The sequence below is a fragment of the Lissotriton vulgaris genome, chromosome 11 (assembly GCF_964263255.1).
Source record: "Lissotriton vulgaris chromosome 11, aLisVul1.2, whole genome shotgun sequence".
Lineage (NCBI taxonomy): Eukaryota > Metazoa > Chordata > Amphibia > Caudata > Salamandridae > Lissotriton > Lissotriton vulgaris.
This window is the reverse complement of record NC_141699.1, coordinates 697,136,266-697,280,444: the sequence shown is the minus strand read 5'-3', so window position 1 is coordinate 697,280,444 and position 144,179 is coordinate 697,136,266.

Genomic DNA, 144,179 nt, shown 5'->3' with positions numbered 1-144,179 from the left:
TGCAATCATCCTATATGCCCACCGCACCCCACACTATAACCTCCGTAGCGCCCAGTCCCTGCCACTTCCCCAGTCCACAGTATCCCCTCACCAGACGTGTCAGCCCACTCTCAAAACCATATCGCCCACCTTAGCTCCTGTATTGATAATTTGCACTCTTATTCAAATTCATGCATCCACCAAGCCCTGCCCATCACTCTCTCCCTTCCCACTTCTATGCTCAATATTGCCTTGCCCTCTTTACCAAGTTGATGAGACCACCTCTGTTGACTATCCTTCTGTTGCATCCCAACATCCTTGCAAAATCTGGAACCCTTCCCCATATACAAGCCTCCAGATTAATTTGCTATGAGATCTTGTTTTGCCCCTTTGCTGTTATTTTAAGTCACAATCTATGCATACCTATATTTCCTATATATTAAAATCCAATACAAATGTTTAAAATTAAAAAAATACAATTCAGTGAGGTGCACTTAAAGTGACCTAATATGAGACCCATTTCTGGGTTTAGTTGTCCCACTTCTGGTGTCTCACTTAGAAAAATAAAAAGTGTGGAATGCTTGCATTTTTCTCAGCCACGGGTAACTACTCCACAATAAAGTCCATATTATTTTACACTTTTTACAGGCAGAGATTATCCATATGCATAACATAGTTTGTCCTAGCCGACTGTGAACAACCCTGCTCAAACTAGAAGTTCAACCCCCTGTCGGTAGGAAGACAAGAAACCCCAGATCAGTTCTGACCTTGTTGGACCTCATCAATGTATGGATGGGTATCTATGTGCCAGGTTTGAAGTTAGCAAGGAAAGTTGGCTGTCATGCTGAACCCAGAGATTTGTGTTACGACTGAATGTTAGTGTGCACATTTTTTGGGTAATGTAACTAGAACTGTTAATGTGGGAGTACTATCTTAATAAGCAGAGACAATGTTCACAAGGAACTAATTTTTCATAGAAATTCATTCGTTATCGCAGCAATACTGCGATAACGAATTAATTTCTATGAAAAATGAGTTCCTTGTGAACATTGTCTCTGCTTATTAGCAATACCCAGTTCACAATGACATATGGGTCACTCTTGTTTTTTTGAGAGGATTACTATCACAGTAGGATTCTGGTCATACTATATGACCTGTTTTTGTGTCTGGGGGATCTCATTTCTCAATCATAGGATTGTCCGAATAGCTCAGCTTTTGCCACTTTCCTGCAGACTAAGTGGTTTGCTACAGTGGCCTATGGGAGAGCATTTCAGAGCTTCAGCTCTGCACTTCTATTGATGTGCCCTCTTGATTTAGCCTTTTAGACCTTGATTGGAAGTTGGCCATTCCATTGGCTGAACTCTGGGTCAAGGTAGAATAGTAGTCTTGAATCTGTGTCTGCATGAATTCTGGGTCCTAAATCCATGACGCTTTGTGCAGAAATTGTAAAGTTGAACCTGTCTTTGACTGGGACGAATAGAATGTATTTAGGGAAGCATGTGGTCCAATTTTTGCTTCCGGAATTTGTGTACATTGTTGAGGTTAATGAGATTTTTGGGTAGACTCATTCAGCTGTGGAATAGTATAACCTGGCCTGTTTAATGATTTGTTTAGTATTTTAGTTGAAAGATTTTGTAGTGCCTTCTGTGACTACTATACTTCGAAATGTATGTTTTTTAAAGCAGCATGTTCTTGTGGGTGATTAAGAGGACTAAGTTAAATTACTCATAGGTTCCCCAGCTTTTTGGATGGAGTTGTGATGTATCGAGAGCTAGAGGGCAGCCAAGTGAGGTAATTCTGCATTTTTTCAATTCCACAGCAGAATTTTAATCTTACTACTAGTGAACAATAGAACGTTGCCTCTCATTGTCTCTCATTCACTGGTATATGAGGTTTAAGAAATATGGGTTGCTAGCTTTAATCCAAACTTTAATTTCCAAATCGAGATGGATTTGATTGGCATATGCAAATAGGATGGTGATGATAAATTAATTGAGTCAATTCATGCAGGTGCATTCGCATGCACAGACACAAAAAACACACACACTCTCACATATTTGTTTGCACTTGTGACTCTCCAGGAAGCCCATGCCACCAATGGAACTTGGTAAACCTTGTCCTTGGCACTGTTGTCATGTTTGTATTTTTGGGTGTTTCTTTTTGGTACCTTCCGTGTTATTCAGATTTTGCTTTTGTCTTGTCCTGATTGTGTTTTTGTTTTTGTTTGTTGGTTGAGCTATGTCGTCTTGTGTGCGTTACTTTTTGAATTTAAGGTTTATTCTGCTTTATTAAAACATCTTTTTATTACTTGTGTTTAAGGATTATTCTGTTTTATTAAAACAACTTTTTTGTAACTTTCTCACTCTTCTTTGGCGCACACTTTGGGTTGTTACATGTTATCTAGCATTTGTATAGCACACAACTGACACAATTGTGGCATTATAGCACCCATGGATGTCCACAGTGGTTACAAGCACACCTCTTTTCTTGTTTGACGATTGTACGGTTGTCTTCTTTCCTAGGTGGTAAGAGTTTGCTGTGGTCTATGATGTTGTAACGTCAATCTGGTAGTGCTGCGGTGAACATGTTGTTGCTGGTATGAGTGCGTATGAATAAAGGGCCTTCTCCTCTTCAACAGTTTTTGGTGTTCCATTGTGAGGCGGTTCTTGTACCACAGTGCCCGAAAAAAAATTAGGTTCACCATTTTACTTCCACATCAACATAACTTGTCTTGCAGGGCCAAGCATGTCCTGTTGAGATGCTACAATTTAGTTTAATGTCGGGCGACCTAATTCCATAAATTACATTGGCCCCAGAGATAGATTACTCTTCAAAATATGCAATCCAGGCTAGACTAAGGACCCTTTGTTATACTTCGAATCCATTTTCTGCCACTGCTCTTTGTAACAAGCCTTAACCCTGCCAGCAGAGAGAGAGAAAGAAATCTGCTTGGCAGCGGTTCAGAACTCTCTCCAGCTCACACATCTGGTTCTTATATTTCAAAGTTAATTAGTCATATTGAGGTTGTCTGAAGATACATTTATCATCCAGAAAAAACACAAACAGTTTGAAAAATGAAAGGATGTGAGGTGACATAACTTGACGTTTAAATAAATCATTTTAACATGATTAAAACAGCTTGTCCCGCCTGACACCCAGCGGTTGGATGCTAGGTAAAGAGTTTTTTTTTTTTTTTACAAAGACGGGTCTTAGTTTGGCGTACAAACCCCCAGCCTTTCAATTACACAGAGCAGTCTTTGGCGGAATAACTACTTCTCTGAGAGACTGCCATAGATTATACACACACAGCAGCGCTGTGTTTCTGGTAAAACTGTCTACAAGGATTTTTGATGGAAGTGAACTGCATGGGCCACCTGGGAGCTGGCTGACTGCAGATCCTAAAACCCAGCACTTAATCTTGTCTAAGTGGAAAATAAAACCACTTTAACTAAAGCGCCTCTGAAAATCGAAGCACTAAGCAGGAAAGTCATAGGTTTCAAAGTGAATAGAGAATCCCGGTTTCAGAAGCACTTGTCCGCGCATCAAAAAGGGTGTTGTTTAGAGAGAGAGTTTCTACGCCATGTTGCTGCTTACAACCCCAGTGATTGAACTAATTTGCCTATTGAGCTTTTAGAAGTCAGTGTTCCTTTATCTGTTCCTGGTGGTAGTGGGTGGGTGGTTGTGTTTGCTGCCTATAACTGTCTAGTGTATTGTTGCTTCTTTGAGTTTTCATTAAAGAGTGCTTAAAATGTATACTTCAGGATAGCAAATAGTTGATGGTGCATTTACATGACCTTGGCAGGGATGCAGTATACATAGGTTTGTGGGATATGGAACATGCACTTTGTTTTCTTGGGGCAGGACTCACATATTCTTTTTTTTTATTTGAGGGAGCTTTCATATTACATAGCATTTTATGGGTTTATACTTGCCAGTACTCTCTGGAAAAATCACTTTATAGGTAGCTTATTGCCCTTGCTGGATGGTGAAATCTTTTTACCTTGCTTAATATATGTTGGTGGTGCCTTCCCCTAAGTACATAGGACAGCAAGTCTCTCCTCTGGAGTAGGGTAGCTGGACCCCACCCTAAAAATCAGTTACCAGACTCAAGTGTGTCTCTCTTGTTAGTAACTAGCATTTGGGTGAGTCCAGCAACACCCAGGCTTGTGCCCATAATCCAAAATAGGGGTCTGCCCCAAGTAAGGCACAGGTGACTCCAATATTACAGACAAATAGAAGTTAAGTCTCATGGTTTAACGAGTGCGGACTCTCCATGTGGGGGTCACTTCTGGTGCCCAGTCGGGAGTGCACCATTTCCGTCTGTATGAGTTTGTCCATGTGTCTATAAGAGCACCACCTACAAATCAAAACTTTTGGCAGCAGGAAAGAGCTAAGCACACCAGAAAGGGATATTTGTATTATTGAACTGATTGGAATATAAGATGCACAATTAATGTAGTTTGTATAATATACTGTATTTAATCTTTGAACATATTTTAACAAACAATAAATTGTTATTATTAGGAACAGGAACGGGATAATAACAATGATCATAAAACAAGCCTAATAACTAAAACGAGTAAAATACAATCTTAAAATACAATTTAAAAATCAAATAATTGCAGAATGCAATGGGCTCACTGTCATTAGTTTCCCATGTTGTGCTGTCCAAGAGGTTAAATCAGCCCACGTTTCATCTAACAATGTCATCGATACCAAGTTCCTCACTGGCCTTTTCGAGTCTCTAACATGTGGAGTCCGTGTCTCTGCCTGTAGCTTTATACTCGCTCCTCGCTTCTGTAAACTAGGAGAAATTCCAGCAAGATTCTGATTGATAAGTATTATGTCAGAAACACCATGACACATTACATTTGGGTATGAGATGTGTTATCATTTTTACATTTTAAAGATGCTAAATCAGGTCAATTGCCTAAACCAAGCATGTCAAGGTAACTTTTTAGATTTGCAAGCATACACAGCATTCTCAATTCAGTACAATTTATTTATGCATTTTAGAAGAATAAATAAAAGCTTGAGCTGTCTAGTGGTTATGAGCATTAACTGTAGCATTTAGCACCTGACGCATGAACAAACGGTACGGTATATTTTACCCCTCCCCGTTTCTGAACCATTCCAAACCCAAAATATTGAGTGGTAAAAGAATACAGGGCTCAGTCCTCATCAGTAAAGTGGTAGACCAAATGTGACCAATATAAATTGCTAAGAGGTCAGCCAAAACACAGTCTGACAGCCATTAGAGTTTTCTCAAGTTTTTTACGAATCCCCTTTGTCACAGTGCTCCAAAAATGATATTGAAGCCTTGGTACATATCACTTGCACTGCCTTGATTTAATTGAATACTTGCCCTGTCCACAAGCTTAGGTATCTCCGGCATGGCATTCGTTAAGTGCAAACATGCTGTGTTAAGAATGCAGTCCATTAGCCACTTAGTAGCTGGCTTTTTCCTTACAGCGGAAGTCATGTTGACTCATGTTGGATCACTTATGTGTTGTTGTTAACCTCTGCCGCATGTGGGATCCCCTCACTGTTGTGGTCGTATTTGCCTATTGAGCGTGTACGCTCCCTGAGCTAATGATTGTACCTGAAATCACATTTCTCTGGCTTGCTTACATTTTTGATATATGGTTCAGTACCTCCTTATTTGCTTCGAATTTGACTGTAGTGAAGAAGTAGCATGATTGTCCTATCCATAGTGTGGAGAGTTAAGATACATTATGAGGTTATAGTAATGGAATAATGATGATTACTGCTAATGGGTAGGGATATAGAAATAACATGTCCATCAAGACCATAGGATGTTCAAAAGCAGAACTTCAGGCAGACCTGGAGTGCCAGCAACATGTTAAAATGCAGCATTACTTTACTTAAAAACATGAAGCTAAATTATATGTTAGAAGGGGTGGTCCCAGAGGCCAGGTTATATCCACCCGAAGGCTCCGTGACCCACCTCTCCTGCCAATAATGCCGAGTCTTAACGAGAGGCTCTCACCAGGGAGAACCTCGAGTATGGAATCGTACACACTGAGATCACACCACACTTACGAACGGACACCACACCGTAGGTTTTCAGTAAGAAGTTCTTTATGAACAGAAAAAGGAATCAGCACTCTTATTTACAAGTGATCGAGGGATCGTAAAGTCTCAGAGATTTGGGTAAAAGGGAAGCGGGACAGTCTTAACTTTCGGCCAGTACGAAGCGTACCCTGCGCACAGCTCTCAATCCTCGAGCCGGGGGTATACGGGAGATGATAGTCGTACTGGATGTCCTACTCACTTCAGGTCGACTCAGTTCGTGTTGGTAGCGTCGATGGTCCAGTCAGACCAGAGTACTCCTCGAGCCGCGACGAAGTCAGCAGGGCTCGTTCCGGAGGATAGTTCTTGAGGAGCCGCGACCACGTCAGCAGGGCTCAGGAGGTTCGATGAAGATCTTTAAGGTTCAAGATTGAGCAGCGACGAGGTCAGCAGGGCTCCGATGTTCCAGTTCCGTAGTTACCAGGATGAGCTGTGACAGCGTCAGCAGGGCTCGAAGAGTTCCAAAGTTCAGTTTTCCCCAAGGGTAAGCCGCGATCAGATCAGCAGGGCTCTCTTGTCCAGGATACAACTGCCCGCTAGTTCTTGGGCGGGCCTTGATATAGTCCAGTGGCCCTTTGATGTCCGGACCCTCGCAGGCGGAGGTCTTAGGCCTTGGGGACTGGTCGTTGGTGAGGTCCGGCGGCTGGCCCTTTGATCTCTTTGAAGATGCGTCCGGGAATTCCCAGACGCCAGCAGGGTCTGGAGCCAGCACTCGGGGAGGCCAGAGGTGCGATCGAAACCGGCTCCCAGGGGAAGGCCAGAGGTGTGACAGAAACCAGTCTCTCAGGGGAGGCCGGAGGTGCAATCGAAACTCCCTGTCTTATCTCACTCGGGGAGCCCTCACCCTCCCAGCTGGAGCTGGCGCGTCTGGAGCCTACGTTTCGCTGGGGCTGGGGTCATGCTTAGGCCCAGGGAGTCAGGGATCTCGGGAAGGGAAGATGGCTGCCGGTGGGCCTGTGGGGCTTTGCAGGTTCTGGGCACGCGGGGCCGGGAAGGAGTACGGGGGCATGCCGGGGCTGGTCGTCGGCGTTTGGGCGGACATGGGCAGGACGACCAGGGGTTTCTGGGTGCAGGGCTAGGCTAACGGGGTGCTGAGGAACGGGGGGAACCACACCACGAGGCCAGGTCCAACACGCGTGCCCCCAGCTGAAAGGCGGAGAGAACTACCCATCCCCTTGGGGGTTCTCTTCACTGAGGCTGAAGAATCGGGACAGGACGTCTGCGTTGGCGTGGTCAACACCAGGCCGGTGCTCAACAGTGAAATCCATCCCCTGGAGGGAGATGGACCATCGCAACAGTTTGGGGTTCTCCCCTCTCATTTGCATTAGCCACCGGAGGGGTCGGTGGTCGGTTTGGACCCGGAAGTGAGTACCGAACAGGTAGGGCCTCAGCTTCTTCAGGGCCCAAACCACCGTGAAGGCCTCCCGCTCGATGGTGCTCCACCTTTGCTCTCGAGGGAGTAACCTCCGGCTAATGAAGGCCACTGGCTGATCCAGGCCTTTCTCGTTCATCTGGTGCAGGACGGCTCCGATGCCATGCTCGGACGCGTCTGTTTGGACCACGAACTCTCGGGAGTAGTCGGGGGCCTGTAATACGGGGGCGGTGCACATGGCGTGTTTCAATGCTTCAAACGCCTCTTGGCAGGCGGGGGTCCAGCTAACTTTCTTTGGCTGGTTTTTGGAGCTTAACTCCGTGAGGGGAACTACGATGCTGCCGTACCCCTTTATGAACCTTCTGTAGTAGCCCGTGAGCCCTAGGAATGCCCGCACCTCCGTCTGGGTGGTGGGAGCCTCCCAGGCCACGATTGTATCGATCTTGGGTTGGAGGGGTGCCACGAGGCCGCTTCCGACCTGGTGCCCCAGGTAGACCACGGACCCTTGTCCGATTTGACATTTGCTGGCTTTGATGGTGAGACCCGCCCTCTGCAGGGCTACCAAGACCTCCCGGAGGTGGAGGAGATGCTCGGTCCAGTGGGAGCTGAATACCGCGATATCGTCCAGATATGCGGCACTGAATTCCTCCAACCCAGCCAGTACCTGGTTAACTAGCCTCTGGAAGGTGGCGGGGGCGTTTTTCATTCCGAAGGGCATCACCCGGAATTGGTAGTGGCCATCCGGGGTGGAGAAGGCGGATCTCTCTCTGGCTCCTTCTGTCAGAGCGATCTGCCAGTATCCGCTGGTCAAGTCGAAGGTGCTGAGATAGCGAGCAGACTCTAGGCGGTCAATGAGCTTGTCTGCTCGGGGAATGGGGTGGGCGTCGGTTTTGGTGACTGCGTTGAGCCCGCGGTAGTCCACACAGAACCTCAGCTCGGGAACAGCGCCGGGGGCGGCCGCCTTCTGAAGCAGGACCACGGGGCTGGACCATGGGATGTCGGAGGCTTCGACCACCCCCAGGGCTAGCATTTTAGAGACTTCTGCCTTGATGCAGGCTCGGACTCGGTCGGGGACGCTGTAGGCTCTGTGCCGTACCGGAGGGCTGTCCCCGGTGTCCACATCATGGACGCACCAACTGGTGACGCCGGGGACGAGAGAGAAAATGTCAGAGAACTGTCCCAGTAACTGGCAACAGTCCTCGCGCTGCTCGAGGGTGAGGGAGGAGGAAAGACTCACTCCCTCCACGGAGCCGTCTTTTTCTTTCGCACACAGGAGATCGGGGAGAGGCTCCGTGTCCTCTTCTGCCCCGTCGTCGGTGGCGAGGAGCAAACTCAACAGGGACCGCACGAAGTGGGGCTTAAGGCGGTTTACATGAAGGACCCGCAAGGGGTTCCTGGGGGACTGCACATCGATGAGGTAGGTAACCTGGCTCTTACGCTCTACCACCTTGAAGGGCCCTGTCCACTTGTCCTGCAGGGCACAAGGTTCCACCGGGGCCATCACCCAGACCTGTTGTCCGGGCTGAAACTCGACCAGAGTGGCATTCTGGTCATACCACCTTTTCATCTCTTCTTGACTGGCCTCGAGGTTTGCCTCGGCCAGCTCTCGGAACTTCCGAGTCTGGTTTCGGAGGGCCAGAATGTACCGAAACACATCTGGAGGGGGGTCCAGAGACGCCGTCTCCCATCCTTCCTTGACCAGGCTGAGGGGCCCCCGGACGGGGTGCCCATATAGCAGTTCGAAAGGGCTGAACCCCAAGGACTTCTGGGGAACTTCTCGGTAAGCGAACAGGAGGCAGGGAAGGAGGACGTCCCACTTGCGCCTCAGGGGCTCCTCGAGACCCATAATCATTCCTTTGAGGGTACGGTTGAACCGCTCAACCAGGCCGTTACCTTGGGGATGGTAGGGGGTGGTGAACTTGTACGTCACCCCACACTGTTGCCAGAGGGACTTCATGTACTTGGAGATGAAGTTCGTCCCTCGGTCGCTCACCACTTCTCGCGGGAATCCCACCCGGGAGAAGATTGCCATGAGGGCCCGCCCCACTACGGAGGCCGTCACCGTTCGGAGGGGAATGGCCTCGGGATATCGGGTGGCATGGTCTACCAGGACAAGAATGAAATAGTGGCCTAAGGAGGTCCGGGGGTCAAGGGGCCCCACAATATCTATTCCCACCCGTTCAAAGGGGGTACTGACCACGGGGAAGGGTTGGAGGGGAGCCTTGCGCCTCCCTCCGCTCTTTCCGCTGGCCTGACATTGTGGAAAATTAATACAATCTTGGTGAACATTATCTGCGCCATCTTGCCCCTTCCCAAACCCATCCGTGCGCGTAAGCGGCAGCCATTTTGAGCGCCATGGCCTCCCTGCCCCTCGCTGATAGCCAGCGCGTCTCTCTCTCCCTCTAAACCTCGCAAGCATCCCCCTGCACGCTGGCAACCCCCGCTCTCTCATGCCTGGGGTCATAAACCCCTCTTCAGCGCAGCTTCACCACAGAATCCCATCCTGTTCCCAGCGCGACACCTTCCCTTATTCCTTTCATGGCCTCAGATCCTTTTGATGCAAACCCCCCTTTTCCTGTGTCCCCGTTTGTCTTCCTTGCTCCCAGGCCGCCACCTGGCCCTGCGGATACTGTTTATTACCCCGTACAGTAGGAAGCTTCCCCTCCCTATCAAAAGACCCTCGAGCCGATCAAAGCCCCCACCCTATGAGATCCGATCAACCCCATGCATTCCGTGAATCGGCGGAATGCCCTGCTGTGCGACAACCATCACCTGTTGTGACCGGGGTGGGGAATCCAACTGTAAATGTATGTGGGAACGGGTCTGAAGGGGAGATTCTGAGGATGTTCTTTCCAGCTTCAAAGTATTGCGAGAATGTGTTATGTGCAATAAAGGTCGTAAACCCTAGTATAAGAGGCCAGGCCTCAGAAATGTGGTTAGAGCACCTCGTGACGATACTTGCTGTCTGAATTGATGTGTTCTCCTCCGGAGAGAATAAAATCCCCGTTTCCTGCCTTTCAGTCTCCAGCGCCTGCTTCTTCATTGATTAACACTGGTGGGTTATAGAGGCGATACCGCCGGGCAACATAAAAGGGTCTTTGGTTACTGGTTGTCTTTGAAACCCTTTTTAACAATTGGCGTCCCAAACGTGGGGCCCATCAGCGACTCGTGGATCCAGTGGGAGAGGTCCTGACGACAGAGTGAACGACTGCAACGATCGGAAGGTACCCTGTCCGATAGACCCTCGTCTGACAGCCGATCATCCGAACTTCACTGGTTCCGAACAGACCTCTCTCGAGTGATCTACGGTCCTGACTGGGAACCATCAGGAGTGCCACGAGAAGTACGAAGAGAAGAGGACGATCGGGCGCTGGATTCGGAAGACAGGAAACTGTCCATGCGGTCCGGGTAAGGTCGTGTAAACACGACGAATTGCGAAAGTAATTGATAATTGAAATTGATTGATAATTGATGAGAAAATACTAGTATTACTTTTTGTTAATTCATTTGGAGATTCACTGTCTGCAAACGGAGAAACAACAGGCTCTCCCTTTATAAACAGTGAAGGATAGGTACGCACCCGTCGGACCTATTTTTCCCCCTCCCTATTGAATAATTGCCCCCCCCCCATTGATTAACTGTTATATATTGTTTTCTGGAGATTCTCTGTCTACAAACAGGGAAGATTAGGTCCCCTCTTTGCAGATAGTGAAAGGGTAGGTGATGCGAACTTTTGCGAGCCTACTTATTCTCCCCATTTACCATATTGATTTTTTATTTTCGACCTAAACATTGATTAACTGTTATAGATTGTTTTCTGGAGATTCTCTGTCTGAAAACAGGGAAGATTAGGTCCCCTCTTTGCAGATAGTGAAAGGGTAGGTGACGCGAACTTTTGCGAGCCTACTTATTCTCCCCATTTGACCATATTGATTTTTTATTTTCGACCTAACATTGATTGCTCAAAGATTGGTTCATGAGGTATTCACTACGTGCAAACAACGTAGAATAGAAATATTCTGTCTAGTCTTTGCACGCAGCGATAAGATAGGTAGTGCTGACTATTATCCCATTGTGATCCGTCATGCCTGTCTTCTCCCCACTAGCTAGTAGCCTGTTTAGCCCGGACCGCTTATTAGAGATGAACCATCCAGCTCCACTGGAAGGCACCCCTAATAAGGACATGTTCATGAAGCATGGATTAATCGCTATAGCCTATAGTGAGCTGTGGCATAAATATACGAAAAAGGATCGAGAAAATCAGTGGCCACTGAGAGGATCCTTCGATCTTGACAAAATAGAAACTGTAGAAATAGCCCTTCATAGGAATAAAACAACACCTATTATGCTCGATAGTCTCGGCATGTGGCGCAGAGAAGCCACACGACGAAAGGAAAAGGACGAATTCGGAAAAAGTATAGGGACACGACGGACAACCCCCCAAACGTCTAGTAGGCAAAGGGAAGGGCCAGCGATGGCACAGTTCCAAGGAGTAGACATGGAAAAAGAACGGTGTAAAGGGATGTGCCGACAAGCCAACCCCGGAACACAACGACCCGAAGGTAATCCCCCGACACTATACACAGGACGAACAGATGTAAAACAAGACCAATGTGCTTTCTGTAAATGTCTCGGGCACTGGAAAGCCCAATGCCCGACTCTGCAGAGCATAGATAAGAACGGAGGGTCGACAGAAAGAACAGGCCGACAGAAAGGGAAAAGGCGCGAGCAAAAGACCAATCAGACTAGTATAGACAGGACAGACAGAACCACCCCGTTTGATTATGCTCGATGGCACAGATTTCGTCAGACCAATTTTAACAACATGTTAGAGTTCTGGGACTGATTGCTCTCTGTTGCTCCCCCGCTCTGAAAAACAAAAACAATTACAGGCCAGTGTAGACAACCCCCGTTAGAGAAAGGACTCAAGGAAGCCAAACGTCTATTATATAACTCAAGATTTAATTACGGTAAAGAAAACACACAGCCAACAGTAAATAGAACAACTAGTAGAACACTCTCTAAAACAAACTGTACTAATAGGAGAAATATAAAACATGTTCTGCTCACTCCGGAAGTCCTCGAAATGTAACAGTTTGATGGTCCCGCCCATCCGAAACACATAGCACGTGTGGGGCGGGGCCTGCCTGTAGCCATAGACCAAAGGAGATCGCCGGCGAGAAGGTACCGGAGACTCCACACAGCAGGCAATGAAATGGTCTTCCCATATTGCCCTTGCAGGGATGGCGTCCCCCGGGCCGCGAGTAGGGAGGGGGCGGATGCAAATGACCCCCTCCCTCGTATCTCCTGGTCCGGCCATCACGAATTCCTCCATCGAACGGATGCAGGGTGGGCAGGGAGGGAGAGGCGACGCGGACGAGCCTCTCCCCACCTCCACAGGTAGGAGGCTTCCCTGCCCTGGCCCGGCGCCGATGTCCTCCAGCCGGGCGATGGCCATATACCTACGCTGCACAGGACTCATAATGCCCGCCTGGTATACTTCCGCAGCACAGGACATGCAGTGGCCAGCTGGTATACTTGCGCAGCGCGGGACAACACACAATGTCCGATGGTATACTTGAACAACACCGGACGTGAAGTGGTCCCCCAAGAGTCGGAATCAGGGGTGTAGGGTGGTCATCATGTGCACCCCTGATTCAAAGGGACGGCACAGGCAAGCCTCCCTCGCCTCCCCAGATGAAGGCTCCACTGCTGTACCCTGGCGCCCCGAACCAAAATGTCCTGCTCCAACAGCATGATGTTCTGTTTTTCATCACCATAAGAAGTTTCTTCCACTCCTGATAGATACGACGAAGGGCGGTTGCCGCAGGGTCTCAAAATGACGTCTGGGCCCTCGGAAGGCGGGTCTAGGCCGCTGGAGTAACTTTGTCCGAAATTGCAACTCGGGCACTTGCCCACCTGGGCGCAAGCCCCCACCATCGACAAACATCCCCTCGACTTTGAAGATTCTACCAGAGTCCCAAGAGCCCTCAGCTCCCTTCAGATTTCCGATGGGGAACAGCTGCATTGATCACTAATGAAATAACCACGGCACGGCAACAAGATGGCGGTGCTCTCGTGTCCGCATCAGCTTCCGTCTGAACCACCCAGGAACATTATGGGCTAACGAACTCGAGTAAGTTCCGGCTGAACATCAACATGACCCGGTAAGAAAGACTCTACTCCCTCCCTCTCTTGATTGACGGTCCACACCACCAGCCCCTCTGTCAGCACAGTTTTTTTTGGACTGCCGAAAGGGACCCTGGTCCAACCGCCAATCGTCGGGGACATTTTTCCCCTGATGCTACTTCCGGACTAAACCGGCCTCGCCCAAAATGGCGCCGGTATCAAAAAGGAACTAACGGATGCCTCGTGGTGTTCCTTAGCTAATAAAACTTGATGTACTAAGATATATATACGGACCATTGCGCGCTCGATGAGAAAGGGAGGAGGGTTCACTTAGCGAACAATTTGAAAGGGGTTCCGTAAAAATGTTGATTTCAATGAATGATTTATTTTTATACTTATTGTAACTGGTACACAACGTCGCTTATGATGCGCATCCACGGTATACATCTAGGAAATGTGATTACGATGAGCTTGACTGTGTTTCCATTTATGAACCGAAATGCCCCTGATTCCCCATCACGCAATGAAATGTTTTTAGTTACTTGCAAATAATTAATTAGGCCTTTTTTAACATGTTCTTGTGCTACAAAATGACCCCCTACTGTATGTGCTGCCATCGTCAACGTCCGGCCAAGATATGATTGCACTCTCACATTTTATGTACTGAATGATTATACAAATAAAAGTCTTCAAAAACTATGAATAGGCATCACCTACTTTTGTAAATGTGGGTATCGGTGGGAGGGTTTTTCTGTGCGCAACCGTTCTGTTCTCTTTTTAAGATTATCTGAAGAAATGGTTGTTCGGCCCTGGATTGATGATCGAATCAAAGGTATGATACGTTGCCACCACAATATGCGACTAAGCTCAGGAACTAACGTATGAAGAAGGACCCCGACGTCTGAGAATGGGTAAAGTAAAGGGGCGTGATTAATAAAAATGTTATAAAGATATGGTGGTCGAAGGTACTGGGGTACCGGGTTGAACGAAGAACCGATATGCCTTAGAACCTCACAGCTTTGGGAATGATTTAAGGATCCCGATGGCCGGATACATCTACAAAACCGGGTACCTCACGCTAGACACCTCTGATTCCTTTTTAGCGTTTCCCTACACACGATCCTTCATGCCATCCTCGAACCCCCCCATGAACCATCTATCACATTGCCCGCCCCCCTTGACTTCAGAGACAAAGACCCTAAGGATTATATCCCGAAGAGATAAGTACGAGTATGCAGTAAGTAAAGGACTTTCGTGCCCGTACATTTGATGTGTTCGGATGTTGTCCCCCACCTTCCCCTTTTTCCCTCCTTTTTCCCTCTGCAGATTGCATTAGAGTCCTGATTAGGGTACCGTGAAGAATCTGGAACCACGTCACGCCCGATGCATGAAAAAGGATTAACGCTGCAAGACGACACAAAAAGACGCCCTACCCGATGCACAACCTTTCTGTACCCGATCTAACGCTCTCCCGTCCCAAAACTGCATGCTTTCTACATTCTAACACAGACCAGAAACGTCCAACGTCGGGTAACGCACTGAATAGCCCAAACAATACACGGTCATTCTCCATGTTACACGTGTACTGTTTAGCCTATTGTCTCTCTCTCTCTCTCTCTCTCTCTCTCTTTCTCTCTCTCTCTCTCTCTCTCTCTCTCTCTCTCTCTCTCTTCCGCCCCTCCATACTTTCCCTCTTCCCAACGACTGGCACCTAATTGGCGAACCTGGTGCACCTCCTGATTGGCCCCAAATACCACAAGTATTTGCTCAAATTCGTCCTAAATAAAATTGTATCGGTACCACGTTACTACCTCTCCTTTTCTGCTAAATATGAATGAAATTTAAATTGGCCAAAGGAAAGGGACAGGTAAGACGACTAAGGTTCCCTGAATTTGACCCACTGCCAGGGAACTATTTGTCAGTGGCTTCTATGATAAAATATGTCTGTGGTAATGCGACCATCCCCATTCCAAATTGTCTCCATACCCCAAATAGTAAGAAATGATCAAGACACCCCCGTCTTCCCAAAACGCCCCCAGTTTGGTATCAGCTGCCCCGAACAAGAACCTGAAAAACGCCCCTTGCTCCAATTCGCTGTGTTCCTAAATTGTTTTCCATAAGATCTCACCCACCCCAAGGATAAGTTTAGTAATTATCGCAAACCCCCCGAATTTTGTAGCAACCAGGTTGCGAGAATTTATATAGAAAGTTAGAAAGATGTGTGCAAAGTTAAAACTAGATCGAAAATCGAAAGAACTTGTTGCAGTAAGCCTTGTTGAAAATAGGATGTTTTGATGGAATGAAGAGTTGTTTAGCCTATGTTCATCCCTCAGAAAGATGCCTATCAGACTATGGTGAATAGCACGTTGCACTTTTTCGTGAGATACAAAGCCCTGAAGACCAGCCTAGCCTTGCAAGACTCGTACTAGGGAAATGGGACTCTACCAGAAGAACTGACATCTACTATAATAGACGAATGCAATAAATGATTACCAGATCTCGTACCTATTACGAATTAATGTAATAACCAACAAAGCACCAAAGAATTAGCCACAAAAGGAAGTTGTAGGAAATCCAGCAAACCCATCATAAATTGTTTATACGTTGACTGCGAGTCTCAAATGTAGCGGGTGTTTACCCCCAGTTGCTTGGTATCGGGAGAGAAATAGATTTATGTAATTGCCTTCTTCTGCAAAATCTCTAAAGACTGTCTTTTCAAAACTCATTTAAGGGTACCACTGTCGGAGGAGGAAGAGACCGGATGTGGGAGTACGCGGCCTGACTACAGATTGTGAAACCTCAGCAACGGAGGCCAAGGCGAGACCACAGCAGTAAGGAGTCGCAGGACGAGGCACTGTTTCAGACAAAGCTAAAGAAAGGGCTGACCTGAGGCCCCTGCTCTATGATCGACGTGTGCCAAAGAGTCCCCGCTCTCTGAACTTGGTTATGAACCCGCCTGTCTCAAATTCTCTGTCCCCCTGATCTGCTCCCGACTTGGCCCTACTCCATCCCCTCCTCCTCCGACCTACCATAAGGACTGTTCACACCCACACCTCTCCACCTGAACTTCCAAGTTCCCCCAAAATCCTACTGAGCTACCCAGAAAAGGGTATTTCCTGCATCGAAAGGAATGGAACTCCAACCGAGTAGACCACGAACTATGTTAATCTCAGAACGGTGATCTAGAACTCCACCAAGGGTCACCCCTAATGAGAAGATGAACGAAGTATGTGGTTCTACCCGCTGCTGAACGCCTCGAAGATGATGGAAGCAACAGGAAATACCCACCACACAGACCCAAGAAATAAACAGATCTCGCAACACAGGGACAATTGCACTTTTCATCGCAATTCTATGCTCTGGGTTACGGAAGAAAATGCACCTGCTCCAAAACCGTAACGCATTTCTCCTATAAGGTCTGGCGAAACCAAACAGAATGTACCCATGCCCGCAGACCTCCAACGACTCAATCCACGTGAACATTCCTGTTGACAGAACGAATTGCGATCCAGGTGCTTGACAGTGCCAACAGAAGACGACAAAGACACCGAGAACTCTGATATTTTTATTTTGTCTATATCTCATTTCTCTCCCGATCGCCATTGGACTGACTATGCTCCCGCCGAATGCAAAAAGGACTTACTTATATGATAACTTACCAGCTCCTATTCCGAATGACTATAAAAATCTATGATCTGTGCCCAACGCCCTCGCTACGTAATTCTGGTCTGATATTGCCTTACGATGATTTTTCCTGCAAACAACTTAACAATGAACCCGCCTACTAGATGATGAGATTTTTCAATGTGATGTTTATAATATGATGTATATGCACAGTTCCTCTTGCCTAAATCCCCTCTCCCTCACTTATGTCCGCTGCAATGGGGATAGATAGAAAATAGGCTAGCAAGATGTCTCGGAAATGTTAAAGGGAAGACTGTGGAAAATTAATACAATCTTGGTGAACATTATCTGCGCCATCTTGCCCCTTCCCAAACCCATCCGTGCGCGTAAGCGGCAGCCATTTTGAGCGCCATGGCCTCCCTGCCCCTCGCTGATAGCCAGCGCGTCTCTCTCTCCCTCTAAACCTCGCAAGCATCCCCCTGCACGCTGGCAACCCCCGCTCTCTCATGCCTGGGGTCATAAACCCCTCTTCAGCGCAGCTTCACCACAGAATCCCATCCTGTTCCCAGCGCGACACCTTCCCTTATTCCTTTCATGGCCTCAGATCCTTTTGATGCAAACCCCCCTTTTCCTGTGTCCCCGTTTGTCTTCCTTGCTCCCAGGCCGCCACCTGGCCCTGCGGATACTGTTTATTACCCCGTACAGTAGGAAGCTTCCCCTCCCTATCAAAAGACCCTCGAGCCGATCAAAGCCCCCACCCTATGAGATCCGATCAACCCCATGCATTCCGTGAATCGGCGGAATGCCCTGCTGTGCGACAACCATCACCTGTTGTGACCGGGGTGGGGAATCCAACTGTAAATGTATGTGGGAACGGGTCTGAAGGGGAGATTCTGAGGATGTTCTTTCCAGCTTCAAAGTATTGCGAGAATGTGTTATGTGCAATAAAGGTCGTAAACCCTAGTATAAGAGGCCAGGCCTCAGAAATGTGGTTAGAGCACCTCGTGACGATACTTGCTGTCTGAATTGATGTGTTCTCCTCCGGAGAGAATAAAATCCCCGTTTCCTGCCTTTCAGTCTCCAGCGCCTGCTTCTTCATTGATTAACACTGGTGGGTTAAAGAGGCGATACCGCCGGGCAACATAAAAGGGTCTTTGGTTACTGGTTGTCTTTGAAACCCTTTTTAACAACATGTGGGGCAGGACTTGCAGTGGGCCTCCATATCGGAGCGCATGTGGGGCCAGTAGAAATGTGTGACCAGACGGTGGTAGGTTTTGTCTTGTCCCAAGTGTCCCGCCAAGGGCACATCATGGGCCAGGTTCAGGAGGAAGCCGTGGAAACGTAGGGGTACCACCAGCACCCGGGCTGACCCTAGTTTGGCGGACTTTTGCTCACTATACAACAGGCCGTTTTCCTAATAGAAGTGGTGGGAGCCGGTTTGGTCACCGGCGGCCTGCTGCCGCGGCCCCACTAGAGAGGGACAGGAGGTCTGTTCCAGGCAGAACTCTTCTCGGGAAGGCCCCCCTCCTGGCGCCACTCGGCGAACTCGGGGAGGTCGTCCGTGTTCGGGGTCGGTTCACCGGCAGGGTCCAGGGAACCTGGGTCAGGGTCACTGCCCTCGCCGGGAAAAAGATTGAGGCCTTCAGTTCGCCCGCTGCCCTCCGGCTTGGCGGGGACAGGGCGAGGGTTCTCGGGTTCCACCCCGTCGGGGCGGACGCTCGGGCGGTCATGGATCGTGTGTTCACGCAGGCCCACCATCTCTAGGTGAGTTATTCGCTCCACCTGCTTCCACGGGGAGCTCTCCAGGTAGTTACCCAGTAGACAGTCCACGGGCATGTCGGTGCGGACTGCTACTCGTAATTCCCCGGAGACGCCCTCCCACTCGAACGGGACCTGAGCTATTCGGCAGGTGCGGACGAAGTTGTCAGCTGAGATCACCCTGCAGGAGGCGTGGGGTATGATTTGGTCTTCTGTAACTAGGTGCCCCCTTACTGCAGTAATGCTGGCCCCTGTGTCTCGGAGGGCCCCTACGCGGTGCCCGTTAACGGTCACCTGCTGTCGGTATTTTTCAGTGTTATCTGGCAGGAGAGTTCCTAGAACCATTTCTCTATCCCCCAGGGAGACTAAGGTCATGGCTGCTGGTTCCCACCCCTCCGGTTCCTCTATCTCTTCCTCTTCTATGGCTACGTTGGCGAGGTGGCGCACAGGGGGACTTGCAGCAGCGGGTTTTCTGAGCATGGGGCAGTTGGGGTCACTGGCATAATGCCCTGTTTGTTGACATCGGTAGCAGGCTGTGCTTATTCTGGGTCCTTGTCTAGCTGGGGGGAACCCTGCCCTCGCGGTAGGAGGGGAGGCCCCGGACTGGTTTCTAGGGGGGCTTCGTGGGGGCCCCGCCTGGGGTCCCCTCGATCTACCCTGACCCCCCCACCCCTCTGGCGGGGAGATCCTTGCTCGTTTCGGCCATAGTCCCCCACGGGACCCCGTTGGACTCTGGTGCTTACCCATCGATCGGCCTCGACAGCCAGCTTCCGGGGGTCGGCCAACTTGCTGTCCAGAAGGTGCTGTCTTAATTCCACAAAGCAGTTGTTGGATAGGTGTTCGTAGGTGATGAGATCAATGAGTCCTTCAAAGGTGGTCACCTTGCTGCCCTTGATCCACCCTTCCAAGGCCCGGCTGTAGAAGTTCACGTATTCCACCCAAGTGGTGCCGGGGATCTTTTTGCAGTCTCTGAATCGTTGCCGGTACATCTCTGGGGTAAGCCCATATCGAGATAGTAGGGCGTCCTTCATATGGGGGTAGGAGTTCATGACGGTTGTGGGTAGGTCCAGCATTGTGTCTCTTCCCTCACTGAGGAAGCGACCCCATAATCCGGCCCCCCAATCCTTTTCAGGCACTCAATGGGAGGTCATGGCGACCTCATATGCCTTGAACCATTGCTGGATGTCGTCCCCCTTGTAATATTCCTTCACGACATCCTTGGGTATATGCACTTTAGCTTCGGCTGGGGAAGGGACTTCTCTGTTCCCCGGGGGTCGGGTCTCTTCGTTTCTAGCCTTGAGTTCCAGTTCTCTTAAGCTGCGCTCATGTTCAAGCTGGAGTTTCTTTCCTTCATGCTCCCTCTGGAGCTTCTTCTCTTCCAGTTCTCCTTGCAGCCGTAATTGTTCTACGGCCAGCTTCTTTTCAGCCAACTTGAGTTCTCCTTCTATTTTAAGGCGTGCCAGTTCTAGCTCGTGGTTTCGGTTGCGTTCTCGGTCTGTCATTTACTCTAACGACAGACCCTTATCCGCGCTGGTATTCCGCGTCAGGGTGTCGGTTCCCTCCTCTTCTTGGCTGTTGGTTTCGATCCGTGTCTCTCCCTGTACGCCATTTCCTTCTGTCATGGGGAGGTGGGCCCCGGCCTCTACCCAGGCCGTCAGGGCTTTCTGGTAGTCGTCTTTGGTGCTTAACCCAGTGGTAGCGATGTGGAAGTCTTTGCAGAATTGTTTGAGTTCTCGGTGGGTATATTCTTCCAGAATGTCCTTTTGGAATGTGGTATTTTCGCTTGTTCCGGTGAGACTCATGGTGGTTCTTTGTTCAGGTGGTGTGTCAGTCGCTTTACTGTACAATTCCTAGACGTAGGCTCTTATCCCGTCGCTTGCCACCAATGTTAGAAGGGGCGGTCCCAGAGGCCAGGTTATATCCACCCGACGGCTCCGTGACCCACCTCTCCTGCCAATAATGCCGAGTCTTAACGAGAGGCTCTCACCAGGGAGAACCTCGAGTATCGAATCGTACACACTGATATCACACCACATTTACGAACGGACACCATACCATAGGTTTTCAGTAAGAAGTTCTTTATGAACAGAAAAAGGAATCAGCACTCTTATTTACAAGCGATCGAGGGATCGTAAAGTCTCAGAGATTTGGGTAGAAGGGAAGCGGGCCAGTCTTAACTTTCGGCCAGTACAAAGCGTACCCTGCGCACAGCTCTCAATCCTTGAGCCGGGGGGATACGGGAGATGACAGTCGTACTGGATGTCCTACTCACTTCAGGTCGACTCAGTTCGTGTTGGTAGCGTCGATGGTCCAGCCAGACCAGAGTACTCCTCGAGCCGCGACGAAGTCAGCAGGGCTCGATCCGGAGGATAGTTCTTGAGGAGCCGTGACCACGTCAGCAGGGCTCAGGAGGTTCGATGAAGCTCTTTAAGGTTCAAGATCGAGCAGCGATGAGGTCAGCAGGGCTCCGATGTTCCAGTTCCGTAGTTACCAGGATGAGCCGCGACAGCGTCAGCAGGGCTCGAAGAGTTCCAAAGTTCAGTTTTCCCCAAGGGTAAGCCGCGATCAGATCAGCAGGGCTCTCTTGTCCAGGATACAACTGCCCGCTAGTTCTTGGACGGGCCTTGATATAGTCCAGTGGCCCTTTGATGTCCGGACCCTCGCAGGCGGAGGTCTTAGGCCTTGGGGGCTGGTCGTTGGTGAGGTCCGGCGGTTGGCCCTTTGATCTCTTTGAAGATGCGTCCAGGAATTCCCAGACACCCAGCAGGGTCTGGAGCCAGCACTCGGGGAGGCCAGAGGTGCGATCGAAACCGGCTCCCAGGGGAAGGCCAGAGGTGTGACAGAAACCAGTCTCTCAGGGGAGGCCGGAGGTGCAATCGAAACTCCCTGTCTTATCTCACTCGGGGAGCCCTCACCCTCCCAGCTGGAGCTGGCGCGTCTGGAGCCTAAGTTTCGCTGGGGCTGGGGTCATGCTTAGGTCCAGGGAGTCAGGGATCTCTGGAAGGGAAGATGGCTGCCGGTGGGCCTGTGGGGCTTTGCAGGTTCTGGGCGCGCGGGGCCGGGAAGGAGTACAGGGGCATGCCGGGGCTGGTCGTCGGCGTTTGGGCGGACATGGGCAGGACGACCAGGGGTTTCTGGGTGCAGGGCTAGGCTAACGGGGTGCCTAGGAACGGCGGGGAACCACGCCACAAGGCCAGGTCCAACATTATATTAGTCACAGAAAATAGTGGTCCAGATCTTCAATCCACCTCAAAATAGTACTACTATAATAAACTCCCAAGCAGTTTTTATTAACGATGCCTTCTAACAAGCATGAATTTTCTGTGATGCTTGTTATTTGTGCCATGGGCCATTTCATCGTCACATAAGAGTATTTGTGGTGGGCACTGTGATTTACTATTGGCTTTCGAGGCCTAGACATTTTGTTAGACTCCAACTGAATAACCTGATTATTTACTCTTGGCATTTGACTTCTGATGAGTAGTAAAACTGAGCAGTCAAGGGTTAGTTAGGTAGAAGGCAGTGGTTAGAAACACAGCCACAATAAGGCCTAACAAATAAAACACAGTGATCATAATGACAATTAAGAGCAATCACTTTTAAAAGATATATATTTTTAATCAAAGGGATGTACATTAGGATGATTGAAATTTTAAATATACACTGAACTCCAGTAGGCTGTGAGTACTATGGCTCTTTTAATCAGTGCGACTAACGTATACTTTGATATGTATGGTAGGAGTTCAAATCTCAGCAGGGTCAACTAAACTATTCATCTTCCAAGCACAGCGTATTTTATCAAATTAAGTTGGGAATTGTTAATATTGTTATATACAGCACTTAGTGAAGTCAGAAGTGTGGTATAGAGTGATAAATAAAGCAAGTTATCATTATTAGCACCTTATATAGCGGAGATACACTCAAACATTTTTATAGTATGTTCATGGTGGCTGCTAGATTTCTATTATGTGGAGACGTAAGATAAATATTATTCTTTTGGGAGAAATTTAGATGCTCTCCACAACTTTTATAACTCCAAGGATTTCCTAAATATTTGCTTTCCCAAAGGAGTTGGCAGACAACATGAAAAACATCAATTTGTATGAAATGTCTGCTTTGTGCTCCAGTTTCTTGGTGACCTATATGTCTGAGATATCCACAAAAGTGTCTAAAACCAGTAAACACAACAAACTCATAATGTGAACTTCATAACAGCACTCAAACACGTCCAAAACGGTTGTTGTAATCCACTTCACACAGTCTTAGCAGTCCTATCTGACGGTCCTTTAACTAACGTCCAATGCACTGGGAACAGTCACAAAAAGAAAAATGTTTGGGCTCCACTGATCTTAAGTCTCTGCAAAAAGAATAGTTGCCGGATTAATATGACACAGGTAATAATGCCCCCAGGATACCAAATCACAGAGGCACTTTTCTTAGAATTGTTACTTAGCAGTCATGATTAAGAAAGACATCCATTGGACTGATGTATTAAATTCACCCACTCATTGCACCGGTAGAGACTGAGAACTTGATTTCAGAATCAGTGACACACGAGTATCTCCAGAACATTCAGCACTAAGTAGAATGTGAGACACTACCCCAAAGATCATAAGCGACAAGTGTACATCTACATGTACCATAGAGCTTGCTCTGGGCATGCTTGTCTCCTAGGTTAGCAGGAACATTTGGAATGGAGCAGACTCCCAATACTCACAGTCCTGGATGCATTGGTACAGCTCTTGAACTCTGAGTCTTGGAGTTGACTCTTAGCGATTATGGCCATCGGGACTGTAAACTAATAGAGTGTCTCAAGCAGCACAATCTCTTGTGACATCCTTAACCTAGGCTTCAGCCAGCTAAGCTTTGGTCTTTTTCCTGTTTGCTGGAGGCCTGTGCCTCTCTTGTCTCTAAGTCAGTTAGCTTCTTCACCTGCAAGAAAAGCACAGCCACAAGGCCTCTTCCAGATTCTTGAGCTTATTCCTACCCTTGATTAGGGTAAGAGCACACTGGGACCTATCTTTGTTACAGTGTCTCTCTGTGCTAAAGGAGACAGGAATTTCCCTGAAGTCTAGACTAATAGCAAAATACTTTTTAAATGCTTCTCACCCTCTGGCTAGAGGCAATGGACATCCAGTCAGGATGTATGATGATAATACTGTCCCTTCCTTCCTTTCCTGGCTTTATGTTATGTTATGTGAGTTTATAACGTGCACGGCTACTCATGAGTGTCCCGGCATGGTGCCTAGCGGGGTATGTGCAGTGAGGTTCAGGAAAATAGATGTGTTTTCAGTTTCCTCTTGAACGCAAATGGGTCCTGAATTGTGCGCAGGGCAAGAGGAAGAGCATTCCAAGCAACCGCAAATGAGCTGCCCCCTATCATCTGAAGCTTGAAACGAGGGACCTGAGCATAACATAAGGACGAAGATCGCAGAGAGCGCGCAGGAACATAAAAGGAGAGATGCCTCTGCAAGTGAAGAGGACCACAACCGTGGAGAACACGGTGGACCAGAGCCAAAAGTTTAAATTTAACTCTATCCATCATGGGGAGCCAGTGGAGAGAGTGCAGCTGTTGACGAACACTGTCCCTAGCCGGCATGCCCTATAAGAGTCAGGCTGCCGTATTTTGAACCACCTATAACTTCTTCAGCAGGTCTCCCGGATACCAGCATAAAGGGCATTGGCATAGTCCAGCCATGACAAAATCAGCGCACAGGTGACCGTTTTCCTTGCCGCTTGAGGCAGGAGGGGGAAGAATCTTCTGAGAGTTTTAATCAGGCTGAAACAGCAGCCAGCCAGATTCTTGATGTGTGTCGAGAAGGAAAGACATTCATCGAACCAAACCCCCAGATTTTTAGCTGGCTTCCCTGATGAGGTAGGTAGTGGAAACTTAGGAGGCCAGAGCTGCTCTCTAAAATTAAGGGGGAATTTACCAAATAGAAGAATCTCTGACTTTTCTTCATAGCACTTAAACTGCGCTTCTGCCAGCCATATAAAGATAGTTGATAGGCAATGTTGAACCAATAGTACAGAGGCCGCATCTTTGTCCCTAGTAAAAAGCAGCTGGGTGTCGTCAGTGTAAGCCATCACCTAGGACCCCAGCTCCTCCGCCAAATATATCAGAGGAGTAACATAGATATTGAAAAGAAGGGGGCTAAGGGAGGATCCCTGGGGGACTCCCTTTGTTACTGGCTGAGGAGAAGAGGAGGACAATGGAATCCAAATCTGCTCAACCCGCCCTTCCAGGAAGGATCAGAGCCAGCCCCACACAGCACCCGGCAGACCAATCTTGGCCAGACGTGACAGAAGAAGTGAGTGCGGGACCGTGTCAAACGCTGCCGAGAGGTCATGCAAAATGAATGCAGCTCTCCCGCCGGCATCCAAACACTCCCGGATGGACTCCGCCACCTCAACCAACACTGTTTCTGTACTGTGGGATGCCCAGAACGCTGATTGGGCTGGATGCAGGAGCGCCTCCCTTTCCACAAAATCGGTGAGCTGTTTATTTACCACCTTCTCACACACCTTCACCAAAGCAGGAAGGAGGGAGATAGGCCGGTAATTCCCCATGCACAGGGGGTCCAATGACTGCTTTTTCAGGAGTGGCAAGATCTTAGCCTCCTTCCAAGCCTGTGGTACCAAAGCTTTCTGGAGAGACATGTTAATGATGGTGTTCACTTCAGTGTTTGCAACATCAGCAACTGCTGCCAGTACCCTAGCAGGACAGGGGTCTGAGGGCGAGCCGGACTTTGACCCCTAAGAATTTTAAGACTTCCAATGGGTAGACTGGCCTAAACACCGACAAGGAATGAGCTGTACAAGCAGATTGACACTCCAAAGATGCCTCCATTCTGATGTTGCGTGGAGTGAATGCTGCTTGGATAGCCCGGATCTTATCCCTACAACAACAGGAGAGAGTGTTACACCAAGTAGGTGAAGATGACAACACTTTTGCTTGGGCCAGAGGACACATGAAGCTCTGAACGATAGCGAAAATTTCCTTACAGTTGTTACTGGCTAAATCAATATGGGCCGAGAAAAATTGCCCTTCAGCCAGTGTGATGGCTGCATGGTATATTTTCTGCTTATCTCTGAGCTTCCGCTTATCAGCCAGGCAATAGCCACTCCTCCACCAGGTCCACTCAAGGGTCTTACAATCATGCTTCAAGGCTTTGAGGGTTGGGTTGAACCAAGGTTTGAACAAAGATTCCATAGCCAACCTTGTGGAATGTTGTGGGGCCATCGTAGCAACTGCATTCGAGACCCAGCTAGAGTTCCCAGCCAAGCGTTCCTCAAGCTCTCCCACCGGACTAGGCTTAGAAGCTTCCAAGGCCATATTAAGTTCAAGTGGGTCAATTTTACCAAAGGCTGATTTGTAGCCTGAACGTGCTATAGGCTCAGTATTGGACACTTCTCACGAAAAGTTGGTTATAAAATGGTCCGACCAGGTGACCGGACAAGGGTCCCTTAACCCTTTCGATGTTCATGACGAGCTCAGCTCGTCATGAGGCACGGTTGAGCTGTGCTCATGACGAGCTGAGCTCGTCATAAAACAATAATAATCAAAAAAGTCAGCACAGGAGGGGAAAACACCTAGCAGCCAAGGTGTTAATAAGATAGGGAATTTGGTACAGATAGAGGCAAGTATATGTCCAGCTTGATGAGTAGGAAGGCTGACATGCTACTCAAGCTGAGCCAGATGTAAAACATCCAGCAGGTCATGCTCATCCTTACTGTCCTCTTGATCCAGATGAATATTAAGGTCACCCAGGATCATAAAGTGGGCAAATCTAACCGCCCTAGTGATAACAGTGTCTCCCCAAGCCTGGAGAAAACATCCCACTGGGCCAGTAAGGCCTATAGATCAAAGAGCCTCCTAGTGTAAAATGAGCTGAGAAGCGAATACTGAAGTCTAAGGCTTCGCATCCACCCCATGAAGTAGCATCCCCATAAAGAGATCCCACTTGTTTTTATAAATACTAGCAACACCACTCCCTCTCCCCACCGGGCGATGAGCTCTGGAAATTTTATAGCCCAAAGGTGTGGCAAGCATTACAATTGGATCTGAAGAGGGACCCAGCCAGGTTTCAATTAAAAACAACACGTCAAGTGAGGTGTCCTCTAAAAGCTCAAAGACGTCTGAATGGTGTTTCCTAAGAGAGTGCATATTAATAGAGGCAGCCCGAAAAGAAGGGACCCTGAATAGCTTGCCGGGTGGATTACCGTTATTATCCAAAGAAACATGACCCAAGGACAGCTCAAACCCACAGGAATGACAAGCCTGTTTTGGTACCCCAGCCACATCCTAGCTCCCAAAATGACAATGAGGAGTAGAGTCAAGGGCCCGTAGAGCGGCCGCAGTATAACTCCATCTGATAACAGAGGACTCATGGGCAGCATGGCTGGCGCTGGCTGCTTTCGGGATGCTGATGGGCGCAGACGTGCTTGCCTTCGGCATGCAGAGGATGTGCTTTCTATAACCAGTCAAGGTGTTTTGTAGAGTGTACCCATTCATCCTCTCGTGATACACAGCTACCAGAACAGCAATGCATGGGAGATGGGGAAGAAAGGAATTTTAAGCACAATGGAAGGCAAACTGATTTAGCCTGGCAACAAATTAGCTCTTCCTACTCCACCAGACACCTTTGGATTTATGGGACAGCTGCTCTAGACAAGGGACTTGTAGGTTATTATGTAAGAGATGATAAGAGAAACTTGCCGGGGACAGCCATTTTGTTCATGAGAACACATTGTTTCCTCTTTGACAGCAATCACCATGCAATTTATCCCCTTCTTCTGCAAACATCAAACACACAAGTAGCCCTCTGCACTGGATACAAGTAAAGTCAAAGAATGATTGTAGTTAAGGGTTCTGTATACATTTTACAGATTAGAAACTGTCTGACCCTTTCCCCAGCAGGGGTTTAGGTAGGTAAGGAGAATCATGTTCCAGCATCTGCAATCAGATACAATAAACTGCCTCTAACCTTCAGTCTATGCTAAATCTGGTATCAGCGAGTATTGCTCACATTCAACTATGGGTGTGGGTACCCTTTGAGTTGACTCCATAATCATTGTAGACTATATCCCACTAAGAAATGCTAGAATAAAATCATGACACTCTCATGTGAACCCTAGATCAGTGGTTCTTAACCTTTTGATTTCTAAGGACCCTCACATAATCTTTTAGGAACCAGGGGACCCCTAATGAATCATTATTGGAATATGGGGACCATCATTGAGCAATTACTGTAAGCTGTGGACCCTAGCCTAAGGACCTTCTTACAAGTACCTCAATCCTTACGACCGCTGTGCCTCCTGTGGCAGTCCGACCACCGCCACACCACGGGCTGCCCACAGTATTACGATTGGGGTGGTTAGACTGCCACAGGACCGTTGTGTCCACCGGGGATCCAGTGCAGAAATATGCTGGCGATGCCAAGCTTATTCCGAGTTGCCCTCTCACAGCCATTTTCATGGTGATGAGCCCACCAAGAAAAAGGAGGGCAGAGATGCAACTCATGGGGCCCTAACAGGCTCCTGTGCAGCTCCTGGGTGTGTATGCAAGTGGGAACAAGTTGTGCCCCCCTGGAATTGCACCCCTGTCCTGCATGGTGTGGCATGCATGCCACACTATGCAGGAATGTGCTGCAGGTGCTGTCACGGTGGTAGGCTGCATGCTAGGCTCCTCTATGAGCCTCTCTTCTCTAGCCCACAGTGCAGCTGGTGCAGTCTAACAGCCTTGCTTTGTGCAGTCCAGGGGGCAACAGGGCAGTCCTTCTTCGGTCCTTGTTCCAGTTCCAACGTGATCTGAGAGCCAGAGTGGCTTGTGTGCCATATATACCCGGGGAAAGTGCCCTGAGGGGACAATGCTGTAACTAGCCAATGGGATACCAGGTCCCTTTCCTCTTGGTGATGTCTTTCCAACAATGTGTCAGAAAAGGGGGTGGTGATGAACAGAGTGTCTGAATTAAGCAGACCACTCTTACCCAGTCCAAAGATCAGGGCTTGATCCATCACCGTTATTTAACTCACTGCCCCATCCCAGCTCAGAACCTGGCTATATGCAAATCAGTCCGTCCCTGGCCCAGGGTATACTCAGATGTGAGTCCCTTGCTCATTGCACCATCAGGATTCAAGCAAGCCGGGCCGACGACGGCTGAAATGCCAGAAACCGGTCCCCGGAAGCTTGTTTCCTTCCCAGTATAAGAATTGGCTTGGTAGTTTGGTTTGCCCTGTTCCCATCATGCGCTGGGACAGGAACAGACTAATTTGCATGTAGCCAGGTTCTGAGCTGGGATGGTGCAGTGAGCTAAAAAACGGTGATGGATCAAGCCCTGATCTTTGGACTGGGTAAGAGTGGTCTGCTTAATTCAGACACTCTGTTCATCACCACCCCCTTTTCTAAATCATTTTGTCCACCATAAGCGTGGAAGGGTATACTCAGATGTGAGTCCCTTGCTCATTGCACCATCAGGATTCAAGCAAGCCGGGCCGACGACGGCTGAAATGCCAGAAACCGGTCCCCGGAAGCTTGTTTCCTTCCCAGTATAAGAATTGGCTTGGTAGTTTGGTTTGCCCTGTTCCCATCATGCACTGGGACAGGAACAGACTAATTTGCATGTAGCCAGGTTCTGAGCTGGGATGGTGCAGTGAGCTAAAAAACGGTGATGGATCAAGCCCTGATCTTTGGACTGGGTAAGAGTGGTCTGCTTAATTCAGACACTCTGTTCATCAACACCCCCTTTTCTGAATCTTTCCAACAATGTGTGGCACCTAAGAATACCAGAGTGCACTATTCTGCCCACTCCCAAGATCTCTGCACCCTTCCTCAGCAGTTAGGAGCTTGGTAGCCCACCCTAGAGGGGTGGCTACCTGGGGGTTACAAACCCACAGGGAACCTGTTTGAGCACTGGGATTCCCTCTCCATCCTTGTCTCAAGTATATCTACCTGAACAAAGGGCAGGCCCTCTGGAGTTTTATCGCCATTCACCCATCAAAGGTGGCTATGTCTTTGAACTTCACCTTTTGGGCTGACACCCTGAGTGGCTTCCTGCAACGGGGAGTGACACGTCTCCCTGCAGTGGACTTTAATTGTCTCTAAGCCTGGAAATTGTTCACACTACTCCCCAGGCAGGCAGAAATCTCTTGATTGCCCTGTGCCCATGTGGGGCTACTGGACTAGCTGGGTCTCTGAATCGCAACTTCATAAAAGTAACTTTACATTAAATGTGACATTAAATTCAACCTGGGTATCAGTTCGGGTTTAAGGCCACAATTCATTTAGTACCTTACAGAATCCTGTGTTTTTTGAAATTATGACATTGAGTAACCGTTTATCTTGTCTACTACTGAGTATTTGAAATCTCATTGTTACTACCTGAACAATATCGTGTTTTTTATTGTCACCAATCCCTTCCCCCCACTTTACCTTCACTCTTTCACTCCCCCTCAACCCCCAGGGGCACCAATACCGCTACAATTGTGTATGCCTTTCGAATGTACAATAATGCACTTTTTCCTATAATGTGATTAAAACATTATAGAGGGACTACTTCTGTGTTTACTAGTTTAATTTAAATACTTAATGTAATTACATGGTCTTGTTCACTGGGACCCCTTATTCTTAACGTTAGTTACCCAGGTCCTAGCGACTTTTTGGGTTAACCCTGTCCTTACTTTGGGCTCTGTCGGCATTTCTTAGGGGGAGTCTTATACATATTGTAAAGGGATGTGGGGGTTTTGCCATTAGTGTAAATGGCAAAGTCGAATTAGCAGTGTTACCACTGGCCTTCCAATCTGTAGCGGCAGGCTGGGAGCCATTTTGTACATTGTCACACACAGGGTGGCACAAACAGTGCTGCTACACTGGGTGGACACTCTGTCTTACATGCCCTAGTTACCCTGAGTACTATATACTAGGAACTTAAAATGCCAACTGGGGATAGCCAATTCGACATATACTTTGCAATGGGTTAGAACACTGGCACTGAGATCTTATTAGTAGCCCTCAGTGCACCCTCAGAGTAGATAAATCAGCAGCATCAGTCAAAAAATGTGGGGGTAAACATGCAAAGACAGGTATTTCCTTACACCATGAATCCTAGATGCTGCTTCTCCTTTACATGACACCGTTCAGGTTTACTTCAGCACCAAGAAATGTTTGGGTCATTGTGAGCTTTATGAGTACATTTAACATTACCAATAAAATCCACTAAAAGTATGCAAAGTCACTGTTTGGACCAATCCAATGAGAGCGAGAACGACAGTTACTGAGCTCACATTGTCAACATTATGCCACAGATTCACATAAGGCAGTTCCCTTCCCTGGTGCCCTTCAGACACCTAAATTGCTTTAAAAAATGCTTACATATATTTATATATACAATCACAAGTTCTCTTGAAGAATCACACGTAGTCCCATTAGATGAGGCATTGAAACAATTCACTCTCAGAGGAACAGCATCCTATAGAGCTTTTGAGGAAGAAACATAGGGCCTACTTTATATGTTCATCTAGTATAATGGGGGGACCCAGTGCCCCTCAGAACCTGGGTGTACAAGAATGTGGAGAATGTTGTTTCTGTCAGGTACATAATTGGTTCTCGGTTTACTAAATAATAACCAATCAAGAACAAAAACCAGTACTCAAACTTTCAAGTAATAATCAAAGAAAATGTAAGAGAATAAAATACAAAGAACATGAATCAAATAACACACCAAAATCAAATCAATCAAAGTCTGTATTTAGGGATAAATTCATAAATTCTTTTACTTTTTATGGTGTCAAGAAATCTGTCTGATGGTACATCCACCAGCGTGAGGGAGTAATTTACTCCATTGCCTGGGCGGAGAAACGTTTTGTCCGCCAGATTATAAATCTGACCCATAATTCTGAATATGGGATAGCGGCATCACATTTCAAAACATTGTTTAAAAAGTTGCATACGCATGAATCGTCTGTGCACAGGTTGTGACAGAGGCAGAAAGATGATTATATACTGAAAAGATAGAGCTCTGAACATTTTGATATCAGGGCCTAAACTGACAACTGTTAGAATAATCACAGTTTTCTGAGCATAATGTCTTTATTTCATCTACATATTAATCACATCATTTTAATACTATGGTGTATTTAATTGTACGTCCTTTTTCACTGGCATATGGGCCCATTTACTCTATTTGCTATTCAACAATGACCTCAGCTTTCCAACCAGGGAGTAGCCAGAAAATTAAAATACCCCTCACTTTGAACCAAAGCTCTGATGGCACGCAGCAAGCAAATCCCAATCCTCACTAGAAGAGCTCCCTTGTTTCTTCCATCCAAGCATCTATTCATTCATGCTTCAATCCTAATATTCACACATTGATATACACCAGTTCACCTTTACATTTATGCCATCCATTGATTCTTTTATCCATCATTCAGTCTTTCACCATTCGATCCATCCATTGGCCAATCCATCCGCCCATCAACCTACCCAACCATCAATGAATCCTTTCATTCATCAATTGATCTTTTGCACATCCATTCATTCATCCATCTATCATCTCAGATGTCCATTTCTTATGTCATATACCCTGCCTCTCAGATTTCCATTTACTCTTCCACCATTTCACCAACCCATTCCTCCATCCTCTCAGATTTCCATTTACTCTGCCACCCTTTCACTCACCCATCTATCCATTCTTTCAGATTTTCATTTACTCTACTATCCTTTCACTTACTGATCCATAAATCCAATCTCCCAGAATTTCATTTACACTGCCATGCTTTCAACAACCTTCCATCCATTCTCAGATTCCCATTTACTCTGCCATTCTATCACACACACCAACCCACAAACCCGCCCATCCATCCACCCTCTCAGATTTCCATTTACTTTGCCATCCTTTTATCCAACGATCCATCCATTGTTTTCTCAGATTTCCATTTACTCTGCCATCCCTTCATTCACCCATCTGCGCATTATCTCATCCACTCGTCCACCCATTCATCCATCCTCTAAACCATTCATTCACCCATCTTTTACCCATTCATTCATCAATCCTTTCACCCATCCATCCTTTCACCCATTAATCCACTCTTCTCCCAACAATCCTCTAACCCGTTCATTCACCCATCCTTTTACCCATTCATTCATCAATCCTTTCACCTACCCATTCTCTAACTCACTCATCCACCCTTTGTTTTACCCATTCATTCATAAATCCTTTCACCCATCAATCCATCCTTTCACCTACCCTACCATCTACCTTTCCATCTACTTATCCTTTCACCCACCCAGCCATCGTTTTACCCACACATCCTTTAGCCGACCCATCCATCCTTTTATCCACCCATCCGTTCACCCCCATCCACTCATCCTTTCACCCATTCATCCTTTCACCCACTCATTTATCTATCTTTTCAACCACTCACCCTTTCATCCAATCATTCCTTCACTTAATCATCTACCCATCCACCCTTTTACCCATGCGTGAAATTCGTCCATCCTTCTTTGCCTTTTCTATCAGCCCATCTTTCAGTTCATCCTTGCAGAGTTAATAAAGAGCTATCATCTGTCCAGTTACAGATGAAAGAGGCCAATAAAGAACATTACCTCCCTGTAGCTGGTAAATCCTGGGGCTCGTGTCGCCCCTGAGCATTGTGCCCTGCCTAGTTATTTCTGGAGCAGCTCCCATGTTGGCATATGTAGACATATTAATCTCTATAAATACCTACCTACATTGTGCAGAGGTTAAGGTAAAATAACATGACTTTTGATGCTCCCGCATCTAGGTGAAAGCGGTGGCTCACGAAAGGCTGGGGGCACAAGCATAGAAAATGTTTCTTGTAAAAATGACAGGCTGCATTTCAGTTGAATGATGTCCGAAAGCTGCAAACATTCCATGCCACTTAACTCCACCCCACCTCTTTCTGGTGACATGACTGTTCGCTTTCCATGGCACTAATTCCCCTCTCTCCATGTTTCTGCCTGCCCTTGTTTGGCACCCTCGGGTACAATCTGAGATTGATCTAAATGCAATGTGAATGTTTTGTCCCATTAGCAATTTGGGCTCGTCACTTTTGCTAATAAGATAACAAAAGGTTCTAGTAACGTTACCCGGAGTCTCATCACCTCCGTCATTCTGGTTGTAATACATTAGTAACGTGTCAGTCCTCGTTTGGGTAGCGCCATGTTGGAATGGCTCAGAGACTCCCTCTGATAATCAGAAGTGAGACTTCTTGAAGCGCTGCAAAGACGGGAGGCAGAGAGGGGGGAAGCGAGTGACACTTGAAATGGATAATTTTGATGTTTAATGGAATCAGATGAATATTCAAATTAATTTCTGCAAAGGAGCCATTGACTGGCGGTCGTACTGGTGAGGTTTTAGATTTTCACTGTCAAAACCTTTCCACTAATTGATCAAAGAGTGGCTGATGTGCCCCGAAAAGAAATTGTCAGCTGGCTTTGAAGCATTGCCGTCGACTCCTGACAACGCCTTATTAAATAATAAATATTAGTCAGACTTTTTCGCAAGTATAGACAAGGCGTCGTTGGCATCATAAAGATTAACTGGTGAAGGGAATAAAGAGGCTCTTTTTATAATGCAATCTGTATAACAAGAATTGTCACAAAGCTTTCTCAAATGACTTGAGTGCCCCTCAGCATGACGGTTTACAGATCAGAAGCGAGGCATTCAAAGAGGCATTCAAAGAGGAAACACACTGTTCTTTTGTGAAAATCGCGAGTCTAATATGGTTAGAGACTGAAGGCACTTCTTGAGAGAGCGTTTGGTATCTCACAGGGAACAGGTCTACAATTGTCAACATTATTATCCCAGTGGTGTAACGCAAAACAGGGGTGCCCCTGCAGAATGTGACGAGGGGCCCTGGGGTCTCCTATATCTCATGGATCTTCATTGAACTTTGTCTGAATTGGGGTCCCCCTTGAAGGCTGGTGGGTCATGCGGTACGCCCCCCTTTGTTATCCTGAACTGCACTACATATACCCTTTGATTAACTGAATTGAGTAGTGTCTTTGATATCAAGCGCGCTAGGCCCCTTGCGGTTCTGGGCAGACTGTAAAAAAGAAATTACGTAATCTGTTGGGAGGTGTTAAGATGTGGTTATGTAGGAAGGTGGCTCTGTATATACTATACCAAAGTAAGGTATAGTGTGCACAGAGTCCAGTTGATCCCAAAGGCTTACAGAGGTAAAAGTAGATAATACCTTACTCTCTATTTGTGGTAGTGTGGGCGAGCGGTAAGGCATTATCAGAGGGTATTGTTAAGCATTTATTATACACGCTCAGGCACAAAATTATGTCACACACTTAAAGACTGAACTCAGACCAATTGTTTGTATAAAAAAATATTTCTTTAGTTGTGTTGTATTTTTAGAACCAAGCAGGGCTTGGTACAGGTAAGTAGAATTGTACTTTTCAAGATAGATTGATCAAAGCAAGCGAGCTGGATGAAAATGACTTTGTACAGGTTTATAAAATAATTCAAGACAATAGGTATTTGTAATTACTTTGTGATTACTTTTCCGATTACCCTTTAGAGTACTTTTTAGATAACTTTTTCTAGTCAGTGCCTAGATATCGCACTGGGACATTTCCTAGACAAAGGTAAGTAAAACAGTTTTCTTTAAAACACAGTTGCTTAGGTTTCCATACAAACTCCACTCCACACTTAGAACTTTTTCAAGGGAAAACAGTCAATGCAATCCTATGGAGAAAAATTAGGTTATCGGTTTGCAGGTAAGCAATCGGTGATTGGGGTTGAGTTTCTGGGGTTAGAACAAGGGTTCCCCCAGGGTCAAGTAAAAAAGCACCCTCCGTGGCACTAGGGTGGCCGGGTTCAGAGTGATGAGGCACAATGTTAGCCTATGTGGGTATGGGGCTGTCAGTTGGTGGCTGCCCTTGTGCAAGCCACAGGGTTGAGGGAGCAAAGCTCCTTGGGTGAAGCTCAGGGCAAAGGGGGTTCCGAGTTAGCAGATAAGGTGCACCCACAGCGGCACAGGGGCGGCCGGATGCAGGCTGCTGGTTTGGCGTCGGGTGCCCTAAAGGTTTCAATGGGAGAACTCCGGTCAGAACAAACACTGCAGGTTTGGCCAGAGAGGCTTCCTGGAGGCACCCACTGGTTGAAGAAGCAGGTTGGGATGCATAGGGTTCCCTGGACACCATCAGTTGGGCCACCCAAGGTCATGGGGAATTGGGTACGGGGGTGTCTTTAGGAGTCGGGCTTCCTTACCGGCTCCGGTTGCTATCGGTGGGGCCCTCCAGATAGAGGCTGCAGGCATCATCCGGAAGCTTGAGGTAGGTCAAGGATCACTAGGGTCCAGGTCAGGATCACTGGGGTGGCCTCCTTGTGGTGTTAGGCCACTCGAACTCGGGCCGTGGGCATCTGGTGCAGTGAGGTGCAGACTTGCGGATTCAGGCGGAGCCAGAGTCTGGTTCTTGAGCAAGTCCGGTGCTCACAGGAGACAAAGTGTTTGCACGGAAGGCAGGGCATGTCCTCTAGGTTTTCGGGTCTGCTGGCTGAGGACACACCGGGATTCCGCTCGAGCAAATTGAGGTTCGTACAGGCCGGTAGGACTGGGGCCAAGGCAGTTGGTGTCCTCCTCTTCTTCCTTCGGCATAGCTCTTCGGTCCTTCTTATTCTTCTTGCTTGTCTGAGGAGGCAAGGTTTGAAGTTGCCCCTAAATATTTAATTTAATGCCCCTAAATATTTAATTTAGGAGCACTTCAAGTATGTACCGGTTGGGATCAATGGGTCCCTTCCTTGGGGTGGGTACACCCCCTCTTATGCCACCCACCAGTGGGAGGGGGACATAAACATCTCTCTTGTTGGCTGGGTCGCCCTTTCTTCAAAATGGCTGGGACTGAGAGTTGTGTTTTGCCTCTCCTCCTTCACCTGAGGGGTGGAGCTGGCAAAGGTGGGCACACCTCTCCTCCTATCTTGGTTTTCCTGATGATTCGCCCTCCTAAAGTGCGGGTTAGAACGGTGGGGGCCAGTTGCTGGGAGTAGCAAATGGCTGGGTCAGCTCACAAAGGTGGCCAGCCTTTGAAGCTACCCCTTCGTGGACCCTGCCCATCCTGGGGGAGGATGCTTTGCACCTCTGCCCAGGATGTGCTTTGTTTCAGGGTCCTGAGAGTGGGATGCTCTTGACCCAGGGGTCCAGAAACATGTCTGGGAGTGGAAGCTGGTGGCAGCCACTCAGCCAAGACACTAGAGTTAGGTTGTTTGAGTGCATTTGGCATTAAATCACACACTGACATCAGTGTGGGTGTAATGGGATGAGAAATTTGATAATTTGTCATATTGTTTTTAACCACTTTTTAAATCACTGAATACGCTAGCTGCACACATTTTTAGCGTATTCTGGAGAAACATATTATGTCACCACCATGATGGTCTGGAAACCTACACCTGTTTTTATATGCCTTTTTGTCTCATCATTACAGGTAGATCCAGCCCATCACAGATTCAGGAACACAATAAGCACCTTCTTCTTGTGACACTCAGACTAGCCTATTGGATACTTATATAGGTCCTCTAGTGTAGACAGATTAAATATATTGTTGCATAAGGTCCTGAAGAATCGCAAGTGAATTAACGTAAACGCGAGAAACATGTTGACCAGTACAAACACACACTGACCGGCACTGAAATAGGAACATTGCATTCCATCAAGTGGTGGTTATCACACATTTAAATTAAGACAGGAGACCCCAGAATAAAGTTTTTCAAAGGTACTCCCAGCCTTATTTTAACTCACTTTCATGTCTACACAACCCTGGCCCCACACCCACACTTCACAAAACGGCTGTTGGATAAAAGATCTCCGATAAAGTGCCCCTCCTAGAGGTGAGCCCGTTGAGTATTGCACCGCCGACCCAACGAGGAGTAGCCCAGATGATGAAGCATGACACCTGCAAGGGTGTGTGAGGGCATTACATCCAACAAAATGGATGCCCAACTGTGACCTCTCTGAGACCAGTAGCACCACAACACTAGTGTGACTCATACATTTCTTCTCCTGAGGAATGGCACAGCCTCCGTTGTCTTGATGAGAAATTTGAAACCAAACTTCTCAGGAGTCAGTAAAGCCATTATGGTGCTGTTGAGTTCATAATGACAAACTCCCAGACCATATACTCTTTATGGCTTTACGACACTTACACTGTATAAGAATGGACTTAGATACTGTAGGGGTACAAGGCCTGTGCCCCTGTACCCTCACCAGTGGTATAGCACACCCTGCTAGAGGGGTGACTTACCAAGACCATAGGCAGAGGGTTGTAGACATAGCACACAGGTCTTTGTGCCATGTCAACTCTTCACTTTTCTCTGCACCAAAACACACAGCCTGCAAGGGTAGTGTGTGTTTGTTAAGGTATACGGCCTCTAAGTGTGGCACAATATCAGCTGTAGTCCTTAGAGGCCTTCCCAGGTCACAGTGCCCTTCCTTTTGCAAAGGGCTTACCTGTGGCCAGAGAGGTGCCAATTGGGGGTGCAAAGGTACAGTTTTAGGGAAAGAGCACAGGCCCTGGGTACCTGGTTATCAGGAACCCAGGGCTCACTTAGTTAAATAGCATCAACATCAGGCAGAAAGTGGCGGCAACCATGCAAAAAGGGGCACTTTCCTACAGGTTATGAAAGTAATGACATAATGCGTGTAGAGCGTGATCCTATGTTAAACAATAAAGACGTCTGTTAGAGAACACCATGTGTGGCGTGTTCCTGTGCATGCTGCTGGGCTGAGGAAGAAACTACAGCTTTTGAAGAGTACGGGATATGTGCCCCAAAGAATCATGGCTGCTCTCCTTGAGAGTTTGCAAAGGTACAGCAAAAAGCGTGTGTGTTCCACGTGCACCCCAAGTCGATGCAAAGAGGTTGGAGTATGCGGAGTCAAAGCCCCGCTCTAGCCCATACACATCCATTGAAGCAGTTGAAGGCCTTGCAGAGGAGCACATTCGAAAAGCCCACCAGAACCTGATGATAAGGCTGAAAGAAGAGATACTGTGCCATGCCATAACACAGAGCAGTGATCCATGTGAAGCAGACTCTAAAGGCAGTGAAGTCCAGGTTTGAAAACAGAAACCCACTTATCAGCACAGGCGAGTGAAGTGCTATATGACCTCAAAATCAGACGAGATGACCAGGCCCAAGCAACTGGGGTGTTGCGCTGAGAAGTTGCTGGTTGTGCTTTGCATGAAGAATGCTGCCTGAACAGCATGTTCTCTGAATGGTGACAGAAAGGAGCACAACGTACGATGCGGCTACATTCCTGAAGCCACCACCACCATTTGACACAGTGAAAAAGCAGAACATCGTGGCCAGGTGGACTGCATGGATTGAAACATTTGATGACTTCATAGATGCGCTAGAAGAAGAAGAATATAAGAAAATCATTAAATATTTGAAAAACCTTGCTGGTGATGGAGTGAAAAGAGTGCTAAAGAAAGTCTCACAAACTGATTTAATAGCGTACCAAAAGATAAAAGAAGCGTTGGAAGCCAAGTTCAATCCAATGCTGAAATTGACTACAAAAGGTACATCTTCAACTAAGCACGACAACAGGCTGGTGAAACGATGGATGAGTTTGTTGATAGTCTTGATGCACTTATCAAACGTTGTAAGTTCTGTGACTTTAATGATGAAGGAATGTTCATCAGAGTCATTGATGGATGTCTTTCAAATTCCTACAGGAGACACATGTTGAGAGAGACACTCAGTTTAGAGAAAATGCTAATATATGCAAGGCCAGAAGAAAGAGCAGATTGACAAGCTGGTATGGAGGCTAGAATAGTGTGTAATGAATGAGCGTTGATCATGAAAAGCAAGCATTAGATAAAAAAAGATGCACACAAGTCGATGTCTCAGAAGTAGAAAAAACTACGCTTCCAAAGTGGGTTTTCATTTTCGCATGAAGGTAAATACCTGGCCGAAGGACAGATTTGCATAAGCTGTGGGAAAGAAAACCACTTCAAAATGGTTTACAAATCGAAAGAGAAACCAAATACTTCACAGTGAGAAGAGAAAAAGGACACCAGAAGGTTCCAGAAGCATTCTCACCCCACCCCAAGGTCAAAAGGCAACATCAGTTACGACAAGTAAAAACCAAGCACAGTTGATCATAATCAAGCTCATCATATAAAGGCTCTTCAATGTCATTATCAAGCACTAGCAAAGAAGACGGATTTGTGCTGATGATATCAACTAAAGAACGTCATGCACATGTGGGATTAGCTGCTTGCAAAGAAGATAAAAAATCAAAGAAGAATCACCAAACAAAGCTACAAGATTCATTTGGACACTCCTAAAAGGACATTAAAGGTGAACGGTCACCCCATAACCTTCATTATAGACAGTGGTGCATCAGTTAACATAATGCCAGTAGAAATGTTCAACAGTTCCTGTGCCGTGCCTTACGCTGTCAAACATGAAGGTATACACGTGGGCTCCTTCTAAACTGTTAAAGAGTCAATGGTCATTTACAGCAACCTTGCAACATAAAATGACGTCACCGCAAGCCCCAATTCATGCTTTTCAGGGAACATCATCTAGTGCATGCACACTTAGCATTGTCACAGCTGCTGGCATGGGACTGATAGCTCTCAACTAGAACATCTGTGCTCAGTATGAAATTGTCAGACAGTTCCCATTGCTGTTTCATGGCTTAGGAAGACTCAAGAAGATGAAAGTGCAACTTCATATTAATGAGGACATTCGCCCTGTTGCTCAAGGGTACCGCATAATCACTTTTCACTTGCAAGAAGCTGTTGAGAAAGAACTAGAAACACTGTTAAAGCATGACATCATTGAACGCTCCACTGGTGCTACACCCTCGGTTTTGCCCATAGTTGTGGTTCCAAAAATGGGCAGTGGAGGTGCGGTGCGCATTTGTGTTGATATGCACCAGACCAACAAACCACTTGAGAGAGAAAGACACCCTGGTCCCCACATGGTGAATCTGATTATGCAGCTGAACGAAGCCAAAGTCTATATCCCATCTTAACCTGAACAAAGAATACTATCAACTCGAGTTGGAAGAGAACTGTAGGTACATAACTTTTTTTGGGCTCATGTTGGTTTGTTTAGATACATTTACTTATTTTATTTATTTATAGTATTTTACAAAGTCCGAACATGACCATCATGGTATCAGAGCGCTGTAGAAGGTGATATTTGAATGAGGGTTGGGGTGCAATAAATTATCAGTTTCATATGATACGCTGTACATAGGAGTCAAAGAGCGAGGTACAAAAATAGTAGGACACATATACAATGGGGTATTGGCAGTTTAAAAATAGTTCTCACATGTATTTCTAGGAGTAAGTCTTTAACTTCCGTCTTGAATGGTTTACATGAGGTAATTGCTCTCATTGAGGGTGGATGTGAGTTCCATATTTTTGGAGCAGATCCGGCAAAAGTGAGGCAGTGTATTTTTCTTTTTTTTCGTCTGGTTAGTTAGAGTATGAGGGATTTCGCACTTCTAGATCGCCTTTTGCCTACTGATAGCTTGATTCTTTTTGCCATGTATTTAGAACCAGAATTGTTAGAAGGTTTGTGTGTTAAGCATGCAACCTTCAGTTGGATCCTAGCTTCAACTGGGAGCCAGTTGAGGGTTTTGAGTGATGGGGAGATGCAATCAAAATGATGTGTGCCTGTTAAAAGTCTCGCTGCTGCATTTATTGTCACTTTCATCTGGGCTAGGCTGACTTTAGGTAGACCTATAAGTGTGGCATTGTCATAGTCTAGTCTTGAGACCACTAGAGATTGAACTGCCGTTTGAGGTCTTCTAGCGGTATGAAGGGTTTTAGACTTTTAGGAGGTTCTAATGTAGGTTAGCGCTTAAGGGCAACTTTACGAATGAATATGAGCGGCGTGCCTCGCCGCAAAACGCCCCTCTGCATGGAAGCAGACCTTTGGCTTTGGGACTGCCGTGAGCCTTGAGGACAAGAGAGCCCGCTGAATGCGAGTTTAAATATGGGAAGCATGCCACGATTCTCGCCCAGTGGTAACCCACTTGGGGTAAAAAACTTTATCAAAAACAAACAGTGACATTATTACGAAGGAAATACTGAGAAATACAAAGACCATGAGGCAATGGGGCACAACACCCACTGGGGCGGGTCTGCAAATAAGTGTTCTCACCTGCAACTGTGACGTTTGTTTGAGCCAGTGAACAAGAGCAGAGAGGAGCTCGAAACGCGTTTGGCTGTATCTATTACTTACCAAAGGAGTGAACGCGATGTGCTGACAGCTCGCATTAAAGAATGGAATCAACTCTCTTGTGTGGTGGCGTTTTTTCGAAGGGCAACTTTACGATGGAGTATGAGCGGCGTGCCTCGCTGCAAAACCCCCTCTGCATGGAAGCAGACCTTTGGCTTTGGGACTGCCGTGAGCCTTGAGGACAAGAGAGCCCGCTGAATGCCAGTTTAAATATGGGAAGCATGCCACGATTCTCGCCCAGAGGTAACCCACTTGGGGTAAAAAACTTTATCAAAAACAAACAGTGACATTATTACGAAGGATATACTGAGAAATACAAAGACCATGAGGCAATGGGGCACAACGCCCACTGGGGCGGGTCTGCAAATAAGTGTTCTCACCTGCAACTGTGACATTTGTTTGAGCCAGTGAACAAGAGCAGCGAGGTGCTCGAAACGCGTTTGGCTGTATCTATTACTTACCAAAGGAGTGAACGCGATGTGCTGACAGCTCGCATTAAAGAATGGAATCAACTTTCTTGTGTGGTGGCGTTTTTTCGAAGGGCAACTTTACGATGGAATATGAGCGGCGTGCCTCGCCGCAAAGCGCCCCTCTGCATGGAAGCAGACCTTTGGCTTTGGGACTGCCATGAGCCTTGAGGACAAGAGAGCCCGCTGAATGTGAGTTTAAATATGGGAAGCATGCCACTATTCTCGCCCAGAGGTAACCCACTTGGGGTAAAACACTTTATCAAAAACAAACAGTGACATTATTACGAAGGAAATACTGAGAACTACAAAGACCATGAGGCAATGGGGCACAACGCCCACTGGGGCGGGTCTGCAAATAAGTGTTCTCACCTGCAACTGTGACGTTTGTTTGAGCCAGTGAACAAGAGCAGAGAGGTGCTCGAAACGCGTTTGGCTGTATCTATTACTTACCAAAGGAGTGAACGCGATGTGCTGACAGCTCGCATTAAAGAATGCAATCAACTCTCTTGTGTGGTGGCGTTTTTTCGAAGGGCAACATTACGATGGAATATATATATATATATATATATATATATATATATATATATATATATATATATATATATCCAAACAGCTTAGCGAAAATCATGCCCGCGCCTCTTCGTTTGTGGCGGGCCTCGACGGGGTTTCGCCTCACCCCGTTAAATCCAAACAATTTACCGTCTTTGCTAGTAGACAGAGAGTCGAAGCCCAGATTAGCTTAGTTCAAGTGCTTTTATTCAGCAACACTAGCACTCTAGTGCTAGTGTTGCTGAATAAAAGCACTTGAACTAAGCTAATCTGGGCTTCGACTCTCTGTCTACTAGCAAAGACGGTAAATTGTTTGGATATATATATATATATATATATAATATATGTATATATATATATATATATATATATATATATATATATATATTCACTGAAAAAACCATAGGTTATAGACCATATATAGTTAGGAATTCGCATTTACAAAACCTTATTTTACTCACACAAAACCATTGAAATTCCATATATAGTTAGTTGCACTAACTATATATCGCGCACCCGCAATCCACTGCTGATGATGTCACATATTACATCATTCATGACATGGTCAGTGACATCACTGATGACATCACTGATGACATCTCAAATGACATCACTGATCACATCTCAAATGACATCACTGATGACATCACTGATGACATCTCATTTGACATTACTGATCACATCACTGATGATATCATTCATGTGATAATACGATGAACCTCTACAGACTCTAATATAACCTTAGATACAATCAGTGTAAACAGACACTCACAGACTGTCACTCATCCATGGAGTTACTCACACACCTAGTCAGTCATGCAAAGAATCAATCACACCTCCATTTCCTCAACTATACAGTTATACAAACTTTACTTATTCAAACATATACTAACACATATTTACTCTCTTATACAATCCCTGATACAAGTTCACAATGATCCATACAGCCACTCACACATTCACTGGCTCTTACGCACAGTTATTTATATATGTCAACTCTCACATGTACTGTGTTTTACATATGTACTTACTTTGACATGTAGCACTGAGATATCCATTCACTCACCAATACACTGATGCACACAGTCAACCGCCCATACAGCTGTTTCCACATGCACTTTTGAAACCATACATCTAGTGAATCAACTGCTCACACATCTATGCACAGAGTCATACACCTCCCAGCCACCCACACACACACTCAGTCTCCCATACAAATACTTGGGCAACCAATCAATAACCCATATAGTTACTCATATAGCTACTTATCAACACATGCAACAGTTTACAGAACAACGGACATAATGATGCACAAATTAAGACAGTTTAGTCACTAACCCATGCACTCAGTGAGACACATTTAATCACTCACTCATACAGTCAGTCATGCACCTACTAAATCCTTCATCCAGACACTTATACATCCACTCATTCTTCAATATGTAAGACATATTTTAACTTTACAGAAACATACAGTCACTGGATGTTGTCATCAGTGATGTCATCAGTGATGTCATTTGAGATGTCATCAGTGATGTCATCAGTGATGTCACTGACCATGTCATGAATGATGTAATATGTGACATCATCAGCAGTGGATTGCGGGTGCGCGATATATAGTTAGTGCAACTAACTATATATGGAATTTCAATGGTTTTGTGTGAGTAAAATAAGGTTTTGTAAATGCGAATTCCTAACTATATGTGGTCTATAACCTATGGATTTTTCAGTGAATTTTCAAGGTTTTGTAAATGCTAATTCCTAACTATATATGGTCTATAACCTATGGTTTTTTCAGTGAATTTTCAAGGTTTTGTAAATGCTAATTCCTAACTATATATGGTCTATAGCCTATGGTTTTTTCAGTGAATATATATATATATACATACATATATAAACATATATCATCTGTATATCTATATAAATACAAACATAAATGCATGCATACATATACTTATATGCATACAGATGCATGTTATTTACATGAAAGTTGAAAAAACACTAATAAAAGCAAAGCTAAAAAGCCACCTCATTACAAACAGAATGGCTTTAACTTAAACGAGGGCGAGATCTATTGCATTTTCAATGCTTGTTTACTTTGGTTCCATCAAGAAGGCATTCAGATGTGTCACACATTTGCCATAAATTCTGAATGTTAGCACTCTAGTTGCACATTAGATCACTGTAGTAAAGCTACTGCTCACCAGGGACGTCTGCTGCTGGTATTCAAAGTGCATGTTTCAGTCTGCATGTCAGAATTTTTTTAATGAAATAGAAGAGGATTTGAGAAGTCACTCAAAATGATCCCTAATTTTTCTTTCTGAAGCACTAATCATACTTTCTATGGCAAAATTAACCCCCTCATGTTGTTCCTTTTTAAATTGAGTGTTTTCAGACTTACCACTTCATTCCAATCAAGATGGCTTCTGGTGTGCCATACTTTTGTCATAAGTAAGACTGTTAGCGCTCTAGTTGTTCTTTAGAACACTCTGGGACATTCTGTCATTGGGCTATACTTGGGGTACATCTGGGTGATATTTGGGCTACATTTAGGCTCTTTTGTCTCTGGTGGCCATCTTGGGAGACTGTATGTCAGAATTTTTTAATGAAATTGAAGAGGGTTTGAGAAGTCACTCAAAATGTGCCCTAATTTTTCTTTCTGCAGCACTAATCATAATTCATATGGCAAAATATACCCCCTCATTTTGTTCCTTTTTAAATTAAATGTTTTAAGAGTTACCACTTTATTCCAATCAAGATGGCTTCAGGTGTGCCATACCTTTGTAATAAGTAGGACTGTTAGCGCTCTAGTTGTTCTTTAGAACACTCTGGGACATTCTGTCATTGGGCTATACTTGGGCTACATCTGGGTGATATTTGGGCTACATTTGGGCTCTTTTGTCTCTGGTGGCCATTTTGGGAGACTGCATGTCAGAATTTTTTAATGAAATAGAAGAGGATTTGAAAAGTCACTCAAAATGTGCCCTAATTTTTCTTTCTGCAGCACTAATAATACCTTCTATTGCATAATATACCCCCTCATTTTGTTCCTTTTTAAATTAAATGTTTTAAGAGTTACCACTTTATTCCCATCACGATGGCTCCAGGTGTGCTATACCTTTGTAATAAGTAGGACTGTTAGCGCTCTAGTTGTTCTTTAGAACACTCTGGGACATTCTGTCATTGGGCTATACTTGGGCTACATCTGGGTGATATTTGGGCTACATTTGGGCTCTTTTGTCTCTGGTGGCCATTTTGGGAGACTGCATGTCAGAATGTTTTAATGAAATAGAAAAGGATTTGAGAAGTCACTCAAAATGTGCCCTAATTTTTCATTCTGCAGCACTAATCATACTTTCTATGGCAAAATATACCCCCTCATGTTGTTTCTTTTTAAATTAAATGTTTTAAGAGTTACCACTTTATTCCAATCAAGATGGCTTCAGGTGTGCCATACCTTTGTAATAAGTAGGACTGTTAGCGCTCTAGTTGTTCTTTAGAACACTCTAGGACATTCTGTCATTGGGCTATACTTGGGCTACATCTGGGTGATATTTGGGCTACATTTGGGCTCTTTTGTCTCTGGTGGCCATTTTGGGAGAATGCATGTCAGAATGTTTTAATGAAATAGAAAAGGATTTGAGAAGTCACTCAAAATGTGCCCTAATTTTTCATTCTGCAGCACTAATCATACTTTCTATGGCAAAATATACCCCCTCATGTTGTTTCTTTTTAAATTAAATGTTTTAAGAGTTACCACTTTATTCCAATCAAGATGGCTTCAGGTGTGCCATACCTTTGTAATAAGTAGGACTGTTAGCGCTCTAGTTGTTCTTTAGAACACTCTAGGAGGCTGCAGTAGAACACAAAGGAATCAACTGACAGTCTCTGTCCTTGTTGGATGTACATGTTTTACTGAGAATGTCAGACTTCATTTTCACATGACTGAGAAAGATAATGTGAATTTACAGAAAATATGCTTTCAGTTTAGCTTATAGATCCCCTTCCAAACCACTGTGGGAAAATCATGAGATATTAGTTTTCTTTCAAACAATATTCATGATATCACAGCAGAAGGTTTTTTCACATGGTAAAATCACCTTAGAACCCACCACAGTTCCTAAAACGAGTATGGTACCATCAACAAATGATTTATAATGTAACTAAAGTCCTAAAACCCTCTATTAACTACAATGCTTTTTAATGAGGTGCTATCATGTATATTGGTCCCAAGATGGCTGCCAACACTTCTTGGATGAAGTGCTGACAGCCAATCAGATCAGATGTGTAGTTAGGCTCCGCCCAGATATATATCTTTTTTTGAACCTAAATTACTCAAAATCCACTGGAGCACATATATTGAGACCTAGCAAAGGCACATCGGGCTAACAGTCCCTACAATTTTGCCAAGTTTCGTGCAAATCCATTCAGCCGTTCGAGCTAAAAGTGAGGCCAACCGCCCTATGGAAATTAACATGGGAAAAACGCGTTTTGGGACCCCCCTTTTTTCTCGGCCCCCCCTTGATGAAACCCCCCCAAATTGTCAGGGGCTGCTCAGAAACAAAATGTTCCATTTTCCTGAAAATTTCAGCCAATTCCGTCCACAAACGCCAAAGTTATTAGACATAGAATTTTCAAAAATCCCATAGAGAAAAAATCCTAACTATATATACCTACTGGCGACCGCCAGTAGGTAATATATATATATATATATATATATATATATATATATATATATATATATATATATATATATATATATATATATATATATATATATATATTACCTACTGGCGGTTGCCAGTAGGTAGTTATAGTTAGGACCTACTTTCCATAGGAAATCCACAACATTCTATTTGGAATAACTTTGGCGCCGGAGGACAAATCTTCGCGAATTTCTCCAAGGAAATGGCCTGCTCTCCTCTGCTCCTTCCCCGAAAGTTTGGGGGTAATTCGTCAAGTGGGGGCCAAGAAAAAAGGGGATCCCAAAACGTGTTTTCCCCATGCAATTTTCCAGGGGGACCTTTAGCCAGGGCTACAGCCCGAACGGTTGAACGGAATTACACAAAATTTGGTAGAGAGGTAGAGTTCGGTGAGGTTCCGTGATTCTGAACCCGTTCAATAAAGGTAGTCGTATTGTGACGATTTTCGTATCAGCGGACCGCAAATGATAAGTGCGGTATGTACGAGTATTTTCGTCATGTTCGATTGATGGATACACTGCATATTCAGGGATTTCTTCTGTACCCTAGGGTTCAATTTTGTGCATGGCAGCCATTTTGTGGTTGCCCTCACATAGGCTGATGACTGTGGCCAAACGAGTCTTTTGGACACATACACCTTAGCTTGAGTTTGTGCTGACTTCTGTTTGACCTGAGTGAACTGACCCTGTTGCCTGAAGCTGACCATGCCAAACCAGTTCTTGCCCTTTAGCTGATCAAGATTAAGGATCAGAGCACAGGACATCGTAACGTTTTACCACACACAAACATGCCTTATCCTACTTCTATCTGTTTCTGTTCCTCCTTTATGGTCTATTTATGATGTGGGTTGTGGTCCTTTTTATTATGGGTTTGTCCGGCCTGTCTTAAGAAGAATATTTATCTTGGGTTTGTTTAATATTTATTATGGGCTGGGCAACTGAAATGTTGGTTTGTCGTCATGCAATGCTTTGGTCGTGTATACATGGGATTGGTCAACTGTAAATAAGGAATGTTTGCCTGAAGCACGATTTTTGGCATAAAAAGGGACGACCTGCTTTGTAAAGTTGAGCAGTCTCCTGAGAACATACACCGTGTTGTACTTCTAGGACCTCTGTTACTGGCTGCAGCCAATAAATTTGATCTTTGACGCCACCAAGAAGTATCCCGTGTCTCTGTATTCTAAGACAGGTGAACCCGAAGCCTTTGGGCGTGCCCCTGGCGCCGCTGGGTTTAAATCATAGTGATATCTAGAGACGAAGTACTGCACGCGTACGGAAATCTGTACAATTACGAGCACGAGCTGCATGCTGATTTATTGTCAACTGTCTGTCAACACTCCAAACCAGGAAGTGTTGGCAGCCATCTTGTGCCTCGGGAGAACCGAGTCACAAGAAAACAGTAAAACAAGGTTGAAAAATAAGGAAAGGGGTAGTGTAGAAACATCCTGACCTTCTAGGCCTGCTCAGGGGGTCCCACATGGATCTTTAGGCCCAAAATGTTATTTTTTTTTAAAATAAGAAGTCGTGGGGTACGCCTATAGTAGGCGTGCGCGGTGGAAAAGGAAAAAAAACTAGAAGTCCGTTTTATTTTTAATTAGCCCCCAGGGGGGGCCAAATCCCGGGGGCAATTTTTTTCCATAATGGGTGGCTTGCAAGGCCCCCCGCAGCACCGGGGACCACCACCCCATCGGGGTTTTACATTTTTTTTTTTAAAGTATGTTTTCAGCACCCCCTCCCCCTGTACACGCCCCGGGGAACGCCACCTTCCTGGTGCAGTAATATGTAAAATGACCTTTCAGCCCTGGGGACCTGCACCCCGGGGCTTTTTAATGTTGGGAGGGGGTCACGCGGCCCCCCTCCTGGAGCCCTTGATGGCCCTGGGGACCACCGCCTCCCAGGGCGGGCTCCTGCAGTGTCTTGGGGTGCCTACCCCCGGTACACTGCTGTTTGCTATGGTAGGGCGGGAGCGTCGTGGTTCCCACTTTACCACAGCAAGCCGCTTTCCTATTTGAAGGAGAGAGCAAGTTAATCTGCTCTCTCTTTCAAGTAGGAAAGCAGATTGCTTTTCGTTAGAGAGAGCAGCATGTAAGCTGCTCTCTCTGACAAAGCAATGCCGGCTCTCAAAGGACGTGGGGAGCCGTCTGGGATCGTGGGGGCATTGGGCCTAAAAAAAAACACATTCTTTTTGAGAACTAACTTTACTGTTGAAAAAAGGAGCTATATTTCTATGATAGTATGTGAAGCTTTCTGGTTTTTTTTGTGTACCAGTTGTACTCCCTATGCATGCGCAGCCTCGTTTCCAAGCCCATGTTTCTTTCTTTTTCTTCAAGTTCGCCAAGCAAAGCTGTCCTCATTTCAGGAATTACATTTGCCGCTTTCTTTTCCCGGGCAGTGTGTGTCATTCGCTGCTATACTTTTGTAATATATTAATAATTATTTTCTATCTATATTTATTTGAAACGTATTGCTGAGGCGCCAAACGTTGATTACATACTCCGTGCACCGCCATTTTAGTAGTTTTCTTCCGTAATTTTTATTATACCTGTTACTTTCATTTTACCCTCCGCCTATCTTCTCTGTGATCGATGAGATTTACTGCCACAGACACCACGGTGTTTGTCCTTGGCCTCCGATGTTATCAGACTTGGTCACACGCATACCTAAAAACTAATTTGAAGCACGTAAGCCACAGCCATTACAACGCGTGTCCGTCACCAGAAAGCCATTATCATGCCTATGCCTTTATCATGGGTGGTAAATGTATACTAGTTGTAAAAGCATGCGTGGTAAAGTCATATGCGTGCTAATGGCTTTGTGGTGATGATCACGCGTGCTTATGACTGCATTGTAATGGCTGTTTTCCCCCAATGGACACTGCAGCAACCAGGTCTGGGCGTCGTGGACTCCAGGGCACTAGGCGGAGGGCCACGCAGCCCCTCTCATACAAAATAGAAATCTTTGGGGGTTGATTGTTTCTGTGTTTTGAAGGGCGTTTTTGAGGCCCACACACTTAATTCTGTAGGGGGGTAGGTTTGCACAGGAAAATGTTGCAAGAGATTTGTAAATGTGGTACACATTGTTTTGTTTTAGTTTGATTTCTTTTCAATGTTGTAGTCCATCCAGAGAAAATATACCTTATTGTACAGTTAGTACCTACTCTTGAACATCTTACTATAGTACTTTAAATTATAAATATTATTTTTATTGTGGACCGTCAGCACCCCTCCCCCCCAAAAAAAGAAGTATGTAGTTTTTTTATTACCTTTTATTAAAACAACAATAACTGTAAACGTAACTTAATGATAACAATATAATAAACAAGTACAAAAATAACTTTAATAAAACATTATAAACAAATTGTGATGTGGACTTCAAAAGACGTTCAATAGGTAATCTGCAAAACAAAAAAGAAAATTGGAGTTTAAAATTAGGTGAGTAAATAAGGTGAAACATTAGAAGTCAAGGTAACATTACGATTTTACGTGGGCATCGTGCCTGGTACATTTCACTTCTGTTACAGTCCTGCGTTCAAGTGGTGTCTATATGGAAGTGCCTACTGCGTTACTGACACAAAAGTGGTACAAAGGGATTGTAAATACGCCGATTTATTTCTAATGCATTTAATTGGAGGCATTGTATATCTAGGCCGCTGTGATTACCTTATATAAACATTGCGACCATCGGAATTCACAACTTCAATTGAACTCTGTTTGTATACGTCAAAGTATATTCAATACGTTACGGACAATTCCATTGCTGTTGCTCGATATGCCGTGATTGCTCCTGAAGGATGTTTGGTGAAGCAAGCGAAACGACATTTGTTTAATCACTGTAAACTGAGTTGCGAAACTCCTGTAAAAAGTGAATTTTAATGTGAGTACTTAATATTGCGTATCTATACTGTTGCACCCCATTGACTCGCAGAGTCTGGAGTTGAGAGGTTTTTTTAAAATTTAGACGCAGATTTACAAGCTCCTTGCTCCACTTTTCCCATGTTAAAAGTGACACAAAAGTGGCACAATAAGCTTGTAGATCTGTTTCTCAGACTGTTGTAACCTATCTATTGTCACTGCTCTGTGGTCATTATACATTTGTACACAGTCAAGCTGCTGCACACTATCGACTCTCTCCTTTCACAGATAACTTGTTGTTGTTTCGTAAACAAGTTTGTTTGCTCACCTAGTGCCATAGTCATGATTAAAAGAGGGTTGAAGCAGGCTTCACTGTAGCCAAAAGAGTTCACCACTTAAACTCAGGTAAGGTTTTATACGGCACAGTGGAGACAGCAACGTCCATAACTGTAAAAAAGAAAAGAAAAATGATGTGAGAGACAGTAAGAAAGAGAGTGATAAAAGGACATTAAAATGTGGAAGAGACACAGACGATGGGTAGGGGGCTGAAGCCCCGTTAGCCTAATGGGTATTGCGCGCCTGCTGCATACTACATATTCTCTCCTTTAACAGATAACTTGTCGTTGTTTCGAAACAAGCTTTACGTTCAACCATATACGATCTATTAGAATAGAGGCCTGGGAAGGCCACGTCAGGCAGTAATAAATATTAAAAGTCACGGGAGGATTAGGAGGGAGAAAATACGAAGAAGCACAAAGCATGTTGTGCACAAAAAAAAAGTAAAACAGAGCTGGAAGGGGCACGTGACGCAGTAAAAAAATAATGCTATTATGAACGCACAATTCATAATAATACAGGCTAAATCAAGTGACACAGTTCAAAAATATGACACAGAAATTCATGCACGCATAATTTATTTAAAAAAGGCCTAGGAGGGCCCGTGACGCAGTTGGAAATATTCAGATCAGCAATATACAATCAATAAGAATAGAGGCCTGGGAAGGCCAAGTGAGGCAGCAATAAATATTAAAAGTCACGGGAGGATTAGGAGGGAGCAAATACGATGAAGCACAAAGCATGTGGTGCACAAAAATAAAGCAAAACAGAGCTGAGAGGGCCACGTGACACAGTAAAAAAAATACTATCATGCAGGTACAATTTACAGCGGAGGCTGATGTTGTGACGGCTTGTCTTACCTTTGCTTCTGTAGTCTCTTGTCTTGTTTTCAAAGGCTGGGGCTTTGGCTGGGCCTTGGGTGGGCTGGGCGTGGGCGCCGCCGCCACCGTCACCGTGCCTATGGTGGCCTGGCTGGGCGGCAGCAGCAGTGACACCACGTCGAGTGTCACGAGTCCTCCTCTGCTCGAGCTAACAGTTCGTAGTACAATCGACGACGACAGTCTGTCTGTCACCGCAGCACAGGCAGGCAAAAGAGAGCGTGCTCAAGTCAGTGCCCGCATTATATGGGAACCGCTGGGGCTGACCAAACCAAGCCCATGGCCGTCATTGGTAGCGTTTTCGCGCTCTACAATAATGACGGCCCTGGGGGACCTCCCATTGGCTAATGTATTGACTTCCAGGCTTAGTAATAGCAAGAAAGCTAGGTGGTGACATCTGGGGAGTGTGGGCGGGCGTGCACCGTGCATGTACAAGTGTGAGTGTGTGCACCAACAATTAATAACAGAGAGAGACAGGGGTGGGGTTATCATGTGCGCAGAGGCAGGCCCAGAATCGGATCTCCAATGAGTGACCACTTGTAATCATTCTCGTAGCGCGCCCTGTGCTCTGATTTGACAATGAGAGGGTGATCGCACCATACTTTATACTGGTAATCATACTCAGCGCGTACCCGTGCATATGCTACGAACACGTTTTGACGTTACGCGTTGCATCAAAGCTTCCGTGTGACGTCATGTACGGCGCCCTGTACGCGAAAGGCGCCAATGTTTTTCATTGTTTAAAAACATATATTTATGTATTTAATGTACATACTAAGGGTAGAAATTATCTGGGATAGTTATGAAAATATTTTTTTAAAACTTTTAACAATCGTATATTTCTTTTAAAAGCAATTACACAAATCGCAATGGAACGTCATGCGTACTCGCATCGTAAGAGTACCGTAAGCCTACCATAAGCGTACGCAAAGCCATGTGACTTTAAAAGAAGAGATTTGATTAGTTCATGACACTTCCTATTCCAACTGTTGAAAGTTCCATCCCATTTTAATCATTCTACTTTGACTTTCTAAGAAGAAGCATCTTTTCTGAGAATCCTGTCAAATAGAAGGAAGATCACCATAATAACAGCAATGGACTCATCTTCCAACTATTCTTCAGAGGGAGATTTCATTCCAGAAGAACCTCCAAAGAAGAAGAAAGAAGCTCTAATTTGGAAGTTTTTTACTTTTCCTGAAGGGCAAAAAAAGGTTAATGCTCCATAAGTAACCTGTAAAATTTGCCAAACAATTCTTTTAAGGGGCGATCCATCTAAAAAATACTCCTTTGGCACAGCAATTATGGTGCGAATCGTGAAGAACTTGCACACCAACAACTTTGCTCGAGCTGCAACACAGTGGTTGCAGGACAACCCACCTGCTACTGCACCAAGCACATCAACTGCTGCAGCTGCATTTTCAGCAAGCAGTCCACCCCCACAAATTGATGCTGATTTTGGTGAAGTTAAAGTTCTATGCATTTATTGCGATAAACTTTTGTGTTATGGGGAACAGTCTATCGACCTGATAAAACGCAGGAAGCAGGAGCATCGCTATCCTCAACATTATTTTTTTTTTTCATTCTTTTGTTCCTGTTGGACACTTTTTGCGTTCCAGTTTAATTTTTTTGGTTTAAAATTTTTTTTTTATAAAACACACACAAAATTGAAAACTAAAAACACAAAAAATCCAGTTCTTTTTAGAACTACCTTCACTGGTCAAAGAAAGAACTATAGTTCTATGCTAGTGTATAAAAGTTTCTCAGAATGAATGTGTAGTTCATAAATGAATGAAAGAATACATTGATAGTGTGTGGTGAATGTGAAAGTGCAGAACTATAAGGAACTGCTACAGCATAAATCTATAAGCAGTTTACCTATAGTATACTGTAGTACCTCCGAAGCACTTGAATGTAACATATGCACATAAATATGTTACAAGTCTATGCTTCAATTTGCACTGCTGATGAAACTGCCTGGATTAATTTCTATGTGTTATGGGTGGATTTACAACAGAATAATCCCAAAAATAATTTTCAATTTAGTTTTGTTATTATTTTACAATAAGAATATGAAATATAATTTTAAAAATAAAATAAATATAAATATTTATATTAAAAATGTACGAAATTAGTATAAAAAGAAATAAATATAATAATTAATACATTTAAAAAATTTCATTTATAAAACCTTTGAAATTCACTGAAAAAACCATAGGTTTCACACACGTTATAGTTAGGAATTAGCATTTAAAAAACCTTACAAATTCACTGAAAAAAACATAGGTTTCACACACGTTATAGTTGGGAATTAGCATTTAAAAAACCTTGCAAATTAATTTAAAAAGACATAGGTTTCACACATGTTATAGTTAGCTGGTAATTTCACTCCTACAAAACCATTGAAATTCCCCGTTATAGTTAGTTCAGCTAACTATAACTCGCGCGCCCGCAATGCACTGCTGATGACATCACATATTACATCACTCATGACATGGTCAGTGATGACATCTCAAATGACATCACTCATGACATCATCCAGTGAATGTGTGTTTTTCTGACATTTAAATATGTTTTATATATGTATATCTCAAGGACGAGTATATAAATGTTATTTTGAACTGCATTTTCGCTATGTGAGCAAGGGTATTCATTACCCGAAACTCGTCATGCCGAGAGTGAACAAAGAAGGGATAATAAACATACCCTAAATACTCTATGCTGCTTGGTGATCCGTGATTTCTGTGGTGCCGCACTGAAGAGACAGAAGTAGCTTGTATATATATATATATATATATATATATTCACTGAACAAACCATAGGTTTCACACCAGTTATAGTTAGGAATTAGCATTTAAAAAACCTATTAAATTCAAAGAGTCATGAGTGATGTAATATGTGATGTCATCAGCAGTGCATTACACGCGCAAGTTATAGTGAGTCCAACTAACTATAACGTGGGAATTTCAATGGTTTTATGTCAGTAAAATTTCCAGCTAACTATAACCGGTGTCAAACCTATGGTTTTTTCTGTGAATTTAATAGGTTTTTTAAATGCTAATTCCTAACTATAACTGGTGTGAAACCTATGTTTTTTTCAGTGAATTTCATAGGTTTTTTAAATGCTAATTCCTAACTATATATAAGGCCCCAAACCTATGTTTTTTTCAGTGAATTTCAAAGTTTTTTTAATAGCAAATGTCTGTAGCTATGAAATGTAATATTTGTGAAAATGAATCCTATATTATATATTTATGTTAAACAATTTTTTTATGTATATTGTTTTTTTTTTTTTTGCCCTGGAGCGGTCCCGGTGCGCGCCCCGGTGAGCGCCCCGGAAAGCGCACCCAGAGCGCTACTTTCGTTCGTGAAAAAAATATGAATGAAAAGTTAATAATAACGCAAAACATTTCGTACCATACAAATCAAAGCAGTTTTTTTTATAAGGAAATGAAAATGATTTTGCATTTCCGTGAAACTATCAAGACCTCACTTCGGCGCGCCGCGCAAGCGCCCCCGGAAGCGCCTACGTTCGCGCCGCGTATGCGCCCCGGAAGCGCCTACGTTCGCGCCGCGTATGCGCCCCGGAAGCGCCTACGTTCGCTCTGGTGCGCGCAGCGTCAGCGCGTCAAGTCATGTGACCTTAAAATAACACTTTTCATTGGTTCAGAACTTTTTTTTTTCAAAATTTTGAGAAACCCACCCATTTCTCTCACTATTGATTTGCACTTGGAGAGAGCAAGAGGTGTTCTGTGTATTATCTTCTCATAATTTTCCTGATCTACAGCAATGGCTGCAAGGGAGTCATCCAGCAGTGATTCAGATGGTTTTTTGCCTGAGGACTCTCCTCTCCAGAAAAAAAAGAACCACTTCATCTGGAAATTTTATGACATCCCTGAAGGACAAAAAAAAGTTAATGCTGGTAAAGTAACCTGCAAAATATGTGGCAGTATTTTATCCAGAGGCAATCCTCAAAAAAAATATAGCTTTGGAAATGCCAATTTAATTAGGCATGTCAAAAGAAGACAACCAAAAAATTATTCCAGGGAGAGTGTCAGGGAGCTGGCACGGAATTTACCAAGAGATGGCGGCAGCACCTCCACTGGTGGAGCAACACCTTCAGGAACAACACGTGGAAGAATGGTCCCTAACGTGCAGCCGGTCTTTGCAGGCATTAAATTTCTATGCGTGGACTGTGACGAACTGCTCTGTTATGGGGAGCAGAGCGTTGAACTCATTGCTATAAAGAGACAGGAACACCGCTGCTCTCCCAGTCCCTAAATGTTCACATTTTTTTGCTCCTGTTGAGCAGTTTTTGAATCCCTGTTTTTATTTTTCCCCTGAAAAAAATCCCCAAAAAATATAAAATCGTTTTAAAAAGTATAAAAAAAATATAAAACAACAAAAACAAAAAAAAGTTCTTTTCAGAACTACCTCCAATTTATAAAAAAATGCAATTTTTTTTTTTAAAAAGTGTCATTCTTTTTTCTCCATGGTACGCTCCCCGGTACGCGTACCGGGCGCTCCCCCCGCGAAAATCTAAAAAACAAAAAAAATATTATTTGTCCTACGGGACCCTTTTATGGCCCCCACATCAAACCTAGAGGGTCGGGGGGGTGTACCCTGCCCCCTTTTGCTCATTTCCCCCTTTGATTTTTGCCACCTCTTGTGTCTCAATCCTACCGAGACACAAATCAAATTTTCCCCACGGGACCCTTTAATAACCCCAACATCATTCCTAGGGGGTCAAGAGGGGTCTACCTTGCCCCCTTTCATTAAATTCCCCCTTCGTTTTTCTCCTCCTCTTGTCTCTCGATCCTACCGAGACACAAGATGGCGGCCGCTGCGGACTGTTTCGAATGTTTACAGACACCCGTGAGCCAATCAGCTTTCCGCGCGCAAGTCGCGTGTCGCGCCCGGTGCGCTCCCCGGTGCGCGCACCGAAGCGCGCCTATAGATATATATATTTTTTTGAACCTAAATTACTCAAAATCCACTGGAGCACATATCTTGAGACATAGCAAAGGCACATCGGGCTACCAGTCCCTACAATTTTGCCAAGTTTGATGGAAATCCATTCAGCCGTTCGGGCTAAAAGTGAGGTCGACCGCCCTAAGGAAATTAACATGGGGAAAACACGTTTTTCCCATGTTAATTTCCATAGGGCGTTTGGCCTCACTTTTAGCTCGAACGGCTGAATGGATTTACACGAAACTTGGCAAAATTGTAGGGACTGTTAGCCCGATGTGCCTTTGCTGGGTCTCAATATATGTGCTCCAGTGGATTTTGAGAAATTAACGTTTTAAAAAATTTATATATCTGTGACAGCGTCCCGGGTAGCGCTCCAGATCGCGTACTTTTCGCGTAACGGAGCTTTGCGAAGCGAAGCTGATTGGCTCTCCGGTGTCTGTCAACATTCTAAACAGTCCGGAGCGGCCGCCATCTTGTCTCTCGGTAGGATCGAGAGACAAGAGGAGGAGAAAAACGAAGGGGGAATTTAATGAAAGGGGGCAAGGTAGACCCCTCTTGACCCCCTAGGAATGATGTTGGGGTTATTAAAGGGTCCCGTGGGGAAAATTAGATTTTTCACGGTAGAAGCGCTTCCCGGTTCGCGAACCGGGCCGCAAACTGGTAGCGAAACGGGAATTCGCCATTTTGTGTTTCAGTTTAATTAAATTACAGGGTATAAGGGGGTACGGGAGACGTATCCTGACCCCTTATGTTTTCTGAGGGTGGCTGAGGAGGCTCATATATGTTGATACATGTCTTCCAGCGGCTGTGCGTGAGCGTTTTTTCTTTTTTGCTGCGTGACGTCTGTTAACGTTCGATTTGATGGAAATCAGGAACTGTTGACCGCCATTTTGTCACTGCGAGTAAATATTTTGTTAAAAATAATTGTTATAAATTAATCCTTATTGATAAACATTGTCTGCGCCATCTTGCCTTTTTTGCAATGCCACACTTTTGTTGAGCACGGCAGCCATTTTAGATGCCTTGACCAGACCCACTGTCTGCACGCCGCCAATCCTCAGCATGGCTCCCCACTCTCGCAAGCATCTCCCCCACGCACTGGTCACCCCCGCTCTCTCTCTCATGCATGGGCCAGAAACCTCCTCCCATCTGCGCTGTTCTTCTCTGAGAATCACACCCTGTGCCCGCCCGACACCTCCCTTTCACCCTATTCACTACCGCACCCTCTGACACTCCTCTTCCTCTGTGTCCGATTGTCCAGGCCGGTCCCAGGCTATCACCTAGCCCTGCAGATGTAGTTTATGGCCCCAGCTGTAAAGAATCACCCCTCTTCAAAGGAGTTACAGTAGATCAAGGCCCCCACCCGATGAGATCCGTCACACCACACGCGTTCCTACTATCTGATAACCATCCTGTATTGTGCTTGGGGAGGGGATTCTCACTGTGAGGGTGTGTGGGTCCGAGCCTGAAGCGGAAGATTCCAGGGATGCCTTTTTGTACATCAAAGTTTTTACAATTATGTGTCACATTAAAAATATATAGCACTCCAACAAAGTAGTAGGATTATAAAACTTTAATAACTTATAAATATATACAACGCAACAAAAACAGTAAATACATTTAAACATTTTTTTGAAAAAAGAAGCAACAATGGTCAGTAGCTGTGTTTTGTGCGAATAGTCCCAAGGCAGCACAACGTGCTGAGTTCTGGACGGCACCCAGGTGATGTCACCTGGGTGCCGCACTGGTTTTTGGTATCCTACAATGCTGCTCCGAAAAACGGCGTGGGGCGCCCCGGGGGGGGGAGGCCTCGTCAGTAGCGGTCTGTTGTGCGAATAGTCCCAAGGCAGCAGAACGCGCTGAGATGTGGATGGCACCCAGGTGATGTCCAGTAAGTTGCCGCACTGTTTTTGGTATCCTACAATGCTGCTCCGAAAAACGGCGTGGGGCGCCCCGGGGAGGGGGGGGGGAGGCGGCATGAACGGGCCTCCCCAGGTGGAGGCTCGTCTGCTGTAGTGGGGCGCCCCTTTACCGTTTCAGTTGCCATTCCGCCCGCTTTTGGTACACTGTGCCAAAATCCGCCATTCAGCTGAGTTGCGCCCACTCTTGCGGTGCAGCGATAGGCGGCTGCCACAGGACTCTCAAAATGGCGGCAGGCTCTTCGGATTTGGGCCTGGTCCACTAAAATGGCCCTGGGACACCTTGGAACTCGGACGCTTGTCTGCTAGGGCTTGGACCCCATTCTCGAAAGCGTCCCCTCAGTCTTGAAGATTCTACAAAAGTCTTGGGGGCCCCCGACTCCCGCAGGCTTCCGGTGGGGAGCGGCTGCCATGATTGCTTGCGGAATGGCCACGACGGAGCTACGAGATGGTGGTGCTCTCATGCTGACGCCAGCTTCAGTCTGAAACATCCAGAAACACTGTAGAGTATCAATTCGATGAGTTCCGGTGGAGCCCCAACGTGACCCGGTAGGGAAGAACTTGCCCTCCCCTTTTTTGAGTGATGGTTCTTGTTGCCTGTCACCTCTGTTGTCATCTAACAGAACCTATTTGGATTGCCGAGTGAGAAAAAAAAAGGTGGGGCTTTCATCGTTTGGCGAAAAAAAAATGATTTAATCCAATGAAAAGTGTCATTTTTAGGTCATATGATCAAGCCTTCCATCATTAGGAAACCAAAAGTAAAATGAACCAATGAAAAGTTTTATAAACAAGTCACATGACCTGTTATGCTTACGTTACGCGCTGCGCTCTGTATAGCTTCCGGGAAGCTGCGCCTCGCGCACCAGAGCACTTCCGGGTGCGCTAACGCGACGCGTCATATGACGCATTACGCGACAACGCAGGTCCAGAATATAGTCAAAATGTCTCCACCAACCAGCGGTCGGAACACAACCCCTTTCAGTAGTCCAAAAAGTTCTGTAAAATGACAACAGAAGGGACAGGCAACAAGAACCATCACTCAAAAAAGGAGAGGGCAAGTTCTTCCCTACCGGGTCACGTTGGGGCTCCACCGGAACTGATCGAATTGGTAGTCTACAGTGTTTCTGGATGTTTCAGATTGAAGCTGGCGTCAGCATGAGAGCACCCCGTGGCTACGTCGTGGCCATTCCGCGAGCAATCATGGCAGTCGCTCACCACCGGAAGTCTGCGGGAGTCGGGGGCCCCGGTGACTTTTGTAGAATCTTCAAGGCTGAGGGGACGCTGTAGGGAATGGGGTCCATGCCGTAGCAGTCAAGCGTCCGAGTTCCAAGGTGTCCCAGGGCCATTTTAGTGGGCCAGGCCTAAATCCGAAGAGCCGGCAGCCATTTTGAGAGTCCTGTGGCAGCCGCCTATCGCTGCACTGCAAGAGTGGGCGCAATTCAAGTGGATGGTGGGCGAGACGCTGTAGCCGGAAGAGCGGGCGCAACTCAGCTGGTTGCGTAAAGCGCTGGGGTGTACCTGAGAAACCTCCACCTGGCGCAGGTATATGTGATGGTCGGACTCGGGCACCGCAGGACGTGTCTTCAGGTCGAACGGATTGTGGGACAAGGTCCAAAATGGAAGAGTCACCAAAAGGCAAAAAGTTCCGCTTGACCCCGGGAGCCGGCCGCCTATGTCGGGGGCGATCTCAGGCCACACCAGGGCAACAAGACTTGGAGAGGGGGTCGGAGCCACACGCCCCCTCCGAGTCCGCGCCATCTCACCGCCCCTCGGGGGCCTCCGTCAAGCGGTTTAGGGAGGCACCGCATCACATTGTTTTCCAATGCAGTCAGGTCCACAAACGGCCCTCACTTACTTTGAGAATAGTGAAGCTGCAGCAGGTGCAAATAAGCTTCAGACAGTGTTACAAGCGCTGCTCAGAACTCTGAACTATGGCACCCAACATCCAGGACTTATGCCATTTGAGCATGGCAGTGACATCGAAGCAACTCAGGGACCAAAACCATGAACGTACACTCACGTATGAAAATCTTACTATTGATGCTTGACTGAGGCCAAGGAGATCAGAGTGCATGAGTCTCATGCTCGATCGATTGAGCTAGCCGGATCGGGCAACAAAAAGTATAAAATAGTTATGTAAATAGTTATTTAATAAAATGTTTTACCCTGTTACTTTGCTGGTGTGTTGTATATATTTATAATATTTGCATAGGGTTTGTCGTTATTTTGGGCGGGGTGGGTGGCGGAGTCGAGCTGTCTTGCAGTCATCATGGTGTGGAGCTCAGTTCATCTAACTAGTTTCGTATTTCTCATGAGGGGTTGTTCTTAATGTTTCTATTTTAGCGAGGTCAAAAAGAGATCCCATTAGTGGCCTACTGATTTTGCTTGATTCCTTTTGTTTTTTAAAACGATTTTTCACTATCTGCAAAGACTAAATGGAGTATTGCGAATCTGTGCTTGTTTGTAAATAGAGAATTAACCAAAGAGAACCAATTCTAAAATAGTAAATGCTTGGATAACAATCAATCAAATGGAGAGAGAAGCAGGCACGACGGATTACAACGGGGGCAAAGGCCTGCGTTAACTACCCTTCACTATCTGCAAAGAGAGAGTACTCCTAAGAGAAAAGAGGGGGGGGGCAGCGTTTCAAAGCACATCAGTGTGCATAAACACGAAAATGTTTTTACCTATCACGTACTTGACATTTGACAGCTTTTGATATTTGCTATTAAAAAACCATTGAAATTCACTAAAAAAAACATAGGTTATAGACCATATATAGTTAGGAATTAGCATTTACAAAACCTTGAAAATTCACTGAAAAAACCATAGGTTATAGACCATATATAGTTAGGGATTAGCATTTACAAAACCTTAATTTACTCGCACAAAACCATAGAAATTCGCATATATAGTTAGTTGCAATAACTATATATCGCGCACCCGCAATCCACTGCTGATGATGTCACATATTACATCATTCATGACATGGTCAGTGACATCACTGATGACATCACTGATGACATCTCATTTGACATTACTGATCACATCACTGATAATATCATTCATGTGATAATACGATGAACCTCTTCTGACTCTAATATAACCTTAGATACAATCAGTGTAAACAGACACTCATAGATTGGCACTCATCCATGGAGTTACTCACACATCTAGTCAGTCATGAAAAGAATCAATCACTCCTCCATTTCCTCAACTATACAGTTATACACACCTTACTAATTCAAACATATTATAACACATATTTACTCTCTTATACAATCCCTGATACAAGTTCACAATGATTCATACAGCCACTCTCACATTCACTGGCTCTTATGCTCAGTTATTTATATATGTCAACTCTCACATGTACTGTGTTTTACATATGTACTTACTTTGACATGTAGCACTGAGATATCCATTCACTCACCAATACACTCATGCACACAGTCAACCGCCCATACAGCTGTTTCCACATGCACGTTTGAACCCATACATCTAGTGAATCAACTGCTCACACATCTATGCACAGAGTCATACACCTCCCAGCCACCCATACACATACTCAGTCTCCAATACAAATACTTGGGCAACCAATCAATAACCCATATAGTTACTCATATAGCTACTGATTAACCCATGCAGCAGTTTACAGAACAACAGACATAATGATGCACAAATTAAGACAGTTTAGTCACTAACCCATGCACTCAGTGAGACACATTTAATCACTCTCTCATACAGTCAGTCATGCACCTACTAAATCCTTCATCCAGACACTTATACATCCACCCATTCTTCAATATGTAAGACATATTTAAACTCTACAGAAACGTACAGTCACTGGATGATGTCATCAGTGATGTCATCAGTGATGTCACTGACCATGTCATGAATGATGTAATATGTGACATCATCAGCAGTGGATTGCGGGTGCGCGATATATAGTTATTGCAACTAACTATATATGCGAATTTCTATGGTTTTGTGCGAGTAAATTAAGGTTTTGTAAATGCTAATCCCTAACTATATATGGTCTATAACCTATGGTTTTTTCAGTGAATATATATATATATATTCATCCCAAAATGCCTGAAGCTTTTGAGAGGCACCCGACAGTCCTCCGCCTTCCAGGCCTCTTGTATCAGCGCATTTCTCCCTCTTGCAATTTGCATATTTGCCCGACCCGTTTCAGGGAAGGAATCCCATCATCAGGGGCTGCCAACAGGAAACACTCGTTCAGGCATCTTTGGGTTCTCAGATTTTTATTGAAGCAAATCACCTGGTAGGCGCAGGCTGAGTTCCGCATCGTACCTTCATTTCTGGGATTTGTAGTCCGTTTACATGCCTGTAAGTTTGTTTTTTCTTTTTAGTAAAGTCGAGTGTTTGAAGTAAGATAAGGCAATTCTCTTCTACCTATAACAGGTTTGCACTCGAGTTTCTGTGCGCTGTTCATTTTAAAAGGAGTTCTGTGCAATGCTCCCAAACAGTTTGGAAGCACTCGCCTCACGTTGCTGTGAAGGGTTGTATTTCAAGCAGGTGATGGTGCACTCCCCTGTTGGCAGCCCCTGATGATGGGATTCATTCCCTGAAACGTGTCGGGCAAATATGCAAATTGCAAGAGGGAGAAATGCACTGATACAAGAGGCCTGGAAGGCGGAGGACTGTCGGGTGCCTCTCAAAAGCTTCAGGCATTTTGGGATGAATATTTCAACACGGCTGCCTGTGCCGTGGGGAGTGCGCCATCACCTGCTTGAAATACAACCCTTCACAGCAACGTGAGGCGAGTGCTTCCAAACTGTTTGGGAGCATTGCACAGAACTCCTTTTAAAATGAACAGCGCACAGAAACTCGAGTGCAAACCTGTTATAGGTAGAAGAGAATTGCCTTATCTTACTTCAAACACTCGACTTTACTAAAAAGAAAAAACAAACTTACAGGCATGTAAACGGACTACAAATCCCAGAAATGAAGGTACGATGCGGAACTCAGCCTGCGCCTACCAGGTGATTTGCTTCAATAAAAATCCGAGAAACCAAAGATGCCTGAACGAGTGTTTCCTGTTGACAGCCCCTGATGATGGGATTCATTCCCTGAAACGCGTCGGGCAAATATGCAAATTGCAAGAGGGAGAAATGCGCTGATACAAGAGGCCTGGAAGGCGGAGGACTGTCGGGTGCCTCTCAAAAGCTTCAGGCATTTTGGGATGAATATTTCAACACGGCCGCCTGTGCCGTGGGGAGTGCACCATCACCTGCTTGAAATACAACCCCTCACAGCAACGTGAGGCGAGTGCTTCCAAACTGTTTGGGAGCATTGCACAGAATTCCTTTTAAAATGAACAGCGCACAGAAACTCGAGTGCAAACCTGTTATAGGTAGAAGAGAATTGCCTTATCTTACTTCAAACACTCGACTTTACTAAAAAGAAAAAACAAACTTGCAGGCATGTAAACGGACTACAAATCCCAGAAATGAAGGTACGATGCGGAACTCAGCCTGCGCCTACCAGGTGATTTGCTTCAATAAAAATCCGAGAAACCAAAGATGCCTGAACGAGTGTTTCCTGTTGGCAGCCCCTGATGATGGGATTCATTCCCTGAAACGCGTCGGGCAAATATGCAAATTGCAAGAGGGAGAAATGCGCTGATACAAGAGGCCTGGAAGGCGGAGGACTGTCGGGTGCCTCTCAAAAGCTTCAGGCATTTTGGGATGAATATTTCAACACGGCCGCCTGTGCCGTGGGGAGTGCACCATCACCTGCTTGAAATACAACCCTTCACAACAACGTGAGGCGAGCTGTTTGGGAGCATTGCACAGAACTCCTTTTAAAATGAACAGCGCACAGAAACTCGAGTGCAAACCTGTTATAGGTAGAAGAGAATTTCCTTATCTTACTTCAAAGACTCGACTTTACTAAAAAGAAAAAACAAACTTACAGGCATGTAAACGGACTACAAATCCCAGAAATGAAGGTACGATGCGGAACTCAGCCTGCGCCTACCAGGTGATTTGCTTCAATAAAAATCCGAGAAACCAAAGATGCCTGAACGAGTGTTTCCTGTTGGCAGCCCCTGATGATGGGATTCATTCCCTGAAACGCGTCGGGCAAATATGCAAATTGCAAGAGGGAGAAATGCGCTGATACAAGAGGCCTGGAAGGCGGAGGACTGTCGGGTGCCTCTCAAAAGCTTCAGGCATTTTGGGATGAATATTTCAACACGGCCGCCTGTGCCGTGGGGAGTGCACCATCACCTGCTTGAAATACAACCCTTCATAGCAACGTGAGGCGAGTGCTTCCAAACTGTTTGGGAGCATTGCACAGAACTCCTTTTAAAATTAACAGCGCACAGAAACACGAGTGCAAACCTGTTATAGGTAGAAGAGAATTGCCTTATCTTACTTCAAACACTCGACTTTACTAAAAAGAAAAAACAAACTTACAGGCATGTAAACGGACTACAAATCCCAGAAATGAAGGTACGATGCGGAACTCAGCCTGCGCCTACCAGGTGATTTGCTTCAATAAAAATCCGAGAAACCAAAGATGCCTGAACGAGTGTTTCCTGTTGGCAGCCCCTGATGATGGGATTCATTCCCTGAAACGCGTCGGGCAAATATGCAAATTGCAAGAAGGAGCAATGCGCTGATACAAGAGGCCTGGAAGGCGGAGGACTGTCGGTTGCCTCTCAAAAGCTTCAGGCATTTTGGGATGAATATTTCAACACGGCCGCCTGTGCCGTGGGGAGTGCACCATCACCTGCTTGAAATACAACCCTTCACAGCAACGTGAGGCGAGTGCTTCCAAACTGTTTGGGAGCATTGCACAGAACTCCTTTTAAAATGAACAGCGCACAGAAACTCGAGTGCAAACCTGTTATAGGTAGAAGAGAATTGCCTTATCTTACTTCAAACACTCGACTTTACTAAAAAGAAAAAACAAACTTACAGGCATGTAAACGGACTACAAATCCCAGAAATGAAGGTACGATGCGGAACTCAGCCTGCGCCTACCAGGTGATTTGCTTCAATAAATATCCGAGAAACCAAAGATGCCTGAACGAGTGTTTCCTGTTGGCAGCCCCTGATGATGGGATTCATTCCCTGAAACGCGTCGGGCAAATAAGCAAATTGCAAGAGGGAGAAATGCGCTGATACAAGAGGCCTGGAAGGCGGAGGACTGTCGGGTGCCTCTCAAAAGCTTCAGGCATTTTGGGATGAATATTTCAACATGGCTGCCTGTGCCGTGGGGAGTGCACCATCACCTGCTTGAAATACAACCCTTCACAGCAACGTGAGGCGAGTGCTTCCAAACTGTTTGGGAGCATTGCACAGAACTCCTTTTAAAATGAACAGCGCACAGAAACTCGAGTGCAAACCTGTTATAGGTAGAAGAGAATTGCCTTATCTTACTTCAAACACTCGACTTTACTAAAAAGAAAAAACAAACTTACAGGCATGTAAACGGACTACAAATCCCAGAAATGAAGGTACGATGCGGAACTCAGCCTGCGCCTACCAGGTGATTTGCTTCAATAAAAATCCGAGAAACCAAAGATGCCTGAACGAGTGTTTCCTGTTGGAAGCCCCTGATGATGGGATTTATTCCCTGAAACGCGTCGGGCAAATATGCAAATTGCAAGAGGGAAAAATGCACTGATACAAGAGGCCTGGAAGGCGGAGGACTGTCGGGTGCCTCTCAAAAGCTTCAGGCATTTTGGGATGAATATTTCAACACGGCCGCCTGTGCCGTGGGGAGTGCACCATCACCTGCTTGAAATACAACCCTTCACAGCAACGTGAGGCGAGTGCTTCCAAAACTGTTTGGGAGCATTGCACAGAACTCCTTTTAAAATGAACAGCGCACAGAAACTCGAGTGCAAACCTGTTATAGGTAGAAGAGAATTGCCTTATCTTACTTCAAACACTCGACTTTACTAGAATGAAAAAACAAACTTACAGGCATGTAAACGGACTACAAATCCCAGAAATGAAGGTACGATGCGGAACTCAGCCTGCGCCTACCAGGTGATTTGCTTCAATAAAAATCCGAGAAACCAAAGATGCCTGAACAAGTGTTTCCTGTTGGCAGCCCCTGATGATGGGATTCATTCCCTGAAACGCGTCGGGCAAATATGCAAATTGCAAGAGGGAGAAATGCGCTGATACAAGAGGCCTGGAAGGCGGAGGACTGTCGGGTGCCTCTCAAAAGCTTCAGGCATTTTGGGATGAATATATATATATATATATATATATACATATGTATATATATATATATATATATATATATTCACTGAAAAAACCATGGGTTATAGACCATATATAGTTAGGAATTAGCATTTACAAAACCTTATTTTACTCACACAAAACCATTGAAATTCCATATATAGTTAGTTGCACTAACTATATATCGCGCACCCGCAATCCACTGCTGATGATGTCACATATTACATCATTCATGTCATGGTCAGTGACATCACTGATGACATCACTGATGACATCTCAAATGACATCACTGATGACATCACTGATGACATCACTGATGACATCTCATTTGATATCAATGGTCACATCATTGATGATATCATTCATGTGACAATACAATGCATCTCCTCACACTTTAATATAACCTCTGTTACATCCAGTATAAAATACAGAATATAATTTTTTAAACCATTGATACACCAATACTAGTTACTACATACGCACTCACTGATTCCTATGTCTACACACACATACACTCATTCACCCATACAATCATTTATACATACAATCACTCATCTTTACAACACTATCATATGCACTCATACACCTATACAGACACTCACACTCTGCCACTCATCCATAGAGTTACTCACACACCTAGTCAGTCCTGTAAAGAATCAATCACACTTCCATTTTCTAATCAATACAGTTAAACATAGAGTACCTTACATTTTCAAACATATACTAACACATACTTACTCTCTTATACAATCATTGATACAAGAACACATTGATGTGCACAGAGTCACACATCTCTCAGCCAGCCACACACACACTCAGTCTCCCATACAAATACTTGGACAATCAATCAATAACCCATATAGTTACTCATATAGCTACTGATCAACACATGCAGCAGTTTACAGAACAACAGACATAATGATGCACAAATTAAGACAGTTTAGTCACTAACCCATGCACTCAGTGAGACACATTTAATCACTCACTCACTCATACAGTCAGTCATGCACCTACTAAATCCTTCATCCAGACACTTATACATCCACTCATTCTTCAATATGTAAAACATATTTAAAATTTACAGAAACAGACAGTCACTGGTTGATGTCATCAGTGATGTCATCAGTGATGTCACTGACCATGACATGAATGATGTAATATGTGACATCATCAGCAGTGGATTGCGGGTGCGCGATATATAGTTAGTGCAACTAACTATATATGGAATTTCAATGGTTTTGTGTGAGTAAAATAAGGTTTTGTAAATGCTAATTCCTAACTATATATGGTCTATAACCCATGGTTTTTTCAGTGAATTTTCAAGGTTTTGTAAATGCTAATTCCTAACTATATATGGTCTATAACCTATGGTTTTTTCAGTGAATTTCAATGGTTTTTTAATAGCAAATATCAAAACCTTTAAAATGTAAAGTACGTGGTAGGTAAAAACATTTTCGTGTTTATGCACGCTGATGTGCTTTGAACGCTGCCCCCCCCCTCTTTTCTTTTAGGAGTATTCTCTCTTTGTAGATAGTGAAGGGTAGGGAACGCAGGCCTTTGCCCCCGTTCTAATGCATCGTGCCTGCTTCCCTCTCCATTTGATTGATTGTTATCCAAGCATTTAGTGTTTTAGAATTGGTTCTCTTTGGTTCATTCTCTATTTACAAACAAGCACAGAGTCGCAATACTCTGTTTAGTCTTTGCAGATAGTGAAAAATCGTTAAAAAAACAAAAGGAATCAAGCAAAATCAGTAGGCCACTAATGAGATCTCTTTTTGACTTCGCTAAAATAGAAACATTAGGAACAACCCCTCATGAGAAATACGAAACTAGTGAGAGGAACTGAGCTCGACACCATGATTGCTGCAAGACAGCTCGGCTCCGCCGCCCACCCCGCCCAAAATAACGACAAACCCTATGCAAATATTATAAATATATACAACACACCAGCAAATTAACAGGGTAAAACGTTTTATTAAATAACTATTTACATGGCAGCCTGCTGCAACATCGATCCAAATGCATGCAGCCATTCCCGGGATTTCTCCCCGACTACTCTGTGGCCTACGAGATGGATCAGTATGGGCAAATATACACTTGGGGATTCACAAGCAACAACAAGCCTTTGTATTTGGGGCTCAAAATCAACAACAGTGACAGAGAACAGAAGCGAACTAAGCACTCAGGGGCTACGTTTAAACGTAACATCATCTCCCCAGAGGTACATCACCTTACACAGACATGCACTCTGATCTCCTTGGCCTCAGTCAAGCATCAATAGTAAGATTTTCATAGGTGAGTGTAGGTTCATGGTTTTTCATCCACAGACTAAAAGCCTGGAGTGGGAGTGAAAGAACCATAACTAGGTAAGAAGGAAGGCAGAGGCTGTAAGAAGGACTCTGGATATGGTATGTTGCTTGGTCCCTGAGATGCTTCGATGTCACTGCCTTGCACAAATGGCATAAGTCCTGGATGTTGGGTGCCATAGTTGAGGGTTCCGAGCAGCGCTTGTAACACTGTCTGAAGCTCATTTGCACCTGCTGCAGCTTCACTATTCTCAAAGTAAGTGGGGGCTGTTTGAGGACCTGACTGCATTGGAAAGCAATGTGATGCGGTGCCTCCCTGAACCGCTTGACGGAGGCCCCCGAGGGGCGGTGTGGTGGCTCGGACTCGGAGGGGGCGCTTGGCTCATGCCCCCTCCCCAAGTCTTGTTGCCCTGGTGTGGCCTGAGATCGCCCCCGACATAGGCGGCCGGCTCCTGGGGTCAGGCGGAACTTTTTGCCTTTTGGTGACTCTTCCATTCTGAACCTTGTCCCACAATCCGTTTGACCTGAAGACACGTCCTGCGGTGCCCTAGTCCGACCATCACATATACCTGCACCAGGAGATGGCGTGGGGTGCACTAGAAGGGAGAGGCGGCGCGAACGAGCCTCCCCCACCTCCCCAGGTGGAGGTTTCTCAGCTGCAGAACAGTGCCTCCCTCGGCCAGCTGAATTGCGCCTGCTCCACACCTTGTCCCACAATCCGTTTGACCTGAAGACACGTCCTGCGGTGCCCTGATCCGACCATCACATATACCTGCGCCAGGAGACGGCGTGGGGTGCACTAGAAGGGAGAGGCGGCGCGAACGAGCCTCCCCCACCTCCCCAGGTGGAGGTTTCTCAGCTACACCCCAACGCTTCACTCGACCAGCTGACTTGCGCCCGCTCTTGCGGCACAGTGCCTCGCTCGGCCAGCTGAATTGCGCCTGCTCTTGCTATTACAGCGTCTCACCCGCCATCCAACGGAATTGCACCCAATCTTGCGATACAACGACAGGCGGCTGCCACGGAGCTCACGAAATGGCGGTCGGCTCCACAGACTTGGGCCTGGCCTGCAAGGATGGCTCTGGGCAACCCTGGAACTCGGACGCTTGACTGCTAGAGCATGGGCCCCATTCCCAAAAGCGTCCCCTCAGCCTTGAAGATTCTACAAGAGTCACCGGGGCCCCCGACTCCCGCAGACTTCCGGTGGGGAGCGACTGCCATGATTGCTCGCGGAATGGCCATGACGTAGCCACGGGGTGCTCTCATGCTGACGCCAGCTTCAGTCTGAAACATCCAGAAACACTGTAGACTACCAATTCGATCAGTTCCGGTGGAGCCCCAACGTGACCCGGTAGAGAAGAACTTGCCCTCCCCTCTTTGACTGATGGTTCTTGTTGCCTGTCCCTTCTGTTGTCATTTAACAGAACTTTTTGGACTGCTGAAAGGGGTTCTGTTCCGACCGCTGGTTGGTGGAGACATTTTGACTATATTCTGAACCTGCATTGTCGCATAATGCGTCATATGACGCGCCGCGTTAGCGCACCCGGAAGTGCTCCGGTGCCCGAGGCGCGAAGCGCAGCTTCCCGGAAGCGATCCGGGGCGCGGCGCGGAGTGCGTAACGTAAGCATAACAGGTCATGTGACTTGTTAATAAAACTTTTCATTGGTTCATTTTACTTTTGGTTTTCTAATGATGGAAGGCTTGGTCATATGACCTAAAAATAACACTTTTCATTGGTTTAGAACATTTTTTTTTCCCAAATGATGAAAGCCCCACCTTTTTTTTTCTCACTCTGACTTGTAAAGCAAAGGACCCAGATGCATTTACAGTTTATCACTAACAATGTTCCAGGCTAATGTATTTTCCCGGGAAATTTACAACTGTCCTGCAAGTAAAATATTCCTATTTCGAGAAAAAGGGCGTTTCTTCGTCCCATGAGGGAGCCGTTGAGCAAAAGAGGCTCGGCCTGCTGTCTTAGTTGCTGATAGGCCTGAATATTGGATTCTTATCGATCACTTTATGTTGCAGGAGTGGAAAACACAACAGCCCTTGACCATTTATCTTTACTGCTTTCCTGCGTATTATACCTTTTAACCGTCATGTAATCGGGCTGCTTTATTTCACTTGCCTTTTACTGATTCGAAAACAGTGGCTATTATTCAAAACTTTACCAATCTAGGTACTACTACCATGTTTTGTTTTAAAACCCTTTATTGTGAAAATGTCAGTATACAAATACGGGCCTATAACCACGTGGGCCGGCCACGGAGCAAACTGTAATCGTATATGATGAGGGGACATTTACACTGTAGAAGAACGTAACGAGCGGGCCATTAGGTTGAAAGAACTAAGGTGTCTAACAGTTGCGGAATCGGTGGACATACATTTTATAATTAAAGTACGACAGGGCCAGTTACAATAAAATTATCTAGATATACATTTGCGGGCAAGTACCATGGGTGACGTTAATTCGAACTTTCAATAGTACAGTAATCAATAACACATCAGAACTTAATATCAATAGGGATGTCCAAATGTTCAATCAGTACTCGTCCCCGCCAGCCATGTGCTTCAAAACTGCATACGTATCTCGTGATATCAAGGCTGGGCAACCAGTACACAACAAGGAGTTACGAGTCCCATTTATACCGGCGCCATTTTGGGCGAGGCCGGGCAGGTCCAGGATATAGTCAAAATTTCTCCACCAACCAGCGATCAGACCAGAACCCCTTTCGGCAGTCAAAAAAGGTTCCGTTAAATGACAACAGAAGAGATAGGTAACAAGAACCATCAGTCAAAAGAGGGGAGGGCAAGTTCTTCCCTACCGGGTCACGTTGGGGCTCCATCGGAACTGATCGAATTGGTAGTCTACAGTGTTTCTGGATGTTTCAGACTGAAGCTGGCGTCAGCATGAGAACACCACCATCTCGTGGCTCCGTCGTGGCCATTCCGCAAGCAATCATGGCAGTCGCTCCCCATCGGAAGCCTGCGGGAGTCGGGGGCCCCGGTGACTTTTGTAGAATCTTCAAGGCTGAGGGGACGCTTTCGGGAATGGGGCCCATGCCCTAGCAGGCAAGCGTCCGAGTTCCAAGGTGTCCCAGGGCCATTTTAGTGGACCAGGCCCAAATCCAAAGAGCCGGCCGCCATTTTGAGAGTCCTGTTGCAGCCGCCTATCGCTGCACCGCAAGAGTGGGCGCAATTCAGCTGGATGGTGGGCGAGACGCTGTAGCCGCAAGAGCGGGCGCAACTCAGCTGGATGGCGGGTGAGGCACTGTGCCGCAAGAGCGGGCGCAATTCAGCTGGATGGCGGGTGAGGCACTGTGCCGCAAGAGCGGGCGCAATTCAGCTGGATGGTGGGTGAGGCACTGTGCCGCAAGAGCGGGCGGAACTCAGCTGGATGGCGGGTGAGGCACTGTGCCGCAAGAGCGGGCGGAACTCAGCTGGATGGCGGGTGAGGCACTGTGCCGCAAGAGCGGGCGGAACTCAGCTGGATGGCGGGTGAGGCACTGTGCCGCAAGAGCGGGCGCAACTCAGCTGGATAGCGAGTGAAACGCCAAGGGGCGCCCCACTGCAGCTGAGGAGCCTCCACCTGGGGAGGCGGGAGAGGCCCGTTCGCGCCGCCTCCCCCCCCCCCGGGGCGCCCCATGCCGTCTTTCCGCGCAGCATTGTAGGATGGCCACACCAGTGCGGCAACTTGCTGGACACCACCTCGGTGCCATCCGGATCTCAGCGCGTTGTGCTGCCTTCGGCCTATTCGCACATCGGTCCGCTACTGACGCCGCCTCACAGGCCAACGGATTTTGTAGGCTTTTTATAGCCCAAAGCCGCATAACAAGTCATGTGACTTGTTTATAAAACTTTTCATTGGTTCATTTTACTTTTGGTTTCCTAATGATGGAAGGCTTGGTCATATGACCTAAAAATAACACTTTTCATTGGTTTAGAAATTTTTTTATTCCCAAATGATGAAAGCCCCACCTTTTTTTTTCTCACTCTGACTTGTAAAGCAAAGGACCCAGATGCATTTACAGTTTATCACTAACAATGTTCCAGGCTAATGTATTTTCCCGGGAAATTTACAACTGTGCTGCAAGTAAAATATTCCTATTTTGAGAAAAAGGGCGTTTCTTCGTCCCATGAGGGAGCCGTTGAGCGAAAGAGGCTCGGCCTGCTGTCTTAGTCGCTGATAGGCCTGAATATCGGATTCTTATCGATCACTTTATGTTGCAGGAGTGGAAAACACAACAGCCCTTGACCATTTATCTTTACAGCATTCCTGCGTATTATACCTTTTAACCGTCATGTAATCGGGCTGCTTTATATCACTTGCCTTTTACTGATTCGAAAACAGTGGCTATTATTCAAAACTTTACCAATCTAGGTACTACTACCATGTTTTGTTTTAAAAACCTTTATTGTGAAAATGTCAGTATACAAATACGGGCCTATAACCACGTGGGCCGGCCACGGAGCAAACTGGAATCGTATATGATGAGGGGACATTTACACTGTAGAAGAACGTAACGGGCGGGCCATTAGGTTGGAAGAACTAAGGTGTCTAACAGTTGCGGAATCGATGGACGGAAATTTTATAATTAAAGTACGACAGGGCCAGTTACAATAAAATTATCTAGATATACATTTGCCGGCAAGTACCATGGGTGACGTTAATTCGAACTTTCAATAGTACAGTAATCAATAACACATCAGAACTTAATATCAATAGGGATGTCCAAATGTTCAATCAGTACTCGTCCCCGCCCGCCATGTGCTTCAGAACTGCATACGTATCTCGTGATATCAAGGCTGGGCAACCAGTACACAACAAGGAGTTGCGAGTCCCATTTATACCGGCGCCATTTTGGGCGAGGCCGGGCAGGTCCAGGATATAGTCAAAATGTCTCCACCAACCAGCGGTCGGACCAGAAACCCATTCGGCAGTCAAAAAAGGTTCCGTTAAATGACAACAGAAGAGATAGGCAACAAGAACTATCAGTCAAAAGAGGGGAGGGCAAGTTCTTCTCTACCGGGTCACGTTCGGGCTCCACCGGAACTGATCGAATTGGTAGTCTACAGTGTTTCTGGATGTTTCAGACTGAAGCTGGCGTCAGCATGAGAGCACCACCATCTCGTGGCTCCGTCGTGGCCATTCCGCAAGCAATCATGGCAGCCGCTCCCCACCGGAAGCCTGCGGGAGTCGGGGGCCCCGGTGACTTTTGTAGAATCTTCAAGGCTGAGGGGACGCTTTCGGGAATGGGGCCCATGCCCTAGCAGGCAAACGTCCGAGTTCCAAGGTGTCCCAGGGCCATTTTAGTGGACCAGGCCCAAATCCGAAGAGCCGGCCGCCATTTTGAGAGTCCTGTGGCAGCCGCCTATTGCTGCACCGCAAGAGTGGGCGCAATTCAACTGGATGGTGGGCGAGACGCTGTAGCCGCAAGAGCGGGCGCAACTCAGCTGGATGGCGACTGAAACGCCAAGGGGCGCCCCACTGCAGCTGAGGAGCCTCCACCTGGGGAGGCGGGGGAGGCCCGTTCGCGCTGCCTCCCCCCGCCCCCCCCGGGGCGCCCCACGCTGTTTTTCGGCGCAGCATTGTAGGATGGCCAGACCAGTGCGGCAACTTGCTGGACACCACCTCGGTGCCGTCCGGATCTCGGCGCGTTGTGCTGCCTTCGGCCTATACGCACAACGGTCCGCTACTGACGCCACCTCACAGGCCGACGGATTTTGTAGGCTTTTTATAACCCAAAGCCGACTAAAAGACAGGCCAAAGCAGCCCAGTGTTGCTACTCCGGGGAGGGAGGGGCAAGGACAGTGTCAAGCGGACGGTGAATGCTTTGAGATGGATGTTGCAGCAGGCTGCCATGTAAATAGTTGTTTAAAATGTTTTTTTTTAACGTGTTTACTTTGTTGGAGCGTTGTATATATTTATAAGTTATTAAAGTGTTATAATCCTACTACTTTGTTGGAGTGCTATATATTTGTAATGTGACACATTATTGTGAAGACTTTGATGTACAGAAAGGCATCCCTGGAATCTTCCGCTTCAGGCTCGGTCCCACACACCCTTACAGTGAGAATCCCCTCCCCAATCACAATACAGGATCGTTATCAGATAGTAGGAACGCGTGTGGTGTGACGGATCTCATGGGGTGGGGGCCTTGATCTACTGTAACTCCTTTGAAGAGGGGTGATTCTTTACAGTTGGGGCCATAAACTACATCCGTAGGGCTAGGTGATAGCCTGGGACCGGCCTGGACAATCGGACACAGAGGAAGAGGAGTGTCAGAGGGTGCGGTAGTGAATAGGGTGAAAGGGAGGTGTCGGGCGGGCACGGGGTGTGATTCTCAGGGAAGAGCAGCGCAGATGGGGGGAGGTTTATAGCCCATGCATGAGAGAGAAAGCGGGGATGACCAGTGCGTGGGAGAGATGCTTGCGAGGGTGGGGAGCCGTGCTGAGGATCGGCGGCGTGCAGAGAGTGGGTCTGGTCAAGGCATCTAAAATGGCTGCCGTGCACGACAAAAGTGTGGCATTGGAAAAAAGGCAAGATGGCGCAGACAATGTTTATCAATACGGATTAATTTTCCAAAGAGAGAACGGGGGAGGTCAGAGAGGGGGGGTGTTCGTAGCGCCAGGGAGACGCGCTGGGGACCGGCGAGGGGCAGAGGGGCCATAGCGCTTTCAAAATGGCTGCTGCTTGCTAGAGCGTACGTGCCTGAGTGGGGACAAGGTGGCGCCGATTATGTTGACATCGCAAACCAGATTTTAACACTTAGACATGAAAGTTAAAACTGCACCATTGCTCCCCCCCCGACTGACACCCTCCTTTGCCTCAGCTTGGATCATTATTTGCTAAAGTGTTCAAAGACCCCACCGTGAGTATAAGCACAACCGGGGCCTTACTGCACACCCTGAGAAAAACTACGCAGCAAGACAATCTCTACCTTCTCCCTTTTCCATGTTCCAACGCTTTGAAATGAACAATATATTTACTCGCAGTGACAAAATGGCGGTCAACACTTCCTGATTTCCTTCGAATCGAACGTTAACAGACGTCACGCAGCAACAAAAAAAAATCTGCTCACGCGCAGCCGCTGGAAGACATGTATCAACATATATGAGCATCCTCAGCCACCCTCAGAAAACATAGGGGGTCAGGATACGTCTCCCGTGCCCCCTTATACCCATTTCCCACATTGTTTTTCCTCCATCTTGTAATTTAATTAAAACGAAACACAAAATGGCGAATTCCCGTTTCGCTACCGGTTTGCGACCCGGTTCGCGAACCGGGAAGCGCTTCTACCGCGAAAAATCACATTTTTTTTTTTTGCCCCACGGGACCCTTTAATAACCCCAACATCATTCCTAGGGGGTCAAGAGGGGTCTTCCTTGCCCCCTTTCATTAAATTCCCCCTTCGTTTTTCTCCTCCTCTTGTCTCTCGATCCTACCGAGAGACAAGATGGCGGCAGCTCCGGACTGTTTAGAATGTTGACAGACACCGGAGAGCCAATCAGCTTCGCTTTGCGAAGTTCCGTTACGCGTCAAGTACGCGAACCGGAGCGCTACCCGGAGCGCTGTCACAGATATATCTGTTTTTTAAAACGTTAATTTCTCAAAATCCACTGGAGCACATATATTGAGACCTAGCAAAGGCACATCGGGCTAACAGTCCCTACAATTTTGCCAAGTTTCGTGCAAATCCATTCAGCCGTTCGAGCTAAAAGTGAGGCCAACCGCCCTATGGAAAACTCAATGTTAAAAACGCGTTTTGGGACCCCCCTTTTTTCTCGGCCCCCCCTTGACGAAACACCCCCAAATTTTCAGGGACTGCTCAGAAACAAAATGTGCCATTTTCCTGAAAATGTCAGCCAATTCCGTCCACAAACGCCAAAGTTATTAGACATAGAATTTTCAAAAGTCCCATAGAGAAAAAATCCTAACTATATATACCTACTGGCGACCGCCAGTAGGTAATATATATATATATATATATATATATATATATATATATATATATATATATTCACTGAAAAAACCATAGGTTATAGACCATATATAGTTAGGAATTAGCATTTACAAAACCTTGAAAATTCAATTAAAAAACCATAGGTTATAGACCATATATAGTTAGGGATTAGCATTTACAAAACCTTATTTTACTCACACAAAACCATTGAAATTTGCATATATAGTTAGTTGCACTAACTATATATCGCGCACCCGCAATCCACTGCTGATGATGTCACATATTACATCATTCATGACATGGTCAGTGACATCACATGGTTTTTTAATAGCAAATATCAAAAGCTGTAAAATGTATTATTCTTTGAAATGAAAAATATATTTTATATGTTTTTAATAAAAAAAAATTATAAATCTGCCAAACCCTGACCTCTTAATAGTGCACTGTGGTGGAAATGATTTGGGCACTATGACTGGGGTTGGTCTGGAAATGCTTTTAAAGAACACCTTTCATCAATTGATGACACATTTTCACCAAACTTCCTTGGTATATTCCAATATATGCCAAAGACAGAAATGGAAGTGGTCCAACCAATTTTTTTCCACAATTTGAGAAAGCACGGAAACATGTGAATAAATCTGTTTCTGCTTACATGAGAGACTATGGAATGGGTTTAATATACAACAATAACTTGCGTTACAACATTCAAGACATCTACAGAAGAGATGGTGTGCACTTCTCCGATGAAGGGAATAGAATATTCGTCCTTTATTTAAAACTGTGCATTGGAACCTACTTGTAGGTACCTAAATTAGCCACAGAACCCAATAGCTCTTTTCAGAGCTACCCTACCTCTGATCATTCAAAACGTTTATCTTTTTCTAACTTTTTTTTTTTTTTCACCAAAGTACGCTCCCCGGTTCGCTTACCGGTGCGCGTACCGGGCGCTCCCCCCGCAAAATTTTCCAATTTTTATTTTTTTATTTTTGCATATATCAGCGTCCTAAGCCCCCCTCAGAAAACCTAGAGGGTCACAAAGTGTCTACCGTGCCCCCTTCTACCCATTCCGAACATTGTTTGTCCTCCATCTTGTGTCTCAATTCTACCGATACACAAAATGGAGGACTCCCGTAATGCTGCCGGTACGCGTACCGGGGAGCGCACCGGTAAGCGCTCGATAAAAAAAGGTGGGAAAGTAATTTACAGAAAACCACTACAGACTAAGCATGGGCGTAAAATCCGCTCCGCTCGCGGATTTTGCGGATTATCGGTAAATTCGCAATCCGCGAGATTCGCGAATTTCCCGCAAAATCCGCTAAATTCGCACGCAGCGGATTTTTTTTCTGGGTGATACAATTTTGCGGTGCGCGGCGTTCACTTACCGTCATTCAGCGTTTGCCGAGTTGTTTTTCTCGATATTTTGCGAGTGCTGCGCCATTTTGGATCTTGCTGCGGGATCCCGCGGGAATTTGGCGAGCGCGATTACGTCATCGCGGCTTGCCACCTTGCACAGCGAGAGTTTGTCAACGCGAGTACTCCGTGTTCACGTATCACGGGAATTCGCAATTGCGACCTTGTAGATGCGGCGCGCAGGAACAATCTCGCACTCGCGAAAATACAAAATTTGCAATTCTGCACAAGAAATCCACCAGCAAGCAGCATAAAACTTCTGGAAATGATGATTTTTCTCTGAATAACTCCTCAGGTTGACATTTGCCTGCACTTGTTTTGCGGGGAGTCCATTTTGGGGAGGGGGGGGTGGGAGGAAGGAAGTGCCCCACAGTCTCCAACTTCCTGTTCCTGTCCAGCAGGCTCCTCCCAGTGCTTTGTCCATCTCCTGGTCACTTTTCATTTGGATCTGGAGCTGGAAGGATTACTTTTTGTGGATGCTGCTGGATATTTGGATTTGAGGCCTTTTTGACTTTCTTTGGATCACTTTTGGATTAGAAATTTCACAAGTAAGTTTGTTTGGGGCATTACAGTTGCTGCAACTACAATTTTGGAATTTTCGATTTTTGGGCTGTTTTGGGGCCTTTTGCCCAGGGGTACTCAGTGGTGGGTGGACTGAGTCTTTCTGTGGGGTGTCTTGAATTTAAACATCATGGAGGGGCTGGATGGCTTGGGATTGTGCTGATTTTTCAGTGATTTTCGTTTTTTTGGGCTGTACTTGTGGCCTTTTCACCAGGGGTAGTGAGTCTTGCATGGGCCTAGTCTTTCTGTGGGGTGTCTTGAACTTAAACATCATGGAGGGCATGGATGGAATGGGATTGTGCTGATTTTTCTGTGTTTTTCGATTTTTGGGGGTGTTCATGGGGAGGGACAGGCCATGTGGCTGGGGGCCATTTTGAGTGCTGCTACAGGCCCTGGCCATGTGCTGGGAGGCAAGTGGCCATTTTGAATGCAGGCAGTGTTGTTAGGCCTGCAACCATTTTGCCTAGTTTTCAACCTTTATGCCCAGGGGTACTCAGTGGTGGGTGGACTGAGTCTTTCTGTGGGGTGTCTTGAATTTAAACATCATGGAGGGGCTGGATGGAATGGGATTGTGCTGATTTTTCAGTGATTTTCGTTTTTTTGGGCTGTACATGTGGCCTTTTCACCAGGGGTAGTGAGTCTTGCATGGGCCTAGCCTTTCTGTGGGGTGTCTTGAACTTAAACATCATGGAGGGCATGGATGGAATGGGATTGTGCTGATTTTGCTGTGTTTTTCGATTTTTGGGGGTGTTCATGGGGAGGGACAGGCCATGTGGCTGGGGGCCATTTTGAGTGCTGCTACAGGCCCTGGCCATGTGCTGGGAGGCAAGTGGCCATTTTGAATGCAGGCAGTGTTGTTAGGCCTGCAACCATTTTGCCTAGTTTTCAACCTTTATGCCCAGGGGTAGTGAGTGTTGCATGGGCCTAGTCTTTCTGTGGGGTGTCTTGAATTTAAACATCATGGAGGGGCTGGATGGCTTGGGATTGTGCTGATTTTTCAGTGATTTTCGTTTTTTGGGGCTGTACCTGTGGCCTTTTCACCAGGGGTAGTGAGTCTTGCATGGGCCTAGTCTTTCTGTGGGGTGTCTTGAATTTAAACATCATGGAGGGCATGGATGGAATGGGATTGTGCTGATTTTTCAGTGATTTTCGTTTTTTTGGGCTGTACTTGTGGCCTTTTCACCAGGGGTAGTGAGTCTTGCATGGGCCTAGTCTTTCTGTGGGGTGTCTTGAACTTAAACATCATGGAGGGCATGGATGGAATGGGATTGTGCTGATTTTGCTTTGTTTTTTCGATTTTTGGGGGTGTTCATGGGGAGGGACAGGCCATGTGGCTGGGGGCCATTTTGAGTGCTGCTACAGGCCCTGGCCATGTGCTGGGAGGCAAGTGGCCATTTTGAATGCAGGCAGTGTTGTTAGGCCTGCAATCATTTTGCCTAGTTTTCAACCTTTATTCCCAGGGGTAGTGAGTGTTGCATGGGCCTAGTCTTTCTGTGGGGTGTCTTGAATTTAAACATCATGGAGGGGCTGGATGGCTTGGGATTGTGCTGATTTTTCAGTGATTTTCGTTTTTTGGGGCTGTACCTGTGGCCTTTTCACCAGGGGTAGTGAGTCTTGCATGGGCCTAGTCTTTCTGTGGGGTGTCTTGAATTTAAACATCATGGAGGGCATGGATGGAATGGGATTGTGCTGATTTTTCAGTGATTTTCGTTTTTTTGGGCTGTACTTGTGGCCTTTTCACCAGGGGTAGTGAGTCTTGCATGGACCTAGTCTTTCTGTGGGGTGTCTTGAACTTAAACATCATGGAGGGCATGGATGGAATGGGATTGTGCTGATTTTGCTGTGTTTTTCGATTTTTGGGGGTGTTCATGGGGAGGGACAGGCCATGTGGCTGGGGGCCATTTTGAGTGCTGCTACAGGCCCTGGCCATGTGCTGGGAGGCAAGTGGCCATTTTGAATGCAGGCAGTGTTGTTAGGCCTGCAACCATTTTGCCTAGTTTTCAACCTTTATGCCCAGGGGTAGTGAGTGTTGCATGGGCCTAGTCTTTCTGTGGGGTGTCTTGAATTTAAACATCATGGAGGGGCTGGATGGAATGGGATTGTGCTGATTTTTCAGTGATTTTCGTTTTTTTGGGCTGTACTTGTGGCCTTTTCACCTGGGGTAGTGAGTCTTGCATGGGCCTAGTCTTTCTGTGGGGTGTCTTGAACTTAAACATCATGGAGGGCATGGATGGAATGGGATTGTGCTGATTTTTCTGTGTTTTTCGATTTTTGGGGGTGTTCATGGGGAGGGAGAGGCCATGTGGCTGGGGCCATTTTGAGTGCTGCTACAGGCCCTGGCCATGTGCTGGGAGGCAAGTGGCCATTTTGAATGCAGGCAGTGTTGTTAGGCCTGCAACCATTTTGCCTAGTTTTCAACCTTTATGCCCAGGGGTAGTGAGTGTTGCATGGGCCTAGTCTTTCTGTGGGGTGTCTTGAATTTAAACATCATGGAGGGGCTGGATGGCTTGGGATTGTGCTGATTTTTCAGTGATTTTCGTTTTTTGGGGCTGTACCTGTGGCCTTTTCACCAGGGGTAGTGAGTCTTGCATGGGCCTAGTCTTTCTGTGGGGTGTCTTGAATTTAAACATCATGGAGGGCATGGATGGAATGGGATTGTGCTGATTTTTCAGTGATTTTCGTTTTTTTGGGCTGTACTTGTGGCCTTTTCACCAGGGGTAGTGAGTCTTGCATGGGCCTAGTCTTTCTGTGGGGTGTCTTGAACTTAAACATCATGGAGGGCATGGATGGAATGGGATTGTGCTGATTTTGCTGTGTTTTTCGATTTTTGGGGGTGTTCATGGGGAGGGACAGGCCATGTGGCTGGGGACCATTTTGAGCGCTGCTACAGGCCCTGGCCATGTGCTGGGAGGCAAGTGGCCATTTTGAATGCAGGCAGTGTTGTTAGGCCTGCAACCATTTTGCCTAGTTTTCAACCTTTATGCCCAGGGGTAGTGAGTGTTGCATGGGCCTAGTCTTTCTGTGGGGTGTCTTGAATTTAAACATCATGGAGGGGCTGGATGGCTTGGGATTGTGCTGATTTTTCAGTGATTTTCGTTTTATGGGGCTGTACCTGTGGCCTTTTCACCAGGGGTAGTGAGTCTTGCATGGGCCTAGTCTTTCTGTGGGGTGTCTTGAATTTAAACATCGTGGAGGGCATGGATGGAATGGGATTGTGCTGATTTTTCAGTGATTTTCGTTTTTTTGGGCTGTACTTGTGGCCTTTTCACCAGGGGTAGTGAGTCTTGCATGGGCCTAGTCTTTCTGTGGGGTGTCTTGAACTTAAACATCATGGAGGGCATGGATGGAATGGGATTGTGCTGATTTTGCTGTGTTTTTCGATTTTTGGGGGTGTTCATGGGGAGGGACAGGCCATGTGGCTGGGGGCCATTTTGAGTGCTGCTACAGGGCCTGGCCATGTGCTGGGAGGCAAGTGGCCATTTTGAATGCAGGCAGTGTTGTTAGGCCTGCAACCATTTTGCCTAGTTTTCAACCTTTATGCCCAGGGGTAGTGAGTGTTGCATGGGCCTAGTCTTTCTGTGGGGTGTCTTGAATTTAAACATCATGGAGGGGCTGGATGGAATGGGATTGTGCTGATTTTTCTGTGATTTTCGTTTTTTTGGGCTGTACTTGTGGCCTTTTCACCAGGGGTAGTAAGTCTTGCATGGGCCTAGTCTTTCAGTGGGGTGTCTTGAACTTAAACATCATGGAGGGCATGGATGGAATGGGACTGTGCTGATTTTGCTGTGTTTTTCGATTTTTGGGGGTGTTCATGGGGAGGGACAGGCCATGTGGCTGGGGGCCATTTTGAGTGCTGCTACAGGCCCTGGCCATGTGCTGGGAGGCAAGTGGCCATTTTGAATGCAGGCAGTGTTGTTAGGCCTGCAACCATTTTGCCTAGTTTTCAACCTTTATGCCCAGGGGTAGTGAGTGTTGCATGGGCCTAGTCTTTCTGTGGGGTGTCTTGAATTTAAACATCATGGAGGGGCTGGATGGCTTGGGATTGTGCTGATTTTTCAGTGATTTTCGTTTTTTGGGGCTGTACCTGTGGCCTTTTCACCAGGGGTAGTGAGTCTTGCATGGGCCTAGTCTTTCTGTGGGGTGTCTTGAATGTAAACATCATGGAGGGCATGGATGGAATGGGATTGTGCTGATTTTTCAGTGATTTTCGTTTTTTTGGGCTGTACTTGTGGCCTTTTCACCAGGGGTAGTGAGTCTTGCATCGGCGTAGTCTTTCTGTCGGGTGTCTTGAACTTAAACATCATGGAGGGCATGGATGGAATGGGATTGTGCTGATTTTGCTGTGTTTTTCGATTTTTTTGGGGTGTATAACTGAACTGATGTTCCTTTGTCTTCCATTGCTTTTAGGTGCACAAGACTCAAGAGAACCACCAGTGCCAGGAAGAAGTCCTGCAGCGGTGTGTGTGTGCAGCATAACGTCACGCGACGTCACGTCTGGCCACAGACAACTCTGCAAATCGTGCAACTGCGGCCTGCTGTTCTGACCTGCTCTGAAGAAGATGGCCCCAAGAAAAGTTCCCCGTGGCTCCTCTAGCAAGAAAGTTGCCAGTAAGGAGCAGAAGAAGCAAGTTACCAAGGAGACTGGTGTGCCGCCCGCCACATTTTTTGGGAGTAAAAAAAAAAGTACACCTGCAGCAGCAGCGGGATCTGCTGGGGACCAAGCTGGGAGCAGCACCCCCGCACCATTGGGCTCAGTGCCACCACCACCACGACCATGCCAACTTAAGTCCAAGCCCTTGAGTGCTGCAGAGGCACTTAGTCTAGTTGTTCAATCACCATCGACCAGTGATGTTGGCTCATCGCAAGAAAGTAGCAGCAATGTCCCTGAATCAACACAGGTTGTTGTAACTCATCTGACAAGTGTTGAACAACCACAGCCACAACAACAACCACATGTGCAAGTACAAGCCCAAGTACATGTGGAAGGAGAGGCAGCGCAAGGAGATGCGCAAGCAGAGGTGCATGGAGGGTCACAAGTGCCCACAATAGTTGTTCCTCCCGAAGTAGGGGCACATCAGGAAATCGACAATCAAACCGAGGTATCATTTGAGGAAGCCACTCCTCCTGATGATCATTCATTGTCTTCCACATCCCTAGCAAGGAAAAGATCAAGGGGGTGTCTACATCTTCTTCAAGCCCACCTCCTTCTGATGATCTGGATGAAGATTGGGAACCATCACGGCCGTCTGAGAGTGAGGCACACCATGATCTGACAAAGGTACTTAAGCGTAAAAGGAAGGTCGTCGAAAAACTCATAGTTATGGAGGGTGATGAGGCTCAACAAGAAGTGGCGGATACTGCTGTTGCTGAAGGCTCTCACAACGACGAACCAGTCATCACAAAGGTCACTGCAGCCCCAGCGGGCATGCAGCAAAAAGACATTTTGACCCTAGCCCGAGAAGCTGCTGAGCGTGATGATGTTGTCGACGAGGAGGCAATGGAAGAAACACCACAATCATTGGAGTTAACTAATACACCAATTCCTACCGCTTCCATATTTCTTACTCGCCAGAAGGGACCTCCATCCACCTAGACCTCAATTAGTGGTGGTGAAAGTGCAAAACGTACTGAAGTTCGGCAATCCACATCCTCCACTTCATCTGGCATTAGCAGCAGGACCACCACCACCAGTATCGCCGCCTCCCAAAGACATTTCAAGTCTGCAGTTTGGGACTTCTTTAGTGTTTGCCCAAAAAAGGAAAACCTCGCCATTTGTAGCATTTGTAAGTTCGCAGTTAGTCGTGGTAAGTTTGGTTCCAACTATGGTACCGGAGGCCAGAGAGGTCATCTTGAAAGAAAGCACGCTGTCCAATGGTTTGCGCACCTACAGGCGATCAAGGAAAGCCGAATTGCACGTAATGATGTTTCATCTGATGATGACGAGGAGTAAGAAGACGTGTCAAACACTTCACTTACACCAAGTACCCCTGTCAGCAGCACACCCCATGTGAGCCACACTAAGAGTGTGGGAGAGAGTGATACACCAATGCGAAAAAGTTTATCAGCGAGCGTAACTGGGTCGAAGATATCATCATCATCATCCCGTAAATCCTTGGTCCAGGGCAACATTAAAAAGATGTTGTTTACAGAAGCGCAATATGAACGCAACCACCCACTGACGCGTCTGTATAACACTAAGCTGGCTAAAATGCTAGCTCTGGACCTTCTCCCTTTTTCTTTTGTAGAAGGGGTTGGTTTTCTAGAATTAGTGGCAGCGCTCTGCCCTAAATGGAAGGTTCCTAGCCGGTTCTATTTTGCCCGAGTTGCGGTTCCAGCACTACATGAAGATGTTCTGGAGGTGATTGGGGCAGCTTTCCAGAAGAGTGCTGTTCACACTATACATCTGACAACAGACATGTGGACCAGTGGCGCAGGCGCTGATTACATGTGCATCACTGCACACTGGGTCTCTTTTTCAGGGGTTAAAGCAAAGCTAAACGCAGGTGTTGACCCGGACAAAGTTTTTAAAGCTGCTCGGAAACATGCAACACTAGCCATGTTTGGTTTGGAGAAACGTCACACAGCAGAAAACATTTTGGATGTGTTTAACACAAAGGTCCTTGACTGGCTGTCCCCAAAAAAACGCCAGATTGGTTATGTTTCCACGGATAATGGAGCCAATGTAGTTAAGGCCATGGAGCTGGGTGACTATTTCAGAGTGCCGTGTTTGGCGCACTGTATAAACCTGGTTGTCAAAAAATTCTTGAGTGATAAAGACAGTGCAGCGTACAGGGTAGTGGACACCTGCCGAAAAATGTGCAAACATTTCAGCCATTCTTTTAAGGCCCGGAAGCATCTGAGGAGCCTGCTATATGAACGTCGAATGCCAGTGAAAGCACTCATCCAGGAGGTGGCAACACGTTGGAACTCAACCTTCTACATGCTTGAGCGTCTGTATGAGCAGTATACGGTACTCGATCACTATTTCTTAACACAGGGTACAGCTCAGAAGGAGGACCTGAGGATGGGTGCGGCGCAATGGGACATAGTTAAAAGCCTGACACGCATGCTTCGTCCTTTTGAGTTCTTCACGCGTGCAGTCAGCAAGGAGGACTGTAATTTGGGAAAAGCTATCCCATTGTTGTACATGCTAGAGCACCAACTGAAGGAGGTGTGTTCTGTGTTTCAAAAAGATGAAAAAAACCAAGACCCTTTTGTTCTGGCGGAGAAATTATTAGAGCGCCTACAAGGTGATGAACGTCTTAAAATGATCCACTCAAACCAGCATTACATTTGTGCTACTATTCTGGATCCACGCTACAAAAAGGCGCTGGCAGGCCAAGCATTCTTTCCTTTTGCTGATGAAGATGTTACAAAGTACAAACAGTGGCTAGCCTCCTCAGCCAAGAGGTTTGAAAGAGAACGGCAGAAAATTGAAGGAAAAGGCAGTACATCAGCATCAGCAGGCCATCCCCAGTCACAACAATCCACTTCTGCACCTGTGGCTGCGGCACAAGTGACCTCTCAGCCGTTAAAGACACCGGCAACCGGATCATCTGCACCACCAGACACAACAGTAACATTGGAGGCTGAAGAGGATTGGCTAGCTCGGCTTGGGTTTGGTTCTCAAAAGGTCACAGCAACAGCTAAGCAAAGTGAAGGAACATTGGAGGAGCACCTTGAGTCGATGGTGAAGGACTATCTGAATGACTCAACAGAGGTCTATGTTAATGCTGACCCATTGGCGTATTGGCATGGGAAAAAAGAATTGTGGCCACAGCTCTCCAACCTGGCTTTAAACTACTTGTCTTGCCCACTCGCAAGCGTGTCTTCTGAACGTGTTTTCAGTGCTGCTGGTGGCATTGTAACTTCCAAACGGAGCCGCCTCTCGCCCAAAAATGTGGAGAGGTTAACAATGATCAAGATGAATCAGCACCTCATACCACCAGATTACAGAGTACGAGAAAGCACGCCGGATGAAGACGAGGTGGACAGCAACATAGATGAGGGAATTTCTTCTCTGTCAGGTGACACTGAGCTCACCCTGCCTGAATTCGCAGAGTATGATGACGAAGCCTTATTCTTATTCGTGGACCGTGACACCGAGCCCTGAAAATGAGACAATGAATCAATAACTTTCTTTTTCGTCCTTATTCACTTTTATTCCTGTGTGTCTGTCTTTCTTTGTTGTGCACAGTTAATATAATTCAAACTTTAATCACCTAATCACAAAAACAAGCCCATCAGCAGAACTGTCTTCACTTGTTTGCTTATTGATTTGAAGGTGCCGCAGTCTGCATTCCTCAGGTTCACAAGTTCAGAAGAACATGCTCCTCTATCCTCCTCCTTCAGACTCCTATTTCCATCAAAGCAGAGGGCTGGTTTACGCCCAATGAAGAAAGACTCAGCACTTGTGGGGGTGTTGTTCTACTTCTTTGCGGGTGAGTTGACGGCTCTGGGGCCATTGCTGGGAAGCTCTAATACCGGATAAAAGTGGTTTGGACCAAATCCGAGGCGGAATTTTTTTGGTGTTTTTGCTGACTTGCTTGCCTTTGAGGTGCTCTTTGGGGGGGTTCCGGCTGTTTGTGGGTGAGTTTTGGGGTCTGGGAGCACTGCTGGGACACTCTAATCTTGAATGCATTTGCTTTTCAGGAAATCCGTGGTGGTAAACCGGAGTTATGGCCTAGCTACACAGCGCGTTTGGACCGAAGGCCGAGAAATATTGTAAGTATGAGATTTAGCTTTTGGCCTGTTTGGGGGTGTTGTGCTTTTTGGCGGGTGGGTTGGCGGGTCTTGGGGCATTCCTGGGAAGGTCTAATACCGGATAGAAGTGGTTGGGACAAAATCCACGCTGATTTTTTGTTGTTGCTATTTCTGACATTTTGCTCAATGTAGCGTTTTCGGGGGCCTGTTTGGGGGGCTTCCTGGTGTTTGTGGGTGGGTTTCGGGGTCTGGGAGCACTGCTGGGACACTCTAATCTTGATTGCATTTGCTTTTCAGGAAATCCGTGGTGGTAAACCGGAGTTATGGCCTAGCTACACAGCGCGTTTGGACCGAAGGCCGAGAAATATTGTAAGTATGAGATTTTGCTTTTGGCCTGTTTGGGGGTGTTGTGCTTTTTGGCGGGTGGGTTGGCGGGTCTTGGGGCATTCCTGGGAAGGTCTAATACCGGATAGAAGTGGTTGGGACAAAATCCACGCTGATTTTTTTTGTTGCTATTTCTGACATTTTGCTCAATGTAGCGTTTTCGGGGGCCTGTTTGGGGGCTTCCTGGTGTTTGTGGGTGGGTTTCGGGGTCTGGGAGCACTGCTGGCTATGGATACTTTACTTTGCAAGAGGTTTGAAGCAAATCCATGGTGGCAGAGGGGAGTTAGGGCCTAGCTGCAGAGCCCGCGCGGAGTGATTTGGGAAATTGGCAAAAAAAAGACTAAGTCCCCATTTTTGTACTTTTGCTCTTTGGCTTTTTGGGGGTCTTCTACTCGTTTTCTCCTGGGTTGACGGCTCTGGGGCCATTGCTGGGAAGCTCTAATACCGGATAAAAGTGGTTTGGACCAAATCCGAGGCGGAAATTTTTTGGTGTTTTTGCTGACTTGCTTGCCTTTGAGGTGCTCTTTGGGGGGGTTCCGGCTGTTTGTGGGTGAGTTTCGGGGTCTGGGAGCACTGCTGGGACACTCTAATCTTGATTGCATTTGCTTTTCAGGAAATCCGTGGTGGTAAACCGGAGTTATGGCCTAGCTACACAGCGCGTTTGGACCGAAGGCCGAGAAATATTGTAAGTATGAGATTTTGCTTTTGGCCTGTTTGGGGGTGTTATGCTTTTTGGCGGGTGGGTTGGCGGGTCTTGGGGCATTCCTGGGAAGGTCTAATACCGGATAGAAGTGGTTGGGACAAAATCCATAAGGAAAAGCCTTTTGGCACTTTTTGTAACTTAGGGTTCGTTAGGGTTAGCCCTAGCAGCAGGATTGCATGTGTTTTGGGGTGTTCTAGATTTTTGCAACTGAGTTCTGGGGTCTTAGAGCACTCGTGAGAATGTGTAATTTTGGTTGCAAGTCATTTGAAGAAAATCAATGGTAGGAAAGGGGGGATTTGGCATAGTTAAAGAAAGCCTCTGCCACTATGCTTAACTTAGGGCTCGTTAGGGTTAGCAGTATTTCTATTGCATGTGTTTGGGTGGGGGGGTTTTCGAGTCTTGGAGCGATGCTGGCTATGGATACTTTTGCTTGCTTGCAAGTGGTTTGAATACAATCCACGGTGGGTAAGGGGGTATTTTGGCCTACTTTTACTTTCGAAGTACGTTTTGTCACCAGTTTTCTGCTAGGCCTCGTTTTTTGAGATCTGATTGGGGGTCTTCTACATTTTTGCAACTGGCTTTAGTAAGGGTCTGGGTGGAAGCACTGCTGGTAAGGTCTAATTTTGCTCCAAAACACAGTTTACAGTACACCTAGCTTGAGGGGAAATATCCGCTAAATTAATTCGCCCATACTTATTTATCCTTGAAAAGGTGACTCAGACAGAGGACGCACTTTCAAAAATGTTGTACTGTCTATTAGGAAAATCAAAGTGTGACTTTTTGCACTACACAGCGTATATTTATTTATCAGTGCTGTTTTTCGTTCAATAATTACAGGCCGGGTTTCAGTCTGCAATGGGGAAAAAAGGATGGAGTCAGGCTTCACATTAGCGAGCCGCAATTCAGCATCCGCCAGGCAGGCAGTGTACAGGGTGTCTTCTGGTCACCAACATTGATGGACGAAGCGTCAGCTGGAATGGAGGAGTGCCGCTAATAAGAGGAATTGTTTGCTGCATGCAACTTACTTACCAAATTCAACAGGACAACTACAACAATACAGATACAGTATCCATTATTTTATTCAATGAGTGTGTGTGACTGCATTTCTTGGATCTCTCTCTGCTTCTAAATTGATCCCTACAGCCATTCTATATGTTTTACTTCGGCTATTTTTTTAACCTAATTTAATGTAGCCCTGTACTGTCGCATTCTGGCATTCACGGTTGTCGAAAGTACTACTTACTTTTCTGTAACAATGCATTCAGTAGTGCATGCACTTCCTGTATGTCACGTAAAAGATTTATGGTTAGCTTTGTAACTAAAAATTTCTTTATGTTCAATTATTGTTTGTCCATGCTGTGCTTTTTTTTTTTTTCTCTCAACAAAACCTACCCAAAAAGAAACCCCCATTCCTATCCATTTTACAAACCCTAACCCTCTTCCCCCGGGTTGTGTGGTTTTGCTTGATGTGTGACTAACTGACATCAATAATTCCACACACTTGCTGGGGAGGATAAGGTCATAGCAACAGGCTGGTGAAGGAATCCGAGGATATATTCTAGACTTACTCAGCTTCAGTACTATTTCTTGTAGTATTAGCCAATGTCAAAGAAATCCTACGCAAGTACAAGTTATACTATAAATACTTTACCATTTGTTAGGCTACATTGTGGCACTGTTGTAGTCTAGTGTACTGTCACCTGCTATATTCTCTATCGTACCGTTGTAATGCTACAGTAAGGACAAACCAGGTTTCATTTTCTTTTTTTCCATAGGCATGCAACTGCCACTGTGTCACATCACTAGTAACACCGCAATGAGGAGGAAATTTCATCCGCCCTGGATTGCCAACCTTATTCGCTGTTTCCCGTGGAGCCAGCCCTGGGCCTAGCCTTACTTTCAAACACAAATTACAGGTAAGATAAGCATTTGGTTGGAGGTAGTATAATGGAGTATTAGGAGAGACGAGAGATTGACGGTAGTACTACTAAAGTCCTAGGACTATTCAGGAAAACAAACTTACTGTTAAACCCCCACCCACCAGACTCAAAAGCAGTAAAAAACAGGTATGGTCAGATAAAGTTTCAAAAAGTATATTTTTATAGCCCTAACAAAATAATCTCCCGCAAGACCCTCCCTAACCCCAACGGTTGTCCTTTAAAAGTCCCAAACCCAACTCCCGATTCCCACCCCCCAAAAGTCTCTAAAAAAGGGGCAAGGGACACTATGGGTGGATGCTGTTGACTTTTTGGGCCAGGGCATCAAACTCCTCGCGGAGCAAGGCGTGCTCTAAGCGGAGCCCCTCCAACACGTTGGTAAAGTGGTGGAGCTCCTGCTGAAGGCGGGACACCCTCAGGGTACTGCGGCGCAGGCGTGCCTTGTAGTTGCAATGGCTGTGAGAGGCAGCTGTTGTCCTTGCTGCTCGGCGTCGGCGTTTGGCTTTGGCAGCCCGGCTCGGTCTGGCTGGAGCACTGTGCTGGGTGGCAGCCCGTGGGGGCACGGAGGCCGATGCAGCCGACGTTGTTGTCGTGGTCGACTGCGCACTTTCGTCGTCCTCAAGGGCCACCAGCCGCCGATATTCAGCAACAGTGGCATCGATCCTCCGTTGCCGGGCCGCTCTAGCCAGCTCCTTCCTCCTTGTTGGTTTGGAAGGAGCATCTATATGAAGAAAGAAAGACATAGTCTGTAACCAATGCTCTTTAAGATTAACTCAATCATTCAGCAGAAATTTGTGTTACAGTACAACTAGCAACTTGCAAGCGCATTACATAACTATTGAGGCCAGTATCTATCTAACCTCCCACTTCTTCATCCTTGCTCTAACATTAGTGGGAGTTTAAGGAACAAATTCTACGAGCACTATGGACTTCCATTGGAGTCGACTATGAAAGTACACCAGTCTTATTCTTCTTCTTGTCTCTTGTTTAGGAAAATTGGTACGTTATCTTCTGCAAGCCGGCATAATGCCAGCGCAGTGAACTTGCACCCGAGAAAAAGAGACGCACGCCATGATGAGTGACCTAGACTTGCGTTACTGTACCGGTCCAGTACATGCAGGTGGTGAAGCTCTTACTTTTCTATTACGGGTGGCACTGAGAATACTCTGTTACAAGGGCTACTGCTTAATTAATTTAACTTTCACCCTACAGTGCAAATGAGTACTAGAAATGGAAAATGAAGAAGATAAATAATCTGATTATCTATTACTTCACATGGGATGTTTTTGCTTACATATGGGATGACTTTAGGTGCTTTGCTTTTTATTGAGTGACCAGTGATACATCCACACATGAATGACTGAGTACTACTAAACTTATTAAGAGAGGTAGGGAGTGGCCACCGTAATAACCGGATCCATGCTGTGCTTGCAATACAAACTACTGCTACTATTGATGGTAGTATTTGGACAAAATTACAACTTCTTTTCCTTGCCTTTCCTACACTGGAACGGACGTGCGGGTGCAGTGTTACATGCTCTTCAAAGTTACACTTAGTTTATCCACTGACCATCTACTCTCTCTAGATCATGGGTACTCACAAACTTTCTCTCGGGGGCTAAATTTACAGTGTAGTTTATGGCCGAGGGCCGCACTGGTGGGGGCGGAGTCAGAGGGGGCGGGGCTAAAGCAAAACGAAAACTTGTGACCATGAGGTTGCACACAGGTCCCTGCAGCAGATGCCTTCATCCACTGAGCCACCAGACCCAGCATTTACATACATCTCTCTCCCTCCTGCTCTCCCTCCTGCCCTCCCTCTCCATCTCTCTCTCCCTCCTGCCCTCCCTCCCCCTCCCCCTCTGTCATCTCACTGTGTGTGTGTCTGTCTGTGTCAGCCTTCAGCCCGGGCTGAGACAGCTTCCTCAACGCGCACACACAGACAGCCACACCAAAGTACTTAACAGGTCTTTAAAAGACCATTAACATATTATTGAGGCTTTGTTTGTTGTAGCGCCCCTGCATCTCCACCCTGACAATCACTGCTCGCCCGGCCCCACAGAGCAGAGGCTTTGTTCTATTTCACCTCTTTGTGGCCCTGCATCTCCACTCTGCTCTGTGGGGGCCGGGGGAGCAGTGATTGTCAGAGTGGAGATGCAGGGGCGCTAACAGGTGAAATACAACAAAGCCTCTGCTCTGTGGGGGCCGGGGGAGCAGTGATTGTCTGCAAGGTCTGCGCACCGCCAAGGAAGGCTTGCCGGGCCGCCACCGGCCCGCGGGCCGTACTATGAGTACCCCTGCTCTAGATACACATATGCTATCTAAGAGTCAGATAGTAGCATGATCCAGCCATCCATCTATTCAAAGTATATGGACACATACAGTTTCTGTGTCACCCACCCAGGCTGTTGTCCTTCCACCCATCATTGCTTCATCATTCACCCAGCCATGCATCTCATATTCTTTCCTTCCCAGCCACGTCTTCAATCTCAATAAGTAAGGAATATATAAGAGCTTACCTCTGCCCGCCACCACCACCGTCTCAACTCTCACAGCCGGCACTACAGCCGCCGCCTCCTCCCCTGAAGAAGTGCCCTCCGCCTCCGTGTCGAGCACCACCACCTTCGCGCTGACCCCGCCACCAGATGTTCCACCTACAAAGTACATTTAAGAATGTTAGAATAAACCACTCACTAGTATTTGGTCTAGGAATGAAGACATGTGAAAACAATGTAATTTGTGACTGTCTACTCTAAAGTAAAAAAAATGTCCCTTTTTCCAGGGAAGGGTGTTGTCTTGCTGCACTTTTTGGCACAACTGATGAAGGCTGGCTTTTTAACACGCACCATTTTTCTCCACACAGACAGAAGATGGACTACTAACAACAAGATCAAGTTGAAACCAGGGGAGAGCTCGGCTCGACCACAAGAAATGTCTTCAATTAATCGTCAGCACTAACCACTTTTCCATTATCAGTTAAACGTTTAGTTTTATTATGACTTCATTTTAATAAATGTGTTTACTTTTAATAAAGCTTTTAAACTTAAATAGACTCTGTGTTTTTTGGTCCAGACTAGAGTGACTGACCGAAAGGTTTTGCAATTTTTGCAAGCATGAGTCCGTGCCTCTGACACTTCTTGACTCTGACTCCGTACTCTTGAGCTGCGCTGGATAATCATCATTGGGGATCAATCATCGATGAATTCGGGAGGTAAATGACTGTGCCACACTATGTAGTCAGTCAGTAAGGACATTGGGGGTTCAAAGTCTGTTATCACAGAGGTATGTGGAAACTCTAACAGCGCCTATTATAATTGATAAGCAATGCACTATTTATTGTCCATAGTTCTGTTTCTGCAGAAGAATTGTCCCCGCAACAGTAGTGGTATGGATTGTCCTCCTATCCAAACCAAAAGGTAGTATCTTATTCTTTCTTGGTGGTCATTCACATTTTATAGTTGGGAATTTTCAAAGCAGATAGAACACTTCAAAAGACATTATGGACAATCCCAGAGGACTGCACTAAGTTGATAGAGCTATTGCTGACTAGAATGGGAGTTTCGCCAATCTTATTTAGCTACACAGACAGACTAATAAGAATAATCTAGTAATACCACAGGGAGTCATAGTAGAGGCAGGATAAGAATTTAGATACAGTCTACAAGAAGATCAAAGTCGATTTTGAAAAAATCAAATGAGGAACGCTAGGAAAAATAGGTACTAGTCTAAAATGAAAACTTACTGGGGCCAGCAAAGGAGCCCTCGCCTGCCCGATCCTGGCCCTGTTCAACAGCATCCGCCGCCGCCTGCTGCTCCTGTGTCCCCTCGCCCCTGGGGGGAGCTGACGTACAACATGAAAGAAAGAACAGAAAACATGGATGATTGTTGCTTGTCAATGTCAACCAAATCAAACATTTCAAAACAACAATAACAAAATATTTCCGCAAAATTATATTGATTAGGGTTAGTTTTCATTGATTTGCGGACCTGCGACTTCGAAAGTCACGTAACTCACTAAACAAAGTACTGAAAGGTTCACCTAGGACTGGCAGGCAGCAGTCCGCAGGCAAGACGCAAAGTGACAGACAAACTCCATTGTGATTTCAGTCAGATCAGTGACAACACTAACAGTTGCCTGCTACATAACCAGTCATTTAAATAGTCAAACTATCAATCCACCGCCACTATTTTTCTTATTGTCAGGGGTACAAAGGAAGGGGCAGATTTAAGCCCCTTGCGGCTCTTTTGCTCCGTTCTTGCGTGACTTTTGTGACGCAGCAGCTGAACAAAAGAGGCGCCATGGTGCGGCGTATAATATTATAACAACGTGACGCATTTGGGAGATGCATCCCGTTATAAAGCCCTGCGCCATCAGGGGGCGTTCCGGCGCAAGGGAGGGCATTCCTGCGCTGGAACACATCCTAAAAGTGGCTGAGGGAAATCTACAAAATTTCAATCAGTCACCTTTAGGACAATGATGCGTCACACAAACCCTGCACCTGCTTGAAGCAGACGTACGGCTTGACCCAGCATTGGGGAGATAGGGTACCCCAGAGCATTGCTGGAGCTGCGCCATCGTTGCGACGCAACTCCAGCAGTAAAGCTTCGGTGACGTTTTGGGCCCATGGTGCGCCGCATTGCAAATACGGCGCACCATGTTTGGTGGTGGTAGCGGGCCGGGACAATTACTGGCGCATCCCTGCTACTTTGCAGGGATGCGACTGTAATTGCAATTCTGCCCCTTAGGGGCATACTTACTTATGCGTTCTGGCGCATCTCCAGAGATGCGCCAGATCAAATGCGTCACGCAAAACTACCCTTGCAAAACGGCAGATGCGCCTCATTTACAATGCGGCGCGCCCTGGCGCAAGGATAGGCACTTGCGTGACGCATCTCATCACGTAAGAGCGGCGCATCGCTGGAGTCACGTCGCCAACGCAATGCAACTCCAGTAATGCTCAGGGCCACCCAATACTTAACATGCTGTGTCAGTCCTTACGCCTGCTTCAAGCAGGCATAAGGAATTGAATTGACGTAGCAGCGTCGCAGAAGTGCCTGCATTAAATCTTGTAGATTTCACGCAGGCACTTTTGCGAGGCACACAGCCGCCGGACCGCCCACCCTGCGTACTAGGAACGCACCCATTGTGGCGCAGGCCCATGGCTTTATAACGTGACGCATCTCCCTAGATGCGTCACGCTGTAAATGACTCGCAGGGATGCGCCACGTTTACGCCGCTGTTGCGTCATGCAAGGCAACGTAAACGTGGCGCAAGTGGCTTGTAAATGTAATCTGCCCCCTAGTGTCTAGCATTACGCAGTTCTGTAAAGTACACTCATACATAATAGTTACTCAGGCCAATGAGACCACAAAATAGAAAACAAATAAGCATAGTAGCAACGCCACTGAGAAGGAGAGCAGTGCACCTGAAATGCACAGAAGATTTTGAAATATAATTTAACTACAATGTAATCGTCAGCAGCATTATTGGCTTGCTCCATGTAAAAAACAAATATTTGCAATACAACAACACAGAGCAGGAGAAAACATAGTAGTGAGTGATGAAATAGCTACTACTACTCACCAAGCCCGGGGATCTCCAAGCCGAGCTGGTCCAGCAGGTCGCGCTCCCGGTCCAGGAGGTCCGTCCAGCGGTGGGTGGCCTGGCTGTAGGTGCGCTGGACCCCGGAGAGTTGGGACATGGCCCAGCACACCTTCTGCCACCGCTTCCGGCGCTCCCGGATGTTGTAGCCGGCCGCGATCCCGCCACCTGCCGCGATGGTCCTGGGCAGGCGGCGCTGGACGAAGAAGACCAGCGCGCCCACTTCCTCCGGGCTGAAGATCTCCCGTCGCGTCACCTGCTCCCCCCTCAATCGCCCGCATGCTGTCCTGGCACGGGGTCCAGGACTCCTCCTCCCCGCCGCCGCTGCGGCCCTCAAGTGCCTGGGCAGCTTCACGGCGCCTGGCTTCACCATGGTCTGGGCAGGTAAGGTAGGAAGTAGAAAATTAAGAAGGAATCGGATAGGGAAGAAGAAAAGAAAAGAGTTTAAAAAAGTAGTTTAAAAGTAAACAAAAATAGCAGAAAAGACAAAAATATACAGCTAGGAAAAGAGAGGGATAGATAAGAAGCAAAATCGTTCGAAAAAAACTGAAAACAAGCAAAGGATGGCAAAGATAGCAAGAGGATAAACACCATGCCCAGACACAGGAAATGAATGAAAAACAAGATGGCCGCCCGTTCACGAGCGCGAAAGTAAGTTCGCACGCGATTTTCCTCGCGATTTTGCGCGAACTTGTCTTCGCAATGCGCTTACTTCGCGAGATTATACATAGCGGGCGGAAACGGAAATACGTCACGCAAACAAAATGGCCGCGCCCGTACTCGACCTTGGGGTAAATTCGCGTGTTGAGCTGCAAGCGGCTCGCGAATACTGCAAAAAACATCGCGAAATAACACGCCGCAAAAAAATATAAAGCTCATTCGCACGAATTGGCGGCTTCCGCGGTCCGTTTCGCACGACGCCGAGCCTCGCGAATAGCGCGAAATTACCGAAAAACGATTTTTGCAAATGCAAAACCAATGAGCAGGTGCAAAAGGTCAATCTCATGATTTGTAACCATTCCCTGTAGTGCTTCCTGAGGGGGCCCTCCAGAATTCGGTTGCCTACTTGCAACTATTGTGTGACCCTGCTCTGACCCTTACTGTATGCCACAAAGGTCCTGATTTACAGCTAAGGGAGCAGACAAGCAGGTGCCAGGCTGGAACTTCAAATTCAGTGACACATTAATTAGCCCCTAATTCATTATTGTCAGTTGGGGCAGGGCAGGTGTTGTTTACTAATTTTGCAAAGCTTAAAGCACTTAGCAGGTGCAAAAGTTCAAGCACATCATTAATCAGGAAGCACTAAGGAAGCAGGTGCCAGCTAAAATTATGTGACACATTAATCAGCCCCAAATTCATTCAGGTCACTTGAGGCAGGGAAGGTGTGCTATGGTTTGCCAGTTGCCACAATAATGTACACTGGTCAACCAGAGGGTGCTGTGATGAAACAGAGGGTGCCATGGGTGAGCCAGAGGGTAGCATGGGTGAACCAGAGAGTGGCAGTGGTGACAGAGGGTGGCAGTGATGAAGAAACAGGCTGGACACGTACAAACAACAAGTTCGCGAAACGTGCGACCCGATAAGTAAGTTCGCGTTTGCAAAATTGCACAAAAATCCTCGCGAAGTGGTGCGAACAGGTTCTAAAAAAAAATCCGCAAATCCGCGGCAATCCGCGGATTTTGCGGATTGCGAGTTCGCGAATTCGCAAAATTCGCGAACGCCAGATTCGCAAAATTTGCCCATGCTTACTACAGACACTTTCATCAAATATAGAATAGGCCCTACTACATAGCAGTCCCTACCATTTACCCAAATTTGTTGGAATTCCATTGAGAAAATTATGCTGTAAGCCTGACTAAATATCCTGAGGTAAATTACCTAACAAAAACACTTATGAAGTGTTAGAATTGACAACCAATTAAAATGCTACTTTCAATATCTTCTATTATTTCATGACATTTGATTGGTTATGTACCTGAATATATATAAAGAAAGAGAGAGAAACACAGCCATTTTGACTACTACTTCCTGAAGTACATATCAAGTGCATTTCAACTGAGAACTTAAACTTCTTTTTGAAAGGTAAGATGTTATTTTAAAAACTGAAGTATGTTCTGCACTTTAAGTTAATTAGGAAAACATTTTCTGATAGTTATATACTATCCCTCTGTAATAGTTATAGAATAAGATAGACTTCTCTGTTTTAGTTATGGATGGAGTTAGGCTTGTCTTGTATAATTAAGAATTTACTTAGGCTTTATCACATACATTTTTTTATATTTCTACTTCCAGTCTGATACCATACACTGCCCAAAGATAAAATCACTGTTTAAAAAACCAAACTGCCTGTCTGTACTTAAACCCAACAGTGCCCTATCTGTACTGATATGTTTTTTTTAATTCAATTTACAGCACAAAAATGGAAGGAGAGCAAAAAAATACCATCAAAATTGTTCTGGAAAGCAACAAAGATACAGAAATTGAACCCAATGACTCTGAATTCTTTGATGAATCACGGGACTTTGAACTTCTGCAATGTGTACAATCAGTAGATTACCTGATTGAAAATGAGAACATTTCTGACAATCAATTATTAGAAGTTCTTTTAAATTTTGAAAACGAATCAGAGAAATACATTTATATTTAATAATTCAAAAATTGTTTGAGACATTATTCATTTTTATATGTATTTTTTAAACTAGTACCAAATTGATTATAATGTAAAATCAGACTTTAAAAATACTGTGCAACTTTTTTGTGTTACATAGTAAGTTTGCTCATAGTTACTTCCTTTCTCCCACTATATTATCTCCAATGTGTATTTAACATCTCTTTATCATCTCCTGCCTCCATGGTGTTTCTGCTTTCCTGACAGACTACGCTATGAATTCCATATACCACAATAACTTCTGAAACAACATGCAAGATATCTACAAAGGAAACGGTGTATTTTTATTTTTAGACTCTGCATTGGTACCTACATGTTGGTACTTAAATAAATTTTTTTTTTTTAAAAATACAACAAAAAGAACAATCAATATACACACATTATTTGAACATTCTTTCATCCTATTTTCCCTATATTACGCTTCCCGGTGCGCGTACAGAGCGCACCCCCCGCAAAAAAAAACGATAATAAAAATTATTTTTTTTTTTCCCCGCAGGGCCCTTTTAAAGCCCCCTCATCAAACCTAGGGGGTCAGGGAGGATGTACTCTGCCCCCTTATGCTCATTTCCCCCTTTGTTTTTGCCACATCTTGTGTCTCGATCCTACCGAGACACAAGATGGCGGCCGCTCCGGACTGTTTAGAATGTTCACAGTCACCGGGGAGCCAATCCGCTTCTCCTAGCGAAGTTCCGTTACGCGTCAGGTACGCGAACCGGGGCGCTAACCGGGACGCTGTCACAGATATATCTGTTTTCTAAAACGTTAATTTCTCAAAATCCACTGGAGCACATATATTGAGACATAGCAAAGGCACGTCGGGCAAACCATATCTACAATTTTGCCAAGTTTCGTGTAAATCCATTCAGCCGTTCGAGCTAAAAGTGATTCCAACCGCCCTATGGAAAAATTAATTGGGAAAAATGTGTTTTGGTACCCCCCTTTTTTCTCAGCCCCCCCTTGATGAAACCCCCCCATTTTCCTGAAAATTTCAGCCAATTCTGTCCACAAACGCCAAAGTTATTCAACATAGAATTTTCAGAAATCCCATAGGAAAAAAATCCTAACTATATATACCTACTGGCGACCGCAATCTGCCTTGAAGACTGAGTGGATGTAGAAGTGTGTGAATGGAGGATTTAGTACCAATGTGATTGACTGTCTAATTGAGGAATTAAGTGTCTCACTAAATATATGGGATAGTGATTAAACTGTATGAATACCTGTATCACTCTATCTCTTGTTGTGTAAACTACTACATAGGTTGGTTACTACCTATGTGAAAGTCTACATTAGTTATTAATTAGTTAAATGAGTATTTGTGTGGGATAGTGAATGAATGTGTGTGTGGTTGGGTGGGACGTGTGTGACTGTGGAAAGATGTTTTAATAGTTGATTTAGTAAGTATATGAGGTTAAGACTGTATGTGGAAACAGTTGTTTGGGTGAGTGAATCTCTTTATGGGTGTGGTGATGAGTAAATATATTTCTCAATGATATATGTCCAGCAAACTAAAAATATAAAAGGCAGTGTATGTGACAGTTATTGTATATAAATAAGTATACATAATACTCAGTGATTGTATGAGTGATGTATGGATAACTGTATACTTGTAATAGTGATTTCATAACACACTACGTATGAGTTACTATCTATATGAATAAATAAAGTTGTGTTTGTATAAGTGTATAGCTAAGTAAATGTAAGTATGATCAATTGTTTGCATAAGTGAGTAGGATGTCTGCATAAAGGAATAGGATATGTGCTGGTGTGTAATGTTGATGTAGGTATATAAGTATATTTAATAGTGTTCTATTGATCTTTGTTAGCATGTATGAGTGAATCTATAGGTAAGTGTTTAGATGTGTGTGTAGATGTAGGAATCGCTGAGTGGGTTTTTAGAAACTTGTACTGGTGTGTCAATGTTTCAAATACAGTACTTCATATTTTACAATGTGTGTAAAAAGATTATGCTACTGTATGATCAGGTGTATCAGCTTGTCACATGGTTGATGTCATCAGTGATGTCATCAGTGATGTCATTTGAGATGTCATCAGTGATGTCATCACTGATGATATCACTGATGACATTTGATAAAAAGTACATCACTGTTATCCTATGGGTAGAAATTCACTTAGGATGTAAATAGTGTTATCGTTACCGTTTCTTACTCAGTGGTGGCTCCTGGATACAGCACTGCTGCATCTCCTCTAAACAGTTGAAAGAATGCAAATTACCAAAGACGCGCGGAAGCTCACGTCTTTTAAAAAAAAAATATCGCTAGAATGCGCGGATCATACGTGCACCCCGCGATTTTTCCCCCAAAAATTTACAAAAAATAGGGGCCCTGGGAGACCTTTTGGGACCCCCTGAGGAGACCTAGAGGATCAGGGTGGGTCTACCCTCCCCCTTTTCACATTTTAAACACACATTTCACATGCTTCTTCAGCATCCCTTGTACCGAGACATAAAATGGCTGCCAACAGTTTCTAGTTTTGAATGTTCAACCACTTGACAGCCAATTAGCCTTCAGCGCGTGATCGAAGGGGTGCGCTTATGGTACGATGACAATAATTTGAGTATACGTATTCAATTTTTTTATGGGAAGTGGGCCGCGTGGCCCCCCTCCCGTGCCCAATTCTGGGCACCGGGGTCCCCAGCCCCGGGGCATGGATAATTATATATTATTATTTTATGGAGGAGGGCTGCAAAGCCCCCCTCCTGAAGCCACTTCAAGACCACGGGGACATGCAAACTCCATCTATGTATGTACCCCGTAGGAGTTGCCTTCACTTTGCGCATGCATGTTTGTGGAAGCGCATGCGTGTTAATGTTACACATGCGCACAATACGTTCCACCGTCTGGCTATGTACCCCTAACGTATTTCATTTTATTTGCGCATGCTCAATTACAACATGCCCAAACACAGCTCTCACACCCAGTGACATCATGCTCAACCAATCATCCTTCTGCAAAGCATTTAGAAGCTGCCAACTTTTCCTATTCCGCAGTCACAGCCATTTAGAGTGTTCGTATCTACTTCTTCATAGGTGAGCACTTTTTTTAAGAGTAATTAAATTAATTAATCTGAACAATCTTTAAATACTGCGTAAATGCAAATTTATGTTCTATTTGGCAATGCTGTTTTTAAGCACGCTTTCCTGCTGTTTTTATATCGTTAAACTTGACTTCGTAACTTTTGTTTCTGTACAAATCACTTAATCCTGGTGCGTTTGTTTAATTTGCCAAGCGCCACGCGGCCGCTCCTACAGCAGTGTGCTACGTGCTGTTCAAGTGAACACGATGTTGTTTTTCTCGTGTAAGTAGTGCGCCACGTGCCCTATGCATTGCAAAAGTAATGTTTTTGGCAAAAGTGTATTTTAGCACGGTTTCCAACTCTTATAACTTAAATATTTTGCCTTGGTAGGCGATGTTTCTGAGCAAATCACTTAATCCTGCCGCATATAATTTTTTAAGTAGTGCGTCACGTGCTGCTTCGTCCCCATGCACTGCACATGCAACTGATTGGTCAATGTTGTATTTTAGCACGCCCTCCATGTTTTTTAATAACCTTAAACTTCATTTGCCCCCTGTTCTATCTCATTATACATATATCTCAACCATGAGACGTACTGGTCGCCACAAGCTGTTCTGCCCATAAACTATACCACCTGGTGGTGAACATCTCGACACACCAGATCCACTGACTGCTCTCTATATGTTATCAGCCGAAATTTGCAATGGACCTAATGGAGTTATAAGGTTTGTCTTCAACATTTCATGATCGAAAACCATTTGAGATAAGCACTTGTGTATTTCATGTGTTTGCAGACGGATAACTGTGTTATTGTCATGTTTTACTAGAATTTCGTAGGTATTCTGAAATCAACCAAATGTTAAAAAAGCATGTCCTCCCGATTTTATTGCCCAAATATGTGATTTAAAATTGAACAATGTATGAGTTATAATTTTTCCTGCTTCTATAAATATTTTTCTAAAATATAAATCTGCATTGTGATAGTCTTATAGATGTTTCTTTCTGAAACCCATTTCTCATTTTAATGCTCGTTAGACGTTTTCAGCCTGTACTTCAGATACAAAGTAAAAATGTTGGGTTTTTGGTGTTTTTTTTGTAAACGTCTTTTAATTTTCCTTGCTATTTATTTCTGAATTTCTAGATCATGGAAGTCCAAAAAGGGTTCTATCAGATCAAGCCCAGGAGTTTGTTAATGAAGTGAGTAACCAATCTCGGCCTAACATATGTATAATGAAATACAACTTCCTATTTTGCTGTCCAAATATAACCTCTGATGATTACTTTTCATCCCAAATCCTATTGAGAACAATTGTTCTTATGAACATTAAAATTAAGCTTGGACATATGTACAACATATACATTTTAAACTCTTTTTTCAGTTACCACAATGTTACATAAGTCAGCAGCAAGTTACCAACATTGAAGAAAGTATATTCTCCTGTTCCAGACAGTTCATTTCACAGATGTCTCAAATATGGCATGAACTAGTTGTATGAAGTCAGAGAGATTCACAAATCTTTAACCGACAACTTTAAGGTAAATACTCACAATACGACTACTCGACGAAGTTAAAAAGTAACGGATATAAGTACTTGAGGGGTTTTCGTGGCAGATAATCTCAAATTCACACTTGTACGGATAGGTCTGATACAGGGTAGATCTCTGTATAACTAAAGGATGATTTGGTATTAGGATGACAAACAGAGCTCCCAACCTTCTTACTTTTTTTTTCTTTAAGGGTTCCAAATTGGGGACGAATAATAGGCTGTGCAGTAGAGGTTGACGGTGTTGCTCCACTGGTACTTGGGCATCCTCATGAAGCAGGAGAAGCCTCTCTCAATCTCCTTAACTCTTCCCTTGCAAAGTTGACTCGATTCTTAGTCTGCAAGTGCTTCCGCATACTTGCAGTTCCACATCAGTCCTCTTTATTGGAGTCTCCTCTTGAAAGCAGTCTTGCATATGCGGCAAGTAACTTTTCTTGCATTCACCTTTTTTAAGAGTTGTGAAAATTAATTTCAAAACATTCAACAAATACGGTGTCACTATGCATTGTGTCAAATGCTTTATTAAAAATGTGCAGAAAATGTTCCCTTTAATTATTGTTAACGTCTTTACAAGAGAATTTGAAAGGAGAAAGTAGGAGATGAATAACAGAGGTAGGACGTTATATCTCAAACTGCAAAAATTGATAAAAAGGGAGGACCAAAGTCTGCATGTACAATGCCAGTGGCAGCGTTTCAGGCACACTGCAAACATTTAAAAAAATATAAATATCGTCAAGTGTTATTTTGACTTGTAATGTTTGACCTCATTTAGTCACATCAATCTAATTTTAAACACTAATTTTCTTTTATGTTTTGCAGATTAACTACAATACTTCTTTTGGACTCCATATTATATGTTGTTTATTATATTGTTTTGTTAGTTCTAGTTCTAGTTATGTATTGTATTGTTACATTTAAGTTATAGTTCCAGTTATTGTTTTAATAAAAGTTAATTTTAAAAAAGTACATACATCTTTTTTTTTGTGTGGGTGGCATTCATCAATAGAAATGATATTTGTAATTTGAAGTATAATTCTGAGGCTAACTCATTAGCAACATAGTGTGGTGAACTTTTAACCTCAGTGCTCATGTAAGTGTTCCATGAACTGTTACTATGGTAAGAGGCAGAAAGCCGTTTGGGGGTAGGGTTAAAAGTTACTGGCTGTACAAAAACAGGTATATTTACCCAGGATCTTCTACATCACAGAAAGGAAAGCAAAGTAAAACAAAACACTGTGTACCAGATTTACAACCCCCTTGCACCACTTTCGCTTTCAACCCCGCTACAACATTACAAGTATGTGGGCTTCAACGACCCCCCTCAAGCCCCGGGAACCACCACCCCTTGAAATTTGTATATTACGGGACGCAAACTGCGTGGCCTATGTTTATATTTATTCACATGCCACCTTGCGTGATGCACCACTAGGATGCAGGAGGTCTTCAGCCCCAGGAGCCGCAGCGTCAACCTGACTGAGACCCGGGATAAAAGCTGAAAGATCAGAATCAGAGCCTAAATATCCCGAACCCGCTGTTCGGAGTGAAAAACCCATAAGTGCGCCGGTCCAGAACCACTCCGATGAAGAGGAGCTTCGGAGAGGGGCACAGGTGCGACTTCGGCACGTTGATGGACAACCCCAGCAGGTGCAAGAGGTCGACCGTAGTCTGGGGACAGCCCGCCTTCTACAACTAGTCGTCGAGATAGGGGAAGACTGGAACACCTGATCTGCGCAGATAAGTGAATAAACATGTGAATAAATCTTTCTACTTTTCTACGAGACTATAGAATATTGTCCATATACCACAACAATCTGCGTTTCAATATGCATGGCATCTATTAAAGAGATATTGTACATTTTACAGATGAAGGAAACCGAGTCTTCCTCATGAACTTTAGACATCGGTACTTACTTGTAATTACTAAAATCTCTCAATAAACACAAGGGCTCTTTGTAGAACCACCCAACATCTATACAATAAGCTTGATATATATCTCAAAAATACATGCTTCGTTTTTTTCAGCTTAATCAGTGTTTGTATTATAATTTGATTAATGTATAATCAAACGCAATACGCAATACAATGATGCCAGGCATTCTCTGTTACCTAGTGGGCTGGCATGATGCTGAACCGTAATTTGACTTGACTGTATCAGTGTACAATATATACTATCTTGCTCTACAATGCATTACTATACCAATCTAATCAAATGTCAATAAAAATATATTTTAAAAAAATTGTGTAGATTTGAGGTCCTTAAATGAAAATATAGTGGTGGATTGTTAACCCTTACCCACATTCAGAAAATGATTGCAAATATTGGAGGAGCCAAGTACTTCTCCATAATTGTTTTATATTTAGCATATCATCAAATCTCTTTGAAGCAAGAGTCCCAAGCACTCACTACGTTTGTAACGCCGCATGTTGTTTTTAAGTACCTACGGTTACCTTTCAGCCCGCATCAGCAGCAACTGTATTTCAGAGAAGGATGGATGTTTTGTTTAGTGACTTGCCAAATGTACAGTCGTTCCAAGACGATATTTTTATTTTTCACTGAAAGCAGAAAAGAACATATTGAGGTGTTGGAAAAGGTTTTACAAATTTTGGCAGCTAGAGATTAGACTGTAAAACCTAAAAAACTGTAACCTGTCGGTTCAACAGGTCGAGTATCTGGGTCATACCCGTTCAGAGAGTGGCATAAAACCCACATTTTGCAATGTCGAAGCCATAAGAAATGCACCTCTGCCGTCTGATGAAGACTCTTTACAGTCATTTCTTGGGTTATGAAAATACTACACTCGCTTTGTTCCTTCTCAAAAGATTTGACTTGTATGATCAGGTATACAACGCATTTGAAGATATCAAGAAACTAGTCCTGAATGCTCCAGCTTTGAATCCCTATGTTCCAAGGGGTAAATCACTAATCACTGTTGACGCTAGTCTTAAAGGGGTTGGTGCCGTATTTGGTCAGTGTTTGGATGGCAGTAAGAACACTGCAGAATGCACAATGAAGCGGAAGCTAATTACAGCACGACCGAGCGGGAAGCTCTACCAATTGTTTGGGCAGTCCATAAAAATGTAAGACTTATATTCGTGGCACTTCCTTCGATATTTTCACTGATCAAAAAACATCAGTGTACTTCTTGAGTGGTAATGGTTGGGACAAGACTTCTTCCTGTTTTGTACGCCTTCTTTCTAAATGACAGGAGCATGACATAAAAGTCAAATGCATGAAATTCGGTATTTAAGAGTTGGTAATTACCATGGATTGAAAGCAGGTGGTAACCAGGTGCAGGCCATAAAATAGGCCCCAAAATGCAACAGTGTGACCAGAATGGCGGTATTCTTTGTGATAGCAAGGCTTCTACGGCTACAGGCAGCAGGAGAGAGGATCTGGAGACGGGAGGAGCAAGTCTACAGACAGCGGATCACACTCTTTCAACTCACTGAGGCAGATATCCATGAAAGGTACAGGCTACACCCCCACACCATCCTGGACTTGATAAGGGACCTGCACCCACTCCTGGAGCATCCAACACCAAGGGCGCACGCCATATCACCACATGTTCAGATGCTCTGTAGCCTACACCTGCCTGCATCCGGCAGTTACCAGGGGGTGATAGCTGCGATAGGTGGGGTGTCCCAGAGCTGCCTGTCCCGTTTCTTCAGGAAGTTCCTGGAGGCCATGATGCAGAGAATGCATCATTACATTAGCTTCCCTGACACACATGCAGAACTGCTAAAGACCAAGACTGACATCTACCAAATGGCAAACTTCCCACATGTCATTGGCTGCATTGATGGCACACACATCCCAATCTGCCCACCTGCAGCCACAGAGTACATTTAGAGGAACAGAAAGTCCACTCACTCAATAAATGTGAAGGTAATCTGTGATGCCAACAACATAATCACAGACATTGTGGCCAAATTCCCAGGAAGCACCCACGACTCCTACATCTTTCAGAACAGTGGGATCTACACACACCTGACAGCGGGAGAATTCGGAGAAGGATACCTGCTAGGTAAAACACTGTGACACACCCTGATAGATACTGCAGATGTAGGTGTTGTTGTGCATGTGAGTAATGCCTCTCTCTTTTTCACATAGGCGATAGCGCATATGCTGTCCGCTCATTCATCCTCACTCCCTACCTGAACCCATCAACACCGAGTGAGAGACGATACAACGTGGCGCACAAAACAACACGCAAAGTTGTGGAGCGCACCTTTTGGCTAAAAAGCAGGTTCCGCTGCCTCCACAAAAGCAGAGGCGCACGTCAGTACTCACCCCTCATCTGCTGTAGGATCATTACAACTTGCGCAATGTTGCACAACCTTGCTACAAAAAAAGGTACAGAAGTGGAATTAAGTGATTATGAGGACTTCGATGATGAATGTGCACAGCCTGAGCCCAACACAGCAGGAGTGGCGCCACCAACAGATGGGAGACAGAGACGGGCAGAGATCACACGCAACTATTCCTAAGTAAGTAAGGAGATACAACCAGGTGCAGTATGTACACAACGTAGTTTAATTTTTGGGCTTTGCGCCAGTACACAAAGGCACAAATGTGCAAGCCAATTGTAGCCATCCATTCTGGAAGTCCTGGGTTTCTTCACCCATTCCAGGTCAGGGAGTGCGGGCAGCATTAGTTTTTGCGGCCACGCCTACCGGTGCCAAGTGACATTGGCTGGCTGTCCTCACTGGGTGTGTGGGCAGTAGCAGCCCCGTGGAGCCTGCTGCTCGTCCGTGTGTCAGTATTATGGGGGGTTGTCATGCTGCTTCTACTGGTGCTCTCCTCGCTCTCACCCACATACAGAGCAACAGTATGTGCCGACTGTGCTGTCAGCAGCACCTCAATAGCACTTGTCACCCTCACAAGGACCCTGGAGACTTCACTGCTGCTGTGTGCCAGTCCCTCCTGCATGTTTACGCATCGCCTGCAAAGCAGGGAAGTGGTAGTGGGCAGGTGGTTGACTGCCCTTGTGTGTTGTTCTGCCCGCTGCCTCTCCTTCTGCCTTGTTGCCCTGTCCTGGTCAAGCTTGCTGCACAAGAGCAGCACAGGCTGGGACATGTCCCGCATGCCTGCAGCCATCTCTCTCATGCCCGTAGCCATCTCTCAACTTCCCTCCGCCATTGAGCTTATGCCCTTTTCAATGGCTGTCATATTTTCATTCAGGTGCCTCTTCTGGCGTTGTACCGACTGGATGGCCTTCCCCTGCAGGCGCTGTACTTTAACCATGCTAGACTCCAGTCTACAGAAGACACTGGGACCCTCACCATGTTGGAATTCACTGCTGACTCTAGTCCTGCGGCGTCTGGCACCTGTGTGTCCCCCCTCGGCGCTGGACTGCTGATTGGCATTGCTGTCCTCACCAGCCACGGTTGATGTTTCACCCCCCACCATGTCTCCTGCTGATGACTCCATTTCCATTAGTGAGGAAAATACATGCCTCTTGCTTTTCTGGACTTCAGGTGTTGTGGCAGCCGGTGACGCAAGCAGTTCAGGTGAGGACAGGAGTAGAGGTGAACCAAAATGCTCTGGGGAGGCATGCAGCTGTGGTGACGCTGGAAGGTCTTGGGAGGCTAACTGTGTTGTTGGTGCAGCAGTTTCCTGTGTGGTATTCCCTGCACTTGTGCTCGCCTCTTGTGTGTCTTCCCTCTGTGGTGCATTGCCTTCCTTCTCCTTGGTATGCCTGTGAGATGTCTCACCTGTGGACACAAATTTGTACAATAGCTCTGTGGTCCTGCAGCCCTGCTTATATAATTAAATTCTGATCTCTGACACACTGTCGCTATTGCCTCAGCTTGCTTATCACTGATGTGTGTCGCATGCCTTGTTGTTTGGTGTGCTGTCTGACATGGTAGGTGTTTCAATGACTACATCTCCCATAATGCATTGCTGGTGTATATTGCAACCTGTACTGGAGTGAGGTTAACACTACCACATAGGGGAAGAGGAAAGGGAAGGGGAAGGGGAAAGGGAAGGGGATGGAGTGGGGGTGATTGCTGTGCATGCTTCTTACCTTTACTGGTGGCAGCTCGGGCTGAGCTGTCTGCATCTTCAACACCACAGACGCTGTCTGGTTCGATGGTGGACTCCACCAGCTCCTTGAGCTCAGTCAGGGTAGGTGCCCTGTTCTTCCCTCCTCCAGTCAAGTTTGCCTGTTTGTGGAGCTCAGCCATCTTTCGCTTTGTCAGGCTCCGGAGGTCGTACCACCTCTTCTTCAGGTCGTCAATCTCCTGTGTGGTCACTCTGATGGCATTAACCTTTGACTGTATTGCCAGCCAAATCTTCCTTTTGGCAGATTCTGCCACCAGCAGGGACTGCTTCCCAAACAATTTGTTGTGTTCCTTTACTACCTCCTCCACGAGGACTTGCAGCTCCATGGTGCTGAATGTAATCTTCCTCTCTGCACCTACCCTCTTAATGTCTTTGCTTGCCATTTTTTCACTTTCCCAGGAGTAAAGTTTTCGAGTGGCTCAAGGGCTCTGCTCTGCTCTCACAGCCTCTCCAGCAGCTTCAGATTGCTTGCACCTGCATGGGTGTGGCCACTTCCTGGTTGGGAGGAGGGGTGATGCACCGGATTGGCTGAATACTGGGTTTTTTCTGATTTTGAATAGCCGATTCGGTATTTACCGATTCGGCATTTACCGATTCGGAAATTACCGATCGATGTTGGGGATCGGTATTTATTTAATGATTTGTACCGATTCTGTAATTTTTACTGAATTGTTACCTACATCCCAAATACCGATTTCTCATTACCGATTCAGTAAAATTCGTTAACATTCGGTATTTAAGAAACGGTATTTGGGATTTACCTACATATGGCCCCAAGTCTTTTGTAATTGTAGCCGGGGCAACAAAAAGAGAGAAAATGCCATTCTTCCACGTGGATGCGGAAAGAATAGAGGTGTGGACTCTCTTCCCTATTTGGGGATTCTTTTTGATAAAGACCAGTCATGGGCAAAATTGATGGAAGGAAGGAAGACGGTGATGGAGAGAGGCATCACTGTTGTAAAATCTTTCGCTAGAAAACTAGGCACCAACTCCTTATTACTGATAAAAAATATTTATCAGGCTAGAGTAAAATCACCAGCGACTTATGGTGCCAGGGTCTGGGGCATGGTAGCGCCAACTCCACTAAAAACCACAGAGGATACATTTTTTAAATCAGTAGTGATTTACAAATTGCTTCATACACACGGAATTGGGCTTGCCCTATATTTCAGATTATATACAACTAGCCCCACTCCTTCTTTGGCATTCAATTTGGCGGAGAGATACAGTGCCACTCACTCAATTAATAATAAAAAGTTGCTTAACCATGGATAAGTGGAAAAGGTCTAGGTAGCTTAGATATCTGGAGTCAGTATTATCGGAGATTGGTCTCCTGAACTTTTTAAAGATCCACTGGCCTGCAAGAAGGTCTCTAAACAAAAAGTCACCAATATGTTCTTGCTGATGTCTGAGTACAAGCGTAAGGAACACTATAAAGAGAAACACGCTGTCCGTAAATACCGTCCTAACCCACCATTAATAGCGGGGGGTTTCCTATCTAGTGAAAGTAAATAGGTCACAACACAGATTTATATTACTGAGGTTTCGTAACAATCTGATCCCCTCATGTTAGGTTATCCGAAAAAAATATATAATCATTCGGATTTAAGTGTGTGCCCATGCGATAATTTATCACTCCAAACTGAATTGCACATAGTATTATTCTGCAGGCTATATGAGAATGAAAGGAATGACCACCTCAAACGAATTTAAAAGAAAGGGAATATTAACCAGTGCCGGGTGGCACTACATTTTTTTTAAACATTTTCTGAACCTTTGGTTTACTATTCAGTAGCGTCATTCTTATGGACCTGCATCAGGAAGAGGAAGGGGAATGCGCATAAACCAGTGAGATTGTTAAATTATAATACAACAACATAGACTTAGTATATAAAATGATTTTTAACAATTTTAATGCATTAATGTCTTTATTCTAGAATCATCGCTGAAATATTTGTTATCTTAAAAACAAATATTTTATAATTTTATGATGATGTACTTATTTGTGCTTTTATGATCATTATTTTAACTTGATCGAATAAAGATTGAAATTGAAAAATTGATTGAGAGCGAGAGTCTTGTTTAAATAAAATGTACAGAAGGGAAATTCTGACTGTAGAAAGAATCTGAAAAATGTTGATGTTAATGTGAAGGATTAGGTCTTAATTAAGAAACATTTTTGAGAAACTAAAAGAGAATCTAGGTTTCTTTGCCAATTAAAGTTGTAAAGACTAGCAAAGCATCTGTGTTGCTACATGACCAAAGCTGGTGGAACAAGGACACTTTAGTTCCGCTATCCAACTCCAAAGCAGAAATGTATTTTCATGCTCGTTCCAAGAATGGAGTAGGGGATTCCATGTGGACTACGGATCATTGAAGTAATGACTCTGTTTTTGAAAACACACAGTTGAGTGTCTGTGACTCGACAGATGGACAAACAGTATCAAGCCCTGATTTGGGTAGGCCAATGGCTGATGATTCAAGTACTTCTTGTTGTGGCGATACTGATGGTGTTCGTGAGCGCATTAGCACTCGCAGTTCACGCATTGTGAAATTACCTACCAAACTGTAGGATTATGTTTTACCCTAATGTTTCTTTATTCATCCTTTTGTTTTTAGTTTGTTTAAAGAAGGGGGTGATGTAGTATTGATGTTATATTGAGGGTTTGCTCTTATGCTTTATGATGCAATATGTGTTTTTTGTTCAGGACTTATATTGGTGCAGAGCGCTGGGTTGATTCTGGAATGATCAGGCAGATGTAAGTTGCCAGATCGTTCCTTGACCTGCCTGGAGGTTTGTGCTGTTGTGGGTTATCTGACTACAAATAAAGATGTTGTTATTTTAGCACTTTTGCTGGCAGAGTTATTCCTGGAAGCGTTCAACATTTATAATCCCCCAACTACATCTGTGTCAATGGGAACTGCAAATGAGAAACAACTAGTGTGGGGCGTGGAGCTAATACCAGAGGGATGTAACCTGGTCACCCGTAATAGTTATTCTCTTTAAATGTTAACACAAATCCAGAGTGACTAGGCCAATCAAATGAGAGACATGTTGCGTGAGCCACCGAACAGACTAGGACCAAGGATGCAGTGGGCTGTATTAACCAGAGCACACACAGCAGCCCTGATGCTCTGATTGGATTTAAAGACAAGGGCAAGGAGGCAACGTTTTTGATAAATCCTCTGAGTCATAAGTACCAAGGGTTATGGGAAGGATTTGCGATATGAGCCTAGGTATAGATCTGTTGCCCCTGTGATAGCAGGAAATAAGGAAAAGATCATTTTCTGAAATATAGTGGGCTTTATGAGTAACTTGGATAATGCAGATTGGGTTACTTTTGCAGAGGATTACTCTATTTTATGCGTGCAGGAAACTCGGCTACTGCAACTCCATTTTAAAATGGTTATGACACATAATACACCAGCAAAACCCTTCAGAGCTGGGATAGCAAAGGGGGGGGGGGGGCTTTGTACATTTATTGCCCTCAAGTTTCAGAACATGGTAGTATTTAGTGACAACTTCACCTTATTGACAAGTAATTGTGGAGTCGTTAGACTGGGATTTTGTGATAGTAATAATATTTCTCTTTACAATAACCTTTTTTTATAAGGATAGAAGCTGTGTGACAGGCGACATTGAGAAGGATATGAAGTCTGTGGCTGGTAGAGGATTCAGCAAGATATATATTGTATGCAGAGGGGATTTTAATGCCCAAGTCTGCCCTTTACCTGCAAAAATAGTCTGTGGATATGGGGTCACTAACGAGGAAGGACAGCCATGTTTCTGACATGATGGTTATGCAGAAGCTATTAGTAATTGTTTAATGACCAATAATGTTGTGTTTGCTACCAAAGTTTGCAACCTTTATTGGTTTTTCAACCTACCAATACTGGATGAGGCGGTGGAACTACAATAGATTTCATTTTGGTTTCACAGAATCTAAGGTAATATGTGATAGACTGGAAAAGCCATGTTAATTGCATGCATAACCAGAACAAGTTTAGTATTAGCTTCCTCATAGGAAGTAAGAAAGGGGAGTTCACCTCAAGGATGAGTAGTGGGTATTAAGGTGTGTACGAATATTGGTCCTGTTCTGAGATGGAGTAAGGTTAATCCAAAGGGATTAACCTTTTATGATCGAATTGATAAAGGACAATTGGGATCAATCAATCATTTGTGTAGATAAGAAGGGTGATGAGTCCAGTATTATGAATGCATTTGTGGTGCTCTCCGGAAATATTAAAAAGGGGCTAACTTACTATCAAACCCTAGACAGGAAACACAGAAAAAATGGTTGGTTTGTTTAGGAATTGTTCTGTTTCACATAGAAATTTAAAGAAATCCCTGAAAGCTACAATGAGACTTCAACTACGGGTATGCAAGTGCAGGCGGAGCATAAATTAGAATTGCTGGCCAGAAAAGAGGCATCAAGCCTAAGACTTATGAAACTATAATTGAGGCCAGTGAATTAAAGGATAATACAGCCTTTTGGCAGATTATATCCCCAATATATTTTAAATACCTACATTCTGTAGAGATTGATACTGTGGTTGCTCACCAAGATTGGATTGCTCTCTTTGGCTCCATATTTGTGTCAACAATTTTGTTGAATGGAATTGATAGTGTGATCCGTGTTTCTAGGATTTCCCCTCCAACTTGGATACCATGCACTGGATCACTACTGTTTACACTAAAGGAAGAGACTCAAACCGTCACAATTAGTCGCAGCAAGAAAACGTGGAGACCCGGTAGACCTGTTAAAGACAATCTTGTGCTGTGGCTAACTCTTTTGACAAATGTCTTGCAAGCTTTATGCAGTACAGGAAAGTTAGATTCATGGTCACTATCACTCCTCGTCCCTATATTTAAAAGGGAAAGCCTGGAGGAGCCCAAATGCTATAGTGGAAATTCATTATTGGACTCTGCTCAAAGTCACGAGCAGGATCTTACTAGCAAGATTAGAATCCTAAGAAGAGGAGTGGAAGATCCTTTCGGGATGCAATATGGATTTACAATGTTTAAATCTTAGCCTTCTAATCGATAAATATACATTGGCTAAAATGGTAGCACTCTGTATGGGTTGCCTGGACCTATCATTCAGTTGATTTGGTAAATCATAATATAATACAGGCTAAGATGGCGGAGCGGGGGTTAATCCTGCCATTATGAACTTGCAGAGAGAGATCTACTGTGGTATAACTGCCAAGGTGAGATGAATTGTGAATGCACCAAGGCAGGGGAATCAGATAGAGCCATGTCCTGGTACCCTTCATTTTTATATTATATATCAATGGGCTAGAAGGAGAACTGTTAGGTTTGTGCAAAAATCTTCCATAGATTGCCCACTGCCCTGTCCCGGCGCTGATGTTTGCGTGAAAGCAGTGCTACTGGCCTGCACTTCCAATGCCCTCCAGTAAGGCCTGATCACATTTACCAGTTTGATTGGCTAAGCTAGATACAAATAAGAACCTGTCCAAGTCCTTCATCTTGTGTAGAGGTCCTGTGAAGAGCAAATACCATTCTATGCTCTTAAATAACCAGGAACTAAATGTGGTCTTCTCATTTGTGTACTTGGGTGTGCAATTTGACTCTAAAAGGTCATGGAAGAACTTGGTCAGGGCTAGACCACTCACGTTTGAGAAATACCCTTTGCAAGACTTTTGGGGATAAAACCTATAAAAGAAGTGCTACAAATTATAATGCTAAGTATGTAAACATGGTCACCTATGGAGACAATGTGGGGAGCCACAAAAAGATTGCTTCTTTATAAGTCACAGAAAATAGGTTCATGAGGCAACTACTGGCAATTCCACAAAAATAGGCTCCTCCTATGTCAGCCATCAAGAAGTAGGGCTAAGCTTCACTGATGACATTGTTCACTTGTGTTCCCTGATAGTATGGCATAAGATATGAACATGCAAGGAAGCTGTGCTTAGCAGAATAAATTATACAAAGCTACTTAGTGCTTGATTGTGCCTATTAGCCTTGAAAGACCCAACCTCTTTGCTTAATCTGAGAAACTTAAAGAGATCAGCAGGGAAGAATTTAAACGTTCAGCTGCACTCAATTTCGTGGAAGAGATGCTAACAAAGGAAGGGGGAAAGCAAAGTGTTAGCTTATACCCGGGAAGTTTGTTTTAACACCGAGCTTAAGTCCTTTTTGGTCTGGGTGCATAGCAGCTTTTACAGGTCACTATTGACATGCTTCTGACTGAACATTATCCACGTCCATGTCTTATTCCCTAAAATGAACGATTGGTGGGACATGCATACATGCTGTCCATGTGATGGAATATCATCCCAGAGCCCTATGCATTTTTTTTAACTCTGTACATTTTATTTAGTCCCTAGAAGAAAGTTTATTAGACCACTAATGCTGAATCAAAAACTTAGGAATAGTAGACCAGCTTTAGTTTTCTGCAAGAGTTGTAAACTGCCGATACGTGCAGTAGTATTAGCTTTTTTTTTAGAGATGCCCTAAGTTTTTGAACGAGTTAGAATGACGTTTTTACTGGTTGACGTCATTCAATGAATTGTTTCAATGAATGAAAAGTTTGTTTATGGTCAGCTTCAGCCCTACGGTGGAAATTGCTGTATCCCTTAAGAAGTTGCTCCCTTGTGCTGGCTTCCCCTAAAGGTTGTAATTGGTAGGTCATCTGTCTGTTGGTTGATAATTATATTGACATTTATGCCAGCATAATTGGATAAGGGGAATGATGACCTGAATTTTAAACGCAGTTTTATCAATATACTGTACTATGTAGCTGTTAATTCTTATAATTGATGTTTTATATAAACTAAGTTAACGTTAGTGCCTGTGTCTGGGTATTGTTATGTTATATTGTGATTTTATATTGTGGTACTTGTATGGTTTTCTAGGAAGTTCATTGAATAAAGTTTATTTTTGATTTGATTTGTTTTAACTTATAGTCCATGAGAACACTTCGACACCTTATACTAGATAATTATCGGTAAGTTAAATATGTCAAATAGGATTATCTCAATTTGACTGTGTTGAAAGGAGGAGGGCATGCACTTTATCACTGGTTAGCAGGAATAAAGTGCACAGAGTTCTACAGCGAGCTTAAAATATTAGGTCCAGCAAAAGGTGAAAAATCCAGGGAGACCAGGCAGAAAAGGCAAATTTCCTGCACGGGGTATGTTATTTTTTCGTTTCCACAGTAAGAATAGGCTAAAAAATGTAAGCATGCAAAGTACTTTTGGCTTAAAAGCCAAGACGGACTGAGGGTGTCACACATGACATGAACCCACTCTGTAGCTACAAACATCACCTACAGAAAAACACCCTACTCACAGTTCTGCAAATAATATTTCCAGTTCTCACAGTTTAGCACGGAAATAGTAGAAGGAATAATAGTGGAGTGAGAAAGATTTATTAACATGCACTCATGAGCCCCAAAATCTAAGCAAAATGGTAACCTTACCTTAGCCGGTATTGCTAGATCTTGTGACCTGTTTTAGGGGAGCCAAGAATGAGCCCAAAATAAGGCAACATCATACACATTCTATTAGCATCAACCTAGCATCCAGGCAACAATTCTGAATTAAACATGTACTTGGCATCTTAAGAACATTGCAAACACTAACAACAGTTTTTATGACTTTTAAGGATAAAATTGCCAAAAATTCAACATGTATTATTGTGATTGATGCCAGCAGATCCACAAAAACTATAAGCAGTATATGAAACCCAGACCCTGAAGGCACGGAGCCCCTATTTAATGTATAACTGGTTTCTTAAGAGAATGTGAAAGAAGCACTGTATGGTGCCACACTTTATCAATACCTCTATGCCAATAGGGTCCCTTCAAACAGTCTTAGATTTTTGTTTTACAATAGGACTTTGTGTTATCTGTCCTTTCCGGCAATACTTAAAACAAGTGAAATGTGTCCTAAATAATTCTACACATGACACTATATGACTGGGAACTGGTGAATTTCAGAGTAAAACAAAACATACATGTACCTTGGACAAATGTGGCTTTGGAGCGATGTGTATGGGGTGGATACTTATAAGTTGGTGGAGAGATGAAAATCAATGGGGTTTTAACATGGAGAAAGGATGTGTATAATGGGAAGTGATACTTATGTCAAATAAGCAGCAATTCATTCACCCTTTCAACAAACAAATCTGTGAAAACAAAATTGAGGGCCCAGATTCACAAAGGTAAACTGAGAGGAAAGTCTAACTTTACGATTTTCAGTATTCACAAAGGGCATTTACTAGTCATAAATGCCCTTTGTGAATACCAAAAGTCGTAAAGTTTGACTTTCCGTATTCACAAAGGGCATTTACTACTCGTAAATGCCCTTCGTGAATACCGAGAGTTGTAAAGTTAGACTATCCTCTCAGTTTACCTTTGTGAATTGGGGCCCAAGGCTTTATCCCCAACTGTGCAAAAACGATGTGCAGCAGAATCTCCAAATATGCTCAAATAAATCTGTCGCTGTATCCTCAGGACAATCTAAGAGAATAAGGGCTTCTTTGAAAACTAAAGGAATAATGAAACCTCATTCTTGGAAAACTAGTCTACAATAAATATTAAGGAACATCAAACAGCTTTAACCAAATATTTCCCCAACTATGAACCACTATGAACTGCATAGAAAAATTGGATATGCTGAGAGTTTAAAAGTCCCAAAATCACAGAACCTAGGGGCATATTAACAAGATGTGCGTTAAAAAACGCACAACGCACATGTCACTATCGCCGGCTATCGCCGGATTTTTTCGCCGTGTTAGCGCGTTATTATCAACGCGCAACACATAGGCGATAGTAAATCCTGCGATAGCCGGCGATAGTGAACATTAGCGCGTGAAAACAAGCGTTGTTTTCACGCGCTAATGTGTGCCTTGTTAATATGGGGGGGTGGATTCAGCTTTATGATCCACATCCCCATGTTAACAATGCCTAACGCCTGGTCAGAGCAGGCGTTGGGAGACCAGCGATAAACAGTTTATCGCAGGTCTTTTCCTCCCAACGCCTGCCTTGGTGATAGGGTGTTCCCACCTTCAACCACATTTTACATGTGGTTGGACGTGGGAACGCCCACTTTGCATGTCATTAGCGATGTTTCTCGCTGACTTGCAAAGTGGGCTTGTGGCAGGCGTTGCAATGCCCTTGTTAATAGGGCGCTGGAAGTATCGCCGCTTTCTCGGCGAATTGTGCTGGGAAAGCAGCGATACTTCATCTTGTTAATATGCCCCCTAATCTTTTGAAAACAGCCCAGTTCATGTGGTCTGACTGCTTTTTCCTTGAGGCTGTTCCTGTGTCATTGACTTCTTGGCAGTAATATCTTCAGTCATAGGGCATGCGCTTTCAACGAGCACCACATCATTTTTCCAAGGCATTCATAATAATATATGGGAACTGAGGCATAAAAAACAATGTTACTTGCCCAGGATCACACAATTTGGCCAAGTGGAGTAAGCCTGCTGGAAGTAGCAAGCAGCTTGGGCAGTATATCTACAGTTCCCAAAACTGCCCTTTACCTGCCCAGCTCAAGACCTGACAATCAACTAGTTATTAGTACCATGTAATCAGGAAGTTGCAACTCATTATAGATATAAAAGCAGAACGTAATAACAAAATATATTTGAACACCCTCAGAAGTCATTATTTTCTTGCACAAATGGCAACAATTATGCTTACCTGTATGACAGAAAGCCACATTTGGAAATATTGACCTCTGCCTGCTCGCCCTCTGTGCAATAGTCACCTATAGCCAAGCATCTGGCAGGTTTCTTCAGCTAACACATCTTTGTTGATATCCCTGACTTGTTCACAGCCCTGTCCCTCCTTCAAGCTGTAGGTAACACAGTAAACTATGTCCATGCCTTCCACAAATGCCCAGACTTGAAGTACAAGCATTTGCAATGCAACAGGACTCGCATTTACGCAAGACCTATTGCATTGCAAACGGGAGTGCAGGTGGAGGTGGACGGAGAAGGCACGGACAACGGGAGTGTGGGCGGCGGGGCGAGAAGGCACAGACAACAGGAGTGTGGGCGGGGGAGAAGGCACAGGCAACAGGAGTGTGGTGGGGGAGAAGGCACAGGCAGTAACAGAACCTCATTAAAGAACATAGTGCTCACAATCTAAATAACACATACCATGTACCAATCGAAGTAAAGGGGCCAGTGATGTCATTTGAGATGTCATCAGTGATGTCACTGACCATGTCATGAATGATGTATTATGTGATATCATCAGCAGTGGATTGCGGGCGCACGAGTTATAGTGAGTACAACTAACTATAACGGGGGAATTTCAATGGTTTTGTATGAGTAAAATATCCAGCTAACTATAACTGGTGTGAAACCTATGGTTTTTTCAGTGAATTTCAAAGGTTTTTTAAATGCTAATTCCTAACTAGAACGTGGGTGAAACCTCTAGTTTTTTAAGTGAATTTCAAAGGCTTTTTAAATGCTAATTTTAAAATGTATCAATTCTTATATTTATTTGTTATTATACAAATGTTCTATATTTTTTACAATATTTAAATTTGATTTATGTAGTATTATTTACTAATTTTTGATTTTTTTTATAATTCTGGCCTTTTTTTGAGTGTGTTTTTTAAAGGTGCGCGCACGGTGCTCGCACGCTGCACGCACTCCGCGAAAATGTGTTCATTGCAAAAAGTAATTTCTGTAAATGTAATGTACATTATAACCCAAGACATTCTGTGACATAACTATAAAAATAGTATTTTTGACTTTTAAGAACCGTATATTAGCTTAAAAAGCATTTACGAAAATCGGGTAAAACGTCATTCATACGTGACTCTTGCGCGCCCCGGTCGCGCTGCGTGCGAGCTCCTTTTTCTCTCCGTGCGTGCGTAAAGTCATGTGACTTGAAAACAACACTTTTGATTGGTTCATAGTAGTTTCTTTTTCAAATCTTCAAACACCCCACCCACTTCCTTCACAAGCTGTTACACTTTCCAGGGAGAAACATCTACAAGGAATTGTTTGTGCTTTTCACCTTCTGAAAATGGCAGAACAGCAGCAACCACAGCACTCCTCCTCTGATTAAACTTGTTATTTAACTGTATTTTTTTGCTCTTTTCTTTCTCGACGCACTTGCACCGTGCACGTACGGGTGCCTGCACCGTGCGCGTACCCCGTAATTTTTTTTAAAAAAATGGTTTTTTGGCCTTCGGGGTCCTTCAGGGACCCCCTGAGAAGGCCTAGGGGGTCAGGGAGTCTCTACCCTGCCCCCTTTTCACGTTCTCCACTTTTGTTTTTGGCTCTCTTCTGCCTCGGAGACACAAAATGGCGGCCAACACTTCCTGGTTTCAACCAATTGGAATGTTGAAAGACGTCTAACAGCAAATTAGAATTCCGCTCGCGCACACCCGATACGCGCACTGTACGTGCACGGTGCCCGCAGGGTGCGCACACGGTGCACGCTCCTAGATATATATATTTTTTTCTTTTGATTTTCTCAGGAACTACTGGAGGAATTTACACCATTTAAGCAAAAGCGTGATCTGCGAATCAACCTCTACCATTTTGCCAAATTTCTTGTAATTCCGTTCTGCAGTTCGGGCTGTAGCCGTGTCTAATCGTCCTATGGAAAATAACATGGGGAAAACACGTTTTGGGACCCCCCTTTTTTCTCAGCCCCCACTTGACAAATCCCCCCAAAACTCTCAGGGAAGGAGCGGAGCAGAGCGGGCCATCTTCATTGAGAAATGTGCGTAGGTTCATCAACCGGCGCCAAAGTTATTCCCATTAGAATGTTGCGGATTTCCTATGGAAACTAGGTCCTAACTATAACTACCTACCTCATTTGAGATGCCATCAGTGATGTCACTGACCATGTCATGAATGATGTAATATGTGACATCACCAGCAGTGGATTGCGGGTGCGCGAAATATAGTTAGTACAACCAACTATATAGGAGCATTTTCAATGGTTTTGTATGAGTGAAATGTCCAGCTAACTATAACACCCCTAAAACTTTTTGTTTTTTTAGTGAATTTGAAAGGTTTTTTAAATGCTAATTCCTAACTATATAAGGCCTGAAACCTATGGTTTTTTCAGTGAATTTTAAAGGTTTTTTTAATGCTCATTCCTAACTATATAAGACCTGAAAGCCCACCAGGAATCTCCAGTATGCGCCAGGAGACTGCATTGCAGAGAGGTGTAATGAAGCCACGCCCCTTTTTACACCTCTCTGCAATGCAGCCCCCGGGCGTGTTTGCAGAGGGGGAACTAATTCCCCTTGCATACTGGGGGCCCCTGGGGGCCAACTAGCCCACCTGGAACCTCAAGTATGCACCAGGGGGCTGTATTGCAAGAGGTGTAATGAGGCTATGCCCCTTGTTAAACCTCTCTGCAATGCAGCCCCCTGGCGCGTTTGCAGAGGGGGAACTAATCCCCTTGCAAACTTGGGGTCCCTGGGGGCCAACTAGCCCACCAGGAGCCTCCAGTAAGCGCCAGGGGGCTGCATTGCAGAGAGGTGTAATGAGGCCACACCCTTTTTTACACCTCTCTGCAACGCAGCCCCCGTGCATGTTTGAAGAGGGGGAACTAATTCCCCTTGCATACTGAGGGTCCCTGGGGGCCAACTAGCCCACCAGGAGCCTCCAGTATGCACCAGGGGGCTGTGTTGCTTTGCCCTGGAGGGCGGCGGTCCCCGGGGCAGGGTGGGGAGGATTGGGCACCCCCCACACTTCTTTATCACTATGCCCCCGCAATTTGGTCACCCTGGGGGGGTAATTTTAAAAAAAGCATACCGGTTTTGAAAAAAAAAAATTGGGCCTTGGGGGTCTTTGTGGGACCACCTTAACAGGCCTAGGGGGTCAGGGTGTTTCTACCCTGCCCCGTTTTTGTGTTCTACACGTTTGTTTTTCTGCTTTCTTGTGCCTCAGTCTAATGAGCACAAGATAGCTGCCAACAGTTCCTGGTTTGGAGTGTTGACAGCCAATAAGCATGCAGCTTTCTCAGAAAGGTACGCGCACCGTCCGCGTACCGTACGCATACGTACGTAGACCCGTGCGCGCACGGTACGCGCACCCTGCGATTTTTTGATTTTTTTTTTTTTTTGCCTTAGGGGGTCCTAGTGGGACCCCCTGAGTAGGCCTAGGGGGTCAGGGTGCTTCTACCCTGCCCCCTTTTTGAGTTCTACATGTTTGTTTTTCTGCTTTCTTCCGCCTCAGTCTACCGAGGCACAAGATGGCTGCCAACAATTTCTGTTTTGGAGTGTTGACAGACATTGGCAGCCAATCAGCATGCAGCTCGCGCACGCGAAGGTCCGCGCACGTCCGCGCACGTGTATATAAATATATGTATATTATAGTTAGCTGGACATTTTACTCATACAAAACCATTGAACTTCCCCCGTTATAGTTAGTTGTACTCACTATAACTTGTGCGCCCGCAATCCACTGCTGATGCTGTCACATATTACATCATTCATGACATGGTCAGTGACATCACTGATGACATCACTGATGACATCATCCAGTGAATGTGGTTTGCTTTGATATTTAAATATGTATTATAAATACACTACTTTGCATTGAAGAATGAGTGGATATATAAATATAAATGTGTGGATGGTGGATTTAGTAACAGTGTCATTGATTGTTTCCTTGACTAATTTTTAGAGTCTTGCTATATATAATGTGTAGTTAAAACTGTGTGAAAGTCTTTATTGCTTTGTCTTAATTGCTATGTTAAAGACTATATTTGTTATTGGTTTCCTAACTGAGTATTTATATGGGTAAATGAATGTCTATGTGGTTTGGTGGGGGGTGTGTGAATGCCAAAAAATGTGTGAATAGTTCATTCAGTAGGTATATGAGGTTAAGACTACATGTTATAACAGTTGTGTCAGTGAGTGTATATGCTTATAGGTGTGGTGTTGATGAAATTATTCTCTCAATGGTACATCTCCATTAAACTTGAAAAAAAGGCAGTGTATGTGACAGTTATATCTAATTAAGTGTGCCTAAGACTTAGTGATTGTATGAGTCACTATATGGATAACTGTATACTTTTAATAGTGATTTTATAACACACTAAGTGTGAGTTACTATCTATATAAATAGATGAAGTGGTATTTGTATAAGTGTGTAGGTAAGTAAATGTAAGTATGATCAATTGTTTGCATAAGTCAGAAGGATGTCTTTATAAGCGAATACAATGTGTGCTGGTGTTTAATGTTGAAATAGGTGTATAAGTATATTTGCTAGTGTTCTGTTGATTATTCACTACATATAACACTGAATCTATGGGTAAGTGATTAGATGTGTGTATAGTTCTATGAATAACTGAGTGGGTGTTTAGAAATTTCTATTGGTGTGTCAATGGTTTCAAATATGGCACTTTCTATTTTACAGTGAGTGATGAAAGATTATACTAGTATGTGATGAGGTGTATTTGATTGTCACATGGATGATATCATCAGTGATGTCATCAGTGATGCTATAAGTTATGTCACTGACTATGTCATGAATGATGCACTTTTTGTGACGTTCCGGTGGCGCAGAAGACTGAGTGATATTTATCAGGCAGGACTAAGCCACTTTTTGTGGCGTAATCCTGCCTGATAAATTTCAGTCCCTTTAACGCAGTGTCCTGCATTAAAGGGGTGTGCAATGGGTGTTGCTGGGGGCGCTCCCAGCAGCATCCATGGACTTGAGTAATTTATAGCATCCTCAAAGTCAGTCTTTCAAAAATTCCAAAGTATAGTACATGATAATCCAAATCCAAATGTTTCTCAAGAAAAGTCATAAACCGTGTCCGTCGGTCATATCTGCCCAAACGCCGATATTCCGAACGATTGAAAATGACTTTTCTTGAGAAACATTTGGATTTGGATTATCATGTCCTATACTTTGGAATTTTTGAAAGACTGAATTTGAGGATGCTATAAATTACTCAAGTCTGCCCGAATTGTGTGGGTAAAATTGATACCTAGTCACTTTGAATAAGAATGTACTTACGTCTCGTCTAACATTTGGTAGAAATATCTAGTTATATGACAACAGGATACCAACATAACTTGAAGGAAATAAGAACGCCCTGAAGAAGTTCTGTTGTACAGAACGAAACGTGTCGGCTGGCTGTGGTACATAAACTTAAAGAAAATAAAAGCATTTGAATATACACCAAGATTCAGCACTTCAATAAGGACTCTAAGTGATATGATTAGATTGGACTTGTGCAAGTGGTGCTGTGCCAAACTTTGGAATATTCTCCACTACTCTCTACTACTTACTCTCTACTACTCCACTACTCTCTAATACTCACTCTCTACTACTCATTCTCTATTACTCTAGTACTCAGTTTCATAGGTCTTTATTGCGATTTTTCATCATAAAAGACAGTCACCAAAGCAGAATAAAACATACATAGGGATACATTTAAACCATCATATATACAAAACCATTTCATCAGTTAAAAGAACATTAAATAGTATATTAAAGACATAATGTATAAACAACAGGATTAAAATTGAGAATTAAGATGCATTTAGATATCTAGTTCTAATAACCCATGCCCACCCCAAATACTTAGCAACACCCACAACCACCATCTCAGAAGTGTTGGTACGTAGCACCCTCAAAGCCTCTGTACTCCCTCTAACTTCCAATCTACGGCATATTGGCCTAATCCATTTGTTTCTTGGAGCATAATAGGCGGGGCATGCAAAAATAAAATGGCCTACACTCTCCTTATGGCCAGTACACCAGGGACAGGAATCATTTGAATGAGCAGACCAATTCTTTGTAAACGACCTTACTGGCAAAGACCCTACTCGAAACTTATGGTATAGTTTTTTGTCTAGGGTCTTGGTAATCACGTCCCAGTAAATCTCCAGAGAGGGATCTAATTTGTGTGCCAAAAATCTACCCGACAGACTAGTAGCATCTGATTGTACCACAGATAAATGTTTGGCAGAGGCCCAATAAAGTTCTTTAAAATCTTGCTTGGAGGGGAAGGAGGTGGACCCTGGGGAGACCCATAGCTGATTAAGACCCATCTCCTCCAAAACCAATTTTACCTCCCGTAGCCACGGAATGTTGGTAGAGCCCCATATTGATCTGACTTCCGCCAATTCATTGGCAAAAAGACTTAGGTCTGGTGTTGTCCAAATTCGTCTCCATAAAGCAACTAGCCAATAACGAACCATCTCGTTAATGGGCTTACAGCCCAAATCTAACAAGAGTGGTTTAATCGGTGTAGATTGGGGCAGTCCTACCAGTTTCCGCATACATTTGTTTTGGGCTTTTACCAAAGGAGTAAGATCCATGTAGCCCCATAGGTCAGCCCCGTACAGAACGGCAGAGCTAATTTTAGCCTCATAGATCTTAAGAGCTGGTGCGACCCGCTTGGTCATGGATATTTGTTGCTCCCTAACCAAGCAGCCCGCAAGCCGAGCAAATTTAAGGTGGAGTGCATCGACCTGGGGTTTCCAACGGAGGCGGTGGTCTAGGGTCACACCAAGGTATGTCATGACCTCCACTTGTTCAATACTAACGCCATTCAGGCTGACTGTACTTTTAATTGGACGATTTTTGGTTAGGACCATAAATTTGGTCTTACTTACTTTAATTTGTAAATCGTTTAGATTACAAAACTCCTCGAACCTATTGAGTGCAGTTTTCAGCCCCCTACGTTTTTTGAGAGGAGTAAAGTATCGTCAGCAAATATAAGCATCGGAAACTTGGTCCCACCTAAACTGGGAGCGTCAGTGGGGGTGTTGGCGACGAATTTCACTACCTGATCAATGAACAATAAAAAAAAGGGTGGGGGCCAAAACACATCCCTGTCTGACACCTCGCGTTACAGGCAAACTAGCCTTACCTTGCCCTTGGCCTCCCCACCTCACCCGGGCAAAGTTGTCCTCATGCAATCTAACCACAAGGTCTAGTAGTTCAGGCGATAAGCCCAGGTTTCTCAGGACGTCCCACAATTTTGCTCTAGGCACAAGATCAAAGGCCGACTTAAGATCCACAAAGGCCTCATAGATGGACCCGCCGCCTAATATCACCACCTTCCAGTATATCAGAGTGAATCTGAAAACCTGGTCGATGGTACTAGTGCCTGATCTAAAGCCAGCCTGTAATGGAGAGAGGATACTTTCCATCTCCATCCATCCCTGGATTCTGTCAAGAACCATCCTGTCGACTATTTTTTGTAGGGAGTTGATTAAGCTTATGGGACGGTAGTTTCCCGGGACCGACCGGTCCCCTTTTTTGAAAATTGGAAGAATTTCCGCCCCTTTCCAGGACTCTGGTATCCTTGCCCCCATAGCGATGGCATTGGCAATCATGGTTATATAAGGAACCCATAATAGGAGATTTGTTTTAAAAAGGTCAGCAGGGATAGAATCCATCCCTGGGGCTTTCCCCGATTGAACTGAACTGAGTGCAGACTCGGTGTCAGAGGTTGTAAAAACTAACGTATGACTAGGCCCAGCGAGCGGGGAAGCACACAGTACTTGACCAAATTGGGGTTCTAATTCCAGATCCTTAAACTGGCTTGAATAAAAGTCCACCCATACATCTGCTGGAACGTAATTTACAGGAATTTGGGACTCCGGATTCCTACCCCATTTTACAATTTCCCAGAATTTTACTTGGTTAGGTGATTGGCAGGCCTCGAAGAGATCGGACCAATGACGCTCGTCCCATTCTCTCTTTGCGACCCACTGTACCTTTTTATAAGTTTGGCGTGCCAGTTTGATTTCGCTAGAAACCCTAGATTTAATGGCTTTTATTAGACTGCAATATGCCACTATGCAGCTCTTATTGTACCGTTTTTTCTGGGCACCCACTACCTTCACTTTCCCGCGTTTTATCAGCAGAGTTAAGAGGGCTTTGAGTTTAGTGAAGCACTGGTCATGAAGATTAATAGTCTGAGTGTCAGCATCCATAGTGGGCGATAGGTTTAGAATGGCATCCAATGTCATAGAGACTTCATTTTCTATGCCATCTAACAAAGAGTGATCTTCCACAACCCTACACCATTTAACCCTTCTTCTATCATTGGACAAGACGGCCTCTGCCGTTAAGCAGGAAGTTTTTAGGTGCCTACCAGGACCGTTTGGAAGCTGCAAACTCAAAGACAATGGGTTATGGTCACTCTCTGGACGAACCACAACTTCCCTATCACTCTCTACTACTCTCTACTACTCACTCTCTACAACGCACTCTACTACTCACTCTCTACTACTCTCTACTACTCACTCTCTACTACTCTCTCTCTAGTGCTCTCTACTACTCACTCTCTACTACTCACTCTACTACTCTCTCTCTACTACTCTCTACTACTCACTCTCTACTACTCTCTCTCTACTACTCTCTACTACTCAGGTCTACTACTAACTCTCTACTACTCTCTACTATTCTCTCTCTCTGCTACTCACTCTCTACTACTCACTCTCTACTACTCTCTACTACTCACTCTCTGCTACTCTCTACTACTCACTCTTTACTACTCTCTACTACTCACTCTCTACTGCTCTCTACTACTCACTCTACTACTTACTCTCTACTACTCTCTACTACTCACTCTCTACTACTCACTCTCTACTACTCTCTACTACTCACTCTACTACTCTCTACTACTCACTCTCTGCTACTCTCTCTACTGCTCTCTACTACTCTCTACTACTCACTCTCTACTCTCTATTGCTCACTCTCTACTCTCTACCTCTCTACTTCTCTCTACTAGTCTCTACCTCTCCACCTCTACCTCTCTACCTCTACCTCTCTACCTCTACCTCTCTACCTCTCTCTACACGCACACATATACACATATATATATGCATATATATGCATATGCAATTATATATATGTATGTGTGTATATATATATACAAACATATATAAACATATATAATTTGCATATCTATATAAATACAAATATAAACGCATGCATACATATACATATATGCATACATATGCATGTTATTTACATGAAAGTTTGAAAAACACTAATAAAAGCAAAGCTAAAAAGCCACCTCATTACAACCAGAATGGCTTTAACTTAAACGAGGGCGAGATCTATTGCATTTTCAATGCTTGTTTACTTTGGTTCCATCAAGAAGGCATTCAGATGTATCACACATTTTCCATAAATTCTGAATGTTAGCACTCTAGTTGCTCATTACATCACTGTAGTAAAGCTACTGCTCACCAGGAAAGTCTGCTGCTGGTATTCAAAGTGCATGTTGCATGTCAGAATTTTTTTAATGAAATAGAAGAGGATTTGAGAAGTCACTCAAAATGTGCCCTAATTATTCTTTCTGAAGCACTAATCATATTTTCTATGGCAAAATGAACCCCCTCATTTTGTTCCTTTTTAAATTAAATGTTTTCAGACTTACCACTTCATTCCAATCAAGATGGCTTCTGGTGTGCCATACTTTTGTCATAAGTAAGACTGTTAGTGCTCTAGTTGTTCTTTAGAACACTCTGGGACATTCTGTCATTGGGCTATACTTGGGCTACATCTGGGTGATATTTAGGCTACATTTGGGCTCTTTTGTCTCTGGTGGCCATCTTGGGAGACTGCATGTCAGAATTTTTTAGTGAAATAGAAGAGGATTTGAGAAGTCACTCAAAATGTGCCCTAGTCTTTCTTTCTGCAGCACTAATCATACTTTCTATGGCAAAATATACCCCCTCATTTTGTTCCTTTTTAAATTAAATGTTTTAAGAGTTACCACTTTATTCCAATCAAGATGGCTTCAGGTGTACCATACCTTTGTAATAAGTAGGACTGTTACCGCTCTAGTTGTTCTTTAGAACACTCTAGGAGGCTGCAGTAGATCACAAAGGAATCAACTGACAGTCTCTGTCCTTGTTGGATGTACATGTTTTACTGAGAATGTCAGACTTCATTCTCACATGACTGAGAAAGATAATGTGAATTTACAGAAAATATGCTTTCAGTTTAGCTTATAGATCCCCTTCCAAACCACTGTGGGAAAAGCATTAGATAATAGTTTTCTTTCAAACATGATTCATGATATCCCAGCAGAAGGCTTTTTCACATGGTAAAATCACCTTAGAACACACCACAATTCCTAAAATGAGTATGGTACCATCAACAAATGATTTATAATGTAACTAAAGTCTTAAAACCTTCTATTAACTGCAATGCTTTTTAATGAGGTGCTATCATGTACGCGTACCCCGCGATTAAAAAAAAACAAAAAACTTTTGGGCATGGGGGGTCCTTGTGGGACCCCCTGAGCAGGCCTAGAGGGTCAAGGTGCTTCTACCCTGCTCCCTTTGCGTGTTTGCACCTTTGTTTTTCTGCTTTCCTGTGCCTCAGTATAACGAGGCACAAGATGGCTGCCAACACTTTCTGGTTTGGAGTGTCGACAGACATTGACAGCCAATCAGCATGCAGCTCATGCTCGGAATGGCACAGAGTACAGTAAGCTTACAGTAAGCTTACAGTAAGCTGCTATAGATATATATATTTTTCTATTATGCTTTTCTCAAGAACTACTGGAAGGATTTACACCACTTAAACAAAAGGCACTTCTGCGTACCAGTCCCTACAATTTTGCCAAGTTTGGTGTAATTCCGTTCAGCGGTTCGGGCTGTAGCCGTGTCTAAACGTCCTGTGGAAATTAACATGGGGAAAACACGTTTTGGGACCCCCCTTTTTTCTCAGCCCCCGCTTGACGAACCCCCCCAAAACTTTCAGGGAAGGAGCAGAACTGAGCTGGCCAAAAGTTTGGAAAATTACACGCAAATTCCTCAATCGACGCCAAAAGTTATTCCAAATAGAATGTTGCAGATTTCCTATGGAAACTAGGTCCTAACTATATATACCTACTGGCGACCGCCAGTAGGTAATACATGCACACATAGATACATATAAATATATATGTATCTATGTGTGTGTGTGTGTATGTATATATATATATATATATATATATATATATATATATATATATATATATACGTATATAAAAATATTATGTAACAAACTATAAATATTACATGTTTCCATGCACTATTACTACTAAATATTTAGGCAAACGTTCCTTAAAAAATATACTTAACAAACAATACACACCCCATAAAAGAAAAAGTATAAATGAAAACAAAAAAGTTACTTCATTATATTCATTATATAATAAACATTAAAAAATATATTAAATAATAATTGATTTAAATCAAACAAGTAAATTAATAACAATATATTTATTGATCAAGGAAAATATACAATTAACACCATCTGCGCTAAGCGTTTTCCCGCTGGGCGCTAAAGATTCGCAAATCCCGAGTTACATGACGAGCACAGCTCATCATGAGTGTACGACAGGCGTACCTCATGACGAGCTGAGCTCGTCATGAGCGGGGAAGGGGTTAATAACCAACACTGAAATATACATATATATATATATATATATATATATATATATATATATATATATATATATATATATATATATATATATATATTGTCGCTCCAGGTTGTCCACCTTTGAGTAGCACACGAGCAGCAGCTTGATTTATGTGTAGGTAAGGACGGGGATCCGCTTGTAGATGCCGCTCCGTAATGGATCTGCCCGACGCGTTTCGATGCTCCATCTGCTTCTCTTCAGGGGCTTTAACGGAAGCGGTGTGCGCAACCGCTAACCCACTTCTCCATTTTCCATATGACACACCCACCGATGGGAGGCTCAAATGAGACTGTGTCTTATGGGAAGTGTGGTGCGGAAAGCACATAATCAAGTCCTGTATGGACCCCGCAAGTGGGCCCGTCCTCGATCCCATGTACGGCTGCTGTTTCACCTCCGTGATCCCCAAGGATAACGGGGTGGTGCATACTCCGCGGCTGGACTGCCGCGTGTAAATTGTCGTTCCAGGTTGTCCACCTTTGAGTAGCACATGAGCAGCAGCTTGATTTATGTGTAAATGAGGACGGGGATCCGCTTGTAGATGCCGCTCCGTAATGGATCTGCCCGATGCGTTTCGATGCTCCATCTGCTTCTCTTCAGGGGCTTTAACGGAAGCGGTGTGCGCAACCGCTAACCCACTTCTCCATTTTCCATATGACACACCCACCGATGGGAGGCTCAAATGAGACTGTGTCTTATGGGAAGTGTGGTGCGGAAAGCACATAATCAAGTCCTGTATGGACCCCGCAAGTGGGCCCATCCTCGATCCCATGTACGGCTGCTGTTTCACCTCCGTGACCCCCAAGGATAATGGGGTGGTGCATACTCCGCGGCTGGACTGCTACGTGTAAATTGTCGCTCCAGGTTGTCCACCTTTGAGTAGCACACGAGCAGCAGCTTGATTTATGTGTAGGTGAGGATGGGGATCCGCTTGTAGATGCGGCTCCGTCCTCATTATCTAGTAGTGTATTGAAAACGACTTCCATAATATTGGGTGCAGTACAGTTCTCTAAATTAGATAAGAGACTTTAATGTCTTTTGATAATCTATTTTTAGACTGTACTATCCAACACATATATTAATATGATAAATTTAAGCATGGACATAATCCATCTACCTGTATTGTGTGCTTTAGTTTCAAGTACTTCTGTATTACCATTTACCAAATGGTTATCATTTTGGATAAATATTGCTGGTTCGTTCAAATCATCTTCTGAACCTATTTCTCCCTTTTGAATAGTCTCTCGCATTCCATGCTGATCATATGCCTTTCTTGCAGGATTATCAAATGGGCCTCAGAGTTGTAGGTATTCTAATATCCGTAGTTTCCAAGTTTTTATGCAGCCATTGACATTCTATGTCATGTAGTTTATGTTCCTACTCCATCTAGTTTAGTTGGTCTGGTAAGTGGTGCTTGATAACTAGCTAACTCCCCCTCCATATCCTTTCGAATTGCAGTAACCTTTTTATTTTCTGCAGGCAGAGTTGAAGCGTATATAAAATAAAGGCACAAGGGTAGGAAAACTTGGCAGAGCGGGGTAAGGAGGGTACTCTGCCTACTTCTCATGTTAAAGAGCTACTCCCTGCATCCAATACTAGTCTTAAGACCACTGAGAAAGTGTCCCAGGACTTTGATTGACTCCTACAAACCATTCTGTTGTTTAAATGCATCTGAGGCAACTTCACAACAAATAAATTAATGTTTCTGACTTCACTATATATTAAAGCACAAAATCATACTGCAGTTTTTCTAGTTCAATAATGCGTTTTACAAGTGGATTGGGACGGAAGTATCATTTATATGTTCACCAAATATACTGAAAATCTGGCAATCTTTGTGAGGTGGATAAAAATATTTTTCAGCTGTTAAAGTTGATTCTAAACTTACAGACCTGTAGTCTTTCTTAAAAACTGTAAAACGTATACATGCTGTAGCAGTTATCATAAATATGGCGCAGCCAGTGTTCGATACATCCTTCATACTAAATCCTAAAAAATCAACTGTACTCATCACCCCGAAGCACAGAAACAAACTTGACACCACTCTTCAGAATGAACTCAAATTTGACGATTTCCTACCCATCCCTCACCTCCTCTTTGAAATACTTGAGCTTCACCAGTGGCATCAGCAAGATGGCCCAGTGTGAATACTGTTAGAAAAATGATATCCCTCTTGGCACCGTAGCAGCTGGAAACAGCTGCTCATTTGCTGGTCATTTTTCATCAGGATGTTGGCAACACCATTTTACCTGGGGTGCCCCAGGCTTCACGCTCAACCTTGGAGCGAGAATATACATGCGGCCATCCAGCCGCAGAGCAGGCACCACCCCACTAGCCTTGGGGGTCACGGCAGTGAAGCAGCAGCCGTACATGGAATCGAGGACGGGCACTCTTGCGGGGTCCATACAGGACTTGATTTGTGCTTTCCACACCATACTTCCCATAACGCACAGTCTCATCTGAGCCTCCCAATGGTGGGTGTGGCATATGGAAAATGGAGAAGTTGGTTGGCGGTCATGCACGCCGCTTACGTTAAAGCCCCTGAAGAGAAGCATATGGAGCTTCAAAACGCGTCAGGCAGATCCATTACGGAGCGGCATCTGCAAGCGGATTCCCGTCCTCACCTACGCATAAATTAAGCTGCTGCTCGTGTGCTACTCAATGGTGGACAACCTTGGAGCGAGAATATATATATATATATATATTAGGAAGTGCTCTAGCTGCAAAGCTTGCTCTCAGGGGCTCAATAAAACTGAGTTCCTTACGGCATTTTCATTGGCACCCCGCAAGATTAACAGGCAACTTACGTGCAAATCGGAGTATGTGGTGTATGTGCTGGAGTGCCCTTGTGGCCTGCAGTATATTGGCAGCACCAAATTGCAGGTCCACAAAAGGGTTCTCCAGCATATTAGAGCCATCAATACCAATGACACCACCTACCCGGTTGCACGACATTTTAAGGAGTTCCATGGTAACAACAGTGGTCTCCTTAAATATTATGCTATTGACTCGGTAGGCCCACTTAGGAGGGGAGGTAACCGGGAAGGGATCTTGAGGGCACTCGAGACCAGATACATCCTGGAGATGGATAGCAAGAGCCCCAATGGACTTAATTCCACAGAGGATTTTTACACTTGTTTGTAAATTTCACATATCGGAACAGCTCTCTTGCAGTATCTCTGCCTCTCTCCCCCGTTAGGATAGTGATTGGGCGCTGCCAATTCCTGTTCGTTTTGTCACCTGTAAGATCATTTAGTAGTGTCGGCCCAAACTAACAAAAATGACTATCTCTGAATTAACACACTAGGTCATCACAAGGTAGTTTTTTGGTTGCTACTTGTCTAAGAAAACAAATGTCACTGAAACTTTTAATGTAAATTTGAGAAAAAAAGTATGTTGCATTTATTATATTTTTCACTTTCTTTGTAGCATTCACACCAGTGATGGGTGATTGGTGTTGGAATTAGACTTTTCTTGGAAAAAGTGGGGGGACATATAAATAGGTACACAAAATAGAGCCCTGAATAGCCGGCCGTAAGGTCTATCATAACTTAGTTTTGTTTGACATTTCGTCAGTAATTTGGGATAGGGGTTTGTATTTTATAATGTTTATAGATGTATATATATCAAATATACTGTACATATTTTAAATATGTGGTCCAACTGTCATACTGTGCATTGTATTTATATGTATTGTTAGCATTTATGCTGTCAGCCTTTTTAATGACTCTATCATACTGACACCTGATAGACATTTGCCGCTTGCACTTTATGTAAATATGTGTTACTATGTATTACATGTTGTACATACCCCGTTTGCCCACTGCCTACGTACAAACATCAATCAGTTAATTTGACTGGACGTACATTATAGGTCGATAAGCGCAAATGTATTTATACAGTGATTAATTTTCCAGGGCTTACCTATTCTTTGACATAAGTTTCCCCGTCTTAATTAGTGCAATTGCAGACATTTTTTTCTGTTGCAGTTTGTAAACACTCCCACTGCATTTAAATCCACCAATCAAATGTTCCCCTCTATTGTGAATGTGCCCTTTAAATTTCTTGCACCTCTTTCAGTGCGTCATGTGACCAAGGCCTCTGTGCAGGCCGAAACGTTATGCTGCCGTGGTGTACTATTGAATAAACTAAACTCACCTGCACTCTGGGTCTTCCTGTTCTTGCCTGTGTGGGGTCGGTGATTGCGGACTGGCGCAGTGAGAAGGACAGTGCGGATATATATATATATATATATATATATATATATATATATATATATATATATATATATATATATACATATATATATATATATATATATATATATATATATATTACCACACGAACTCCCAACTTCGCCGCCAAGACGACCAAGAATTAGGAAAACGGACCACACAGCAAGGTAGAAATAAAGTGCTTTTTTATTTTCTCAGTGCAAACATGACGCGTTTCGTCCGGTGCTCCCGGATTTGATCACATGACATGTCATGACCCCAAAGTGCTTAAGTACCTATCCACAATTGCAAAAAACACAGATGATGGACAGAATGCAGAACAATGTCTTACATTCACCCCAGTACAAAGATCTGGGCCCAAATCCATCGTTTTTTTGCACTCCACACCACCCTAGGTCAGACAATGGCTATATGCAAATCAGCCTTGTCCCTGTGCCTCATGGGAACAGTCCAGCCCGAACTACCAAGCCATGTCTTTCCTAGACCGGAATCAAGCATCCAAGGACCGGTTTCTGGCTATCAGCCTTCTTCAGCCTGGATAGCTTGACTCCAGTGATGTGGAGAGCCTGGGACTCACGTCTGAGCAAACCCAGCCCACTTGGGGTGAAAATTGCAAAAAACACAGGTGATGGACAGAATGCAGAACAATGTTTCACATTCACCCCAGTACAAAGATCTGGGCCTAAATCCATCGTTTTTTTGCACTCCACACCACCCTAGGTCAGACAATGGCTATATGCAAATCAGCCTTGACCCTGTGCCTCATGGGAACAGTCCAGCCCGAACTACAAAGCCATGTCTTTCCTAGACCGGAATCAAGCATCCAAGGACCGGTTTCTAGCTATCAGCCTTCTTCAGCCTGGATAGCTTGACTCCAGTGATGTGGAGAGCCTGGGACTCACGTCTGAGCATACCCAGCCCACTTGGGGTGAAAATTGCAAAAAACACAGGTGATGGACAGAACCACCCTCTTTTGTACCGCTTTTGGCCGCCATACGTGTGGCAGGGTATGCTCAGACGTGGGTCCCTTGCTCACTTTGCCACTGGATTAAAGCAAGCCGGGCTGAAGATGGCTGGAATGCCAGAAACCGGTCCTCGGAAGCTTGTTTCCGGTCCAGGGAAGACATGGCTTGGCAGTTCGGGCTGGACTGTTCCCATGAGGCACAGGGTCAGACTGATTTGCATATAGCCATGTCTGAACTGGGGTGGCAGAGTGGGCTAAAGAACGGTGATGGATTAAACCCAGATGTTTTGACTGGGTGTGAGTGTTTGATTGATTCAGATGCTCCGTCCATCACCACCCTCTTTTGTACCGCTTTTGGCTGCCATAAGTGTGGCAGGGTATGCTCAGACGTGAGTCCCTTGCTCACTTTGCCACTGGATTCAAGCAAGCCGGGCTGAAGACGGCTGGAATGCCAGAAATCGGTCCTCGGAAGCTTGTTTCCGGTCCAGGGAAGACATGGCTTGGCAGTTAGGGCTGGACTGTTCCCATGAGGCACAGGGTCAGACTGATTTGCATATAGCCATGTCTGAACTGGGGTGGCAGAGTGGGCTAAAGAACGGTGATGGATTAAACCCAGATCTTTTGACTGGGTGTGAGTGTTTGATTGATTCAGATGCTCCGTCCATCACCACCCTCTTTTGTACCGCTAAGTACCTATCCACAGCATACTATGCTCCTCCCCTCCATATTCATGGGTATGGAAAACATACTATATCAATCAACGTATATCTAATGAAATGTTATACAAACAAACATGAATATATTATTATATAAAATATATACATGTCACATCAAAGAACATAGGTCAATGCCTTTGTATCATATGTATAAACATCATAATTCATAATAAGACAACGAGGGCCAGTGCCCAGACTCTCCCAATTGTACTCCTATACCAATGAGCATGATGGAAAATATATGTCATGTTTTCCTATAAATTTGTGTGTTGAATGGGTTTAAAATAACATTATAGTGCAAAATCAGAAACCAGTGAAAAATTGAAAATTAAATAATATGATAAATCTTAAATATGATAAACAAACAGTCAATTACGAGCACATTAAAGAATCGTATGCAACCCAAATTAAGAAAGAAGGGAAAATTGTCTATACTATTAAATTTCCTACAAATTATTTTTGCCGTCATACCTTCATATTGACAAATTAATTACAAGGGTTCACGTTATTGATTCAACTGTGCTTTAAAGTGCCACGTGCTAGAGCGAAAAGCAATAAATAAATAATAATACAAAGTTAAGAAATTCATCCATCTCTGAAACAGTTAATATATATCCATCTTGTTGTTTATTACACACATCAATCACATATAGTTAACCCTCCACCCATAGACACCGAATAAAAACCAGTAAAACCAGTTAAATTTCAGTCAAAATGGGCCGAAAATCGGACCATCGCGATACAACGTGCATAAAAACCACAAGATAACACAGAAATCGTTATCAAAATTTATCAAAATTCATCTCATAAAATCTCACTACAAAAAAATCAGACAATTCATAATACACCCACTGGTCCCGGTGGACGTGTACTGATCAAACTCTAATGACTGTAATTACATAGCAATTCAGATGGTTATAAGAAGGTATATAGGTCTTCCCCTGTATTTAAACCATTAGGCATCTTAGTGTCAAACTGCATAATGTATCTACTTTCCAGCTGACGCAATTTTTCTTCCCTGTTGCCTCCCCTTATTTGTTTAGGCACCGCATCTAAAACAAAATAAGTTAAATCTTTGAGATCGTTATTATGTACAAGTTTAAAATGACGGGCAACAGGGTAGCTGGAGTCTGAATTAACAATAGCACGTAGATGTTGTGAAATACGTGTAGATACAGGTAGCTTGGTACTGCCTATATATTTTAATTTGCAGGTACATTCTAAAACGTAAACCGCAAACTCAGTTTTACAGTTGAACAGACCATTAAGTTTAAACAACTCATTTGAAAATGCATCCTGGACCTCCCTAGTGTTGAAACCAAATTTACAGGCTCAACATGAGCTGCATTTCACAAAACCTTTTTTCTTAGTTAGCCAATCACTTTTAGTGGAGGATTTAGTCACAGTCTCAGGCATTGTTCTGTCTAAGGCATCCCTCATAGATGGAGCTCTCCTATAGGTTTTACTAGGAGAGTCATCTATTTCCGTAGTTAAAATCATGTCAGATTTTAAAATCGGCCAACTTTTAGTTATAATTTGTCTAACACGTTTGTGATGACTATTATATGTCGTTATTAATCTGACAGGGGCCTTCCGTTGAAGACTTGACACATTGGGATTGCTAGAAACATCCGATTGTACCTCATTTGAGTTGTGAATGGTATCAATGGTATCAAGTTTGAGTAAAGATTTCCTGAGGTCCTCTATCTTATAACCTCTAGCTAAGAACCTTTGCATGGATTCATCTAAACATGTTTTTAAGTCATTGCTGTTACTACAGATATGCTTAATCCTTAAAAACTCCCCATAGGGTATACTTTTGATTAGATGTCTAGGGTGGGTGCTACTGGCATGGAGAATGGAATTTCCAGCCGTAACTTTTCTATGGAGCTTGGTATTGATCATGTTGTTATTAATATAAATCTCTACATCGAGAAATTCTAATTTCTCCCTATTGATGTTCGCCGTGAAACTCAAATTCATATCGTTGACATTGATTGTATCCACAAATGCTTGGGCAGATTCAACAGAGCCCTGCCGAACTACACAGACATCGACAATAAATCGCCACCAGGCAATGGGAAAGGATTCCAACAGGATGCGCCTCAGGACATGCTCCTCCCATCAGCCTACATGTAAACATGCAAAACTGGGGGAGAAGCATGCACCCATGGCCACACCCCGGAGTTGTTGATATACAGAGGTAGTAAATAGGAAAAGGTTATTGTACAAGCATAATCTAATCATGTGAAGTATCATTTTGCTATGTTCATAAAATTTGATGTTACGATTTGATAAATAATACTGTACTCCTGCCAGACCTATCTCATGGTCTATGCTTGTGTATAGAGCACAAATATCCATCACAATTAAACAATATGAATCATTCCAGACTAGCTCATTCAATTTGTTCAAAAAATGTCCTGTGTCCTTTATATATGAATTAAGCATGGGCGAATTTTGCGAATTCACGGTTCACGAATTTGCATATTCACAGATTTTTTCTTCTTTTGTGTTCGCAAGGGTTTCTGCCAGCTCGCAAGGGTTTTGTACCAGTTCGCAAACGCGAACTTAATTGTCGGGTCGCAACGGTCGCGACTATGTTGTTTCTACGTCTGGTTCATCACAGCACCCTCTGTTTCACCACTGCCACCCTCTGGTTCACCCATGCCACCTTCTGGTACATCACTGCCACCCTCTGGTACATCACTGCCACCCTCTGGTTCATCACTGTAGATTATGGGGGGAAAAGGCAGCACACCTGCCCTGCTTCAACTGACATGAATTAATTTGGGGTTGATTAATGTGTCACTGAGTCTGGCACCTGCTTCCTTATCTGTAATTGCTTTCTGTTGCAGTGCAATTTTTTTTCACAGGACCTTTGTGGTCTACTTGTAGCTATTCTCTGAGCCTGCTGTGAGGGTCAGAGCAGGGTCATAGAATAGTTGCAAGTAGGCAACTGAACTCTTGAGGGGGCCCTCAGGAAGCACTACAGGGAATGGTTACTAATGATGAGGTTGAACTTTTGCACCTGCTGAGTGCTTTCTGTTTTGCAAAAATCGTTTTTCTGCAATTTCGCGGGATTCCCGGGGCGCGAATTTGTGCGAGATCGAATTTGGAAGCCGCGAATTTGTGCAAATATGCGTTTTGTTTTTTTGCGGCGTGTTAGTTCGCAAGGTTTTGTGCGTTTTAGCGAGCCGCTTGTAGCGCAACGGCGCGAAGTTACCTTCACGGTCGTTCACGGGCGCGGCCATTTTGTTTGCGTGACGTATTTCCGTTTCCGGGCGCTATGTGTAATCTCGCAAAGTGTGCGGCTCGTTAGTACAAGTTCGCTTGTGATCGCGAGGAAAATCTCCCGCGAACTTACCCACGCGGTCGTGAACGGGTGCGTCCATCTTGTTTTTCATTCATTGCTATGGTTCTGGGCAGGCTTTCTGTATCCTCTGTCAATCTCTGCCATCCTTTGCTTGTTTGAAGTTTTTTTTGATCTATTTTACTTATTATCTATCCCTCTATTTTTCTAGCTCTATATTTTTGTGTTTTCTGCTACTTTTGGTTAACTTTAAAATACTTTTTTTAACTCTTTTCTTTTCTTCTTCCCTATTCTATTTCTTCTTTATTATTTACCTTCCTTTCTGCCCAGACCATGGTAAAGGGAGCCGGGAAGCAGCCTGAGAAGGGGAAGGGTCTTCCGTGCGGGCGTTTGAGGGGGGAGACAGTCACAGCCCGGGAGATCTTTAGCGCGGAGGAGGTGGCCGCACTAGTCTTTTATGTCCAGCGCCGCCTTCCCAGGACCATCATGGCAGGCGGCAAGATCGCTAGCGGCTACGGGATCCAGGAGCGCCGGAAGCGGTGGGAGAAGGTGTGCCGGGCCATGTACCAACACTCTCGGGTCCGGCGCACCTACAACCAGGCCACCCACCGTTGGACGGATCTCCTGGACCGGGAACGAGACTTGATCGACCTGCTCGGCCTCGAGATCCCCTGGTTTGGTGAGTAGTAGTACCTATTTCTTCACTACTCTGTTTTCTCCTGCAATAATGCTGCTGATCACATTGTAGGTAAATTATATTTCAAAATCTTCTGTGCATTTCAGGTGCACTGCTCTCCTTCTCAGTAGCGTTGCTACTATGCTTATTTGTTTTCGATTTTGTGTTCATTTCATTGGCCTGAGAAATTATGTATGAGTGTAGTTTAAAGAACTGCGTAATGCTAGACACTAAGGGTCAGATTTTTAATTACCGGCGCATCCCTGCAAAGTAGCAGGGATGCGCCAGTAATTGTGCGCCACGCCACCACCACCCATGGTGCGCCGTATTTACAATGCGGCGCACCATGGGCCCAAAACGTCACCGAAGCGTTACGCATCTGTGCCGTAGAGGCGGCGCATTGCTGGAGTTGCGTCGCAACGATGGCGCAGCTCCAGCAATGCTCTGGGGTGCCCTATCTCCCCAATGCTGCTCAAGCCGTACGTCTGCTTCAAGCAGGCGCAGGGTTTAAGTCATGCATCATTGTCCTAAAAGTGACTGATTGAAATCTTGTAGATTTCCCTCCGCCACTTTTAGGATGCGTTCCTGAACAGGAACGCCCTCCCTTGCGCCGGAACGCCCCCTGATGGCGCAGGGCTTTACAACGTGATGCATCTCCCATATGCTTCACGTTGTTAATATATGCCGCACCATGGCGCCTCTTTTGTTCTGCCGCTGCGTCACAAAAGTCACGCAACAACGGAGCAAAAGAGCCGCAAGGGGCTTGTAAATCTGCCCCTACAGACTCAAGTCCTTCCTTTGTACACCTGACAATAAGAAGAAATAGTGGTGGTGGATTGATAGTTTGAGTATTTTAATGACTGGTTAATGTAGTAGGAAACTTTTTAGTGTTGTCGCTGATCTGCAATCACGATGGAGTTTGTCTGTCACTTCGCGTGCTGCGGACTGCTGCCTGCCAGTCCTAGGCGAACCTTTTTAGTAGTTTGTTTAGTGAGTTACATAACTTTCCATGTCGACGGTCCGCAAATCAAGCAATACTAATCGTAGTAGACCACATGAGATAGGTCAATATATCCCGTGGAATAGTTGTCTATTTGCTATTTCGCCAAAATATTTTGTTATTGTTCTTTTGTAATGTTTGATTTGGTTGACAACAATCATCCATGTTTTCGAGTCTTTCTTTCTTTCATGTTGTACATCAGCTCCCCCCAGGGGCAAGAGGACATTGGAGAAGGCTGCTGCTGCTGAACAAGGCTAGGATCGGTCAGGCGCGTGCTCCTTTACTGGCCCCGGTAAGTTTTAATTTTAATATAGAGTACCTATTTTTTCCTAGCGTTCCTCATTCGATTTTTTCTAAATCGTCTTTGATCTTCTTGTAGACTGTATCTAAATTCTTATCCTGCCTCTACTATGACTCCCAGTGGTATTACTAGATTATTCTTATTAGTCTGTCTGTGTAGCTAACTAAGATTGCACATTTGGCAAAAGGTGTTAAACGAAACTGCCATTCTAGTCAGCAATAGCTCTCTATGCACTGAGTGCAGTCCTCTGGGATTGTCCATAATGTCTTTTCAAGTCTTCTAAATGTTTATGCTTTGACAATTACCAACAATAAAAAGGTGAATGACCACCAAGAAAGAATAAGATACTGCTTTACTTTTGGTTTGGATAGGAGGACAATCCATACTACTACTGTTGCAGGGACAAATCTGCGCAAACAGAACTATGGACACTAAATAGTGCATTGTTTATCAATTATAATAGGCGCAGGTAGACTTTCCTCATACCTCAGTGATATCAGTCTTTGAAGAACCCCCAATCTCCTTACTGACTAGATAGTGTGGCAGAGTCATTTAGCTCCCGAATTCATTGATGATTGATCCCCAATGATGATTATCC